The 101,313-nt window shown below is 37.1% G+C and overlaps 5 protein-coding genes and 2 pseudogenes across 8 annotated transcripts; 5 read left to right on the top strand and 2 right to left on the bottom strand.

Moving 5' to 3' along the window:
• The first annotated feature begins 4,442 nt into the window (after positions 1-4,442).
• LOC110716387 (ribosome-inactivating protein PD-L3/PD-L4-like) lies at positions 4,443-10,612 on the top strand. Of its 3 annotated transcripts, none has more exons than XM_021895003.1 (3): positions 4,466-4,550; positions 8,834-8,954; positions 9,501-10,612. In XM_021895003.1, exon 3 carries the CDS (start codon positions 9,517-9,519, stop codon positions 10,450-10,452), a length of 936 nt encoding a protein of 311 aa, XP_021750695.1. In that variant the 5' UTR covers positions 4,466-4,550; positions 8,834-8,954; positions 9,501-9,516; the 3' UTR covers positions 10,453-10,612. The 3 variants fall into 3 exon arrangements, with proteins under 3 accessions (XP_021750694.1, XP_021750695.1, XP_021750696.1); XM_021895004.1 differs by having other exon boundaries at positions 4,499-4,550; positions 8,839-8,954; XM_021895002.1 differs by lacking the exon at positions 8,834-8,954 and having other exon boundaries at positions 4,443-4,550.
• LOC110716359 lies at positions 10,487-15,130 on the top strand (annotated as a pseudogene).
• Positions 15,131-22,072: 6,942 nt separating this feature from the next.
• LOC110716358 (antiviral protein MAP-like) lies at positions 22,073-32,645 on the top strand. Its single transcript, XM_021894977.1, has 3 exons — positions 22,073-22,362; positions 22,629-22,710; positions 31,453-32,645. Exons 1-3 carry the CDS (start codon positions 22,088-22,090, stop codon positions 32,377-32,379), a joined length of 1,284 nt encoding a protein of 427 aa, XP_021750669.1. The 5' UTR covers positions 22,073-22,087; the 3' UTR covers positions 32,380-32,645.
• Positions 32,646-32,733: 88 nt separating this feature from the next.
• LOC110716333 lies at positions 32,734-34,298 on the bottom strand (annotated as a pseudogene).
• A 6,815-nt stretch (positions 34,299-41,113) lies between these two features.
• On the top strand, positions 41,114-47,649 carry LOC110716332 (F-box/kelch-repeat protein At3g23880-like). 2 transcript variants are annotated; one of them, XM_021894951.1, is made up of 4 exons: positions 41,114-41,263; positions 45,742-45,783; positions 45,985-46,057; positions 46,153-47,649. In XM_021894951.1, exons 3-4 carry the CDS (start codon positions 45,987-45,989, stop codon positions 47,339-47,341), a joined length of 1,260 nt encoding a protein of 419 aa, XP_021750643.1. In that variant the 5' UTR covers positions 41,114-41,263; positions 45,742-45,783; positions 45,985-45,986; the 3' UTR covers positions 47,342-47,649. The 2 variants fall into 2 exon arrangements, with proteins under 2 accessions (XP_021750643.1, XP_021750644.1); XM_021894952.1 differs by lacking the exons at positions 41,114-41,263; positions 45,742-45,783 and adding an exon at positions 45,803-45,893.
• Positions 47,650-52,009: 4,360 nt separating this feature from the next.
• LOC110716293 (protein synthesis inhibitor PD-S2-like) lies at positions 52,010-53,511 on the top strand. Its single transcript, XM_021894905.1, has 2 exons — positions 52,010-52,158; positions 52,392-53,511. The coding sequence occupies exon 2, from the start codon at positions 52,398-52,400 to the stop codon at positions 53,235-53,237; it is 840 nt and encodes a 279-aa protein (XP_021750597.1). The 5' UTR covers positions 52,010-52,158; positions 52,392-52,397; the 3' UTR covers positions 53,238-53,511.
• A 9,519-nt stretch (positions 53,512-63,030) lies between these two features.
• LOC110716357 (uncharacterized mitochondrial protein AtMg00810-like) lies at positions 63,031-64,062 on the bottom strand. The gene has a single exon (XM_021894976.1). The coding sequence runs from the start codon at positions 64,060-64,062 to the stop codon at positions 63,031-63,033; it is 1,032 nt and encodes a 343-aa protein (XP_021750668.1).
• Positions 64,063-101,313: the final 37,251 nt, after the last annotated feature.

Raw genomic sequence — 101,313 nt, 5'->3', positions numbered from 1 at the left:
TATACTATGTACCTATAAAAATAATTGACAATATACCTTTTGTGTACATACTCTCTGGGGAATTGGCACATATATGATGACAAAGTTAAGAATTTCAGATGCGAATTCTAAGTCGTTTGGATGATCGACCTACCTTGTAATGTATGGTCTGGTTATACCTAAATTAGATGTGTCAAAACTGACCCATTCGATTCAATCTAAAATCGGTTTGAACAAAACTCAATTTAGATTTCAACTTGTATGGAATTAATAATTTAGCATGACTCGAATTTAAAAAAGACTGATGTGACCCAACCTTATCGAAGCCGACCCATATATTTGAATTAACACCTCTAGCTAATACACCGCAATTTCCAAACAGGTTTATACTAGTAAAGTGAATAGACCGAAGGAAAACAGGGCTCGTTGTTTTCACCTTAATTAGTTAGTTGATTTGTAATTCGCTGATTTATGCAAACCTTCTTTGAATAAATTAAGTTGCCCTCTTCATTGGATCCCCCTTGCCAACTCCTCAAATATTGTTGTGTGAGTATGTAAATTTTTTTTGTAGTTATCAATATATCAACATAATACTATGTAATATAAACTTAATAATGTACCGAATAAGGTTGATTGGTTTAATTATTACAATTAAGTTGTCTATCAATTAGATCTACAAATTGAATAGTAGACTTTTTTTTGTTTTAATACTGATAGGGACGAATATAAGTATAATTTTTTAAACATAATCCACATGTTAATGTTTGGAACAAATTATTATTAACTCATGGTCCAAAGTCCATTTAATTATATACTTTGTACTTGTAAAAAAAGAAAAAAAAAAAGTGAATATCGGAGAATTCGAAAATTCGTACTGATAGCATAGCTAGGTCTGTACAAAACTATCCGAGAATTCAAAAATTCGATCAGCAACCGATCCAAATTTTCATTTCGCATCGGATATCCAATCCGAAAAAGTGAATATCGGATACAGATTTGGATATTGATTTTCAAAATTTTGGATATCCGATATCCGAAATATAAAGGCTGAAATAGTGAAATATATATAATTTTTTTGAATTGTTCATATAAAAATGACCCTGTATTATTAACTTATTATAACATTGTTAATATATTTTATGATAATTTTTTTTGCAAAAAGACTACTATTTTATTAAAATGTATTGTACAACTTAACAACAAGAAGTTGTAAAATTAGTGAAGTTTAGAAAGTAATCATGCATAATCAATTTTACTTAATATTAGAATTAGATTATGGATATCCGAATTCGAATATCCGAAATTTTCGGATCGGATTTGGATATCAGTTTCTGATATCCGATTATTCGGATATCTGATCCAAAATCACATTTCGGATCGGATATCCGATCCGTGAACAGGTCTAGGCATAGCCACTCTTATTTATTGCTTAGACTTTTTTTTTCAAATACATACACCTCTTTGACCATTAGTTTTTGTATTAATAATTAATAATAATAAAAAAAAGGCAAAAGCTAACGAACACTCCCGAGACGTTGGATAAGCTAACAAAATATAGAAATACGGAGTATAAAATTAAAATGACACCGATCGAATTATGATTTTTGCATGCATTTTAAAATTAATACTACATTAGAAAATATTTAAATGTTTATTAAACGTCCTGAGGCGTTCGTTAGCAATATCTTAAAAAAAATTATAAATCTATAATTTGAAAATATGTAGTAGAAGCAATCTAACAATAATGTTTAACAGTACATCTGTACATGTAAATATATACATTTAATTTTACAGTGTCAATCTTTTACAGTAGATTTTAATTAAAGACTAATCATCTTAAATGCGAACAAGTCTACACGTTAAACAAAGAAGGATATTCCATGAAATTCAGAGCATCAAAGACGGCTTGGGTATATTTATTTATTTCTCACTTCCTAAGGAATAATGGGTACGTATGGGCTAGTCTTACATTTTAGGTGGAAAATGACGAATAATAATAATACTTGTCGAAGCTAATATATTATCTAGTTGCAATTTCAATTTAATACGTGTGAGACACTCTTAACTTTTATAAATATTCAAAGCTATGGTTGAAAATTGGCACATATATGATTAGTTAAGAATTTCAGATACCAAATCCTAAGTTATTTGGATGATCGACCTACCTTGTAATATATGGCCTGGTTATACCTAAGTTAGATGTGTTAAAACTGATCCATTCGATTCAAACTGAAATCGGTTTGAATAAAACTCAATTTGGATTTCAACTTGTATGGAATTAATAATTTAGCATGACTCGAATTTAAAAAAGACTTATGTGACCCAACACTTCTATCTAATACATCTCAATTTCCAAACAGGCTTATACTAGTAAAGTGAACTAGACTAAAGGAAAATAGGGTACGTTGTTTTCGCCTTAAATTAATTAGTTTTTTTTTTTGAAGACAAATTAATTAGTTAGTTGATTTGTAGTTCGCTGATTTATGCAAACCTTCCTTGAATAAATTAAGTTGCCCACTTCATTGGATCCCCCTTGCCAACTCCTCAAATACTGTTGTATGAGTATGTAAATTTTTTTTGTACGTAGTTATCAATTTATCAACGTAATACTATGTAATATAAACTTAATAATGTACCGAATAAGGTTGATTGGTTTAATTATTACAATTAAGTTGTCTATCAATTAGATCTACAAATTGCATAGTAGACTTTTATTTTTTAATACTGATAGGGACAATATAAGTATATTTTTTTAAACATAATCCACATGTTAATGTTTGGAACAAATTATTATTAACTCGTGGTCCAAAGTCCATTTAATTATATACTTCGTAGTTGTCAAAAAAAAAAAAAAAATTATATACTTTGTATATGTGTACTATATTAATTAAAATAATTGATCAAAATAACATGGAGTAATAATTGAACCAAACATATCAAAAAAAGGCCCTACGTACTTAAAATATTTTATTACACAACCAAGTAGAGTGTTGGATATAACAATAGTAAGAAAATCAACACTTGAATCTACCGTTCACATGCATATATATTGATAAGGTTCGTAACAAATGTTCTTGTAGTTATCTACAAGCTAAGAGTGTAGTAGACCATAGATATATATATAAATTTTACATATATATAAAAATGGAAATACATACATTTATTTTAAAACGCGTCTTAAATACTGTAAAAAGCTTGAATGAGGCAAAAAGATAGGATGAAGTATTTCTCACCAATAATGAGTGACATAATTGTTAAGATTAATGTTTTTTATAACCTTATAAAGAACATGTTGATTCTAACAATAAATTATGTACATGTTGATAGGATAATCAAAAGTAATTGGGGATTGATTGATTAGAAATGTAATGATTGTACATATGAGTCTAGGTCGTACACATCACCAAACAATAGTGTAAAAATTGTAAATTTTGATTTTTTTTTTCCATTAATCTTGATTTCATTGATCAGGTTTAAGCTCGAAATAACCCAATTTATAAATTCTTTATGTGAAATACTCGAATGCTCAAATTAAAGGTTGACTTGACTATGACCCAATTTGAACTTATTGTATTGGAACAAAACTATTTGATCACTAAGCTATAAGAAATTTAACCTGTCTCGAATTGACTAGATCCTAACTTGACTGAAATTGCGGCCCTCAAAATTTAGGTTGGGAAGGGTCAATTGCAATTTAGCCTAAAGTCCGACCCGACCCAAACTTGATATGAAGTTTCAACATGAAACCTAATTACCTAGCCCATTATCTAGTGACCTAATTAAGCATGCATGCACACCTAGCTAAACTAGAATTGACCAGATAGATCCCATCTGTACCAACCCGAAGACATAGTTGACCCAAAATGATAACCCAATCCAAACCCGATATCCAAGTCTATGCATGTTTGACTATAATATAGAACCTTTTTTTTTTTTTTTACACACCACAATAATACATATATGTACTCGTATCCAAGGTGTCCATGGCAAGAACCTTTTTTATTTATTGAGTCTGGCCTTTAAAATTTAACATAAATTTTAAAACTAAAAATTAGTTTTATCTGATCCATTAGAAACCATGTCCTGATTTGACTCTGATCCATCTAATTTATGTAGGATCCTAGGCACGATAGCTATTTATTTTATGTAAGTGTGTTTTCTCATTTTAGACGAGCATATGCTTGTGCTAACTTTTCATCAAAAAAATAATAATACATACTTATATCAAATACGTATTATTAAAATTGTTTTAGCATCCTGTTTCATCACATGCAACGAACTAATAGCCGGACGCCGGACCCTTGAATAAAATGAACATTATCCTTGCATTATTTTTATGTAACGTTGTTAACACTTCCTTGTACACGTGATCCTCATGTTAACACTTCCTCGTCAACGTGATCCTCGTGTTTAATCATTAACTTTGATAATTAAGCTCCTTACCATTCAAGTCGTCGATCTGTTTGCCTATTTAAGAAGATTATGCTACACATTAAACCTTGCCTTTCACTAAATTATCATACACATTAGTTATCAATCATTTTCTACATTATCAACGCCTCAACATTTACGTAAGTTTCTCCATCCCAAATTCCCAATTATATGTGTTCGTTGTTTTCTGTAGTACGTTCAGTTCAGAGCTAACTTTAATCATTAATTAATAATATAATAATGTGTTGTTGTATCAGTGTATATATAGTTTTAACTATACCTTATGCAATAATCTCTTTGCTTGATCTGATAAATGATGGTGAAATCATTTTAATGACCATCTACTCATTAAAAAAACAAATAATGTACTCCTACTTGTATTTCATATTGAAGGTTATTAATTTTTTTTGAACGGGGAATCAAAAGTGGCCTGAATAGGCAATTTTAACTAAAAAATTATTACAGCCTTTAAAATTTAACATAAATTTTAAAGCTTAAAATAAATTTTATCTGATCTATTAGATGTTACTCGTATTTAAATTTTATGGTTTAAAAATAATTTTCATTGATTACAATTTAAATTTGTCACAATTCTCATCACTTATGTCAATATATTATAGCTGATTTATTTACGTACACAGCTTATACATAAATTTTAGTAATCTAAATCGATTTAAAGATAAAGACCTAAATCATTATAGTGCAGCTTTTTACTAATTGATTGGATTAATTTTTAAAGCTGAGAAGAAAGGATTTGTATTTGAAACTCTTACAAAAAAATACAACATTAAACCCTTAATTATCGTGAACTTAAAACAAAACACACACAACAACATCAACAAAAAAAAGTAACTAAATAAATTTGAAAATCCCTACATGCAGACAAAGTTTTTGGCTGATTAGAACTTATTTATGAGAATTAAATTTAAGTTTGGCTAACAAATGTTTTTTATATTCATAAAAACATAGTATTGGATATTAGAATTGACTTTAACCAAATAACCAAAAAATTTTAAGTATTACTTCGTATTATTTATTTTTTTTGAGTTGAAAACAAGTTATAAAGCTTTAGTGAAAACTTTTAATACCTTTTCTAAGATGACCCGATCTTTTTCGTTTAAAACTCAATATGAATCATCATGTTTTTATTTTTCAATTATATATTATCGTCACAAATTATTAGTATACTAAATACATGTTATTATAAAATTCTATTTTTCGTAAGTTATAATACAATCAAAGTAACATGGTAGCTAGAATTGAATTACGTAGTACTTAATTTAATTAATTAAGTGTATATACATATAATATAGTCCATAATTATTATAAGTATACAAGTAATCTAAGTTAACGACCGCTAAATTTTCAAAGGCCATCAATTGAAACCCTATTATAAAATAAACCACCACCACCACTAACACCCACTCCCCACCCCTACAACCCACCACTGAAACCCACATCTATCCCCTCGCCACCTGCGACACCAATCGCCCACCCATGCCACCCGCCACACTAAAATCCAAAAAAAAAAAAAAAAAAAAAAAAAAAAAAAAAAAAAAAAAAAACTCAAAACTCAAATCCAACTTTTTCACGTTTCACTGAACGAATTAAAAATAGATTGAAGCCAAGAAAGCCCACCTTACTGCACCCACATTGGTGGGGTTACTTACCTCTTTCTCTCTCCTGCTTTTTCCTTTTCACATTATCTCTACAGCATATTCTACTATCTTGAATTACTATTGTAATTCAACCCTTGATAAATTATATGGATATTTCACCAAATATCACTGAGTAATTTCGAAATTTCACCAAACGCCGTCGAACTTTTCAGAATTCACTAATACCACTGAGTTTTAGTATAATATCACCAAATGTCATTTCCGTTAGTTGACCCCACCACTTGTCACGTATCACCTTCTGATTGGTCCCTTTTTAAAAAAAAAATAACAAAAAAAAATAAAAAAAAGGAACTCATAGGTGGCCAGCCACCAGCTCCTCCCTGCCGTCGAGCCCTTTGCCCACCCCAAAACCCTAGCCGCCACCACCCCCTACCGTCGAGGCTAGCACCGGAAGGCGCGCCGGCCGCTGGCGAATCCTCCCCTTCCCTTCCCCTATCCCGTCGCGACCCCCTTACCCGCAAAACCCCACCTCCCTTCCTCCACCACCCACAAAAGTAATTCAAAATGCTGAAAATTGATAACTAGATTATGAAATTGTGATAAACACGAAAGTAATACTCACAATTAAAGTAATGGATAAATAAGAGGAGGATAGAGAACATGGTGTGCGCTTCAATGGAACCCAGATTTCGCTTCAAGGGAGAAAATGGAGTGTGCTTCAATGGGAGGAGCGGCGGTGAGGGGGGCTGTGGAGGCGAGCTGCTTCAATGGAGAGACAAAAATGGAGGAAGTGGTTTAATACATGCGACGGGGGGAGGTTGGTCGCGACGGGGGAAGAGGAGGGGAAAGAGAGGGGGGTTATTGGATTTGACGCGTTTTCTGGTGGTGGGGTTGAGGGGGGTGGCTGTTGTGGTGTTGGTTGGAAGTTATGAAGGAAAGGGAACGTGGTGGGGCTAGGGTGGTGGATGGGGTTTTTTTTTTTATTTTTTTTTAAATATTTTTGGTTTCGTTTTTATTTTTTTTAAAATTTTTGTTTAATTACTTTTTTTTTAAAAGGGACCAAGCAGAAGGTGACACGTGGCAAGTGGTGGGGTCAACTAACGAACAATGACGGTCAACTAACGGAAATGGCATTTGGTGATATTATACTAAAACTCAGTGGCATTTAGTGAATTTTGAAAAGTTCGATGGCATTTGGTGATTTTCGAAATTACTAAGTGGCATTTGGTGAAATAGCCGTAAATTCTATTAATTTCATTATAAAAAAAAGTCATAACTTAATTTTTAATAATATAATTAATTAATAACCTTATATTTTAATTTTTATTTTGATTAACAAATAAATTAGTCTAGTTGAGCATCAGTGGTTTCAAAATTATTAAAATAACTAAATATGTTAAGTTACTGTTACTATTAAAACAACAATGTTGAGACATTAGAAACTTTAAACCAGATGGATACTATTAGGGATTTGATGTACAATTGTTGTTGAAATAATTGGTTTAGAGATTGTTGAGGAAACTAGTTAGAAAATTGTTGGTTTGGATGTATTATTGGCCGATTAGAAATGTTATGATATAACATCCTTTGAACATTTGGATTAGAAAGTGTATTTGGGTCAAAATGATAATTAGCTTGAAAACTTAAAGACTGTTGGAAATTTGGATTATTTGTGGAGCAGAAATTATTTTCTTGATTAGGATTACTAGGATCCATAAGTATCACAAATATTTTGTTTTTTGGGTTTGGATGATATGAAAATTGTAGGTTGTGGGTTAATAGAGAGAGACCAAAAAAATTTAAGTGAAAAAGTATGTCAGATCAATATTGGACTCAATTTATAGGTAAAATTGTGATAATTTCAACGATAATTTTTTTTTTAAATAAAGCAGAATTTTTTTTATCATCGTTGAAATGTATTTGGTGTAAAATTAAAATTCATAAATATGAAATGGTGAATGGTGCTCAAAAATAAAATAATGCATGGTAGAGTTTTTCCACGTGGCCCATTATGTACGGACATTTAAATATTTGTGGTCACACGGCCACTTTATAATAAGAGTCCTTCTTTCTAATGCATATCAGTATTGTAGGTAAAAGTCTTTTTTTTTACTTCGTGATTTCTCTTCATATAAGTGACGCCGTTTGAGTCATAAGATAAGGCAAAAAAAAAAAAAAAAAAAAAAAAAAAAAAAAAAAAAAACACCAGCTTTGTGGTACATGGACTGAGGAGATAGCCTACGGAAGAAAGAGGAGCCTTAGCTCAAATGGTAGGAGAGAGAGGTGTGATTTTAAAACAAAATATACGTTGAATCTGATGATTTACTGAGCAAAATAATTTTTTACACTTAATTTACATGTGATGTGATTAATCAACACGTTTATCCGACATAATCCTGCCTAGCACGTGCGCTGCCATGTACATGTATTTTTTTTTTTTTAATAATAGACCGTATTCCCCTAGTCCCCTGCTACATAATACAAAGTTTCTATAGTCATAAAATTGAAGTCAAATATTACATGTTACAATTATCAAAGACAGCATATTTCAAAAAAAAAAAAATACAAGTATATCAATAAAATTATAGGAGTACTTGGTATTTATTTGATTTTTTTTTTTGGGTCTAAAACGTTCTCGCACGCATCTACTTTCCTCGTGATTTCTATTTAAAGAAGAAGATAAGTTGAAGTGTTGAACGTTGCAGCTCATTGTTTTTTCAATACGACGTTCTCTAAGTCATCAAAGTATAAACTGATCAAGCAACCCTTTTTTTTTTTTTTTTTTTTTTTTTTTTTTTTTTAAGGAAAGGGTTTGAAAACTAATTAAATCAAAGATGCCTCAAAGGAGCTAAGTTAGAGTTATTACAGACCAGGGGAGTTAGGATATCATCAAGCAACTTTCATTTAATTTCACAGTTTTTATTGGTATGTCATCCTCGATTTTGATATATTAAGCTTAAGCCACGTTACTTTTTTTTTTTTTATTATTATTATTATTATTATTATTGATTTTACCATTTTTTTTTTCTATTGTTGATGTTTATTACTTCTAATTTGTATTATTACACTAACTTTTATACTAGTATGTGACTTATTATACTGTATGACAAGTTGATAACCATCGTAGGGTTATTGTGCTAGGATTATTATAGGGGTTTATTATGTCAGTGTTATAGGGGTTACTTTGTTATTTAAGGATTTAATGATCAATAATAAGAATAATAAAGGGTTATTATATCAATGTTATAAGGGATTACATGTATATTTTGCAGGCGGTCACTCAACGTGTTCAACCGCATAAAAAACGCACTGTATTTTTATTGGATTTATTGTGAACTATTTTGTGCAATCAATGTAGTAATTATATTATTTTTGTTTAAATTTTCTTGCACTCTTATATTATTAATTTTAAATATTGCTATATATATTACCATAACTTATAACCAAATCTTTTTTGTTGTAAACTTAAAGTCCTTTAACAGGTAAAATGAATGGAATACAAACAATAATGAGAGCTTTTGTTGTGGTAGCTATATCAACATGGTTAGTCATCCTTAAACCAACATTTGCGGCGTCAGATCTAAGTTTCGATGCAACAAATCCGGCGGCGACAACGTATTCGAAGCTATTGAGCGACTTGCGTAACTTGGTGAAGGACCCAAAACTCAAATACGGCGGCACCAACGTACCAGTAATGGCTGCTACTTTCAAAAAGAAGTACATTTTGGTTGATCTTAAGGGATCAGAGGGAGGAACCATCACAATAGCTTTGAATTTAAATAATGATATATATGTGGTTGGATATCTTGACAAACTTAATGGAAACTTTAGGTCACATATTTTTAAAGATGCTCCTTCGGACGCAAAAACCGATCTCTTTCCAGAGGCAACGGGTAAAAATCGTCTAACAATTAACTACAAAAGTTCATATGCTGATATAGAGAGTAATGCTGGCGTATCGAGTCGGGCTAGAGTGGGATTGGGAGTTAAACCGCTGAACAAGTTCATCAACGATGTCTACGGAAAGGCGCTTGTTGTCAAGAATGAAGCTCAGTTTATGCTTGTTGTTATTCAAATGGTTTCAGAAGCAACACGTTTCAAATATATCGAATCCATGATTTTGGAGAAATTTGCGGATTCTTATAACCCCGATCCAAAAGCAATGCGATTGGAGATTCGTTGGAGTAAGATTAGTAAAGGTATTAAGGATTCTAAGAAGGGAGTAATCTCACCGGAGCTCGATTTAAAGGATGTGAATGATAAGGATTGGAAAGTGACTAAAGTCGAAGACATAGTTAATGATATGGCACTCCTTAAAAATTTTGGAAGTAGCAGCCAAGTATCTGTATTTACTAAGTTGAAGCTGTTTATGACCAAGTTTTTAATAACCAATATTGGTGAAGATCAAGCTGCTGACTTGTGAAGTTCTATTTAAGACGTGCATAAATCATGTAATAATGTTAAGTAACAGAATGTTTGGTAAGCCGTCATATCGACGTGTGTAATGTATGAAATTTGCTTATGTTTAATTTCCATTTCCCAAATGAAATAAAGCACAATTTATGTTTGATTTGTTATTATTAATATTATTTGGTATTGTGGTTTCACATATTTGAAAAGGTATTCAGCGTTCAAAGAGACTCCTTGCTTTTCATCACATTGATTAAGCAAAGTTGCATGTACATGGTGTAGTGTGCCTAGTCACCCACAATGTCTCTTCTTAGACATTTTTACACTTTGTAAAGGATAGATAGCTCTTGTTCTATAAATATTTCTACCATGCTTGTAGAGTTAAACTTAATTGGTTTTACGATTTTATATAAAAAAAAATAATAAAATTAATTCAAAGACCATATGGGTTGAGCTCATGGACTAAAGCGTGACGTTTAGCAAATATGTTGGGCTACGGCTCCCTTCTTTTGTGGAGAAACCCAATTATGTTTAGGGCGACCTGTTTAGTTTTTGGCCCAAGTGTTTGTTGACTTTGAAGTGCCTTTAACGTGAAAAAGGAGTGGCCAACAAAAGTCTTTTGGTAATTGGTACTCCCTCTGTTTTTTTTTTTAAGCTAGAATTGGATTTGCATATTTGCCGAGACACAATTTTAACAACAATATCTTTAATTATACATTAGTAAAAATTATGAAAACATTAATTTATAAAAGTAGACATTATGACAAATCCAACAACATATTATATGATCATATTTATATATTATATATTGGTAAGAAAATTAAGCAATGATGACATATGAATAGTGGAAAATCCCAACTCTAACTTATAAAAAAAAAAAAAACGGAGGGAGTATCATTTACTTGCAGCCAGCAATGAGTAAATAGGGGGAAGGAATTAGCTGCAAGGAAGAGAGGAAACACAGACAATACTTTCAAGTGTGCAGCCATATATTTCATGTTTTTCTTGGAGCAGCCACAGAAATCATGACCTCCAATCCGATTCGATCTAACTATCTGTGGTTTGATTATGCTCAAATTTGTTGATGTTTTTGAGTATTAGGGTTCATAGAGTGGAAGGATGAGGAAGAAATTTGGATTGACTTGGTGAAAAAGGGAAAAAATCGTTCTTAATTAAAAGGTCACGTGATTCTTTTAGCTGGAAAACAAAGTCAATATCAGAATCCGGTCAAAAAATTATCTTCACTACCCAAGTGGGATAAAAGGACATTTTTTGTCACTTTAATTTTATATTAAATAAATGGACCTTTAACACATATTGGATCACTTAAAAGGACCTTTACCATCAATATGAGTGTTCGTCCCTATTGGGCCAACATTTGCAGCATCAGATCTAAGTTTCGACGCAACAAGTCTCACGATGTCTATATAATCAAAACTATTGAGCCATTTGCGAGACAAGGTGAAGGATCTCAAAATCAAATACTCAGCACCAATGTACTAGTAACGGCAGCAACATTCAATTACCTTTTGGTTGATCTTAAGGGATCAGAGGGAGGAATAACAATCACAATAGCTTTGAATTTATGAAAATGACTAGGGATTTCAATGTGCGCGATGAGCACGGTATGACTAGTCCTTTGAGAAGAATATCAGTGTCTTTTATGCCTTATGTATGTTTGCATGATATTTTACTATAACTATTTGCACAGAGACAATAAATGTGTTGGATGTTGTATAGTTGTGCAATATTTGAAACTTTAGTAGAACTATATTTAGCGAAGGAACGGTAAAAAAATATCGAGTTCTAGAAATATAAATGTCTAATAAATTTTAAGTACATTAGGACAAATTAAATAAATTAAACAAGACATCTTACAATAATATAATTCTTGTACTCCATATATTTTAAATTAATTTAGAGTTAAAAAAAAATTAATTTAGAGTCTCTTTAATACTTTATACTTCGTATTAAATATTGTCTGAATTACAAATAGGAAAAACAAAAAGACATGGGAAGAGTAAAAGATGGCTTAAATATTGAAACAAACACAATTTTTTATTTATAAATAATTAATCAATCAATTTAGGGGATTCATGAGATAATTTTAATGCTTTTGAAATTAAATGGGGGCAAATATGTAAAAGAATATTTTTAGGGATATAAATGTCCATGTAATTATAAAAAATTAATCAATCAATTTAGGGGATTCAAGAGAATTTTAATGCTTTTGAAATTATAAATGGGGGCAAATATGTAAAAGAATATTTTTAGGGATATAAATGTCCATACACTATTAATAAGAATATTATTAAACTTTTTAAGGTAGGGATATATATGTGATTGGCTATCTTGACAAAGTTAATGAAAACTTTAGGTCACATATTTTTAAGGATGCTCCTTTAGATGCAAAAAATGATCTCTGTCCAGAGGCAAAAGGTGCTACAAACCGCGTAAGAATTAACTACGAAAGTTCATAAGGTGATAGTGAGATAATTTGCTGGCATGCAATGGATCCGAAGTCTACGGAAAGGTGCTTGTTGTTAAGGTCAAAGCTCACTAATGATTGTTGTTATTCAAATGGTTTAAGAGGCAACACGATTCAAATATATCGAATCCATGATATTGGGAAATTTTGAGAATTCTTATAACCCCGATCCAAAAGCAACGCAATTGGAAATTCGTTGGAGTAAAATTGGTGAAGGTATCAAGGATTCTAAAAAGGGAGAGATCTCACCGGAGCTTGACTTGAAGCATGTGAACAATACGGATTGGAAAATGTCTACAGTCCAAGACGTAGTTAAAGACATGTCACTCCTAAAAAATTTGGAAATAGCCAACAAGTATATGTGTTTACTAAGCTTAAGCCATCATGAACAAGTTTTTTATAACTTAACCAACTTCTGGTTAATTTTAGGGTTGAGATCCAATGAAAAATTTCTTATAATAGGGATAAAATGTGCATTTATTTTGAATTTAATGTGCATATATTTTTTACTACATCGCATTTTTTGTGTGGCCGGGATTACTTATTCAGAAATTACTCAGTCGGTTAGAGGTTACTTATTCAAGGCTTACTTATTTAGGGGTCACTCGGTCAGTCAAGGGTTACTTATTCAGGGGTTACTCGGTCAGGGATTACTAAGTCAGGGGTTATTCTGTCGATTAAGGGTTACTCGGTCAGATGGGGGTTAATTCGTCAGGGTTATTTAGTCGGTTAGGATTACTTATTCAGTCAAGGGTTACTTAATCGATAAGGGGTTACCTCTAAATAAGTAACCCTGCCCACACAGTGTGGCCAGACACATATGAAAATTTGTGTATCTACTAGTGGGTGTTTGGTATAAACACCATAAATAGAATGGAAATGTTTTGAATAAATAGGGGGAATGTAATGATAAACGTTACCTTTATTATATGTTTGGTATCCTAATGGAATGGAAACAATATGAGTAGATTGTAATCGAGTAAGGTAATATATTTTGTTTCCAATAGTTTGTCAAGGGTATAGCAACAAATTAGGGGATTTTGTTACCCTCCAAAATCAGTATTTGTTATTTTTACTCATATCAAACAACTAGAAATGGAATCACTTAATTGAATTTGTTTCCTTCACCTATAATTACTATACCAAACGCCCCCTAAATAATAATGTGCACCTGATTCTTTTTTTTTTTATATAGTTATATCAACCTTACTAAAACTGTTAAAACCGCCGATAATTATAGTACCGACGACTTATAGTTATGTTTTATGGGCTCTTTTTATTTACAAATAAAACAATACAGAGTATTTAATTACAAACACTACTTTGATTAGATTTTGTGGTTTATACTTTATAATTATGTTTGTGAGATCTTGTTATATATATATGATCATGTGACAACACATCCCTTATGTGAGAATCCCAACTTATGTGAGAATAAATCTAGACTTTTAAATTTTTTAAATCTAGATTGTGATTATTTCCTAAAAAATTAAAACCAAAAGTATATTTTAAACCAACTCCCTTATTTCTCTCTTTCACCTTCATATTTCTTTCTTTCTCTCTCCTCACCTTTTCTTTCTCTCTCCTCTCACCTATTGTTCAGTGTACATCATCAACTTCACGCCATTAATTTCAAATAAATTTAGCTCAACTTCTAATCAACTATGGCGTCTTTGTACTGTGCTCATATCACAATCGTCTTCGCCATTAAAAACAAGGATATTAAGCTCAAATTCAGGTCGGTATATAATTGCGTCTTCGAGCTCCAATCGGCGACGATTATGTTCGCCATTAACAACATCGTCATTAATTAACATCATTGTTATTAACTTTGCAACAACAATAACAAAGAAATCAAGCTTAAAATTCAGACCAATTATGTCATTTTCAAACTCCACTCAAAGACAATTATGGTCACGCGTTCCGATGAAATTGAAAGATTTCGGCAATCAAAATTGAGTTTGTATTATGTATGATAGTATGGAGCAATTTTCTGAGATTCTAACATAAGTTTTTTCATTTTCAATTATGCATTTTTATTGTATGTGTTTTTGCTCATTTTAATTTATTTTGCTCATTTTAATTTTAGTTTGTTCATTTGTGAAGGATGTGAGCAGAACAACATGTACTAAATTAACCTAGTGAACTATCTACCCAAAGATAGGCAGAAAATGAAGTGCATGATATAAACTAGTATACGGTTGGTCTTTTATGGTCCAACAATTATTTACATTTTCAGATATAGTAAGTAAGTTCAAGGTTTCATATTAGTTTGAATGTTTTAAAATTGTTGCTCATTTGATAAATGAATAAAGAATAGTTACTCATTTGATAAATGAGCAAACAAAACAAAGAAATATTGTTTGCTCATTTAATAAATGAACAAAGAATTATTCCTTATATATATATATATATATATATATATATATATATATATATATATATATATATATATATATATATATATATATATATATTGAAATTGTACAAGAAACTAATTGCATGTACGTCGTAACAATTACAAATTTAATGGATGACAACGTGACCTTGAGATAATGAGATTCTAAGCTTTTTAAACTAAATATAAGTTGAATATGATGGTTTACTTAGCAAAGTCATTTTTTACACTTAATTTATGATTAATCAAACACGGTACGTTTATCCATCCTGCCTAGCAAGTGCCATGAATTTTCTTGTAATATAGTACTCCTTAGGAACAAAATATCTATAATTATAAAATTCAAGTCAAATATTACTTATTACGCATTTACACTTATTAGAGACAGCATCTTTCAAAAATAAAATTAAAAATATAACAGCATTATAAAAATCAAAAACTTTTGTATGCATTAGATGTACATTTATTATAGGATAACTTTCATTCATTACAGGTAGAGGTGTCAATTCGGGCAAACGGTTCAGTTTTGGGTTATAACGGGTTGAAATTATTAGCGGGTCGGTTTTGAAAATTATCGGGTCAGTCGGTTTGGTTTTTTTATTGCGATTTCTATTCGGGTCGGATCCTAATTGGGTCAAGTTGTAATCAGGTCGGGTCATAATCAGTTTGGGTTGAACCGGATCGGTTTGAAAACGGGTTTAGTCTATTAAAAACGGGTTTTGGTTCAAAACATTTCAGGTTCTAATCAGGTCGGGTTGTAATAGATTCGGGTCATAATCAGTTTGGGTTAAAATACGTCGGTTTGAAAACAGGTTTCGATTCAAAACAGATCGGGTGAAATCGGGTCGTTTCATTATTGGTTCGGATCAAAATTGGATAGAATCGGTTTTCGGTTTTCAAAAACGGGGTTATATTAGTAAAGTGAACTAGACCGAAGGAAAACAGGGTTCGTTGTTTTCGCCTTAATTAGTTAGTTGATTTGTAGTTCGTTGATTTATGCGAACCTTCCTTGAATAAATTAATGATGCCCTCTTCATTGGTTCATTCCCCCTTGCCAACTCCTCAAATATTGTTGTATGTATATGAATTATTTTTTTGTAGTTATCAATATATATCAACGTAACACTATGTTATATAAACTTAATAATGTACCTAATAAGGTTGATTGGTTTAATTATTACAATTAAGTTGTCTATCAATTAGATCTACAAATTGAATAGTAGACTTTTATTTTTTAATACTGATAGGGACGAATATAAGTATAATTTTTAAACATAATCCACATGTTAATGTTTGTTTGGAACAAATTATTATTAACTCGTGGTCCAAAGTCCATTTAATTATATACTTGGTACGTTGTCAAAAAAAAAAACAAATTATCTACTTTGTATATGTGTACTATATTAATTAAAATAATTGATCAAAATAACATGGAGTAATAATTGAACCAAACATATCAAGAAAAGGCCCTACTTAAAATATTTTATTACACAACCAAGTAGAGTGTTGGATATAACAATAGGAAGAAAATCAACACTTGAATCTACCGTTCACATGCATATATATCGATAAGGTTCGTAACAAATGTTCTTGTAGTTATCTACAAGCTAAGAGTGTAGTAGACCATAGATATATATATAAATTTTACACATATATAGAAATGGAGATACATACATTTATTTTAAAACACGTCTTAAATACTGTAAAAAAATCAAATAAGGCAAAAAGATAGGATGAAGTATTTATCACCAATAATGAATGACATAATTGTTAAGATTAATGTTTTTTATAACCTTATAAAGAACATGTTGATTCTAACAATAAATATGTACATGTTGATAGGATAATTAAAAGTAATTGGGGATTGATTGATTAGAAATGTAATGATTGTACATATATATGAGTCTAGGTCGTACACATCACCAAACATTAGTGTAAAAAATTGTAAATTTTGATTTTTTTTATTTTTTTTTTCATTAATCTTGATTTCATTGATCAGGTTTAAGCTCGAAATAATCCAATTTATAAATTCTTTATATGAAATACTCGAATGCTCAACTTTAAGGTTGGCTCGACTATGACCCAATTTCAACTTATTGCATTGAAACAAAATTATGTGATCACTAAGCTATAAGAGATTTAACCTGTCTCAAAATGACTAGATCCGAACTTGAGTGAAATTGCGGCCCTTCAAATTTAGGTTGGGAAGGGTCAACATCGTCATTAACATCATTGTTATTAACTTTGCAACATCAATAACAAAGAAAACAAGCTCAAAATTCAGACCAATTACGTCATTATCGAGCTCCACTCAACGACAATTATGGTCACACGTTCCGGTGAAATTGAAAGATTAATTCGGCAATCGAAAATGAGTTTGTATTATGTGAAGATAGTATGGAGCAATTTTCTGAGATTCTAATATAAGTTTGTTCATTTTCTCTTATGCATTTTTATTGTATGTGTTTTTGCTCATTTTAATTTGGTTTGCTCATTTTAATTTCAGTTTGTTCATTCGTGAAGGATATGAGCAGAACAACATGTATTAGATTAACCTTGTGAACTATCTATTTCAAAAATAGGCAGAAAATGAAGTGCATAATATAAACTAGTATACGGTTGGTCTTTTATGGTCCAACAATTGTTTACATTTTCAAATATTGTAAGTAAGTTCAAGGTTTCATATTAGTTTGAATGTTTTAGAATTGTTGCTCATTTGATAAATGAATAAAGAATATTTACTCATTTGATAAATGAGCAAACAGAAAAAAGAAATATTGTTTTCTCATTTAATAAATGAACAAAGAACTATTGCTCAATTATCAAATGAGCAAATATTATTTGCTCATTTATCAAATATTTCTCTCCTCTTCAGATTTTCTGTCTCTTCCTCTAGGTTCTCTGATTTTCTACGCTCTTCCATTTCTTCGCTCTTCAATTTCTTTGCTTTTGCTCATCAATTTCTCACGATAATCTGTTAAGGTATGTAAATTTCAGTTTAATTTTGAATTTGATCGATTTTGAAACATGTTTTTGCAATTTTGATTTCAAAAATTAGGTTTTTTGCCAAAAGAGGACAACATTATGCATTGCTGGTTGATGGTTTGAGGGAGATCACTTGATGCGATTGTGTAGTTTGATCGAAGGAACCACTCGTGGGTTGTTGTGGGTGTTCTGGCAGATCCCTTGCTTGAAGGCGTTTGTGTCCATCTTTTCAAGAAGTCTGGTTGAGCTAGTGTGACTATTTCGTTCGTCAGATTAGTAGGTTGTTGGTGGATTCATCCTTTTTCTGTAAGTAAAGTAGCTTTGATTTTGCGTTGTTAATATAAATCAGAACCTGAATTTTGCTGTAAACAATTGATAATCCTAGTCTGTAGTTGTTGTAATTTTGGATTGTTGTGTTGTATGGATTACGCTAAATTAATGAATTATTAATGTAATTAAACGTAATTGAACCCTATGTAATTGGATAAGTAATGCATGTTTTGGTATGTTGAGTTGTTTATTGGTAGAAGCAGCATGATGTGGCCTTGGGCGTTGTGTGAATGGTGTGGGCTATCTGTGGCCAGGGAGGATGGGTGTAATGCTATGTCACTTTGTTGAGTGCGTTAGGCCGTTGGGCATGTGGTGTATTGCAGGGTAGCTGAGGATAGCATCAAGTGGGTGGTAAAATGAGCAACCATTAGTTTGCTCATTTGTCAAATAAGCAAATAATTAATTACTCATTTGTAAAATAAGCAAACATTTCTTTGATCATTTGGAAAATGAGCAATCGATTTTTTGCTCATTTAGCAAATAGTTAGTTGCAAATTTAACAAATGAGCAAAAACTTAGTTGCTCATTTATCAAATGAGCAAATGATTAGTTGCTCAATTTGTCAAATGAGCAAACATTTCTTTAATCATTCATTAAATCAACAAGCATTTCTTTGCTCATTTGTGAAATGAGCAACCATTAGTTTGCTCATTTGTCAAATAAACAAATAATTAGTTATTCATTTGTAAAATAAGCAAACATTTCTTTGATCATTTGGGAAATGAGCAATCAATTTTTTGATCATTTGGGAAATGAGCAATCAATTTTTTGATCATTTGGGCAAATAGTTAGTTGCTCATTTGTCAAATGAGCAAGCATTTCTTTAATCATTCATTAAATCAACAAGTATTTTTTTGCTTATTTGTGAAATGAGCAATCAATTATTTGCTCACTTGGATGAGCAAATATTTCCTTACTCATTAAATTAGAATGACAATCGAAGTATTGTGTCTTTTGTTGGTTGGCTGTAAAGGAAAGGTGATATCAGAGACGCCATAACAGATGAAGCTAGATAGGCACTAAATCTGAACCATGTCAATATATTTTTGCTTATGTAATTTACTTTTGAGTTTTTGTCATTTACTTCTGAGTAGATAGAAGTGGTTGAGTATTATTTGGTTGTGTGGTTTTGATTTTAATGGCTGCGTGAAGAGTTTCTGTATGGGGGGTTATGTTTGGTAGAAGCAGCAAGACTTATTTGTTGTGGCCTTTAGCGTTGTGTGAATGGTGTTAAGCAAATATAGTTACTCATTCGTGCAAATGGTTCGGGTTATAACGGGATGAAATTATTAACGGGTCGGTTTTGAAAATTATCTGGTCAGTTCGGTTTGGTTTTTTTATTGCGATTTCTATTTGGGTCGGGTCCTAATTGGGTCAGGTTGTAATCGGTTCATGTCATAATTAGTTTGGGTTGAATCGGATCGATTTGAAAACGGGTTTAGTCAATTAAAAAACGGGTTTTGGTTAAAAACATTTCAGGTTCTAAACAGGTCGGGTTGTAATCAATTCGGGTCATAATCAGTTTGGGTTAAACTAGGTCGGTTTGAAAACGGGTTTCGGTTCAAAACAGATCGCGTGAAATCGGGTCGGTTCATTAGTGGTTCGGGTCATAATCGGTTTGAATTAAACGGGGTCGGTTTGAAAACAAATTACCCAATTTGAAGCGGGTTTCAATTGAAATAATATCGGGTTAAAATCGATTCGGATCATTGTCGAATCAGATTAATCAAATAATGGGTAGAAATGGGTTAGGTTATAATCGAGTTAAACCTTAATATGTTGGGTTTATCAAGTAGTGGGTTGAAATAGATCAGATCATAAACATATTGGGTTACGAGTTGTAAACGGTAATGGATTACGGGTTGTAAACGGTTCGATCTCAATAGGTTACGGGTTGTAAACGGTTCGGTCTCAACGGGTTACGGGTTGAAAACGGTTCGATCATAACGGATTACGCGTTATAAACGATTCGATCACAACGGCTTACGGGTTGGAACGGTTCAGGTTTATCAGATTTGTACCGGGTTTAAACAGTTATCGGTTTAAAATGGGTCGGGTTACTATCGGGTTCTGATGTAATCGGTTCGGGTTGCTTTCAGTTTCCGGTTGTAATGGTTTGCTTTGATAACGGGTACTCGGCTCATTAACGGTTTGCTCAAATTCGGTTCAGTTCAGTTTCGGGTTGGAAAAAATTGGGTCGGGTCGGTTTTCGGTTTTCAAAAATGGGTTTTTAACGGTTCAGTTCCTTTTCGGATTGGTTCGAAACAGTCGGGTTTAACAGTTTGGGTTAGAAACTGACAGCTCTAATTACAGGGTAATTTTTGATCATTTTAAGTTAACTTTATAGTAGATGTACAATATTTATTGTTTTGTTGTACATCTAATTTTTTTATTTATTTGTCTATAAAAATTTATTGTTTTTTTTTTTTTAATTTTTATTTATTTTTTTTATGATGAACTTCGTTTTTAATTAATATTTTTTGGATCTAAAATGTCTTCGCATGAAATTTTCTCATGATTTCTATTTAAAAAAGATGATAAGTTGAATGTTGCAACTCATTGTTTTTACAATACGACGTTCTCTGAGTCATCAACGTATAAACTCAAGGAAGTTTCATTTCGCAGTTTTATTTTATTGGTATGCCATCCTCTTTGTTGATGCATGATATATTAAGCTAAAGCCACGTAACTTTTTCTTTTTTCCTTTTTCTTTTTTCCTTTTTTTTTTTTTTTTTTTTTATGTTTATTGCTTTTAATTTAATTAATATTATTATTGGGTTTATACTGTGAGGTTACTCGTATTATGCAATCTATGTGGTTATTTTTGGTTCAAAATCTTTATCACACTCCTGTTTTTTATTTTTTAAATAATTGCTATTTTTACCCGTAATAAATACTTTGTTATAAGGATGCTAATTTATCATTATGTCTATCTATTTTATAATATTTCCATTAAAGCAATTTTCGAGATTCATTATTGTGTGTCTATGGGAAAATTGCGTAATCATACACACTATAAGATCATGGCCTTGAAGGGCTTAAGCTATAGCATGCATATACGTATAGAGTAACATTAAATTTAAATTTTGAATTACCTTTATACAAGTATAATTAATTATATGGAGTATTAAGGAACATTCTCGTTGGTGCCCTTATATATTTTGATTATCAAATTACCATCACAGCAGAAAAATTGTTCCCAATAATTCTACGAAGCTTTTCTTAAGTTACTAATGATGAGAGTGAGGGATAGTTCAGTCGGTGTTAGAGCTTTCCCTCTTGATTTCGGGGATTCCTGGGATCGTTTTTCAGATCATCTCTCGTTCTTATTGTTGTCTAAATAAAAAAAATGTTACTAATGATTCAAGAATTAACACCCCCTTTTTTTATTTTTTGGCCTAAACTACCTTTTAACAGGTAATCAAAATGAAATGAATACAAACAATAATGAGGGCTTTTGTTGTGGTAGCCATATCAATATGGTTGATCGTCCTTGAACCAACATTTGCAGCATCAGATCTAAGTTTCGATGCAACAAGTCCTACAACGAATACCTACTCGAAGCTATTAAGCGACTTGCGTGAATGGTTGGCAGATCCAACACTCCGTTACGGCAACACCAATGTACCAGTAATGGCAGCAACTTTCAAAAAAAGAAAGTACCTTAAGGGATCAGAGGGAGGAACGATCACAATTGGAAAGTGTCTAAAGTCGAAGACATAGTTAATCACATGGCACTCCTAATTTTTTTTGGAGAAAGCCAAGTATCTATATTTAATAAGCTGAAGTTGTTCATGAACACTTTTTTTTATAACCAAGACTGGTGACGGTGAGGCTGAATTGTGAAGTTCTATTTAATCCAAGTACAAGTTATGTAATACAAGTAATAATGTTAAGTAATGACACGTTTGGTTTGGTAAGTGGTCATAATATATGCATTGTATGAAACATGTTTATGTATAATAGAAGTTGTGTGGTGATAATTCAGCCTAATAAGCAACAAAATGTTGTTGTTGTTGATGATGATGTTGTGGATGTATTGTGGTGATGGTACTAATTATTTGTCAAAGGTGTGATTTATGTATTCTTGCAGGGCCATCGATCTCAAACAATTTATGTATTCTTGCATAGCGGGCCGGGCCATCGATCTCAAACAATTTATGTATTCACATTTCACCACAATGTCATCGATCTATACTTAGACATTTTAATTTATACTCTGCATAGGATAGATAATTCTTGTTCAATAACTTTTTCTACCGTGTTTGTAGAGTTGATCTCATAACTTTTTATATACACTTGGATGCACAGTGCAATCAAGATTGGTTTTTTGCTCATTTAATATTTTTTTTCTCATTTTAATATTCTTAAGTAAGCAATAAACATTAAATGAGCATAATATACTTTTGTAATACAATGTATCTGGGTGTATATAAAATGAAAAATGGAATTTTTCAAGTTAAACTTGATTGGTAATAGAGTATAAAATATCTTTCTAAGTCTTAACCATTAGTTTAAGACAATTGGTTATATAAATATACAAAAAATAAATAAAAAATAGTAATAAAAAAAATAATTAAATAAATAAATTATATTCATAGATCTTATATTATGGGTAGAGCTCATGGATCAAAGCGTGAAGTACCGACGTCCATTTAGCAAACGTGTTACTGGTTTTAAACCATGTTAGTTGTTGTGTTCATAAATGCCAAGTTAATTACCATTATTACTTACTTGGTACAAATCTATTTAGGGTTTTTTTTTTTTTCAATTATTTATTTATTTTGTTATTTCTTTATTGCCCAATCTGACTATCTCTATAAAAATGTTGTCCTTGATTAAAAAGACACGTATGAATGACATTTATTTCAAGTCGAATTTTTCCATTCAATTATTGTCCTTTCATTTGTTTAGTTGAGTATCAATTGTTAATCCACGTTTTTCTTCTAGTAATAAGTTTTTTTTTTTTTTTTTTTATTTTTTTTTTTTTTATAGCTAATTCAATATAATGTTTATCCTTACTATGAGATAAGTTTGTGGACTAGATTCATTAATGAGGACATTAAAATAAAAATAAAGTCATCAACAACTAAATATTGGACAGGCTATAAAATGAGGTCTTTCAATATCAATACCATCAACACATCAAACACAGCTTCACACAAGAAAATAATTTGTACGTGTACCTATAATTTAGAATCAAATTTCGTCTACATAAAAAAAAAAAAAAAAATACAACTCGTCATAGTAAAAAGTCCGAGATGACCAAAAACATGAAAGTTGGTCATGTGCTATTATTCATGGTTGCCATTGTTGTGGTAGGCACCGTGACACAGCCAACTTTGGCAGTGCGTCGAACTCCGCTCACCGCAAACACCATACAACAGAATCCCCTCTCAAACATCATGCTCGAAACGGTCAACAATGGAGCTGCTGGTTGGTGCCAGCAAAGGAACGAAATCTGCAATGCTTACTTTAAGTGTTGTCCAGACCTTGTATGCTACACTCGTGGAACTTGTGGAGATCTGGTCTAACAACTTTGCACTGCGGTCGGCATCGAGATACTTAAGTAATTATAGAATGTATGCTGTTTAAGAATAATATACGATGTATAAGTTAATATGAAGCTTTGGGTATACCATGCTTGTCAAGTTGTCAATAACGCATGTAACGAAACGAATAAGGCCAGGCCATAATAATACGTTATTATTGTCTTGTGTTTTGGTATTATTTGTGTTGCAATATCACTCAAGCGCAAAGTTGTGCCCGGCCTAGCTCCTAGATCTTCACGGCACCTCCTCCATCATAGTGTACTGTGAGCTGGGAGCAGCTCCGCAGCTGAAGACGAGCTCGTCTTCGGCACGGGCAAGGTCCCCCCCAGGGGGCTAGGGGGGTAACGGAGATTGAGTGGATGGAAAATCAAACAGCTTTCCTTGGCGGGCCGAAATGACCGACAGACAGAGCATAGTTAGGCCTGTACAAAACTATCCGATAATCCGAAAATTCGATCGATTAACTATCTGAGACTCTGAAAATTCGATCTGCAATCGATCCGAGTTTTCATTTCGCATCGGATATCCGATCCGAAAAAGTGGATTTCGAATGCGGATTTGGATATTGATTTTCAAAATTTTGGATATCCGATATCCGAAATATAAAGGCTGAAATAATGAAATATATATAAAAATTTTTAAATTGTTCATATGAAAAACAACCTTGTATTATTAACTTATTATAATATTCTTAATATATTTGATGATAATTTTTATTGCAAAAAGACTACCATTTTGTTAAAATATATTGTACAACTTCACGACAAAAAAGTGGTAAAATTAGTGAGGTTTAGAAAGTAATCATAATCAATTTTACTTAATATTAGATATTGGATATCAGTTTCTGATATCCGAGTATTAGGATATCCGATCCGTGAACAGGCCTAGACATAGCCACACTTATTTATTGCTTAGACTTTTTTTTCAAATACATACACCTCTTTGACCATTAGTTTATGTATTAATAATTAATAATAAAAAAAAGGCAAAAGCTAACGAACACTCACGGGACGTTGGATAAGCTAACTAAATATAGAAATACGGAGTATTAAATTAAAATAAACCTTAATTACACCAATCAAATTGTGATTTTGGCATACATTCCTAAATTAATACTACATAAGAAAATATTTTAAATGTTTATCTAATGACTTGAGGCGTTCGTTTGCAATATCTTAAAAAAAATTATAAATCTATAATTTGAAAGTATGCAGTAGAACCAATCCAACAATAATATTTAACAGTACATGTAAATATATACATTTAAATTTTACAGTGTCAATCTTTTACAGTAGATTTTAATTAAAGACTAATCATCTTAAATGCGAACAAGTCTACACGTTAAACAAAGAAGGATATTCCATGAAATTCAGAGCATCAAAGACGGCTTGGGTTTATTTATTTATTTCTCACTTCCTAAGGAATAATGGGTACGTATGGGCTAGTCTTACATTTTAGGTGGAAAATGACGAATAATAATAATAATAATAATAATACTTGTAGAAGCTAATATATTATCTAGTTGCAATTTTCAATTTGATACGTGTGAGACTTTCTTAACTTTTATAAATATTCAAAGCTATGGTTGAAAATTGGCACATATATGATGACTAGGTTAAGAATTTCAGGTACTGAATTCTAAGTCGTTTGGATGATCGACCTACCTTTTAATGTATGGCCTAGTTATACTTAAGTTAGATGTGTCAAAACTGACCAATTCAATTCAATCTGAAATCGATTTGAACAAAACTCACTTTAGATTTCAACTTGTATTGAATTTATAATTTAACATGACTCGAATTTAAGAAAGATTTATGTAACCCAACCTTATCGAACCCGACCCATATATTTGGATTAACACCTCTAGCTAATACACCTCAATTTCCAAATAGGCTTATACTAGTAAAGTGAACTAGACCGAAGGAAAACAGGGTTCATTGTTTTCGCCTTAATTAGTTAGTTAATTTGTAGATCGTTGAATTACGCAAACCTTCCTTGAATAAATTAAGTTGCCCCCTTCATTGGATCCCCCTTGCCAACTCCTCAAATAATGTTGTATGAGTATGTAATTTTTTTTTATTGTAGTTATCAATATATCAACGTAATAATATGTAATATAAACTTAATAATGTACCGAATAAGGTTGATTGGTTTAATTATTACAATTAAGTTGTCTATCAATTAGATCTACAAATTGAATAGTAGACTTTTATTTTTTAATACTGATAGGGACGAATATAAGTATAATTTTTAAACATAATCCACATGTTAATGTTTGGAAAAAAATATTATTAACTCTGGTCCAAAGTCTATTTAATTATATACTTCGTACTTGTAAACAAAAAATAAAAAAAATAAAATAAAAATTATATACTTTGTATATGTGTACTATATTAATTAAAATAATTGATCAAAATAACACGGAGTAATAATTGAACCAAACATATCGAAAAGGCCCTACTTAATATATTTTATTACACAACCAAGTAAACCTGGGCACGGGTCGGGTTGGCCCGCATGCCGCCCGGCACGGCCCGCCGTTCGGCGCAGCCCGGCACGACCCGAATTCAAGCACGGCACGGCACGAAGTTCAACTCCCGTGCCACGGGCCGTGCCACGGACAGGGTTGAGAATTCCCAGGCACGGCCCGGCACGAGCACGGCCAGAGCCCGCCGTGCTGGCCCGTCGTGCCGGCCTTCAGGCACGGCCCGGAACGGCCCGCGGGCCAACGGTAATGTTACCGTTTAAATGCAACGGCTATCTCCTTAATAAGCCAAAAAAACGGCTAAAAAACGGCTAGTTTTTTGCCAATTTGCTCCCCAAAAATTCTATAAATACTCACCTCCATTTCATTCCCAAATCACAAAATCACAATCTCTTCTTCTTATCTCTTATATTCTCTAAATATCTAATAATCCTTATTTTCTTAAATTCTCTAATTATTCTCTTAAATTCTCTAATTATTTTCCTAATATCGGAAAAAATTTAAAAGTTCATAATCGTAATTAGTGGAGCGTTGAAGCACGGTTGTAAGATCTAAACTAATCTTAAATTTATTATTGTTTTATTGTTATTATTAGAATAATCTTGTTTAATTATTATTGTTGTTAATTGTTATTGTTGTTGTTATAATTGTTGTTATTAATAGCTCTAACATGAGATACCAAGAATGGAAGAGTTTTCTAAAACAACAAAAGATAAGGGTAATAAAAATTAGAATCGATTGCCCAACTAGGTGGAATTCCACCTATGACATGTTAACAAAGGCAATTGAGTACAAGGGCCCGTTAACATTATTTTACAACCAAAAATTTCCACAAAATGCATGGACGACGATGAGATAAACAGCCTCGACCTCCTTGCATGGTGGAAACAACAAAGCTCGAAGCATCCAACTTTGGCGGCAATGGCACGAGACATTCTTGCTATCCAAGTTTCCTCCGTCGCCTCCGAACGAGCTTTCAGCGCATCCGGAAGGGTTTTAGACGATAGAAGAACAAGTCTAAAACCCGAAACACTAGAAATGTGCGTGTGTTTCAAAGATTGGTTGGATGCGGAAAATCGCTCACAAGACCGTTCTTACGACCACAACGACAACGAAGAAGGAACCTCCGCTTCCGGTTCGGGTTCGGCTAGTTCCCAATCTATGCAACTAGCCGATGACCTTGAAGGCGAAGGCGAAGGCGAAGACGAAGACGAAGACGAAGACGAGCAAGAAGAAGGAGAAGAAGAATAGACAATTCTTGTATATTGTACGATTTTAATCATTATCAAATATCAATTTTATCATTTTCCAATTTTTGTTTAATACCATCATTGTATGATTTTTATCATTGTTATCATTGTACAATTTTCTCAACTCAAGTAATAATAATATAAAGTACGCATTATTCACATCCAAAGTCCAATTTGCCTTTTTTCCCCGTTTTGTTACAATTTGTAAATTCATATTAAAAAAAATAAAATTATACCAATTACTAATACAAAATTATATTTAATAAATCATAAACATTAAATTTTAAAGTAATAGTATAAAGTAAATATATAAATATAAATATTGAATATACAAATTATAAAACATAAATATTCAACTTATAATTATAAAATTCATAACTTAATAACTTATAACTTATAAGTTATAAACTTATAAGTTATAACCTTATAAAACTTATAATTATAATTTTATAACTTATATACATTATAAACTTATTAATTTATAATGTTGTCACTTAAAAAAAAAAAAAAAAAAAAAAAAAAAAAATCGAAAACTGCACCAGCCCGCAGGCCGACACGTGGCCAGCACGGCACGAGGGTCGTGCCGTGCCGTGGGCTGGCCTGTGAAAATGGTCGGCACGGCACGACACGAAATCCTGGGCCCGCCGGCACGACCAGCACGGCACGAACCAGCCCGTGGCCCGCCAGGCACGGCCCGCGGCGGCACGGCCCGGCACGGTGCCCAAGTTTACAACCAAGTAGAGTTTTGGATATAACAATAGTAAGAAAATCAACACTTGAATCTACCGTTCACATGCATATACATTGATAAGGTTCGTAACAAATATTCTTGTAGTTATCTACAAGCTAAGAGTGTAGTAGACCATATATATATATATATATATATATATATATATATATATATATATATATATATATATATATATATATATATATATATATATATATATAAATTTACATATATATAAAAAAGGAAATACATATATTTATTTGAAAGCGCGTTTTAAATACTGTAAAAAGCTCAAATGAGGCAAAAAGATAGGATGAAGTATTTCTCATCAATAATGAGTGACATAATTGTTAAGATTAATGTTTTTTTATAACCTTATAAAGAACATGTTGATTCTAACAATAAATTATGTACATGTTGATAAGATAATTAAAAGTAATTGGGGATTGATTGATTAGAAATGTAATGATTGTACATATGAGTCTAGGTCATACACATCACCAAACAATAGTGTAAAAATTGTAAATTTTTGTTTTTTTTTTTCATTAATCTTGATTTCATTGATCAGGTTCAAACTCGAAATAACCCAATTTATAAATTCTTTATGTGAAATACTCGAATGCTCAAATTAAAGGTTGACTCGACTATGACCAATTTGAACTTATTGTATTGGAACAAAACTATGTGATCACTAAGCTATAAGAAATTTAACCTGTCTCGAATTGACTAGATCCTAACTTGACTTAAATTGCGGCCCTCCAAATTTAGGTTGGGAAGGGTCAATTGCAATTTAGCCTAAAGTCCGACTCAACCCAAACTTGATTTGAAGTTTCAACATGAAACCTAATTACCTGGCCCATTATCTAGTGACCTAATTAAGCATGCATGCACACCTAGCTAAACTTAAATTGGTCAGATAAATCCCATTTGTACCGACCCGAAGTCATAGTTGACCCAAAATAATAACCCGATCCAAACCCGATATCCAGGTCTATGCATGTTTGACTATATAATAGGACATTTTATTTTTTTATTACGTACCACAATAATACATATATATACTCGTAACCAAGGTGTCCATGGCAAGAACCCTGGTATGACTCTGATCCATCTAATTTATGTAGGATCCTAGGCACGATAGCTATTTATTTGATGTATGTGTGTTTTCTCATATTAGACGAGCATATGCTTGTGCTACCTTTAAATCAAAAAATAATAATAAATACTTATATCAAATACGTAATATTAAAATTATTTTAGCATCCTGTTTCATCACATGCAATGAACTAATCGCCGGACGCCGGACCCTTAAATAAAATGAACATTATCCTTACATTATTTTTATGCAACGTTGTTAACACTTCCTTGTACACGTGATCCTCGTGTTAACACTTCCTTGTCCACCTGATCCTCGCGTTTAATCATTAACTTTGATAATTAAGCTCCTTACCATTCAAGTTGTCGATCTGTTTGCCTATTTAAGAAGATTAAGCTACACATTAAACCTTGCCTTTCACTAAATTATCACACACATTAGTTATCAATCATTTTCTACATTATCAACGCCTCAACATTTACGTAAGTTTCTCCATCCCAAATTCCCAATTATATGTGTTCGTTATTTTGTGTAGTACGTTCAATTCAGAGCTAACTTTAATCATTAATTAATAATATAATAATGTGTTGTTGTATCAGTGTATATATAGTTTTAACTATACCTTATGCAATAATCTCTTTGCTTGATCTGATAAATGATGGTGAAATCATTTTAATGACCATCTACTCATTAAAAAAAACAAATAATGTACTCCTACTTGTATTTCATATTGAAGGTTATTAATTTTTTTTGAACGGGGAATCAAAAGTGGCCTGAGTAGGCAATTTTAACTAAAAAATTATTACAGCCTTTAAAATTTAACATAAATTTTAAAGGTTAAAATAAATTTTATCTGATCTATTAGATGTTACTCGTATTTAAATTTTATGGTTTAAAAATAATTTTCATTGATTACAATTAAAATTTGTCACAATTCTCATCACTTATGTCAATATATTATAGCTGATTTATTTACGTACACAGCTTATACATAAATTTTAGTAATCTAAATCGATTTAAAGATAAAGACCTAATTCATTATAGTGCAACTTTTTACTAATTGATTGGATTAATTTTTAAAGCTGAGAAGAAAGGATTTGTATTTGAAACTCTTACAAAAAAATACAACATTAAACCCTTAATTATCGTGAACTAAAAACAAAACACACACAACAACAACAAAAAAAAAGTAAATAAATAAATTTGAAAATCCCTACATGCAGACAAAGTTTTTGGCTGATTAGAACTGATTTATGAGAATTAAATTTAAGTTTGGCTAACAAATGTTTTTTATATTCATAAAAACATAGTATTGGATATTAGAATTGACTTTAACCAAATAACCAAAAAATTTTAAGTATTACTTCGTATTATTTATTTTTTTTGAGTTGAAAACAAGTTATAAAGCTTTAGTGAAAACTTTTAATACCTTTTCTAAGATGACCCGATCTTTTTCGTTTAAAACTCAATATGAATCATCATGTTTTTATTTTTCAATTATATATTATCGTCACAAATTATTAGTATACTAAATACATGTTATTATAAAATTCTATTTTTCGTAAGTTATAATACAATCAAAGTAACATGATAGCTAGAATTGAATACGGTATATTATTACATAGTACTTAATTTAATTAATTAAGTGTACATACGTATAATATAGTCCATAATTATTATAGGTATACAGGTAATCTAAGTCAACAAGGGAAGTATGAAATTGTTGGCAGCACCAATTTCGGTTATATGGTGGTGCATGATGATGATGGCTGTTGTTCCACCATTAGCAACAGCACAAGACGGAGAAACCCTAGCCTACAGCACGGTAACATTTGAGCTAACAAATGGTGTTACGGGCTACCAAAGTTTTCTAACAAGATTGCGCAATCAAGTAGAATCCCCAACTAGGGCTTGCACCTTACAATCAACTCGAAACCCCCCTTTAACAGGAGCCGAATATGTTTTAGTAGACCTCAAAATTAGTAACACGCAATGGGTGACCTTAGGAATAGATGCCAAAGACTTATATGTATGGGCTTATCAAGACAACGTAAAATACAATGGAAAATACCGAGCCACTTTCCTGAATGACGCTCCTCAGGCTGCTAAGGACCGCCTTTTCCCAGGATCAACGCAAAGAACCACTAGATTCGGAGGTAACTATAACAGCCTAGAGCCGGCTGCAGGTACAACTCGAAAGAACCTTGTACTAGGAATACAGAACCTAGACGGAGCCATTAGAAAAGTGTACAATAAACAAGAGAGTGAACTAAACAAGGGCACGGATGAGGCTCGGTTTTTTCTTATCGCAATTCAAATGGTTCCAGAGGCAGCACGATTCAGATTTATGGAGCAAGCCATAGTTAGGGGGGATAATTCCGATTCCTTCAAAAAGAAAATGGTAGCTTTTCAGAACGATTGGGATCCGATTTCTCAAGCTATTCACAAAGCAGAAGCAGCAACACCTAAATGTGTTACTATTACACCAACTCTTATAATTAGTAACATTGATTACCGGCAGGAGGTGAATAGAGTGGACGAAATAAAAAACGACATGGGCCTCCTCAAGTACAAGTCTAGCACCCTTAGTATTATCGGAAGCTCGATTTTGGACGATGATATATAGTCAGAGTCTTGCAATCTGCACTACTTCTGGTCTGTAACAATAAAATGGCTGTATTCCTTAGCTTATAATACTTCAGAATAATAATACTCTGATCTTGTACAGTTGTACGTAAGGCTTGATTAGCCGGCTTCAGAGACAGTTAAGGATGTATCATATCTCTACTACTTTTAATGTATGTACTATTCCATTATTCCGTAGCTTCTTACGGAGTATATGAATAAAGGGAAATTACCCTATTTCTCATAGTGAGAAACAAAATTTGATTATCATGCATGTCGTACCAAAGTACCAATAGAAAAGATGTAATGTTAAGCCTTAAGCCTCATTCTCCTCTTCTAACAATAATTTTTGATCCGTATAAATCAATTTTGATTACATAACAACAATTTATTTATATAACAAATACAACACTAAAGCAGCAAACATTGAGTTTTTATTGTATAAAAAAAAAACACATTATTACATTCTTGATTAATGAATGACAAGAATAATTGATGACTTAATGATATACTTTTCTAAGTAGAACTAACAAAAAGTAACTAGGATATAGATCCCAACTCTCGCAGAAACTGAGGGTTTTTTGTCAATCGCAGTCAACAAGATGCACAAAAGTAAATAAAGATTAAAAAAAAATTAAAAATGATCCAAAACAAGATGCACTAATCTAAATCTTATAGCTTGCATAGGACAATTTATGTAAATAATAACTAAATCTTTTAACCATGCGTCACTTTGAATTGACCACTCAATCTCATGGTTAATAGACGACTCAAACAAAATTAAAGAACTTAATCAAAATGCATTTTGATTTGCATCATTTAAAAAATAATAGGCTACATTGCGTCTTCAAGGAAAGGATAATCAGTGTAGCCAACGGGATGAGAAGTATAAAATGTCTCCCTATGGTAGTGATTAAGAGGAGCATTAAGCTCAAATCTTCTAGGCAAATCCGGGTTGGCTAGAAAGGTGCGGCCATAAGCTACAAGATCACAGTGCCCCTCGACCACAGCCTTATTTCCGTCTTCTCGGCCATAACCACCACCAACAATAAAAGTGCCATTCTCATGGAGATTAAGCTATAAGAGCATTCCATTTTCTCTTCGAAGATAACTTCCATTATCCTAGGTTCCGTTGCATGGCAATACAAAATTCCATATCTACTAAGTGATTTAGCCATATAAAGGGCTAAAGCCTCTGGATTCGAGTCTGTTGCTTCCATGAAATTAATATAAGGGAAGATTTTAAATCCGACTCTATCCGCCCCAATCTCTTTTACAACTGCTTCGACTATCTCTAGAGCGAATCTACAACGATTCTCTATAGATCCACCATATTCGTCTGTTCGGTCATTGATATTGTCTTTCATAAACTGATCAAGAAGGTATCCATGAGCACCATGGATTTCAACACCGTCAAATCCTGAAAATTCAAGTTTTTATATTAGAACGTGAAAACTTTTAATCCCCTACGAAGTTTATCTTTGTCGAGCTACTATCTAGTCGATACTTACCAGCTTGTATTGCATTTCTAGCAGCAAGTCTGAAATCATTTATAAGTGAAGGTATTTCATCAACTTTAAGCCGCCTTGGGGGAGAGAATTGATCAGTTTCAATGTTGTTGCCTCGAAGTTTAGGTGATAGAGTCTTATCAGTGCATGAGATTGGAGCTTCCCCATTTGGTTGAAAATCTATAATTTGCAACATGAAATAATTATAATGATAATTTTGCACCAACTAAGCTAAGGAAAGTTAGATAGATGAATAAATCCCAAATTTAAAGAAAAAAACAAGAAACACAAAAAAATTAATATATATAAGCAGAAATTAAAACTTATTACTAACAACAAATTTATTAATATATTTTAGATACTCCCTCCAGCCTCCATCACAAGTAAACTGACATGTTTGACTTTTTCACAGTTCAAATCTTAACTTTAACTATAATTTTTTAAAAACATAAAAATTACATATTTTATCATGAAATGAGTTGTTCGAAGATATTAATATAAGGTTTCATACTAAAACTTTTTTTTATAATTTTTATTGATATTTAAGTATGTAAAAAAAGGGTCAAATTATTGCATCATCATGTGTGCAAAGTTTAATTGTGTCATTTATTCTGCGACAAAAGAAGTAATGTACAAAAAAAGAAGTCATATTTAAGCAAGTAATCTCAAAAATCCTATTAATGTTAACAATATATGTTATTAACGGAACTGCGGGAACAAAAACAGTAAGAACAAAGTTACCGAAAATTAGACTGAGTCGCGGACTATGTCGCTTTCTTTAGAACATTCACGGCACTGCCCTGAAAATGTGCAAGCAGTTCGTACTAAACCGGATGTTCCCCAGGATAAAACAGCCTTTCTCTATTGTAATTATACCGGTGGAACTGCACAAAACCACCGGGCAACTAAACACCAAAAAGAAAAGAAACTGCTCGAGGGTTTTGTTTTTGTGAGGAAAAATAGAGAGGAGAAGAAGATTGCTTTTTGTATTTTTTGTGTATCAAAAACAGGAAATCAACACGCCTTTTATAGGCAAAATTGCAACGTAACTGCTGCTGTTTAATTAGGCACTAATCACGCAATTAAAACGGTCATAAGTTGAACGTTCAAAACGGTCACAGAAGATTAATGCGTGGCAAAACGTTTAGCAAAAAATCAGTGAAAACGTTTGCATGATTAACGCTCCATTAATCAGTTTTGAAAAAACGGTCAAATGTAATCAGTCAAAAACGTTTAGCAAAAATCAAGGAACTAATCACGCAATTAGCCTTGTCCAAAAAATAAGTTTATTTAATAAACCCGACCCGACCCAACCCAACCCGGCCCGGCCCGGCTCGGCTCGGTTCGGTTCGGCGCGCGTGTGTGTGATAGATGGTTTACCATATAGGTCCTCCCTCTCCACAAAATGTGGGTAGCCCAAGGGCCACACCCCTTTAGCCCACTCTCTATATTATAAAGAGAGTAAAACTCTCATTTCCCACCAATGTGGGACTTTGAGTTTTTTCACAAAATTCACACACTACACACTTGTTGTTCCAACAATCCCCCACTTGAATTTTTTGAAAACATTTTCGAGCAGAATCCATACATATATAGGTTGCGCATAAACAGAAGTGTTTTTCAACTTGAACTTCGACGTAGTGAGTACGATTCAGATTCAACAAGGGTGACTCAAAGTTTTGAACCCTATCTCTGACAACGTACCACACACAACCTACTCTTGGTGTTGTTCTAGACCCGTGCTATTTCGGCCATGCACGTCTATCCCAGTGTAGTGAATGCTCTAGAAATGCTGCCACACATTTCATAGGAAGCGGCCTAACTTCCACATTCACATAGGTGAATCTATCAAGAGTACTACTGTAGCTTGGTACTCCACTCCAAATTGGAGTATAGATTTCATTAAGAGTTCATATTAACTCATCCTTGATCGCTTCAGGAAATTATGTCTTTTGAACATATTCAACTCATAACACACCATAACTTGTTATTACCCTTTGAACCTATTTCTTGGGATCTCCAGTTCATAGGTTGGGTTACCATTATGTGTGGTTCATTTCAATGGCAATAGTCCCATTTTCTTAGAGGAAAAATGGACTTTCTCCCTAGCTAATCCTTTCGTCAAAGGATCAGCCAAGTTATTCTCAGTGCGTACGTGATCCACTCTAACAGCTCCGATAGAGAGATATTCTCTCACAGTGCTGTGCTTACGACGTATTTGTCGTCTCTTACCGTTGTAATAACGGTTCTGAACTTTTGCAATAGCCGCGGTACTATCGCAATGGATCAAGACAGCCGGTAATGGCTTTTCCCATAGGGGAATTTCACCTAGCAGGCCTCTTAACCAACCTGCTTCTTCACTAGCCGTAGCTAGTGCTATCATTTCTGACTCCATGGTGGACTGAGCCAAAATCGTCTGTTTCTTAGACTTCCAAGATACAGCTCCACCGGCTATAGAAAAAATATATCCACTAGTAGCCTTAGAGTCATCTGATAAGGTGTTCCAGTCAGCATCACTATAGCCTTCTAGTACAGCTGGAAACCTTTCATAATGCAACCCTAGGTTCATGGTCCTCTTAAGGTATCTCATGACCCTTTCAATAGCATGCCAATGCTCATTACCAGGACAACTAGTAAACCTGCCTAACAATCCCACGACATAGGCAATGTCGGGTCTAGTACAATCAGTGGCATACCGAAGGCTGCCAATGATGCTCGCATAATCAGATTGCCTTACGGCATCACCAATGTTCTTAAATAATTTAACACTGGGATCATAAGGTGTACTAGCAGGTTTACAGTCAAAGTAACTATATTTCTTTAGGATCTTCTCAATGTAACGAGATTGATCCAAAGAAACTCCATTTTCTGTCCTAGTAATCTTAATTCCAAGGATTACATTAGCCTCTCCTAGGTCTTTCATATCAAACTCAGCATTCAACAATAGCTTTACATCATTCACAGCATGAATGTTCGAGCCAAAAATTAACAAGTCATCCACATATAGACAAATTATAGTGCATATGTCATTCTCAAATTTTACATATATGCATTTGTCACTACCATTTATCTTAAAACCATGTGAGATGACTAAGTTATCAAATTTTTCATGCCATTGTTTAGGTGCTTGTTTGAGACCATAAAGAGATTTATCTAGCTTACATACCAGATGCTCTTTTCCTTGAACAACGAATCCTTCCGGTTGATCCATGTAGATTTCTTCTTCCAATTCACCGTTCAAGAATGCAGTCTTTACATCCATTTGATGTACTACAAGATTAAAAACAGAAGCAAGAGATATTAATACTCTAATAGATGTTACTCTAGTTACAGGTGAATAGGTATCAAAGAAATCAACATTCTCCCTTTGTCTGTAGCCTTTAGCTACCAAATGGGCTTTGAACTTATCAATGGTCCCATCAACTTTCAGCTTTCTTTTTAGGACCCATTTGCAACCAATTGACTTGCAGCCTGGTGGCAACTCAGTTAGATGCCAAGTTCGATTAGACTCAAGTGAGTCCATTTCGTCGTTCACGGCTTCTTGCCATAAATCTGCATCCACTGAGGTTAGAGCTTCTTGGAGGGTAGAAGGATCCTCCTCTACATTCAGAACTACAAAGTCTGGGCCGAAGTCTTTTGCTACTCTAGCCCGCTTGCTCTTTCTTAGTTCGGGTTCAGCATCCAAGTCTTGTGAGTTAGACCTGTCTTTAGGAATAATAGAGGAGGACGAGCCCCCACTATTTCTAGATTTAAAAGGAAACCTGTTCTCATAAAAATCAACATCATTAGATTCAATAATTACACGAGCATTTAAATCAAAGAATCTATATGCCTTACTGTTAATAGCATATCCAATGAATACGCATTCATAAGCTCTACTAGCTAATTTAACTCTTTTAGGATCAGGAATCCTAACATATGCTAGACAACCCCAAGTTCTGAAATAAGAAATGTTAGGTCGTTTATTACGAAGTATTTCATAGGGAGAAACCTTACTCTTAGTTTTTGGAATACGGTTTAAGACATAACAAACAGTTAGTAGGATTTCACCCCACCAATGATCAGCAGCACCAGAATATAAGGAAATAACAACTACTAATTCTGTAAAGGTCCTATTTTTCCTTTCAGCCTTCCCATTCATTTCTGGGGAATAAGGAGCTGTCCTTTCATGTATGATACCATGTGAATTATAAAATTCTACAAAAGCATCAGTATCATACTCAGTTCCACGATCACTTCGTAATCTTTTTATTTTCTTGTTAAACTGATTCTCAAATTCTGTTATAAACAACTTAAACATTTCAAAAGCATCACTCTTATTTTTCATCAAATAAATACAAGTATAATCAGAACAATCATCAATAAAGGTGATAAAGTATCGTTGTCCATTTCTGGTCAACGTTCCATTTAGTTCACAAATATCCGAATGAATTAAGTCTAATGGTTCTGAATTTCTAATCACTGATTTATGAGGTGTTTTTGTAATCTTAGCCAGACTACAAGAATCACATTTGTCAAAGTCATTGAGAGAGATATTTGGAATAAGGCCTAAATTGCTCATATTTTTTATGAGTCTTTTGTTCACATGACAAAGTCTAGTATGCCAAACATTAATAGTAGAACACAACATATAAGCAGAATTAGAAATTTTATTAACTTCAACATTCAGTTTAAACATGCCATCAGTAGCATATCCTTTTCCTACAAATATTCCATTCTTAGTTAAAGTAAACAAATCAGAACCTATGGTTTGTATAAAACCAGCCTTATTAAGCAAAAAACCAGAAACTAAATTCTTCCTCATTTCCGGAGTGTGTAACACATCTTTCAGAATGAGAGTCATGCCAGAAGTAAACTTCAACTCAACATTTCCAACACCAGCAATGTTAGTGGAATGGGAATCACCCAACAGTACTTTCTTATCATCGGTCTTTTCAGTGTATGTTTTAAACATTCGACGATCATAACAGACATGGCGTGTGGCACCAGTGTCTATCCACCACCCATCTGATCCACCAGTAAGGTTGATCTCAGTAACCATAGCCACAAAAGGCTCTTCAATCATGCTAGCCTGCGCAGGCACAGGGTTAGGCATGTTCCTGCACTTTCGTGCCATATGGCCTGGTTTTCCACACCGATAGCACAGAAATTGACCAGTACCATTCTTAGGGGGTTGTGACTGTTGTCTTCCATTGTTCTTTTGAAAATTCGGTTTATTGAAGTTATTCTTCCGGTTCTGAGGTTTGAAATTCTTACCAGCAGGTTTAAGTACTGCAGCAGATCGCCTAGGAGCATTATTAGTAGAGATTTGTAAAATCTCTTCCTTTAGATCCTGTTTTCTGGATTCTTCTTCTATACGTAGCCGAGTGATCAAACTCTCTAAGGAGAATTCCTTAGTCTTATGCCTGAGATTATTTTTGAAATCTTTCCAGGAAGGAGGCAACTTGTCAATAATAACAGCAATTTGAAATTGTTCATCAAGGGCCATACCTTCGGAAATTATCTCATGGGCAATTTTCTGAAGGTCGTGAGACTGCACTTCCACGGACTTATCATCAGTCATCTGGAATTTTAGGTACCTACTGACAGCATACTTTTTGGCACCTGCTTCTTCAGTATCATACTTTTTTTGTAGGGCATCCCACAAATCCTTAGCAGTATTTTCCATATTATAATAGTCATAGAGGTTATCAGACAGACCATTAAGTATATAGTTTTTGCACATGAAGTCAGTTTCATTCCAGGTTTCGATTTCACTATTCAAGTAAGCTAATTCATCTTCAGGAGCATTATCAGGAATAAATGGCCGAGGGGCTGTTAAGGCTGAATTAACTTTTTTGACAGTTAAGAAAAATTGCATTTTCTGTTTCCATCTTTTAAAGTGAGCTCCTTCAAAACGGAAGGGCTTGTTAAGGTCAGCAGACATAGTAATATCTTCGGTAGACATATAGTTCATACAGGCAGAAAATGAATGTTCTAAAATTGTTATTAACGGAACTGCGGGAACAAAAACAGTAAGAACAAAGTTACCGAAAATTAGACTGAGTCGCGGACTATGTCGCTTTCTTTAGAACATTCACGGCACTGCCCTGAAAATGTGCAAGCAGTTCGTACTAAACCGGATGTTCCCCAGGATAAAACAGCCTTTCTCTATTGTAATTATACCGGTGGAACTGCACAAAACCACCGGGCAACTAAACACCAAAAAGAAAAGAAACTGCTCGAGGGTTTTGTTTTTGATACACAAAAAATACATACCCTTGAGCATACATATTGAAGGTAAAGATGGAACTAGTGGCCTCAAACATACCCTTGAGCAGTTTCAGAAACTCCTGTTGCTTTCAGCTATGAGCAAACCTCCTTTTGTAGTCCGTTGAGCGTAATATAAAATTGCATGTGGTTGTGGTATATTTCCATAAGACCTTGATCTTGTAAGTGGTGGTAAAACAACCCTGAAATTTAGACATAATTTTTAAGATTAATTTGTCAATAACTTGGAAGGAAGGAAGGTCGATCGCGTCAGTATCAACACATACATATCATAAAACGAGCACATTGCTATCTTATGATCTGATCGCTCATGAAAGACATACAGGGAATTAAAAAAAAAAAACAATCTTTGAAGGGAAGAAAAATTCAAATCGTTAGCAAGATGAGGAACAATTCACGACTCTTTATTATTGAAGGCGTTTAACTAACCTATAAGCTAATGAGAAACAATTATCATGCCATCTGTGTTGGACCAAAATTAAGACCACTACAGGAGGATTCACATGTAGTCATGGTGGGTCCTAGGTATAAGCTAATGAGAAACAATTATAATGCCATCTGTGTTGGACCAAAATTAAGACCACTACAGGCGGATTCACATGTAGTCATGGTGGGTCCTAGGTATAAGATAATGAGAAACAATTATCATGCCATCTGTGTTGGACCAAAATTAAGACCACTACAGGCGGATTCACATGTAGTCATGGTGGGTCCTACGTATAAGCTAATGAGAAACAATTATCATGCCATCTGTGTTGGACCAAAATTAAGACCACTACAGGCGGATTCACATGTAGTCATGGTGGGTCCTAGGTATAAGCTAATGAGAAACAATTATCATGCCATCTGTGTTGGACCAAAATTAAGACCAGGCGGATTCACATGTAGTCGTGGTGGGTCCTAGGACACAGTATTTTTTTTTAAAAAAAAAATTAAATAAAATAATTCCTGATGTTATTTTCTTTTTTCCTTTTTGCGTCTATTTCACGGTCCCAGCCTCCCAGGACACAGTACTCCTTCCTCTCTCTCTCCTCCATTGAACATACATGAAATTCTTCATTGAAGAGGCTTTTGAGCTTTCTCTCCTCCATTGAAGCAGTCTCTAAGGTTAGATGCTTCTTTTCCTTTAATCATCTAATATTAATTTTGACAATCTAGTGTTAATCGTGTATTTAATTGTCAGTATATACTCTAATACTCAATTTAGGGTTCTTCGAAGTTGGATAATTGAACTATTGGTTATTGATACTCGAAGAATTTAACGTAATTTTTGGAGTCTAGTTTGATAATTGAGTCAATTTTGGTTGCTAATGTGTTGCGGGGTTTGGTTTGTCCGTTTGAGTAACTCTTTAATGTCAGGATGAAACCTTGAAAATTCCAAGGGGTGGGGGAATGGTTTCAGGTAGGTGAAGCACCGTCTCAACATAACCAAGGCACCACATCACCTTGCACTACCAATCCAATCGAAGCACTGCACCACCACCTCCATTTCAGTTTATGTCTCTTATTAGATCTTGTTATTCTAAGGTTGGGGGGAGGTTTCAGGTAGGTGAGGGTGGATTTATGGGGGTCAGGGTGGAGGTGGCTAATCAATGGTAAGGGTGGCTGGGCGGGTTTTTCAAGAAAGTAGAGCCGTGGAGGTGAATTTAAGGTCAAGGGGTGGAGGTGAACTTATGAGGGGTGGGTGGGGTTTCCGGTTGGGTAGGTGAATGTCATGGTGATGGTGGTTTTTGGGTGAGTTTTGAAGTTAAGGGCAGTGAGGCGGTGATGATTTGGGTGGAGGTGGTGGCAGTGCAATGGTGGTGTGGTGTGTCTTTGGTCAGTCTACGGCGGTTTCGGGTCAGGGAAAGGGATAAATATTCGCTGAACGAGGAGATAGAAAACGGATCTAGAACGAAGGTCAAGGTGAAATCATTGGTCAAAGATTTTTGTTTTTACCTGTCAATTGCTAATTACCTACTAGCAACGTGATCATACGAAGATAAGGCGGTCGATCTTAAAAAAAAAAAAAAAAAATCATTTCATCTAACTTAGTCATTGAAATTCAACTATAGTAAATTAGTAATAGTGCCAAAAATTAAACTTCTCATGTATGTGGCTATAATTAGGAAATATAATAAACAGAAGATAATGAAGATGAAAGAATAAATAAAGCTCACGCACCTATTAGAAAGTTGGAACTTGCCCATTTGGTAAGGGCTCAATAGAGGGATAGTTGTTGAATCGGTAGCCATTATTTTCTGAACTAATAATTTATTTTTATTTTTTGAGGGAAACTAATAATTTATTTTGGTACTTCTGTACGAATTGTTTCTTGAATTATTTATAGTGCTATAAACCTCTTATAATCAAACGAAAAAGGAGTTCACCCACTACTTTTCAAAAAAAATTCAAGTCACGCAAGTAGTATATCTAAGTAATTAAGGATGAAATTTAGCGTCAAAAAATAAGCGCCTAAGATAATAGGCGGCTACTAGAACAATCCTTGTGATCCATTAAGTTCTACACATTTTTTTTTAACACTTTCGTCAATGTGCATTTTTAGTCTCTAATTACGTTGTAGTTAAAAAAATTCTAAAAATTATATATATTTGACAATTTTAAAAGGCTAAAAGTACTCATCAAGATAAATCAAACAATACTCCATTTGATCATATTTTTTCTTATATATAGAAAATAACTTAGAAAATCCTCAAGTTGTGAATAATGTCAAGATTCCAAATGAGAGTATTGTAATATAATCCCCTAGCAGGCCATAATCACCACTTAGCTCCTATGTACTCAGACTCGTTTAGAAGTGTCTAACATGAATACTTGTGTTATCAAACATACACATCTGTTATTTGAAAATTATGCATGATATTTTTGTCCCATAAAAATAATTTAAGGTATTATATGAAATTTGAGTAACACAGTAATTAATTGATAATGAAGAGTGCATGTAACATATTGGCAAGATAACACAGTGATAATAGTGAAGTCTTATCAATTATCAATAATCCTCAATTTGCATGGAGCTCACAACATTTGACCACATTTGCATGGAAAGTGTCATTTTATTATGAAATGAACGAAGTAGGTGACTAAACGTCAACCACATAATAACCTACAACAATATATACATGGGAGCATTGTACCTTCCCAATCGATCTCACATTCAAGTTAAATACGAGGTATGTTCTTATGCTTGACTTGGAATCTGCTAAACAAAATTTCATACTCTCTCCGTCTCCAAAAGTTCGACCCTTTTGACCTAATTTTAGTCCCAAAATGTTCATCCCATTTTCATTTTAATACCCTCTAATTTGCAATAATATTTGTGCAAAATTAGCTTCCCCATGCAAATTTTGCTTTTTCTATATACTTTTATTACTTTCTCTCTCTACTTTTTTGCAATTTCAATGTAAATTTCCCTTTTCAATTTATTTTTCTTAGTTTCCCCATACACTCTTATACTTCCAATAACTTTCTTAATACCCGCGAAATCAACCCAAAAAGGTCGTTCTTTCAGGGACAGAGGGAGTAGCTAATTAGAGTCTACCTAGCGTAATTGCTTACGTTCCTTTTTCAACCGGCTTGCTTTTTGAGGTCTTATCAACATAGTCACAATCGATTTTAGGTGATGCAATCTCAATTTATGCAAATATTATTACTCCTTTTTTTTTTGACAAGAATAATTATTCCTATTTTAATATTATGTCTCTCTCCGTTTATTTTTAAGTGACATAATTTAATTTCAAATTTTGCACATATGAACTTCAAGTAACCAACACGTACATTGATAGTAACAGTAATAGTGAGGTCAATTTCAACATAGTGACACCCGATTGAAAAGAAGCATAGATATATATATGCTTCCTTAGCTAATATTAATATAAAAAGCAGAACAAATAATTTATATACTTGTTCTCTGTGGACGCGACTCTTATTTATTATAAACCATAATACTAGTTAGGAGGATAAGATTAAATGGTAGGTTAGTTTCATAACTTCCATAAACGTAAGTTTATCTTAAAATAAATACAAGACAATGAAAAATAATAATTTACATGAAAAGCCCTCACAAACTATCAATTCAAGGAAAAAAAAAAAAAAACCACGTACTAGAACTTTGAAGAAGAGTTACGTAAGATTCTATACTTTATATAAAGGGGCCTTGGGTCATCATTCTTCAATGCACATTAACAAGGAGAGATCTATCTCTAATAACTGTCTTAGCTTCCTAGCTTAGAGTTTTTGAGATGAGTGTGTTGTAATACAAAGGGTATTATGAGGGATTTCAGGTCTAATCTGGTCCGATCCATTTGTTAATTGTTTGGTGACGATTCATAGATCTTAAATTCAAAAGATAATAGAAAATTGTTGTATATTGTCATCCAAAATTTTTTACAATTAATTAAGAAAACAAATACTAGAGTCTTAAACCAACCAAGCTAAAAAAATTAACAAGGAAGCTGGTTATAATCTAAAAGAAAACCACATCGGTACCCCCCTGGGCTTATGGTGAATCTCTTCAACTCTTTGCTTGCCTACTTTTGTACTAATACAAACCAAAACTTGGAATTCACCTCGTACCTTTGTTATTATAGTCATACATATCGTGTTCGACTTTAATTTTGGTGCAAACTTTAAAATGTTAGAGAGAAAACCTAATATACACTCTGTAAGTTTTATTGACACGTACGATATGAAAAATGACACATGATTGACCTGATAGTGATCCGATAATAAGGTAATACTAAATAATTACTCCTAACTTAAAAATAACCTTATTTGAATATTAAATTTGGTCAACTCGGCACAAAATCAGCCAAACCGAAAAAGGATATTAATTGGATTTGGCCATGAATCAACCTTATCCTAATCAAATAGAACCAAACTTCACTGAACTGAAATCAACCTGACCCAAAGTCATCCGACCCGAAATTATCCTTGTCAAACTCGTTTTAAATCCGATACGAATTTATCCGAACCTATCTAAAGTTAACCCGACCCTGGGTCAACAAATCTTGTCCCAACCCAAACCGAGGTGGGTTAAAAGGGTAATAACTTTGACCCAAATAGACCCGACCCATCGTGAGTCAACCCAAACTTTATCTGGTTAACCAAATTAACACCCCTTAATCTTAATTTAATCACAAGTACCGGGGCTTTACCAATTGCCCAGTTTGCCCCTCATTTGAACAAGCTCACACACAAACAAAAAAGAAAAAAATCTACGGAGTATATCTTGACTTCGTGAGTACTTTTATTTAAGATCCAAAGGAGTAACTATACTTAAACTAGACAAGTACTACATAGACGCACAATTAGAGGTGTCAATTCGAGTGTTTGGATCGGGTCTAATGAGATCAGGTCGGGTCAGATCAGATTAATTTTTAGAGTCGAGTCATGTTAAATTATTAGATGTACGCGAGTCAAAATCTAAGTTGGATACTTTTCGGATCGGGTGTGATTTTGACACCCGATCAAATTCAGCATATTGCATATATTAAGCCTTTTTCAGTTTGTAAAGCTGACATGAGGCAGAAATATTTACTCGCCAACTATTTTGATTGACTTTATTGTTTATTCTTCTTCTTCAGTCCCAGATTCAGATCCATCAATCCTATTTAACTAATACCCAGGTACTGTATTATTTTCTTATTTCTCTTTTATAAGTTTCATAAATTGATGTTTAATTTCATCTAATTATCATTCGTTTTTCTGCGTTGCCGTTAATCCTGCAATTTTAATTGTATATTTTCTAACCCATTCATTTTCTGCTTTCAATTTCTCATTTCATACATTGGATGTTAAAATTAACCCAAAATCTTGTTATGTTGCAGCAATGGCTCTATCTTTGCAGCGTTACACTTGGCCAGATGACAACAGTCATTTTAATCATCTCTTGAAACAAAGGTCAAATCTTTATATCCCTCTTCCTTTCAATTTAATTTATTTATTGATGGGTGTTTTTTATTTGCTGATTATGTTTTTGGGGATTAATTTTTCAGAATTAATAAAGAAAAAGAGAGGTCAATGTTAATTGCAATTGAGAAGATTGATCATTTACCTGAAAATTTAATCATTGAGATTCTGTCAAGGTTACCTGTGAAAGATCTATTACAGTTTAAGAGTGTTTGCAAATCATGGCATGCTATTATTTCGAGCCCAAATTTCATATCCAAACACCTGAATAACTACTATAACAATGATGAAAGTTGGCGCGGTTGTATCCTTGTCCAATATTATGTTAGCCATGCTGAACTTCAGCTGTATGAGCTGTTGGTTGATGAATCTCCTCAAGTTTTAGCTGATGAAGTGTTATATAGTATGCCAATGTATAGCTCGTATATTTGTGGTCCGTGTCATGGATTATATTATCTGTACCAGTACGATTCTAGTGGTCGTGCTTTGTGGAATCCGGCTATCAATGAGTTTAAACCCTTGCCTAAAATGATTTGTAAGCCTGATCTTCCATCTGAATTCACTTATGCTTCTAATGAAGTTTATGGTTTTGGGTTTGATCCTGTTAGTGGAGACTATAAGGTGGTTGTTATGAAAGGTTATTGGCTTACTAATTATGATGATGAAAGTGGTGTCAAGCATCCTCCATCAGTCCTTGTCTATTCCTTAAGGACTGATTCGTGGAGGTATTGTGGAGATCTGGCTAGAGCTTATGATTTGGAAGGTAATAAATGTTACATTTATGTGAATGGATGTTGTTACTGGTTCGGATCATTTGAATATAGTTCTGAGTATAGTTCTGAAGTGATCATTTCTTTTGATATGGCTACTGATGCGTTCAAAGAGATTGATGTTCCAGACTATGCACAACCAAGTTCTAGGTGTCTTGGAGTGTATGATGATTCTCTTGCGTTTCTGTCTCTCCACGAGACGGACAAGAAGTTCGATATTTGGATATGGAGTGAGGAGTGTTGGACCAAGAAATTTACTGTGGGGCCATTGTCAGATGTTCGTAGTCCTGTTGGTCATTGGAAGGATAACAGGCTCTTACTAGAATGTGAAGATGGTAAGCTAGTCTTATTGGATCCCGAAACACCACAAGAAATAAAGGATCTTGCATTTCAGAAGCAGAGGTGGTGTGAAGGAGTTTTTGCTTACATGGAAAGTCTGGTTTCGATCAAAGATAAGAAAGAGGCAGGGTTGCAGCCTGAGGAAGTTGAAGCAGAAAATAACTAAGCATTGGATTTATCATTCTCTCCAACATACCAGTGCAAAACCAGCCTATGTTTGTCAAGTGCTTTGTTTAAAAATAAAGAGCAATCTTTTTTTTTTCTTGCAAGTAATTCAGAGCTGAATAATGCCATTGATATTGTTATATGGTGAAATATCTTGTAAATTAGAGATAGCTTTGATGTGTTGTCTGTAATTTGCTTATTTTGTGTATTCCAATTGATGAAATAAGAGCCTTATCAGCTCATCTTAGTTTGTATTTTTATGTTAAAAAACATGTTATTAATTTGTCCAAAAACTAGTTATGCTGGAAATGTGTTACACAACACCAAACACAGGGCTGTGCTGCTGTTGGCATCATCTTCTTCATATGTTCTTATCCTTGCATATGGTACATGCTTACGGTACTAGCAACAGCTGATCCTTATTCAGTTGTGGTGGCTGTTTAATTTTAAGATCTCATTTTACGGCCTCTGTTTATGTAATTATATGGTTGCTTGCTCCGGTGTTTTTATGCATTTCTAAAATTTGGTGTAATCATTGAAATTATGTCACGGAACCTGTCGGAAATCCAGCACCATTACCTGTTCTCCGGTGAGTCTCCTCCTTATCTCACGCCAGTAAAGAAGCAGATAAGAGGGATCCAAGCTTTAATTTCCTAAGAAATCTTCAACCATAATACTTGTCTCTTCTTGTCAGTATTTTTTTCTCCCTATTACAACTTTGTAAATCAGCCACAAGAAATAACTCATCGATAGCTTTTCTTATTTTATAAACAATAGCGGCCTTTGCAGGTGGTGTAGGAATTGAAAATGGATCCAATATCTCCTATTACCTTGGCTATGAAGATCAACCAAGAAATTTGATAACTGATTTGTTGTTCGTTTGGAGTAGATGAAATTTGTCATCGTTGAAAGAAAGCTCACCAATCCAATAGACTAGGAATACATTTGATAAATCTCCATTGGCTCGTACGCAATTAAGCCTATGGAAACTCAATAAGGTTTCATCCTAATAAAATCAATTGGTGATATGACAATAGATACTACTCTTATCAAGAAATTAACCCTAAAAACCTTTTTTAAAAAATTAATTGTTTTAGGAACCTTTTGGTGGATAACTAGATTAATGCCCGCGCGATACACAGTAGTAATAATCTTTTCACAAAAATGATTGTGATATAATACAAAAATGAGACAACTCATGTGGAATAACAAATGCAATGCATATAGAAAAATAAAATAATAAGGCAAAAATTATTGAAACTACAATTGAGAGAAATAAAAATTTGTGGTTGATTAGTTGTGTTGAAAATATTTTAAAGTGGTATACATTATATTACATTAATGATGCATATTATTTTCCAATAATACTATACAATCTAGTGATGACTATATGACTAAAGAATTATTTATAAATGCCTTTTAATAAACATGAAAATATTAATCAAACAACATAATAAAATCTACTGTAAAACTATTAGCACAACATACATGTAAATATATAAATTACAAATAATATATCACCTATCCAATAAAATAATAGAAATATATACTACTCGAATTATTAAAGGCAATAATAATCCACAATAATGCAACCCTAACCTATATTATTAATAGTACATTTTCTGTTTATGAATTGATGCTCTACATGATCGATATCGTCGCTCTTTGTTATATTATATAAAAACGTGTTTGAAGCTATCCAATAATTGTAGTTTGATCAATGTTTTTTTTGGAAAGGATACACAAGAAGATGTCACTTGTCACTACGTTCGATGTGTCTTTTACTATACACCTTATCTATAACATCGAATGTAATAAATTTATTACCTCAATAAAATGTTTCAGCAAAAGATAATATTTGTTTGCATTTACTAATATATTAATTTATTTAGTTATGTAATAACAAAAAAATGATTGATATTTCACATTTTCCTATAATTAGACATATGATATAGTTGTCGAACACATTTTATTTTATAGTCATATCTAATACTCTATTAGAGGTATTTGAAAATAAAATTAAAGTGATACTTTGAAGTAATTTATTTAATATCAATTATATGAATCAATTTTAATATTACTTTTTGAGAAAAATTCAATAATACTCCGTCTAAAAAATGTGTAGGCAGTAATGATAGTATTCTGTACCTAAACCAATGACTCACTTTTTTAATAATTATAAAAAGAGTAAAAATAATATTTTAGGTAAATGTGTATAGAAGAATTAAGAATACGAAATAAAAAGAAATACATTTTATGTAAAGATAATATAAAAGATTTGGAATAATATTATTATAGTTGTATTTTACAAATATTCCAAAAATAAAAGATTTTTTTGCTAAAAGGGGAGAGGGAGTTTTGGAGGGAAAATATAGCACCAGAAAATGACACGTGTCATTCCTAATGTCTGTTTTAGTATTATGTTGTTATTAATGTATCTCTTTAATTTCTAGTTGTGAATTGTGATAGTCCGTACCATTTTTGACAAATTATTCCCATATATAAATTAAATTTACTTGATGCCAAACATAGATGAAAACAATACATCTCAATTATAAGGACCACATTATCGTACAATGCATCAATAGTTTGGATTCATTGCGTTGTTATTTAGTAATAATACTGAGTATTAGCTTCCATGATTGAGCATATAAAAACAATCAAGATAAATCAAACGTTAGACATGCATTGAAAATATGTATGATAGTGACTTAATGGTACCACGTATACTGTATTTATTACTCGTTCTTATTTTATTCTCATCCAAAATTCCAAACAAATCAATTATATAGGGCCCTCAATGCACACGCTAACAACGTGCTGAGTAGAATTTCCATCCAAACAAACAAAAAGTGCCTCTTAGCTTGTTTGTCCTTTTCTTCTTATTCCCTCATCTTACTACTCCTTCCTTCGTTTCACAATTGACATGTTCAACTTTTTTTCACTACTTATATACTAGTTACGTATTAAAAACAAATACTTATATATGTGAAATAAATTAAAAAGGCTTAAGATAAGTATTTCGACCAGATTTACTTAAATTGTCGGAAACATAGTTTAATGGCCGTAGTCCAAATACATAGTGAACCACCATTGCTAAGGTGGTCTCAAAAGTGGTGGCCTAGCACCCATAGTAAGTTGGTTAGAGGAGATACAAAGTTTGTTGCCAAAAGAAATGTCACTGCCAATACATACAACCGACCCTAGCATAGCAGGGCAAATAATTACACAGATATCCAAAATGGGCTTAACTTCCATGTGCTTCTAGTGGAAGGAGTTAGATGCACATAGCTTGCCTGGCCGCCACATCTGCTTCCCTGACTGAATCCCTAGACCCCTTGCACAGCCTTCCCCTTGGTGTCTTGCTTAGAAGGTCCTTGCAAAACAGATAGTGGTTCCCCATTTCATCAACAGCAGGGTTAGCTTTGTTTATTCTTGCAACAAGCCTTTGACAATCAAAAATAATGGTGAAATCTTCCCATCCTTCTTTAATTGCCCATGCAGTAGCTACAATAATGGCTATTGTTTCAGCCAGTAGGGTTAGCTTTGTTTATGTCCCCTCACTCGTGCCTGAAATTTCTAACAATTACATCAAATAATTGGATCTGCATCCGACACTCGATTGCAAGAGCGGATCCAAGGGTTAGACCCAAAAATAATAATAATAATAATAATGCAATTGGATATAGCTTCCTTCCTTTCTCTTTCTCTACTCTTGGGGAATTAGAGAAGGAGGCGGTTGCATTGCTGAAGCAGATTCAGAAGTTCTCGAAGACTCAAGACATTAGGGCACGTGCTGCTGCTCATATCTTCACTAGAATAGGATTTGCTATAGCTAGAGGAGTGGGGGTCCAGATTGTATCTCGGCTTCCCACTAATTTTTTGTAGGTTGTATGACTTTGTCTTTTTTGAGATAATAATAATAATAACAGCAAAGATATTGATTTTGATAGATACTACGGAGTATTATGAATCATTTGTTCTCGCTATACGACACTTATTTTTTATTAAATCAAAGAGACTGATTATCACAAGCACTGATATGTTAGGTACTCTGTAATTTTTCGTTTCCCTAGCGAAATCAGTTATGTTGATGATCAATGGTCTCTTAAATTGTGTTTTCAAATATACAATCACGCACTCAATTTATTAATATAAATAATATAGACATCAAATGATGGATACACGCAAAGTCTAATACAATAAAAGTGGTTGTATTATTTTATAAATAACTCCAACTTAAGTTGGTAAAAAAATGATAATACAGTAATAATCCACGTATAATTTGTATTTTGTTCGTTTTATATTAGAAAATACATTTCATTCAGGCACGTTTGCCCATGCATACAACTATTTTATATATCCTGATTACATATTTGCCCATGCATACAACTAATTTATATATCCTTGATTACATATTAGCAATAAATATAAAAATTTGATCTTTGAAAAATAGATGCTGAGATGAATCGATCCCATAACTATGTTTTTTCTCAACAAAATCACAAAAATCAAATCAAAGTAAGTTGTGTGAATAATGCATAAAATCAAACCGTGTCATTTAATTTGGAACAAAGAAAGGTGCCATACACATCAATATTACTTTCTTACCTTTTCTCTCTACTATATTCAGTACCCGTGTCTAGGTGCCATATATGCCTATATAAAGAGACAACATTTTCTAACCTACACACATCTTTAAATTACTTGGTTTCTTACTTTCTTACCTTTCATTCTCTCTACTATATTTAGTTGTTGTTATACGTACACATCGATATAATATTTCCACTCAACACAAGCTTTTGGCTTAGTTTTGTTGTAAGTTACTCTGATCACCATACTCTTCCTTTATTTTTTTTTAATCATGTTTTTTTTATTATAATAATTGGTCCTTAATTTATACAATTTCTACAAAATGAACTTTGTTGATTATAATAATTTATCCATTTTAAAACCATTACTTTTTTGCTCCTCCTCCCATCTTGATTTCCTGATTTCCATACACTTCGTAAGAACAAAGTGCTGACATATTTTTTTTGGTAACCTACTAGGTAAAAATGCAACAAGAAAATAAGAAGGCATGGCTTGTTCTCACGATAGCTATATGGGTCGTCCTTCAACAGGTTAATGCAGCTGATGTAACCTTCAAACTCGAACCAAAACCTACACAGAATACTTATAACACCTTTCTGCAAAGTATACGCAGCCAAACTAAGGATCCAAGCTTAGTGTATGAAGGAATCCCAATGATCCGACCACCAACCAACCCAGATACATATCTTTTGGTTGACCTTGAATCTAAAAAGGATAAGAATGAGATATTCGTTACACTTGCTTTAAGTAGAAACGACTTGTATGTAGTGGCCTTTGCTGATAAATTTGGAGGCAAAGTTCGCGGCCATTTCTTTTCCAATCTTAACATTGACACCATTGATAAGGCAAAGAAAGTTTTTCCAGAAGTTCAGGTTTTCATAAATATAACGTACGGGGAAAGTTACAGTCAAATCGAAAGCAATGCTGGTACAAACCGATTAAGTTTTCCGTTGGGGTTTGATAACCTTAAAACTTACATGGAAAAGGTCTATGGGATGGATACTAAGGCCAAAGATTATAGCAAAACTGAAGCTCGGTTCCTACTCATCGCGATTCAAATGGTTGCAGAGGCCGCACGTTTCAAGTACATCCAGGGGAGAGCTATCGTTACTACAAATCCTAACAATTATAAAATACTGTCGTTAGAGAACAACTGGGGAGCTATTTCGAAAGGCATTCGGAACGCTGTTAAGAAAGTCATCAATCCTGCGTTAATTTTACAATACCCTAATGGTACAACATGGACAGTTACACAAGTGAGTGATATAAAAAATGATATGGGACTCCTTAAGTATGTTATGTAATACTATACTGTGGTGTATACCCCTCCGATTTTTTTTTTTTTTTTCAAATTTAAATAATAAAAGGAATCGGATTGGAGTGAGCGGTATTCTAGCTAAGAAACTTCCAAAAAAATAAGCTCTATGTATAATGACTAATTAAAGAATAATTTCGATACTCCAATCGAAATAAACGCTCATCTAAGGGACGACTTTATAGGGGTGGCCTTGCCACATTTTATTATGTAATCTATTTTATTTTTTTGAATAAATGGGCTTGGCCCTCGTTTGCATCAAACAAAAAAATATAAAAAAAAATATAAAAAAAAATAATAATTACAAAATAATGATATCTTGTCCTGTGCACTACGCAATGACAATTCTATTGATTACGAAGTAGTAGAAATTATTTTATACTTAACTAGTGTGCAACTTGGCAAATATCTGAGATACGATTGCTACTTAAAATAAATTGTACAATAATCGAGTAGGTTTATTTAATTCTGTTCTTAATTTTGATAATTATCTTGAATACTCTTTTTATTGTGGGTTGTTTTATATTGTAATATGTCTTGTATATTACGATCTTAAAATGTTCAACAATTATTGATTGTTTATTTGTTTTAATAAATCTTATTAGAAAAATTATTACAAAGGAAGACAATTATTTTTCAAAACTAAAAAAATTAAATTTGATATGTTATTTCACATTTAGTATTTAACTGTCGTATAATCATTGTGAACAAAAATTAGTACAATTCAAAAATTATCTAATCCAACTTAACTATATTTTTGTTTTTTGCTTTTTGTTTTTTTTTTTTTTTTTTGACAGAACTATATTTTTGTTGAGTAAATAGAAAAGCATAATAATTAATAGGTTTTTTCATAATTATATACTTGTTGGATCCAACTTCAAGCCTTTGTATAATTAAGCATTTCTGGGTTGTCACATTTAGTATAGAGTACATGTTATTGGCTAAAGATGTAGGTTTTTTTTTTTTTTTTTTTTTTTTTTTTTTTTTTTTTTTTTTTTATATATCTTTTTGAAAAAATAAAGATGTGATATGGTAAGCTCCTATTGTATAAAGATACCAGGTGATCTGATTTGACACGTGATATAGGGCTTGTATTAGAAACATAATTTAACATATATATTAAGAAAAATTGACATGAATATTATGACCTTTCGTGGGTGGAGCTAAGGAGGGGGTGATTTCGTGAATGGGGCTGGGGAGGGGCGGTTTCGTGGGTGGGGTTGGGGTAGTCAACGCCGGTAAATGGAGTTTGACCCCATTTTCCGGCATAAAGGTATGGTTTTGCCAACAAAAAAATTTAATTATGGTATGTCTTTGCAAAAGAAAAATTATAAGGAGGTTTCTTACAAAAAAATTCTTATAAAAGGTGGTTTTTTTGTTAAATTTCCTTAATCAAAACCAAGTTATGCTGGAAATGTGTAACACACCAGTGACACCACCTACCAAACACAAGTTGCGCTACTGTTCACGTTATCATTTTTATATGTTCTTATCTTTACACATGAAATTGTTGGAAAAATACCTGTTGATTCCCAGTGAAAAATGAAGAGTTATAGCACTTTCCTTGAACAAAATCGTCATTCTCGAAATCAAAGATTTGTTCTCCTTCTGTTGTGCCGTGGTTTGGAACCCACCGACTTAGAAGCGAAATACGCCACCATCGGTACAGGTATCCTACTGACGCACGCCCCCCAAGTTTTACACAACGACCTCCATAATTCGTGTACCCGAATTCGAAGGTTGAATTTGCTCAAGAACAACTCATATCTCAAAAGGGTAGGTTTGTGTTTATGTGTTTAGGGTTCAATGATAATAAAAATCATCATAATGAACTTTTGGGGTTATGAAGTATATATATAGGATAGACAAGAAAGGAAACCAATTAAGGCTTGCCTTCCACGTCACATGCGCATGAGAGCTATCGAGCTATAGCTCACTCGCTACTTCTTGGCACATCCGGTCGTGGTCTACACTAACCAACCAAACAAGCGGCCACTAACAACCATGGAATCATCCGGCCGAATGATTAAATGGGCTCGAAATGCAAAGCCTAGAAATTACCTTTGAGCCAAGGAAAGTAGTGAAGGGGCAGGCACTTGCTGACTTCATTGTTGAAATGACTAGGCCGGCTGATCCAGAAAATTCTAACCAAGTCTGGAAGGTATATGTGGACGGGAGCTCCACAATGAACGGCTGCGGTGTTGACGTCATATGTCAGTCTCCTGAAGGGGACAAATATGAATATGCACTGCGTTTTAAGTTCCAGGCCTTGAACAATGAGGCAGAATATGAAGCCCTACTAGCCGGCATCTGCATGTGTAAGGCCGTTGGGGCAAAGAAAGTGGACGCTTGTTCTGATTCGCAGTTGATTGTTAGCCAATACCATTGTGACTACGAAGCCACACATCCAGCTATGATTAAGTATCTACAGGCGGTCAAGGAAGAGGCTGGGACACTTGAAGAATTCCACCTTAGTCAAGTGCCCTGGTCCGAGAATAACCAGGCGGATGCCCTCTCCAAATTGGCATCATCCGCCTCTTGTGACACACCAAGGTCTATTTTCTGGGAAGTGATGAAAAAAAGGAGCATTGAGGAGGAGCCCATTGGAGTCCTTGATCGAAGCTCAACCTGGATGGATGGCATCCGGGCATACTTAACAGACGACACCCTGCCGGATACTTACCCAGAGATGATCATAATGAAAAAGCATGCGTCTAACTTTGAGATTCACAAAGAAACTTTTCAAGAAAGGCTATCTACAACCTCTTTTGAAGTGTATTACCCCAGAAAAGGGCCGAGAGGTCCTCGAAGACTATTCCGCGCTTCCCACATATGCGGCAGGACCCTAGCAAAGAAAGCCAGGTGGCAAGGCTACTTCTGGCCTACCCTAGAAGCAGACGCCATGAAGATGGTGAAAAATGTGTTAAGTGTCAAAGGTTTGGCAAGCTCATCCATCGTCCGGCAACTGATTTGACGGATATCCATAGCCTAGTACCATTTGCTAAATGGGGCATGGACATTCTGGGTCCCTATACTCCTTCTACAGGCAGACGGAGATATATTTTGGTAGCAGTCGACTACTTCACAAAGTGGGTAGAAGCGGAGGCAGTTAAGGGAATTAAAACAAAAGATGTCATCTCCTTCATTTGGAGAAATGTCATCACTTGGTATGGGGTATCCATGTCTATGGTCTTTGACAATGGTCCTCAATTCGAGACGCCTGCTCTCAAGAACTGGTTGGGAGACCAAGGGATCTCTCACTGTGCATCAGTTGGTCGCCCCCAAGCAAACGACCAGGTTGAAGCCTTTAACAAGTTAATCTCTGATGGCATCAAAAAGAAGATTGAAAGAGTTGGCGACCTGTGGGCTGACGAGCTACCGCATGTTCTATGGGCCATCAGGACGACTGAAAAAGGGGCGACTGGTGAAACTCCATTCTCATGGTTTATGGGGCAGAGGTTGTTCTGCCTATTGAGCACTATGAGCCGACTCTTCGAGTCATGCTTTATGACGAAGAGGCTAACTGGGAGGCCATTAGCTAGCATTGGATTCACTTCTAGAACGCAGGGGCAATGCAGCCTTGCGCCATGAGACCTACCATCTAAGAATGACGAGAGCTTACAATAAAAGAGTGCACAAGCGACCCCTAAAAGTATGGGACTTTGTGCTACGAAAAATGGAAGCAGTCGGTAGGGAAAACGAGCAGGGAAAGCTGACTCCTAATTGGGATGGCCCCTACCGAATCTATGAAGAAGTTAGAGGCGGCACCTACCGCATGGAAACACCAAATGGCAGGCAGCTAGCCAGAACTTTGAACGTTACTTGAAAAAGTACTAGTTCTGAGATTTGTAAATTATTTGTATATGTAAGCATATAAATTAAATTTGCAATTTATTTTTCAGTTTTTTGCAAGTCTCCTCGGTGGGGCAAGTCGCCTGTACACAGTCGTCCTTATTTATTTTAATCACTTAATCTTGCATGAGTAAAACTGTTCTTCTCTGAACAACCTAATAAGGCCACAGGCCGGATGATTAACCTGAGGCCCATGGCCGGTTGATCCTTATAAATTTAAACTAATACGTTTGTCCCAAAAAAGAGCAAGCGTCCGGCGACATCCATCCAGGTGAATTCGTCGCAGAGAGCATCTCCCATTTGGGTGGCACATTACTCTATAAACCTAAAACAAACGGCCAACCGAGTGTCTGAAGACAACCTCGCAGTCGTTTGACCCGAGACAAAGATAAACGTATTGCTTTACTACGAACACGCGGTAGACAATTTAAATCTAAGTCAGAAACCGCCTGTTATTGCTTGGGACAATACAGTTGGCATAATTTGAGTAAATAGCTAATCAAAACTTGGCGAATAAAGAGGTACCATGCGGCCAAAACCGCCTGTTTCTTCTACTCACTCAAATCAAAGTGACAGAGATTGATTAACCCAAAGGGTTAACTCAGTCACACTGGCAACCTTGGAATGGAACCTAAACGGTGCGAATCAAACCGCCTGTTTTTTGGCAAACAGACGGTATTCGGCCACTATTCCTTCTAAAAGTTAGCAAGCAGTAACCACTTGTAAACCTAAAGGCGACTACTACAGCTGAATATTCCAAGCGTCGCCTGTTTCCATACGAGAAACGATCAATGGACTAAAAATTGTAAAAAGAAAAACAACATGCGGCCACAGCCGACTGATTCTTCTGTATACCCAAGTTCAAGTGACGGAGACTGATTAACCTCAAAAGGTTAACTCATAGTCACTCACTCAACCTACAATGGAATCAAAAAGGTACGAATGAAGTCGCCTGTCTTTGTAATAAACAGACGACATTCGGCCACTATTCCTATTTAAATTAGCAACACCGTGGAAGCTACTTTGATTAAAAACATCCAGATTGGCGCCTGTTCTGTACAAGCACCAAGCAGACGGACTATTTACGATCAATAAAATAAAACTAAGTACAAACTTAGTATATTGCGGTTTACTATAAGGTCGAGAGCCGAGTTATGCTAGGTGTTCGCCTGGGAAATGGTCGATTGACCGCCTGGTTTGGGGCAATCACCATAATGATTGATTGACCTAGAATTAGTAATACTCTCAAAGTATCAAAAATTCTAAGTTAATCAACTCACCTTTGAAAACCAGGCGCCAGTCGCCAAGGGGCAAGAACAGTCGGTATATAAAGCATTCATGAAAACAAAGGTTACATACACTTAGTAAAATTCATGAAAAGCAAAAATTCAAAAACTTCAAAATTTGGAGAATACCAGCAAAAACGGTCGGATGATTAATACAAACAGTCGGCCAGGTGACAGACAGAAATGTTAAAATTTAAAATTGTCAATAAACCCCGACCCCTTGGTCCTCAGATTCGGGAGCCACATCCTTCTAGTCCCCAGCCGGGTCCTCCTCCTTGTTCTCGCCATCCGCCTCCTCCTCCTGGTCCGACTCCCCAGAGGTGGAATCAGAAGACTCGCCACCCTCCTTTTCTTAGCCATGGTCTTGCCCCATGATATTGTCATTGTACTCTCGGGTACAGGTGGCAAACTGATTCCTCCAGCTGTCATAGATGGTCTCTAGGAAGAGAGCCGCCCAGGTTATCTCCATGATGAAGTTGTTGTCCTCCATCATGTCCTTGACCAGCGCCTATTTCTCCTCGTCGGCTCTAGAGGTAAATTTTTTGGCAAGCTGGTCTCCTAGTTGGCCAGCCGTTGCTTCAGCTTGTCCACCCGATTGCGGAGGCTGGCTGCTTCTTAGTCCGCCTCTTATAGAGGCGCGAGCTCAGCCTTGAGGTCCGATACAAACTTCTCCAGTTCTGAGATCCTCTTCTGGGCCGCCTCTAAGTCCTTCTTGACTTGCAAATTGGCAGACGCCTGAAAATACAGTATGTTAGTGGTCAGAATTTCGTTTTGTGTAATCTGGAACATAGCTTTGTCATAATCAGAGGCGGCCCGGGCCTTCGCAGCCTTTACCTCTTTGTTCTTTTCGCTCAGGGGCTTGCGGAGACCATACACTCGCAGCATAGACTACACTCGGCCAAAGAACAGTCGTCAGTCACAGGCGCTAGGCAATTATTTAAACAAACAAGGAACTTTTTACTAAGTATACCTCGGCAGGAGAGCCAAGATGGCTTCAAGGTTAAGGGTGCCAACTCCCTTAACAGACTCCCTGTCCTCGACAAGGATGGCCTTCAGCATGGACCTAGCCATCTGAACCAGATCCGGCCTTTAAGGGACATCTGCACAATCAATACCCTGTAAGTACTTGGTGTAAATTCGGCCAATAGACCGACTGCTCTCGGAGGTGCTCGGCGACTGCCGATTGAATTTGACCCTCAAAGGGTAAGGGAATGGACATAAGTCTTTGATACCTTCAGTAGCCGCCTCCTTCTCCTTCTCCTTCCCCTGCCAACTGCCAGCAGGGACGGCCGGAGATTTTGGGGGTGGATTGCTTCCTGGCCTTGAGGCTTCATGCTTCCTAGCTCTCCCAGGAGTCGTCACATCACCAGCCGTCTGTTTCCTAACCTTAGGATCCGGCTGGGAGGAGGAGGAAGGCTTTGTTAAAGTGCCCTGCAAGATAATCTCAATAAGTGAAAGGCAGGCGGCAGAAAAGCTAAATGAAATTTGTTCAGTTAAAAGTTCGCCTTTGACGCCTGCACAACAGGCGATTCTTCAGCTGGCCGCTTGCCAAGGATGGCCGAGCGGTACTGAGCAGAAGCTTTCTAGAGGGCGAGAGCTTCTCCATAGCTTTGTCTGCAAAAGATGAATCAAGGAGTTAGTTTGACACAAAATAAATGAAAGTTTCACAAGACATTTAAACAGGCGGTCAGCTACCTCACGACATCTCTTCACTTAGGCCACAGGCGGCCAAATATGTCCCATTGTATAACCACTTATACTTGGGAACATAGTTTTGTGGAATGAACTCCCTCGCCCCAGTCTTGGGGTTCGCCTGTATGTCTACTTTGAAGAGCCCTCTGTCAAGGATCTCTTCTTTGGCTTTACGGGAAACAACGGCAGCTTAGAGCCGCCTGTTAGGAAAGGTGGATTCTTGTTCCACCTGTTAAATTTTTTGTTCCTAGCTGTGTCAGGGCTAGGGCTGGAGATGATGTAGAAAGTGTTCCTCCAATCTTTCCATTTGTTCTCCTTCCCCACAGTCATCATATAGCCCTTGTGGCTAGACAGCTGATACCAGTCGGTCCCGCTTGTCTTTGGGGTCCGGCTGAGGTAGTGCACATGAGCAAATGCCTCAAAGCTTGGCTCTACCTCATGCATCTCCACAGCCGGCAACATAGCCCAAGATGTTGAACCAAGAGTTAGGGGCTAGTTGCTAGACACCTAGCTAGTATCTGTCCAAAATAATCTCTACAGCCGGATGTAGAGGAAATCTCAGGCTAGCCTTAATTGCCGCCTCATAATAGCCAAAACAGGCGTCCCTGTAGCTGGACTGCTTGGGTCAGACTACAGTGTCCTCAGCATCCGGCGTGCAAATTACATACCCATGTCCCATGACATGGTCAGCTCTAAAGCTCTCAATTTTGTCAGCCATCATTTTCCGCCTGCCTTTGGGAACATGATGATAGTAGGCGGTGTTTTGCTCTCGGTTGGCAGCAGACGGCTCCGCCCAGTATGGTCCCAAGTCTACTGAAAGGGACTCTCGGGCACTCTCTAGCTGAGAGTGCCTCTCTTCAGATTCATCCAAAAATTTGTTTGAAGTGCTTGGCTCAAAATCGCTATCTGAGCTCTCGGATGAAGGGTCCGCTTGGCGGGCAAGATCAAAAAAGGTTGGCTTAACATTTTCTTACCCTGATTCATCTAAAATAGAATCACTAGGGGTACTTGGGGCACCAGGCGGCACGTCAGACAACTCGCTGACAGGCGCATGAAAGAAAGAGTCGTCTGAATTTGTGACCCTTGCTGTTCTCTTAGTTCCGGCCATGGTGTCCTACATAGACACATAGACAGTCGGACTTGGGGCAGTTCGCAAAGGGTGATCCAGCAAGGGGCAGTCGGCACTCCTAGTTTTAGATTTAGCCGTCCCCGGTGACCGGCTGATCACTAACCTAGGTCGTGCGGTGTGCTTTTAGGAAACCATTTTCAAAAGAAAAACAAAGTACGAGAAAATAAAAAGAAACAGACGGTTACCTTTAGTTGATGAAGATGGAAGAACTTGAAAGTCTACAGCGACTGTAAGAGCAGGCGGTCTGTAAAACAGGCGATCTGGTGCAGTCGGAAGCTCTCTCTCAGAAACAGACAAAAGCTCTCTAGAATTTTTTGGAAACGTCCAAACAAATGATTTGGACATCCCCTATTTATAGGGGGGTGAATTCCAAGAGACAGTAAAAAAAAAAAAAAAAAAAAAAAAAAAAAAAGCCTCGTGACACCTGTCACAGGCGCCACGTGGCATGCCACGTCACCCCTGTGAGGGGCAAATGATTAGGGGGTTTTTCCCCGCCACGTGGACCACTCAAAGTCCTGCCACGTGTCATCCACTTGGACCAACCAGAGTCCACCACATGTCACCTCGTGAGAGGTCCAAGATGGACCAATTAGGCCACGACACATGGCAGACAAATAGCCCATCAGGAAAATGGCCTTCTACGGCCCAAATACCTAGGCAAAGCCCAGTCAGCCCTAGGTTTACTAAAACCTAGTATTGGGCATGTTTTCCAACACCCTATCAAAGGGAGATGTTTCCCTATGAGGAACATCATTCAAAAAAACAATTAATTCACATTAACTCACAATCAGAGAAAGTCAGACACCTGACACCTCGAACTGAGCAATTACACATTGTAGATACTCTCTTGGAATCCAAGAGAGACCTTTTACTTTCCGCACTTTACTCCTCATACACGTTCTAACTTGATCGTCGGAGGCGGAACTCCCACCCATAGGAGTCTCCGTTTGCAGGTACAAGCGTCCAAAAGTCAGTCTTGGAATTGTAACTCTCCCGCAGCACACTAAGAAAACCCCGAAACATTATTCATAATAGTAACTACGTGGATGATATATTTAATTTTTTAATGTCTAGGTTGGATGATATAATTAATTGGTTGGATGACATGGTTAATTGTTAGTTGAATGATATCAATAACTACTTGGATGATATCATCATAATTAATTTAACATTTTAAAGGTTAGTCTTTTCTTATTTTGTGTTTGTCTCACGAAGTCATTAGTTAGGCAAGTTTCACCCAATAGCTTTTCAATAATTATACGTACATATTATCTCAATTATTCCACAACTAGTTTCTGAAAGAATATTTGCCGTGATTTCTAATTACTCAAAATCATCAATATATACAAAGATCAGTTAGGCAGAAACTAACTTAGGATAATTACCATAAAAAGATAATTACCAATAATACAAAAGATAATTACAACCTATTACATACAATAACAGATTATTTACATAAATCTAACACACCCCCTCAGTCGAAACGGTAGGTCGGCGAACGTTGAGACCCCCGGAAATCATCAAATAAAACTCTAGGCAGACCCTTGGTGAAAATGTATGCAATCTGATAGCGGAAAGGCACATGAAGAACACGAATTTCGCCTTGTTGGACCTTTTCGCGAACGAAATGAATGTCCATTTTAATATGTTTAGAATGTTGATGTTGAACTGGATTACTTGATAAGTATATACCACTAACATTATCACAATAAACTAATGTCGCCTTACAAAATAGGACATTTAAGCTCAAGAAGAAGATTCCGAACCCAATAGGACTTAGAGACAACATTAGCAACCCCACGGTACTCAGCTTCAGCACTAGACTAAGACAAAGTAGGGTGCTGCTTAGAGGACCAAGAAATCAAATTATCACCAAGAAAAACACAATAACAGGACGTTGAACGACGAGTATCTGGACACCCACCCCAGTCGGCATCCGTGTAAGACAGAAGAGAAGACACAGATGACTTAAATAAATGCAGACCAAGATCAGATGTACCTTGAATGTACCGAATAATACGTTTCAAAGCCGACATATGCTCAACCAACGGAGCATGCATAAACAAGCAAACCTGTTGTACATCATATGAAATATCCGGGCGAGTAAAAGTTAAGTACTGCAAAGCACCACATAATTTCCAGTAAAAAGTGGGATCATCATACGGAGTGCTGGATTGTGAGCTCATTTTTCCTTTTGAGTCTACAGGAGTAGCAGATGACTTGCAATTTGACATCCCTGCTTTTTCAATAATTTCTTGAGCATATTTCTTTTGAGAAAGAAATAAACCTGTTTTAGTACGGGAGACAGTAATACCCAAGAAATAACTAAGTTCACCCAAATCAGTCATAGCAAATTCAGAACTGAGTCTGGAAATAATTTGTTGGCGAAGAGATTCGGAAGAAGAAGTAAGAACAATATCATCAACATACAATAGAATGTAAGTTGTAGCATTACCATGGTGATAAATGAATAGAGAGTTGTCCGATTTGCTATGAACAAATCCGATAGATGCCACAAAGTCAGTAAATCGTTGATACCAAGCCTGAGGAGCCTGTTTCAAACCATAAAGAGAGTTTCGAAGCAGACAAACATGATCAGGTCTAGTAGGATCTTTGAACTCCAATGGTTGATACATGTAAACGGTTTCATTCAAATGACCATGTAAAAATGCATTTTTAACATCCAATTGATGAATTGACCAAGACTTAGATAATGCAATACTAAGAACCAGTCTGATGGTAGCCGGCTTGACAACCGAGCTAAAAGTTTCATCACAATCTATCCCCTCTCTTTGAGTCTTACCATCACCAACTAAACGAGCCTTATGTCTCTCAAGCGAGCCATGTGATTTCATTTTATGCCGAAAATCCACAATGAAAGAATAATATTGACATTATCCAGGCGAGAGACTAACTCCCAAGTACCGGTTTTAATAAGAGCATCATATTCATCCTGTATAGCAACTTTCCAATTAGGGTCATGAAGGGCATGGACCGGGTTCTTTGGAATGGGAGATATGGAGGTAAAGGTATGAAGAGCGTGGTATTTGGGATTAGGCTTAACAATTCCATGCTTGCTACGCGTAGTCGTGGAATGAGAGATGGTGGAGGAGGGTGGAGTAGGAGAGTAGCGGTGATAGGAGGTGAAGGGGGGGCTGTAGCGTGAGCAGGTGGCAGAGTGCTTCGCAGCACGTCCGCGGTGGAAGAAGACGCACCACATGCAGCCTGCGGAGTGGTCTGCTATGAGCTGGGTGGAGAGGAAGCATACTGCAGGTCACCTGCGGTAGCCACTATAGGACCGCCAGCATCTCGCGGAGGGTGTTGTATGACAGTGGGTGTGGGAAAGGTGACACTATCAGGTACAGCTATATGAGGAGTAATAGCATGGTGAAGAGAGGGAGTGTCCAAGGCGTCCATGAACTCACCTAGGAACTCATAAGAATGTGACTTAGGATTATGAACTTTAGAGAAAGGAAAGACCGACTCATCAAACTAAACATGCTTAGCTATTATAATCTTTCGACTCGATATATCATAACATTTGTAACCCCTATGATTTGAAGGATACCCGAGGAAGACACACGGGGTAGAACAAGATTGAAGTTTGTGTATTTTAGATGACGGAAAAAGGGGAAAGCACAAACAACCAAAGACTCGTAAGTGAGAAAAATCAGGATCACGTTGGTATAAAATTTGAGTGGGAGATTTATAGCCAAGAATTTTGTAGGTATGATATTGTGAAGGTAAGTGGCCATTTTTAAAGCATGGTGCCAAAAAGAGGGAGGCATAGAGGCATGACAAAGGAGAGTCCGAACAATATTATTAATAGTTTTAATTTTTCGTTCGGCTTTGTGACAAGCGCTAAATCGGTCGCACAATCTAGGCTAAGTCAAACACATTTATAACAAACACCTCACTCAAACAAGTATAAAGGCAAGTAAGGGTTCGGTCCACGGAGAACAGGAATTAATCGCTAAATAATCTTAACGCTTAAGCTAAATCGAAATCAAGGTGTAAAGAGGTGATTAACTAACAAACTATAACTAACGATTGAATTCAAGGGATTAAAACACTTGGGGAATGGGATTCACTCAACCAATATCAATTAGGCAAATAGGGAGGAACAAGGATAAGGGAATAGCAAAGACCACATGAAAGACCAACTTCAAACAATATGAAAACAACTCAAATCACTAAGCTTAGATCCCTCATTAACTTAGCAACAAAGATACATAATCTTATTGTAATAGGTAATGAAACATTCAACTCACATTTCCATGTCAAACCAAATATTTCATGCCATCAAGTTCAATAATCTAGGTTAATTACTCCTATCATGAAGAACTAACAAGCAACCCATATAATCCATTTTAATCGCAATCCATCATCAAAATCACTCCCAAACTCACATAATCACCATTGGGTTGGGTTTTACCCAACCCCTAGCTAAGGAACTACTCACACATCATATTGAAAAGCACAAAATCAAATCTAGGGTTCTATCTTGCTCAACAATCATCAAAGAGAAATTTACCAAAAATAGTGCTAAACATTCAACTAATCATGATTAGGGACTAAGAGATTCAAATAAACTTGCAAAATAGGCAAATAAGAGATTAAGAGTAAAGAGAGATAAGAGATGTTACTAAATGAGAAACTTCAATACTTGGTTGCAATACTTTTCAAATTGGAATAATCTTCAAATCAATTACGAAGTGTTTAAATTTGATTAGGAACTAAGCAAGATCTAAGAAAATGTGTTTAAACCCTAAATAGAGCACTATTACTAAGCCTTTCTCTCTCTACAATCTCATCTCCTACTAAATGAGGCAATCATTCTATTTATATTAGTCCAAAACAAAGGGGGCGGAGAGGGTGAGAAAACTGCTCTAAAACAGATCGACACGGGCGTGCCAAACATCGCACGGCCGTGCAGCACGGGCAGAAGATCTGGAAATCTGGAACTCGGGCTTGGCACGGGCGTGTAGCCTAGGTAGAAACTTCAATGTATCCAGCAGCAATCTTGCACGGGCGTGCCACCATCATGCATGGCCGTGCAGCTCCCAGCACGGGCGTGCCAATTGCTTCACGCCCGTGCAGCCTTCACAGAAAGCTTTGCTAGTTTTCAAACTTCTTTGCACGGTTGTGCCAAGCAATGCACGACCGTGCAGAGCTCTAGGAGGTCTTCAAATGAAATTCAAGTCTAGCCGAAGATACCTCAAGGCCATGACTTCTTAGCCAGCCATCGGGATGCCTCGAAAGGGTCTAAGCATACCTGAAATAGCATCAAAACACTAGCAAAACCCGTGAAGCATGACAAATATGAAGAAAGTGCGAAAATAGATCGACAAGTGAGCAAAATAGCTAGAATATGGAAATAAGTGAGCACTAAATCACCCTAAAACCGCGCACTAAAGTATGTTGTCAAATCCCCCCAAGCTGGACTTTTGCTAGTCCTCGAGCAAAACATAGACAGTAAAGATGAGGCAAGCACTACGAAGACTTCATAACATGGCAAGGCATTAGAATCACATCAAATCTCAAAAATGGGAAGAATGCTCGATTCGGACTCATAGGAATAGACAACACCAAAGAATATAAGCTTTTCTCAAATAAACGATGGAAAACACGAAACAAGGTACTCATGGTTGAAAGAAACAAGTCTAAACCAAGCATAGAGAACATAATGGTTCATAATCCACCCTAGTCCCATCCAAACGGCCGCGATCTTCCCACTAGTATCAAATCATCCCTTTAGCTAGCTCCTCATGATTCCACGAAGGAACCGGAAAAAAATTCAAATATTTTGAGGAAATAATGAAGGTATCCCGACATCTTAACTACGCATGATCTCTCTATAGGGTTGAAATTCATCTCCCTCCACCGGTCTATTGACCACACACCTCTAAAGTCTAAGGGTCTTTCAATGGTTGAAATGAGTTGGCAAAGGGTAAAGGTAGGAGAATTCAATTTAAAACATTGGAGGCATATCCTAAATGAAGCAAAAGAGTCGTCACCCTCAAAACAAAACTCAAGAAACGCACCAAATCTCAATTGAATAACCATAACCTTGAATATGTCACATTACCAACTTTATTTAATCAAAACGCAAAACAAACCCCCTTTTTTCATTTTGAAACTTTATTTGATGTCCTTGCCCTTTTTAACTTTGGACGGCTTTTTCAATGAAATACAAATCGACATTCATGTTGGAATCTTTCTTTTCTCTTTTATTATTTTTTTTTTCCAAAGCTTTCTTGCATTGCATATTCACATTCAAACTCAGCTTTTAACTCTTTGCTACAACCAATTATCAAAACATATTTCTTGCTTACAAACAATACGCTCAAACAACAACATCACAAGCCAAATGCTTCACTAACTAAAGGGTTGGTAAAACTTTGGTCATTAGGGTTTTAATGGGTAAAACAAGAAAAGGGAAATATTAGGCTCAAATTGGTTACAAGTAGGTTGATGCAAATAGAAAATCAATTTGTAACTAAATAAAAAAAGAAGTAAAAATGAAAATGAGGAAATTCCCTTTTCCTCTAAAGGTGTTAAGTCACGGTCACGGGAGCTAAAACTCAACACAAAGATTAATACACGCGCAGTCAAGGATCCAAAAGTGCCACACAACAAAAAATGATGAAGGCTAGAACAATGAAAACACAAGGGATATAGAAAGTAAGCAATTACCAACCAAAGGGTTCAATCCATTATAGGGAGCAACTCCATCTTACCACAAACCCGTGAACTAAGGCTTCAAATGATCTCAAAAGTTCTAACCTAGCTACCTTAGCTAAGACTCGTTTATATCAACCAAAGGCACTCTCAAACCGTGTAATCCATCATTGACATAAGAAACAACAAGCATTCTAAGGTGCAATCATCACAAGAATCAAGTCCAAAACACATGAACAAAAGTTCCAAAACCAATAACATTAACTTGCCATATCATGCTCAAAACAAAGAAAATAGGAAGAAATCGAACGGTTCACAAAAGAGGCATATAAATCCAAATAAATCCCAATCGAAAAACAACGATCGTTGATATCAACATCAATGATCCCAGGTTCCCCAGAACCAATCAAACAACCTCGAACCATTCAACTTCATCCTATACTAACCTAGACTAAGCACACCAAAAGAAAGAAATACTAAAGGAACGATCTCACCAAATGTCTTTTGAAGATACAATAAAGCAACCATGCTATTTGTCGATGCTTCGTGTGTTGCTTTTAAGTTTCTTTAAAGCTAGAAAAGAGAGAAAAACAAAAAAAACTAACACTCTATTTTTTTTGCTTTTCTCTTTTTGCTTTTTTTTTTTTTTTTTTTAGAAAAGCGAAACAAAAGTGAAATCCCAACAAGAACAACAACTATGAAGCAAACAATTCACCTCCCCAAGCTAGTATAAACATTGTCCTCAATGTTAGACATCAAGGACTAATAAAGGAAAAGGAGAGGGAAAGAGGCGTATACCTCAATGGCTAGGGCCACCGCCTTGGGAGCTAGGTCTTGGGTAGAATTGGCGGTAGACGAAACGGAAATCCGTGAGCTCACCATGAAGACGATCGAAGCTATCCCTCATGGTAGTGAAGGCAATCGTCATGTCTTCATTAGACTTTCTAACGCTCTCGTTGGACAACCGTAGGCCCTCAAAATCCGTACGAGGCCTTGGAAGTCTTGTTGCAACTCCTCAAAACGCTTCTCATAACTAAATGAGCTACTCCCGGCCTCCGGGAAATTAAACTGTTGCTCAAATTGTTGCCCATCTTGTTGTTGGCCTTGTTATTGTTGGGGCTGCTCTTCCCCTTGGCCCTGCTCATCACCATCATCATCATCATCATCATCATCATCATCATCATCATTACCATCATCGTCGCTACCTTTAAAATCCGGAGCAAAGAGCCAATTCTCAGGCTCGTAGATGACTGTCCTCTCGGGATTTGGGAGATATGCATAGGATTTGCCTCCCACGAGCCATAAGATACAATCCTCCCTTTGGGTCTCCTCCAACCAATGCATGGCTTTGAGAGCCCTCATGTCAAGCCGGGTTGGCCCCGGTAAGATCTCTTCACCTGAAAAATCAAGGTCAAAGAAAACAGCAAGAATGGTAATCATACCCCCAATAGTGATGATAACACCACTACCCGTGGCAACATCCTCCAAATGGTCCATTAACCAATCCCCTAAGTCTAGCCGCCTATCTCCCTTACTAAGGTGCCATAGGAAAAGAAGCTCCCTACTAGAGACAACTCCGGAACTATCCCCCCTAGTGAAGATGGTAAGGGCTAGCTATGAGCCTTTGAGTAAGGCGGAAAGTGAGGTTTACAATCGAAGTGGCCTTATCCGACCTAGGATTCCTATTGGTTTTACCGGTGATCTTTTGCCAGTCACCGAGAAAGAAGTGTTTGGAGGTCTTATCCTTAGGCCTAAATATACCATTCGATGGCCACCCAAAGGCCCAATTCACTTGCTCAATTGTCATCTCATGAGCTAGGTTCATCAATTGAAAAGTCATATACCTTGGGGAATGGTTGTTGTCACGATGCACATACAATGAGGAAAGAAACTCAATGATAAGCCTACTATAAGTGCTAGCATGCAAATCTAACCAACTAGCCACCCCCGCATAAGAGAAAAGTTTCCTCATATCCCCTTCAACCCCTAAAGCCATCCCTACCGAAGGGTCATAAAATTTTGTGGGTCTCATTCTCCGCTTGCTTATCCTAAGGAAATTAGTCATAAAGTCCGAATTATTAAACTCAATTCCGAGGGTATCCACCCGTGGTGGAGCAACAAAAAGGGTAGGTTGGGTTCTAGTCCTTTTGTTAGAGGCATTCTTACGTCTAGACATGATTGAATGAATGAAAAACTAAGACCAAGTGAAAAAATCCCAACACAATCAATTCCAGCACCATAAAAATCACCAAAACCCTAAACAATAATCAACCACTATCACAAAACACCAACAATCCAACAATTATATATATCAAGGTTAGCAAATATATGAAAGTACGAAAATCAAAGTAAGTACTAGAGATTGAAGCGAGTATACCAATGATTTTCGTGGGTGTAAAACCCGCAAATGAACTCAAACAATACTCCTTTGCATTTGCTAATCCTTCTTGCTTCACCAAATTCTCTAAAGATTCAAACTTTGAAAAAACCCCAAATTTTGATTTTTGAAAGTTAGGGTTTGAAGGAAGTACGAATTTCTTTGAGGATAATGGGAAGAAATTGTTGTAAGATTGCTTAGGATGATGATAGAAGGAGATTAGATGAAGAAAGGTTGAAGGTTTGTGGAGTTTTAATGGAGGAATAAGGGAGAGGGAGCATTGGAGAGAGAGAGTTTCGAATGGGACTTTGTGGGTTTTGTCGAGGAGAGAGAAAATGAATGAAGGAATGAGATTGAGGGGATAAAACTCGACACTGCCCGACCTGCACGGGTGTGCTGGCATACGGCACGGACATGCAGGTGTGCAGCCCAGACTGCCTTCGCACACGACGCACGGATGTGCCAAATTTTGCACACCCGTGTAGCCTTCACAGAAGACTTTAACAAATTTCTCACATATTTGCACGGCCGTGCCAAGCACTACACGACCGTGCAGCCTTCACAGAAGACTTTCCCTTTTCCTATCTTTTCTCCTCTCTCTTATTATTATTATTACTACTACTACTACTACTACTACTACTACTACTACTACTACTACTACTACTACTACTACTACTACTACTACTACTACTACTACTACTACTACTACTACTACTACTACTACTACTACTACTACTATTATTATTATTATTATTATTATTATTTATTTTTTTTAATCAAATAAAAATACACGGGTTGTCTCCCGGAAGCGCTTCTTTAATGTCACTAGCTTGACGCACTTCACACTCAAAAGGTGTGATTACATTGCAACACTTCAATTAAACATGAGCACCCTCATAGTAGAGTTTGAGGCGATGCCCATTAACCTTGAATGACCTCATTCCATCCAAATCATTAAGCTCAACGGCTCCATGGGGAAAGACCTCTTTTATGGTGAAAGGTCCACTCCATCTAGACATGAGTTTACCGAGAAATAATTTCATCCTTGAATTGTAAAGCAACACCTTATCACCTACATGGAAAGTCTTCTTTTCAATGTGCCGGTCATGCCACTCTTTTGACCGGGCCTTGTATAGGTTAGCACAATCATATGCATCCATTCTAAGCTCCTCTAACTCGTGAAAATCTAGCCACCTTTGTTCACCCGCACCACCAAATCAAAGTTTATCTTTTTGATAGCCCATTGGGCACGATGTTCTAGTTCAACCGGGAGGTGACAAGACTTGCCATATACAAGCCGGTAGGGGGTAATGCCTATGGGGGATTTGAAAGCGGTTCTATAAGCCCATAGGGCATCATCAAGCTTGTCCAACCAATCCCTTCTATTTCTAGCCACTATTTTCTCAAAAATCATCTTGATTTGGCGATTGGCTCCACTTGCCCACTTGTTTGTGGGTGATTAGTCGAACCGAAGCGTTGATGAACCCCATTATTTCTCAACATCTTTTGAAACACATTATGGACAAAATGAGAACCATTGTCACTTACAACCGCTCTTGGGACCCCAAATCTAGGAAATATGACCTTTTTGAGCAATTTCATCACAACTTTGTGGTCATTTGTTGGGGAGGCAATTGCTTCCACCTACTTTGAAATATAATCGACCGCCACAAGTATATATTGGTTCCCATTAGATGAGGGAAAAAGTCCCATGAAATCAATACCCCACACATCATACACCTCAAGCTCAAGAATCAGTTGTTGGGGCATTTCATTTCTCTTTGATATATTACCGCTTCTTTGGCAAGAGTCACATATTTTCACAAAACCCCATGAATCCTTGAAGATATGAGGCCACCACAAGCCACTTTGTAAGACTTTCAAGGCTGTTTTGTTGGCATCCATGTGACCTCCACAGGGATCGGAGTGGCACATCTTCAAAACACTCTTTACTTCATCATTTGGCACACATCTACGGAGTAAACCATCTACTCCCCTCTTGTAGAGAATGGGGTCATCCCATATGTAGTGCTTTGCATCCCTTTTTAGCTTCTTCCTTTGGTTCCTTAAAGAATCGGGAGGGCACTCCCTATAAGCCAAATAGTACACTAAATCTACAAACCAAGGAAGATCTTGTGAACTACTATTCATCGCTCCCATTTTGAAATGAAATGACTATTTTGCCCTTTTCATAAGTGGGGCTATATAAGGGTCACCACTTGGTTCCCGAACATTTTAATATTAATCCCGACACCCTACATTCACCACTTGCTTAAAAAAATTACCGAGTCCCAAAATTCCCGAGGCCCACCAACAAAAACCCGAATTTTTTAAAAAAATTTATAAAGTTTTAACGACGGGTTTAGGACGATGGACAACGACAATGATCGTACACTGGAGGCATCGTCGGAGGAATCTGTAAGTCGTTGAATTTTTTTATTTTTTTTTTTGAAAAGGGGACATCCGCCTAAAATTGTTGGATCCTCCATGGTGGATCCGCATGAAATTTCTGGATCCACCATGGAAGATCCAGAAGTTCTAGGCGGATGTCCAATTTTTATTTTTTTTAATTAATGTAATCTTTGTATGATATTTATATGTTTTATTGTGATTATTATTATTTTGGTGATAATTTGAGTAATTAGTATTATTAGTTAATATTTGTTATTTTTGTGATATTAGTTAATGTTAATGTTAGTTAATATTATTTTATTGTTGTGATATTAGTTAATGTTATGATATTAATTAATGTGATAATATTAATTAATGGTTGTGATAATGTTGTGATATTAGTATTATTATTGTTTTGTATTGTTGTTGTTATTATTATTAGTATGTCGCGCGAAATATGTCGTTGTTATTAGGGGGATTATTGTTGGTGATGTTGTTGTTGTTGTTTTATAGTTTTAAATTTATTAATTGTGATTAGTAATATTGTGAAATTTTGTGTGTTTTCTTTTAGAGGATTTGGACTTTGAAGACGGCGGTGACAGTGTGAATTATAGTGCGAATTTTGTCACGGACACGTTTTTTCCTACGTTTGATGATGCAGTTGGGCGGATGTTGTTTCCATAAATCTTGGATTTATTTTGGTTAAATCGTCTTATAACAAAACTAGAGATGGTAGGTCGTATCGGTATTTGAGATGTGATCGGGGACGAAAGAGCAAGCCGAGAGATTTGGAGGACGCAATTCGAAAAGACAAAGACCAAAGCTAATGGTTATCCTTTCTACATCAAGATATATTAAGAGTTCATCACCAATAGTTGGAAGATCCGGGCAAAGAATGATGCAACTGGGACCCATAACCATCCAATGATTGTATATCAGGAGGGTCACCGTAAAATTAGTGGCTTGAGCCTGGATGCGAAGAAGGTTTTGCATGACATGAAAAAGTCCAAGGTTGCACCGCGTAACATCATGGCGACTATTGCAGAGCAATTTCCTGATGATCATCCAAACATCAGACACATTTACAATTGTCGGAATGACTTGAGAACGGAGATGTCTGATGGGAGAGGAGTTGTTCAACAAATCTGACGGCTATTTACAGCCTAGTACCATTCGCCAAATGGGGCATGGACATTCTGGGTCCATATACGCCTGCTACAGGTGGACGACGATATGTTCTAGTTGCTATTGACTACTTCACCAAATGGGTAGAGGCAGAGGCGGTCAAAGAAATCAAGGCTAAGGATGTTATCTCCTTCATCTGGAGAAATGCTATCACCCGATTTGGGGTGCTTGTGTCTATGGTCTTTGACAATGGTCCTCAGTTTGAGACGCCTACTCTCAAGAATTGGTTGGGAGACCAAGGGATATCTCATTGCTTTGCATCAGTCGGCCATCCCCAAGCAAACGGCCAGGTTGAAGCTTTCAATAAGTTAATCTCAGATGGCATTAAAAAGAAAATTAAACGAGTTGGCAGTCTTTGGGCAGATGAGTTGCTGCATGTTCTATGGGCCATCAAAACTGAAAAAGGGGCGACTAGTGAAACCCCATTTATCATGCTTTATGGTGCAGAAGTTGTTTTGCCTATTAAGCACTATGAGCCGACTCTTCGAGTCATGCTATATGACAAAGAGGCAAATTGGGAGGCCATGCGGCTAGCATTGGACTCACTCCCGGAACGAAGGGGCCATGCTGCCTTGCGTCATGAGATTTACCGTTTGAGAATGATGAGAGCCTACAAAAAAAGAGTACACAAACGGCCTTTGAAAGTGGGGGACTTTGTGTTACGAAAAACGGGGGCAACCAGTAGGGCCAATGAGCAGGGAAAGCTAACTCCCAATGGGAAGGCCCCTACCGGATCTATGAAGAAATAAGAGGCGGCACCTACTGCCTGAAAACACCAGACGGCAGGCAGCTAGCCAGAACTTGGAACGTAGACAACTTGAAAAAGTACTACTTCTAAGACTTGTAATTCTTTTGTAAATAAAGTATCAATGAAAAGTTGCATTTTTTATTTTTACTTACATCTCCCAATGGGAGTACCGTCTATACAATGTGGAGGCGACCTTATTAAACTCTTACATCTTCTCCAACATGAGTAGACATAAGCTAAGTCTAAAACCTTAGCAGCTATGTGTTGTTCCTTTTAGAACAACCTTAGCAGCTCATTGATCATGCCGACAACTATTTCGGCTGTTATGAGGCGGCATTTAAAGCCGGCCTCCGGTTCCCCCTTCATGACGCTATCAAAGCCATTTTAAGAGGCTATAATCTTGGAGTTTGGCAATTAACACCCAATTCTTGGGTGAACATTATAAGTTATATCGCCGCCTGCGAGATGCAGGACATAACGCCTAGCTGGGAGGCGTTTGCACATATGCATTACTTGAGCCGTGCCCCAAGCGGCTGGAAGGCGTGGCACACTTTAACCACGCACCTAGAGTTCATGATGACACTGGATAAGCCGTCTAATTGGAGCAATGGAAAAGCAAGTTCTACTTGGTTTCCTCCCCCTCTAGACGTCTGAACTGTCAGCTCCGCCTGTATAATAAGGAGTTGGCTCTTCTGGGGGAAAAGTGTGCCCTTCCGCGTGTCCCTGAGGAGGCTTGGACACAAATAATTGAGCCAGAGTTCTTCAAAAGGACCACCATACCTCTGGATGATGGAACAGAAATAATTGTACCCAAGAACTGGGTACCCCATCCGGACTGGCTCAAGGATGAGGCTTTCCTCTCCGCTTGCGGCCTTAGTACCCTTTTTAGCAGACGTATGTAGATCAATTAACCGGCACTTCGGTGCCGTCTCTATGGTTCTGTGTTGTGTTGCATTTGACCAGTTAGTTTTCCTTTTGCAGAAAAAGGTCTAGAGACGGTGCCGCCTGAGAAAACTCCGACTAAGTCAGCAGCCCAGATCCGGAAGGATCAACTTGAAAAGGGTAACAGATGGATGTTACTTTATTTAGTGCATTATGCTATTTTGTATAATCAAACTCTATGTTATTAGGTAGGAAACTTTTTGTTACATACATTATATTTTATGTTATGTTCACCATATTCATCTCTACTAATATTTCGATTTTATTTCTTTACTTTTTTTCTTGCTTTATTAATTCTAGCTTTTATTTTTTTTATCTCTGTAATTATTTAGATATTTCTTGATGTAAAATATGTTTAAGAAAAATAATACAAGTTTTTAGCAAAATAATACTACGCACAATATTTAAACAATATAATTAAAGAATTTATATTAATAAAAAATACAAGGTATAAGCGAAATAATATAAGGTTCAATCCAAAATAACACAATGTTTATACAAGATAACAAAGAGATAAAAAATAACACAAGTTTTAAGAAGAATAACATTAGAATTGAAATAATAACACAAAGTTAAAATTTTAAATAACACAATATATATATATCTAAAGAAATTAACAAAAATATGTAATAAAAAATAAAATACAATGTTTGCATAAAAAAAAATAGCAACGAACAAACACAATTCGAGACTAGAAAAATAGCATGGGTTTTGTAGCATAAAATAAGGTTTTTTTCAAAATAACTCCAAATGTTTTTGTAAAATAGCACGGAGCACCATACTTATAGTACCATAACTTATAGTACTCCAGGAGTACTTAAGACTAATTCCTCAGTTTCATATTAAATACAACATTAGCGTGTTCACAAAGTTATTTTTGACACAATGTTCACAAAGTTTAAGAGGCCTAAAAGAATACTTCCCCTGTTCCACAAATATTGCAACAAGGATGAAATTACGCATCCCAAACCACATTTTATATGTTAAATATCTATAATTATATAAGAGTAAAAATTATAAAAAGTTGATATTGTGAAAGTATTTTACGAGACAAATCTAACAAGACCCCACATGACTATATTTTACTTTACGTATAAATCATAATTTGGGTCAAACAAGCATGATGAATAGTGCAAAAGTCCAGTTGTTGCAATATTACTATAACGGAGGAAGTATTTTTTATAATATAAAGTATTGTTGGTAGGAGAGAGAACTAATAAAAAAAAGTAATATAAATGGGGTTGGTAGAAAAGAGAAGTAATAAAATATTTGTGAAAGTGGGGTTAGTGGGAGAGAGAAATTATAAAATACTAGTGGGTCCTTGCCAAAAATAGTAGTGTTGCAATTATTATTAAATGGACGAAAATAGAAAGTGTTGCATTTAATATGAAATGGAGGGAGCAATAATATCCTCTGCTCTGGGCCAGTTATATCCACTACCGGCTATTGTCTTGCTTTTGCCTCATCCATTTACGAAAATTCATGTTATAGGTGTAACACCTTAAAAATTCTTTTCCTTTAAAATACTTGTTTTACTCTTTTTAAAACACGAGATAGGAAATTCTAAGGCATTACCGCCCCCGTGATAACGGTTAAGGCAATTATCAAAGACACACAGCGGAAAACTCTTTTCAAAATCATTCAAAACAAACCAAGTTCAAATGTCAAACCAAACGAAAATAAAGTCAACCAAAAACAAACGAAGTCAAACTTACAATTTAGAACCATTGTAAGCCCTTTCAAAACCAAATGAATATTTAAAACCAATGCGTTAGTATCAATAAGCACTAATAATAATAACAACAATAAATAATGCATATTCAAAATAGAACTAGAATAGGATTCACTCTTCGCTCAAACCCCAATATGAATATGTCTCATCACTTGGAAAACTTCTCTTTAAACAGTCCCTACTACTCACCATAAAAAATGGGTCGTCGTAGGGCCAAAATAAAGACAAGGCCAAATACACACAAAACATAACAATCAGAAATGATGAGTACATAAGCGTAATCGAAACACACTAACATGCACACAACCTAACATCAGTTAACTTACCTTTAGCCCTGAGTTCAACATTCAACCAATAACACAAATCATAAGACAATTTGATAATATATTTAGTTTGATTACACATCGAACGAGTTTTCCCCCAAACCTGCCCTATAAAGGGGTACTAACACGGGAGCTAACTGTGCCAGTATAAAAGAACCACTCGTAAGTGGTGGAATTCCTACACATAATAAAAAGGAAAGTATAGCATCATGTACCCCCAGTAGAAGTTATGATCAAATATAAAGTCACATAACCTCCCCTATATGTTCATACTCAAGGTATATACGTTCCAAGAGTTGGTGCGTAACTTCTTTCACTTTATGTTATTTACATATTTAAACTTGGTGGTGACTCTCAAACCATCAAACAACCAACATACATAATTCATTCAAGCAATCAAACATACCAATTTAATTCTTGAATAATTAGTGACCACATTTAATTTAATGTTGAACCCTTTTTAAACTACCTCTAAGTAAAAACATCTTCAATGCACATAGGCACCACAAACCCTACCCCTCGGTGTATAAACACCTTAAGTGCACGTAGACACCGAAATACAAATTAATCCTCGTATACTAAGACATTTAAATAGCTCTTTTTTCCCATGCTTATAGCATCAATAAAAATTTATATGAACCACAATAAAATTCCCTTTTATTATTCCAAACTCAATTTAACAATAAATTTAATCAAACATGATTTTATTCATGCCAATAATAAAAGTATGGTTCAATAACAATATTCCATAATCACCAATTCAAGCAAATAAATCATTCCAACTGTTTCGGGGTTTTTTAGTGTCTTGCGGGAGAGTTACAATTCCAAGACTGGATTACGGGCGCCTGTACCTGCAAAACAATGGAGACTCCGGATGGGTGGAGTTCCGCCTCAGACGATCAAGTTAGAACGTGTTCGGATGTAAAAAGTGCGGAATGTAAATGGGATCAGGCTTCCCTATGGTGAGAAGTGATCATCCGGCTATCACAGACAGCCTCAATATCTGAGTATTTACTCTCGGGTGTAATTAATGTTGTAGTTAATGCTCTCGTTGTATTCATGTGTTTCCTTTAAGGAAACATCTCCCTTTTATAGGGTATTGAAATGCGGGCCCATCCTAGGTTTAGAAACCTTGGATTGACGGGCCTTGGGATTTGGGCCTTGAAGGCTGCCAAATATCTGTCTGCCACGTGTCATGCCCTGGTAGGTCCACTTTGGGCTCTCCTTAGGATGACACATGGCGAACTCTGATAGGTCCTTGTGGCGGACCCTGATTGGTCCACGTGGCGGGGTAAAAATATCCTAATCATTTGCCCCTCACAAGGGTGACGTGGCTTGCCACGTGACGCCTGTGACATGTGTCACATGCGTATAGGCGAACGGTTTTTTTTACCGTTTCTTCTTCCGAAACATTTCTCAAGGGTGCCCCCTGAAATTCTTACCCCCCTATATAAAGATCATGCCCCAATAATTTTTTTGCACATTCTCAAGATTTTCGGACATAGAATCTTTGACTTTTAGAAAAGAACTTGTCTTTTTCTAAGAAAAGCACCTGTCGCCTGCTACCTGACCGCCTGTTTCTACAGTCGCCCAAGACTTTTTTTCGAGCGTCAATAGAACCTTCAAACCAAAGGTAACCGCCAGCTTTTCTCTCATATTTTTCTTTGTTTCTTTTCTTTTTGAAAATGGTTTCCCAAAATCACATGGCACGACCTAGGTCAGTGATCAGCCGGTCACCGAGGACGACTGAATCTAGAACTAGGAGTGTCTACTGCCCCTTGCTGGACCACCCTTTGCGAACTTCTCCGAGTTCGACTTTCTCTGTGTTTGTGCAGGACACCATGGCCATAATTAAATAAACAACCAGACAGCAGAACCCGGACGACTCTTTTAGGGCGCCTCTTAGCGAAATCTCTGACGTGCCGCCTGACACCCCAAGTACCCCCAATGATTCAATCTTGCTAGAATCAGGGGAGGAGTTAGAGAGTGATGCCTTTGGCTTTATTCAAAAGGACCCTCAGGCGGACGATAGGTCCGACGGCTTAGACAGTGAGTTCGAGCCTAGTACTTTTGGCAGATCCTCCAATGACTCTAAGGATGGGATCTCGGCTGGAGACAGCGAGAGAGTGCCTTTCTGTGGAAAAGGGCGAGGGTTGGACTGAGCCGTCTGCTAGTCTTCGGGAGCAATTTTCTGCCTACTATCATCATGTTCCCGCGGGTAGGCAGAAAGCAATGGCTGACAAGGTAGGGAGTTTCAGAGCTGGCCATGTCATGGGACATGGCTTTATTTATGTGTACCGGATGCCGAGGACACCGTAGTCTTCCCAGAAGGGTCCAGCTACGGGGAGGAATGCTTTGGCTGCTATGAGGCGGCTATTCAAGCCAGCCTTAGATTCCCCCTTCATCCGGCCATGGAGAGAATTTTGGATGGATACCAACTGGGTATTTGGAAACTGGCTCCAAACTTTTGGGTAAATATTCTGGGCTTTGTTGCCGCCTGTGAAATGCAAGAGGTAGACCCAAGCTTTGAGGCGTTCGCCTACATGCATTACCTCAGCCAAACCCCAAAGACAAGCGGGTCCGGATGGTACACTTTGTCTAGCCACAAAAGCTACATGATGACAATTGGGAAGGAAAACAAATGGAAGGACTGGAAAAGTAAGTTCTACATTGTATCCTGCCCTGACAAAGTGAGGAACAAAAAATACAACATGTGGAACCGGAACCCACCTCTACTATCAGGCGGATCTGAATTGCCGCCTGTTCCTAGAAAGGCCAGAGAGGAGATCTTAGATAAGGTTCTCTTCAAAGTGACCATCCGGCCTAATGAGGAAACCGGGGTGAAGGAAATCGTTCCCCAAAGTTATAATCCCCGATATGACTGGCTGTCGGATGGGAACTATTTGGCCGCTTGCGGTCTGAGTGTAGAGAGTCCGAGAGGTAGTCGACCGAATGCTTAGTTCCTTAGTAAGACTTTGATTGTTTTATGTATCTTTCTTAACCATTTAAAAAATTTCATGCAGACAAAGCAATGGAGAAGCTCTCGTCTACCAAAAAGCCAGCCGCCTACTACTGCTCGCTTTTGGGCAAGCGGACGGCCGAGGAGGCGGACGGCCGAGGAGGCGGACGCCACGAAGGTGTCCAAGGTGAGCCATAATCTATAATTTTGGCTAAGTTTGATTTATTTTTCCCGCCTACTTCTTACAGTTTTCAATTTATGTGCAGGGCGGTTCCATCAAGCCTTCTCCTTCTTCCCAGCTGGACCCGAAGCTTCAGAAGCAGAGAGCTGGTGATGTGTCGACTCCTGGTAGATCCAGGAAACATGTGGCCAGTTGGCCAGGAAGGACCCATCCTCCAATTGGGGGAAAATCCCCAGCCGGTCTTAAGAGTAGCCGGCCCCAAAAGGAGAAGGAGGCGGCCGAAGGTATTACCAGCTTTACCCCTTGCCTTATCCTTGTAGGGTCAAAGTTAATCAGCAGTCGCCCAGTACTTCTGAAGGTAGTCGGTCTATGGGTCGAATTTACACCAAGTATTTAAAAAATGTTTGTTGTGCAGATGCCCCTCAAAGGCCGGATCTTCAACACCTGGCCAAGAGCATGCTGAGAGCCGTCTCCCTTGAGGACAGGGAGTCGGTTAGAGGAGTCGGCACCCTCAACCTTGATTCCATTCTCTCCCTTGGCTGAGGTATCTTAACTTATTATTATTATTTTTTACTTTTTCACACAACTCCTTGAGCCGCCTGTACTAATGTTTTGCTCTTTGCCGAATGCAGTCTATGCTGCGAGTGCATGGACTTAGACAGCCCATCAACGAGAAGACCAAAGAGGTAAAAGCTGCGAATTCTTGGGCCGCCTCTTCTCTAGATACAACCATGTTTCAGATTGCTCAAAATGAACTATTGACCACTAACATACTATATTCTCAGGCGACCGCCAATCTGCAGGTCAAGGTCGATTTGGACGCGACGAAGAGGCGGATCTTCGAGCTGGAGAAGGAGATTAAGGACCTCAAGGCTACGCTTGAGCCTTTCAAAGAGGCGGACTCTAAAGCAGTCGGACTCCGCACGCGGGTGGACAAACTCAAGGCCAGGCTGTAAAACTAGGAAGTCCAACTCGCCAAGAAGTATACTTCAAGGGCTGAGGAGGAGAAGGAGACCCTGGTTAAACAGATTATGGACGACTGCGACGCCATCATGCAGATGACTAAGAAGTCCCTCTTCCCGGATGCGAGCTATGATGGCTGGAAGAATCAATTCGCCGCCTCCTCTCAAGAGTATAATGATAAAATCATGAACCAAGGTCAAGAGGAGGGCCAAGAGGAAGATGAGGAGGAGGAGTCGTCTGATTCGGCCGAGGGGTCTACCCAGGAGGAGGAGTAGGAAGCTGAAAAAGACCAGGAGCCGGATGGGGATGAGAAGGATGCGGCTGCTGATACTGAGAAGCCCCCTCCTAAAGCTTAACCCTTGCGTTGTTTTTCTACGGCCGGATGGCCATGTATTACTTTCTTCGGCCTGCGTGCCGTATGTTTCTTTGTATCTTTACCGACCAAGGGGTCGGGTTAATTGACAATTTTTGCCGGTTATACCGGTCAACTCATTTTAGTCGGCCATAAGGTCGGTTAAGTTTATTCAATGAATCATCTGGCCATCTGGCCGGTTTTGCCATTTTGCATTTGCTTTAAATTTTTGTAATTCGTAGATTTTAGCTAAGTATAACTTGCTTTTTTCATATGAATTTTTACCCTACCGGCTGTTGTTGCCCTGGACGGCTGTCCGCTTGGTTTTCAAAGGTGGATTGATTGACTTGGAAGTTTTTAATACTTTAAAGAGTATGAATGGTTTCCAGGTCAATCAATCACTATGGTGATTGCCCCAAACCAAGCGAACAGTCGGCCATCAAGCAAGCTGGTAAGCATTATCCGGCCATTGGCCTCGTTAGTTTGTTCAAAAGTGAACAATGTTAAACTTTGCCGCCTGTATTGCACATGGGCAATAGCAGGCGTTAGTCAGTGTATCCAACCAAGATAATGGCCGCTTGTTACATTACAAGCGGTATCTTCTTGTTATTTTGGTTACATTTTAATCTAAGTGGGAATAAAGGCCGAATGCCGAAAGGTGTCAAAAAGACGTGCGGCGTTGTGCGCACCGTTTAGGTTCCCTTTTAGATTATTTAGACCAAAGGACTGTGAGTTAGCCCATTTTGGGTTAATCAGTCTTTGCCGCTTGTTTTTAGGTTTATAGAGCAATGTGCCACCCAAATGGGAGATGCTCTCTGCGACGAATTCACCCGGATGGGCATCGCCGGACGCCTACTCACGTTGGAGTAGACGTATTGTTATTTGGAAGTAGACAGCCAGTGGCCGTGTCTAGGTTCTTTAAATATTTAGCCGCTAAGTTTTGGACTTAGCTTATTTTTCAGTAGCTGCTAATTATGGACTTAGCTTATATCCTCAAATTTCGCCGCCTGTATTGCCCCTGAGCAATAGCGTTCAACATCTGACCGAGATAGTATTGGATTACCGCTTGTATTAGAACAGTTGGTAGTCCTTGTTATCTAAGTCTCATTTGTTCGATTCAAACGACTGCGAGTTTGTTTTAATCAGTCAGTCGGTAGGGCCGTTTGTTTTAAAGTTTATAGAGCAATGTGCCACCCAAATGGGAGATGCTCTTTGTGACGAATTCACCTGGATGGGCGTCGCCAGATGCCCACTCATGATCAATGTCGTCATCCTAGACGACTGTTGCCTCAGCAGGTGGCACTATAATTTCCCACTTATCCCCCACTGGACGTTTCTCTACAAAGGCGGGAAAGGTGGCTGTTGTTTCGGGGTTTTCTGATGTCCTGCGTGAGAGTTACAATTCCGAGACTAGAACCGGACGCCTGTACCTGCAAAACAAACGGATGCTCCGGATGGTTGGAGATCCGCCTCCAACGGTCAAGTAAGTACTTGATTAAGGAGTAATTAATGCGGAAATTAAAGTGATTGGGTCTCTCTAGGTGAGAGTGTTTAATGTGTGTAATCTGCGTTTTTTTTTTGCGTCCCCTCCCTTAATGAGGATTAAGGGAGGTATTTATAACCTCGGGAAACGTGCCAATCTAGGTTTAAGTTAACCTTGGGCTGATTGGGCTTCCCTCGGAAGTTGGGCCTAGGTGACCGGCTTCTCCATTAGGCATGGAGTATGCCACGTGTCATGACATAATAAGTCCAGGGTGGACGAATAAGCGTGTGCCACGTGGAAAGCCCTGAGAGGTCCAACTGGGGGACACTTGGCAGGACCTGATTGGCCCACGTGGCGCATTCCGATTGGTGGGAGCAAAATCCCCTAATCATTTGCCCCTCACAGGTGGCACGTGACTGGTCACGTGTTACCTGTGACAGGTATCGCCCTGTAACAGGCGACGGCCTGCTACAGGTGTCACTTGGCAAGAGGCCGAGAGATTCTCCCGCCAAAATTTTGAATTCTGGAAGTGACCCTTCGCCTATATAAAGGAGTGTTGACTTCGGTCATTTTCACACTTGAAAACTTTGTGAGAGAACATTCGGACCCCTGAACTTGCTCTGACATTTTGGACCCTTTCTGCCTACCGCCTGCTCTGACAAGCCGACTGCAAAGGATTTTCAGAACTTCATCAATCGTCACTCGTTCAGGTAACCGTCGGTTCTCTTACTCTTAATTTTCTCTTTACTTTATTCTTTTTTGAAATGGCACCACGGAAGCAACACGACACGACTTAGGTTAGTGATCAGCCGGTCACTGGGGACGGCTGAATCTAGGACTAGGAGTGCCGCCTACCCTTTTCTGGACCCATCTTTGCCCTTTATACAAAGTCCGACTGTATCTGTGTCTATGCAGAGCATGATGGCCAGAACAAAAAATACTGCCAGGATCTCAAACTCAGACGGCTCCTCCCACAGGGTGCCGATTAGTGAAACATCTGACCAGGCGCCAGATGTGGAAGTGAAACAAAGCGGCTTGAAAGCCGGCAGCTCTGAGGGAGGAGTCAAAGTGACCCCTTCCCATTTTACAGTTGACAATTCTACATTCTCTCCTGCTCCTTTTAAAGGAGAGGAGGCGGGCCCCTCCGGGAGAGGGAAAGAGTCGTCCTCTTCTGACTCGTCAGAGGACGATTCCGAGTCTAGCTCTTCTGACCATGCTTCCCTGGACACAGAAGAGAAAAACAGTCGCCTACAGGAGGCGAGGCTTTCTCACGCAGTTGAGAAGGGGGACGATTGGGCGGAGCCATCCACCTCTCACCGAGAGCAAAATACCCCCTACTACTGCACGGTACCTCGGGGCCGGATCACGGCCATGCAAGAGAAAGTGGAGAGCTTTATCGCAAACCACACAATGGGCCCCGGCTTTTTAGTGTTCGTGCCGGATCCAGAAGACACAGTCGTCTGGCCGGCTGGTACCAGTTATGATGGCGCCTGCTTTGGCTGCTACGAGGCGGCCATCAAGGCTGAGCTGCGCTTCCCACTACATCCGGCTGTTCAGCGGATCTTGGATGAGTATGAGTTGGGGTTATGGCAGTTAGCCCCGAACTCCTGGGTCAACGTACTCGGCTATGTGCCCGGGTGCGAACTGCACGGGGTGGAGCCGAACTTCGAGGCTTTCGCCAACATGAACTACCTCAGCCGGACCCCTAAGGCATGCGGTACCGGCTGGTATCAATTGACGAGCCACAGGGGCTACCTCATGACGAGAGGTAAAGAAAACAAATGGAAGGACTGGCGGAGCACCTTCCTTATCATTGAGAGTTCAGACACAGAGCTGAACAAGCGCTTCAACAGGTGGAACAGGAATCCGCCCCTTCTTGCAGGCGGCCGCAGCATGCCTCCTGTTCCCCCCAAGGCTAAGAAAGAGATCCTAGATAAAGGACTCTTCAAAGTAGAGTCGAAGGTGAACTCTACTTCAGGGGTACGAGAGCAAGTACCCCTGCACTGCGTCCCGAGCTTCAAATGGCTCTACGACGAGTACTTTTTGTCCGCCTGTGGCCTCAGCAGTCGGTGCTCAAGAGGTAGTCGGCCTGTCGAATACTCTGTTGTTCCGTGCATTTCTTGTTATGACTTTTATTAACTTTGCTATTTGTTATTGCAGCGGACGCCATGAGCAAAATTACCGCCTCCAAGACTGCAGCGGCCATGTTGCGGGCCTCCATCATGCAACAGTCTTCAACCGACTCCCCCAACAAGGGGGCACCCTTGGTGGGCTTCGAACCTTTCACCCTCTTTTTGGAGTTGTTTTTATGCATATACTAACTCTTTTCTTCTTTTTTAGACGGGCGCTCCAAGAGCTTCTTCTTCCCAACAGTCGGACCCCAAGGCCCGGAGGACGACTGTTGCGAGCTCTCCTGGTTCTGCCAGGAAACATGCGGCGGCTGAGAAACAGCCGGCCACTTCTTCTAAAACTCCAGCTGGGCCACCTAGAAGTATGAAATTGTCCTTGTAAATTTTAGACTTGCTCCCTCCTTTACTAGGTCTAATCCGTTTGTTTATGCTTGATGCAGCCGGCCCTCAGGAGCCTGACTTGGTCGAAGTGGCCAAGTCTATGATCAAGGCCGTACCTCTAGCTGAAAGGGAGGCGGTCAGGGGTGTCGGCACCCTTGACCTAGACGGGATTGCAGGGGTCCTTGCTGAGGTATACTTAGCATATTTTTGAGTATTTGAATTCCAGGACGCCTGTTTTCTTTTTTGTTTGGAAAATGACGCATGTTCCCCTTTTTACTTAGGCCCTGCTCCGAGTGAACGGCCTTCGCAAGCCGCTTGACCGGAAGAACAAAGAGGTAAAGGCTGCTAAAGCTATGGCCGCCTCTGACTGTGATAAGGCAATGTTTCAAATTGCCCAAAATGAAGTTCTGACAATTGATATTCTTTATTATCAGGCGCAGGCTACCGCCGCTATCCGGGCTCAGTTAGAGGCGACCCAGAAGAGGAATAGCGAGCTGGAGGAGACCATCAACAACCTCAAGGCCGAGCTGAGACCTCTTCGCCAAAAGATGTCCTCATACGAAACCTTGGAGAAATCCTTGGCGAGCGTAAAGGTACGCCTGGTGACCCAGGAGAAGAGTCTTACTCAGGAGCTCTCGGAAAAGGCCGAGCAAGAAAAGAAAGAGCTGGTCCGGGAGATGATGGAAGACTCTGCTCAAATCCAGCGCATGACTTGGGGCCGCCTCTTCCCCATTGCCGACTTTGCCTCCTGGGAAAAAACGTACCGCCAGTGTTCTGATAGATATAATCAAGAGATCCTGGCGGCTGCTGAGGAAGAGGCACTGGAGGAGGAGGAGCAGCCGGTGGTGGCGCTTGTGCCGCTTGGGGGTAATACATCAAAGAAGGATGCAGCTGAAGCCGAGTCCAGCAAAAAGAGTGCTGACCAGGCGGCAGCTGCTAATATTGAAGATCTGCCCCCTTCATAAGCTTTATGTCTTCTTTCCCCGGCCTGCGTGACGTTTGTTTGTATTTACCCGGCCAGGGGGCCGGGGCTCTGAATATTTTGCCGGTCTTTAATGACCGACTTCTTTTTAATGAATATTTTTGTTTTGCTTCAAATTTGTTTAAGTATTGAATATTCTGATATCCAATTGTACACTATACCGGCTGTTTTACATGGCCGATAGTTGCAAACAGGTACGGATAGTTAGTCACGCCGCCTATGCCCCTGGACGACTGGTTGTCTGTTTCCAGGCTAGACGATCAGTCGGCCATTTATCCAATCGGTATTCGAACCAGTTTAAAGACTGGATCCCCTTTAGGCAGGCGGTCCTGTCATTTGTAAAATTAACCAAGTAGGAAAGTGGTTTCCTACTTGTCATGCTTTTAGGCTAGAGACTTTAGGCCGTCTAGGCCGACTGTTCCCCGCCATATTTAATCTAGTGTGAACAGGTGCTGTATGAACACCTTTTTAGTTTCATACTAAATTTTTAAGGAGTGACCAAGTAAACATGATTGTTACCTAGTCGCCAAGTAACTGAGTAGTAGAGGTATCAAGCGGTGGGTACCGGTTGTTCCCCTTTATTTGCCAATGTTTGTTGGCTTTTAACTCATAGGTTGTTAACCTAGCAGGAGTAGTGGTTGAGAGCCCCTGTTTGCTAAAAACAGGCGGACGACTCATACCTTTTAGGCTCCATACTAAGTTTGAGAGAGTGACTATGAGTTAACTTTGGTGTTACTCAGTCGTCGTCACTCCTGCTTGAGTAGTAAAGGTACCAGGCGGCGGAGGCCGCCTGAACCTTTTGATTCGCCAATGTTTGTTGGCTATTAACTCAAGAGGTACCCCCTGCATTTATCCCAAGTAATACAGGCGGTCATCTGACTCAGATGTCAACTGCTACCACTGGTTTGGTTAGTGATAGAGTTATCCTTGTCTCAAAAACGGCTACGTGGTTGCCCTTGGGGACAGTCGTATAGGTTGAAGGTTCAATGGGCACTCAAGAGGGGGGGGGGTGAATTGAGTGTTAAGTAATCGTTGGCTAATTTTGCTTCTTTTCGGATTATGTGTGAGGAACCAGTTGTGCTGGTTCCCGTACGCAGCGGAATATAAATAAGCAATAAAGAAGACAACAAATTTAACGAGGTTCAGCCAACTCAGGCCTACGTCCTCCTATCCTAAGTTCTTTATTAATCTACTCCGAAAACAAAGACAAAGAACACTCTGCTGTTTCCCTACTCCGGGAACCAGCAAACCCCACACTCTACTCCGAGTGTGCTCTCGACTTACACTCGTAAGCCCAATGTGTTTGAACTCACAAACACTCACCCAGCCTTTAACCCCTTTGTTAAAGACTCAATACAAGAATCAAGAACTCTCCTTTGATCTCACTTCTACGAAGCTAATTAAGAGAAAAAGTTTAAGTACTAGAATGCTCTTGTATATAACTTGATGAATGGGATTAGTGCTTAAGTATATGCTCTCAAATAATTGCTCTTTTAATTTCTGGAGAGGCACCCGAAATATGTGAAATAAGATGAGTTTATATAAGCTTAGATTCCTAAAACCTAGTTTCCTTAAATCACACAATCTTAGAGAATAAGATATATTGTAATTTTAGGAAAGTATTTATCTTATTTGATTTAATCACAAAGATAGAATCAATTAAGATAAATACTCCTAGTTTTTAGGTAACCAAGAATATTTCATCTTATTTCCAGCTGCACAAAATATTTTCAAAATAATCTTTTCGAAAAAAAAAAAAATCTTTTTGTAAAATCTTTTTCCAAAACGGCAGCTCGAATATTTCGTACAGTGAACCTGGTTCCCCGACCTGGTTCCCTGAATTGAAACATGTTATGAAACCTGTTCCAACTTTGTACCAGATTTCATATCATACTTCAATATACTTTTAAGCACTTATATAACCCAAACATGCAAGCATACTACGGAGCATATTACATGAAAACCTAGATAACATATTAAAGCATAAATCGTCTTTTCTTCATGTAATCTTCAAGACTTGAATCTTCCTTGAATACTTCTATTATGAGCAAACAATCTTTCTTCGAAATATCTTCGAAAGGCTTCTATGCTCCAAGTCTTGGAATCAACTCAACTACTGCACATGTAACATGGTTAATGCACAATAAAGAGTATGTGACTGCTTTTCCGCATAGCAGTCAAGGAAACGGTTCATACTGGTTCCCCACCAGTACATAGCACATTTATCATCTAACTGTTTCCTGTATATAGATAAGTTAGTTCAATAGATAACTCATATAATCAATAACTTATCTAGGAAAACAGTGTTCTATTATAGCTGGTTCCAACCAACTGTTTTCAACACTTATTAAAACCTGTTTCCCATAGCTGTTTGTCATCATTCAAAACCATCATTCAAAACCTAAGGGACTCAACAAATTCCCCCTTTTTGATGATGACAAACTTTTGAAGTTCCTGAACCTGTGGATATGCTTAAAAGGAAAACCGTCAAAAACTTCAAGGACTCAAGACTCTTTGGAACAAGTCAGTTAGGCCAACTGGTTCCCTAAACAGAAAATAGAAAATACGAAATAAAAAGACTCAAACTGACTCAATCTAAACTAGCTAAACCTTAGGCTTCAACTTCAGACTACTTCCCCCTTTTGGCATCATTAAAAAGTATCCACAAGTAAAAGCAATGTGCACAAGTTAATGTGCTTATCCATACAATGGCATCAACCACCATTCAAGCATTATGCTGCAAAAAGAGATTAGTCAAACAGTTCATACCATAGCAGAGTTAGTAGTTCATACAAGCCAACAAAGTTCAACCAAAAAAGCCCAAATCCATCCAAAAAGAAAGTTCATGGAATGGAGAGAAGTAGACAGACCAACAAAATCAGTTATTTTAGAATAAACATGAGGGTGAGGAAACAAGAACAGAAACAGCATCACTCCTCATCATCATTCTCGTTCCCTTCCTCCTCCTCGAACTTTGCAACATCTTCTGTATTATCATCTGATTCCTCTTCATCCTTGTCACCATGCTCTGCTTAAACCAAAATCATTATATTACTAAGCATATTCTTGTGATTCCCCAATCTGTTTCAAAACCACTTCCTGACCTGCTGGTTCCTCTATTTTTTTTTTTTTTTTTTTTTTTTTTTTTTTTTTTATAAATCATGAGAGATCCGCACTTATTCATAAAGTTCTCCTTGTTGCATAACGAGTACAAGACTAGCATCACATCAATCAAGCAAAGACCTCCACCCTTTTGTGGTGTGAAAGGTTCTTGCTGGTACCCTTTTTCTCTTGGTTTCCGGAAGAGAATTAATGGACTGTTCCTCCTACACCTTCTCAGTGAACTTCTTTAATGAAGATTGAGTTACTCTACTTCGTACCATGGTCTTAACAATGAGTGTCTCCTCATTGTAACCAACAATCTCTATTTCATCCTCTTCACTCTGACTTTTCCGAATTTCCTCCAACTTCGGGCTTAAGGACATTTGAGCTTCCTTCTGATGTTCCCCCTGAGACTGAGCTGGTTCCTTGAGTGAACAGTAACCGAATGAACAATGATGAATTTAAAGCATACGAGAGAGAGAAAGAGAATTTCGAGTGATGATGATTGATGATCTGCACAAAGGGTTAGTGTATATTTTTAACAATGAAGCACAAAGAGAGAAGAAGGAAAGAAAAGAGTTAGTTGAGCCAATAAAAAGCAACTGTAAAGGATATTTTTAAATTGAAATCAAAAATTTGGTAATTATCTTTTACCATAATTATCTCAACCAACTATAAATAAGGCATATAATATGTTTGCCTTTTATATGGGATTAAATAACTGAAATAAGATAAATTCCTTCCAAAAGGAAATATCTTATAGTAATCTTCCGAAAATAAAAGATATTATCGGATGACATATCAGAGCTGGTCTGCTGTTTCCCTTTGCTGGTACCTGTATAGAACCATGTCACGCTGTTTCTGGCAATTCAGCCTGATTTCACCTGTTTCTTACAACAATGATTCTCAATCCTTTTGAGATTTTGAACCATCTACACAACACTTGAAAGATATCAACATAAGTATGTACACACACTATACAAGAGAATACCATTCTAACCAATCATTGAAGGAAGTAATTGAAGCCAATACCTAAAATCTAACTAGACCTAAAAGGACTCTTAACCTACAAAAAGACTCTCTACACAAAGGCTTTGTGAAGATATCAGCAATTTGATCTTCACTTTTACAAAACAACATCTCCACCAATCCTTTTTCCACATTGTCTCTTAAAAAATGGTGTCTTATTTCAATGTGTTTTGTCTTGGAGTGTTGCACAGGATTCTTTGAAATATTGATTGCACTAGTGTTATCACAAAAAATAGGAACACTTTTATAAATAACACCAAAATCTTTCAGCTGGTTCCTTATCCACAGTAGCTGGGAACAGCATGAAGCTGCAGCTATATATTCAGACTCTGCTGTGGATAGGGCCACTGAATTTTGCTTTTTAGAACCCCATGAAATTAGACAAGAGCCAAGAAAGTGTGCCATACCTGATGTGCTCTTTCTATCAACTAAGAAACCAGCATAATCTGCATCTGTGTATCCAATAAGATCAATGGTACTGCCTTTGGGGTACCACAATCCCAGATTTGCTGTTCCTACAAGATACCTAAGTATCCTTCTAACAGCCTTCAAGTGAGATTCCTTTGGATTGCTTTGAAACCTAGCACACAAACCAACAGAAAGCACAATGTCAGGTCTACTAGCTGTTAGGTAAAGTAGAGAACCTATCATTCCTCTATAAAGAGAAGCTTCAACATCTTTTCCCTTAAGATCAGCATCTAATTTTGTAGATGGGGGAACAGGTGTATCATAAGCTTTGCTGTTCTCCATGCCGAATTTTTTCAGCAACTCTTTTAAGTACTTTTGTTGATGGATCATTATTCCATCATCCATTTGCTTAATCTGCAGCCCTAGGAAGAATCCTAGTTCTCCCATCATGCTCATTTCAAATTCACTCTGCATAAGATTAGCAAATTCATCACATAAAACCTGATTAGTAGCACCAAATAAAATATCATCAACATAAATTTGTACTACAATCAAGTGTTTCCCCCTGGTTCTTATGAACAAGGTCTTGTCTACTGTTCCCCTCTTGTAATCATTTGCCATCAAGAAATTGGACAATCTTTCATACCAAGCCCTCGGAGCTTGTTTCAACCCATATAATGCTTTGTCCAACTTGTACACATGTTGGGGGAACAGTGCATCTTCAAAACCAGGTGGCTGCTCCACATATACTTCTTCCTTTAAATATCCATTAAGGAAGGCAGTCTTTACATCCATCTGAAACAGCTTAAAATTCATGTGAGCAGCATAAGCAATTAAAATCCTAATAGCCTCTAGCCTAGCTACTGGTGCAAACGTCTCATCATAGTCAATTCCTTCTTGTTGATTGTACCCTTGCACCACTAGCCTTGCTTTGTTTCTGACTATAGTACCAAGGTCATCTAACTTGTTTCTAAAGACCCATCTAGTGCCAATGACTGATCTTTCCTTGGGACGGGGAACCAGGTGCCAAACCTGGTTCCTCTGAAACTGATTTAACTCATCTTGCATAGCTAGTACCCAATCAGGATCAACCAATGCCATTTTATAGTCAGTAGGCTCTACATTAGACAGGAAAGAATAGAAAGCACAAAAGTTTTGAAAAACATTTGTTCTCGTTTGAATCCCCTTATTTATATCACTAATTATTTGATCAGTGGGATGAGAAGATTGATATCTATAACTTTTAAAATTAAGACTGTTTTGTGCTTTCTCATTAAGTTGGGAACCAGCATGTTCATGGATCTCTCCTTCTTCTGAGGAGCCAGGAGGATTCACATTCATGCTGTTTCCTCTATCATTACTTACCTCAGGTTCAGGGGTGGTACCTTCTTCTGTTCCCCCTGAACTCATTACCTGTCTATTATTTGAGGAACCATCAGGACTTGGTTCCCCTTCAGAGTCCTCATTATCTTCATTTTCTTCTCTAGGCACTTCATCATTATCATCTGGTGGAGTATTTGGTAGGCCTAGATCTACTTGCACTTCATCCGTGGGACCAGTATACTGGTTCCCCGTGAAATCTATCAATCCAATCACTTCATCAGGTTGTACCTGCGCAATCTCAGAAGACATGTTAAATTCATCAAAAATGACATGGACACTCTCCTCAACACAAAGAGTCCTTTTATTGAAGACTCTATATGCTTTGCTGTGAGAAGAGTATCCAAGAAAGATTCCCTCATCACTTCTAGGATCAAACTTATCAAGTTGATTCTTCCCATTATTATGCACATAACATTTACATCCAAAGACACGAAAGTATGTGATGTTGGGCTTTCGACCTTTAAGAAGTTCATAGGGAGTCTTATTTAACTTTGGTCTAATGAGACCTCTATTCAATATATAGCAAGCAGTGTCAACAGCTTCTCCCCAAAAACTCTTTGGGAGACCACTCTCAATGAGCATCGTCCTCGCCATCTCCTCAAGAGTTCTATTCTTCCTTTCTACAACACCATTTTGTTGAGGTGTTCTAGGAGCTGAGAAGTTGTGATTAACTCCATGTTCCCTACAATAATCAATAAAGTTAGCATTATCAAATTCAGTACCATGGTCTGATCTTACCGAGACCAGCTTGTGGGTGAGCTGGTTCTCCACTTGTTGCACCAATGTTACCCATTCTTCAAACGTTTCATCCTTTGTGTGTAACATCATTACCCAAGTGTACCTAGAATAATCATCAACCATAACACAGACATATCTATGACCTCTTCGACTTTGTACTCTCATGGGACCACACAAATCAATGTGTACAAGTTCGAAGGGTCTGCTGGTACTCAAAACAGTTTTAGACTTAAAAGAAATTTTGACCTGTTTCCCCCTTACACATTCAGAACAAACTTTATCAGCTTCATACTTAATGTTAGGAAGGCCTACAACTAAGTCACGTGTTTTAAGTTTGTTTAGAAGTGTTAGGCTAGCATGTCCAAACCTCTTATGCCAAATCCATTGATTATTGTCAGAAATAGCTCTCAAACAGATGGACTTGTCTTGAGGGATTTTATCTAAGAAGGTGATGTAAACATCATGCTTCCTGGTTCCCTCACATACAAGTTCTCCTGTTTGTGAGTTAACTATGTGACATAGGTTGGCTTGAAACTCAACTATATTACCTTTGTCACATAATTGAGAAATACTCAAGAGATTATGTTGCAAGCCTTCAACATAATAAACATCATCTATTGCGTTAGAAAGTGTCTTACCAACCTTACCTAAACCAGTGATGGTTCCCTTGCTGTTATCCCCAAAGGTGACACTTCCTCCATCAAAGGCCACTAGTGAAAGGAATTGATCTTTATCCCCGGACATGTGTCTTGAGCAACCACTGTCCAAATACCAATAGGTGTCTCCCTTCACTCTAGCCTGCAAGAGAAAATCAAACATTAGTTTTAGGAACCCAAACATACTTGGGTCCCTTTTCAACAACATTAACATCTTGTTGATCCTTTCTTCTCCACACATATTTTACACCCTTGCTGTTCTTATTAGCACTAATTTTCTTAGCTGGACATTCATGTATCTTATGTCCATTTTTACAACAATGAAAACACACATGCATCTCTTTAGTCATGACATACTTGCCTCGTTGATATTCTTTGATCCAGGTGGTTTCTCTGGGAGACCAGTTAGTCCTGGTTCTCTGTCTAGTATAACCAAGACCAACTTTTCCTCTGTTTCCTCTTGATGAAGTCAGGTAATTTAAGGATTCTTGAGCATTCAATAATTTGTCCACATGTCTATGACTATCATTAAGTTCTTTTTCTCTGGTTTCAAGTGTTTTAGTTAACAATTCGTTTTTCTCTTTAAGAAAATCAAAGTTACTTTTTAAAGCTTCGAATTGTAGATTAAGCTTTGAAACCATAGAGTCAATAGACATGTCAACAACCACTGGTTGCTTGTCCTTTTTCAGTTGATTGATTTCCGCATGCAAATCACAAATATTACTTTCATACTTATCAATCGTATTACTGACATCTACACTGGTACCTGTAGGGGAAACAGTGAACTGTGCAGCTTTAAGTGAAGCAATTTCCTTGTGAGAGTTTTCCAGGTTGTAAGCCAATGTTTCAAAGGCCTTCAACAAGGAAGTTCTAGTACACGAATTTGCTTTACTTATAGCTACTGAAAAATCAAGAGTATCACTAGTGGTTGATAAGTCTCTAGGGAACCAGGAGGTCAGATCCTCTTCACCATCAATTGGTTCAAACGATCTTTCCTTTTCTAGTTCCACTTTACACTTGTCCAATTCAACCTCTAGTTCTGCTACTTGATTTTTTAGTTCATAACAGACTCCTTCTAGATGATCACAACTAGCAATAGCAATATTACATTCACCACGTTTTTCTTTTAATTCTCTTTTGCAAGTTATGTATGTTTCACTTAGTTTATAGCATTCATCTAGTAAGGAATCAATACAAGCAAGCATATTTTCTCTATCATATTCATGCATATCTTCTCTAATTTGCTCTAAGCTTACCTTGCGTTCATGTAGTACATCCTTCTTTGCCATAAAGCATTTGTTGAATGTACTGGTTCCCCCTCTGGTTCCTGGACCAGTGCTGTTTTCCTTGATGTTTGTAAAGGCAGTTAGGCAAACATCTGAGTTGGGTGATCCTTCTTCTTCATCTGACCCTGAGTCAGAGTCTCCCCACATGGAAGCTATCATGGCATTCTTGTATGCTTGTTTATCTCCGGATTTAGACTGTTTGTCATTCCACTTAGGACAATCTCGAATAAGATGTCCTTTTTCTCCACACTTGAAACATCCTGTAGAAGAAGAATTAGAGTTAGATTTTTTATAGTTTTTAAAATGCTTACCTTTGAAATTCTTTCTTTGATCTCGAAGAGATCTCTCAAATCTTTTTGCAATCATGCTAATTTCATCTTCATCATCTTCTACTGTTCCCTTAAGCGCCATGCCTCTTGCTGGTTCCTTCTCAGACTTAGAGTCAATCAGCATCTCATGAGTCATAAGGGAACCAATCAGCTGTTCCAGAGACAAGGTAGACAGATCCTTTGCTTCATATACTGCTGTTACCTTGGCTGTCCATGCATCTGTTAAACTACGCAATAATTTTCTCACAAGATCCTCGTCAGATAAATTTTTACCAAGAGATCTAAGATCATTTACAATAGTCATAAACCTACGAAAGCAATCATTGATTTTTTCATTTTTATTCATGGCAAACAATTCATATTTAGACATGATTAAATCAATTTTAGACCGTTTTACCTCACTGGTTCCCTCAAACGCAAGTTCAAGGGTGTCCCATATCTCCTTAGCACTACTGCAGCCAGATATACGATTTGTTTCGGTCTCACCTATTGCTTGTTGTAGTATTGACATTGCCTTAGCATTCTTCTCCAGCAACTTGTAATCAGCAGTGACCAATTCGCTATCTTTCTTGGGAACCTGGTTCCCCTCAACATCTGTCTTGAGGATGATATTTGGACCATTTTTAACTACGAGCCAGCATTCATAATCAATACCCATGATAACATTCTGGATCCTGTTCTTCCACCAAGCATAATTATTTCCATTAAACTTGGGTGACTTGTTGTCATAACCGATTGCACTTAATTCTTGAGTACTCATTCTTAACTCCTCTAGATGTTACTCTTTCGAGAAGCTTAGGCTCTGATACCAATTGAAGGTTCAATGGGCACTCAAGAGGGGGGGGGTGAATTGAGTGTTAAGTAATCGTTGGCTAATTTTGCTTCTTTTCGGATTATGTGTGAGGAACCAGTTGTGCTGGTTCCCGTACGCAGCGGAATATAAATAAGCAATAAAGAAGACAACAAATTTAACGAGGTTCAGCCAACTCAGGCCTACGTCCTCCTATCCTAAGTTCTTTATTAATCTACTCCGAAAACAAAGACAAAGAACACTCTGCTGTTTCCCTACTCCGGGAACCAGCAAACCCCACACTCTACTCCGAGTGTGCTCTCGACTTACACTCGTAAGCCCAATGTGTTTGAACTCACAAACACTCACCCAGCCTTTAACCCCTTTGTTAAAGACTCAATACAAGAATCAAGAACTCTCCTTTGATCTCACTTCTACGAAGCTAATTAAGAGAAAAAGTTTAAGTACTAGAATGCTCTTGTATATAACTTGATGAATGGGATTAGTGCTTAAGTATATGCTCTCAAATAATTGCTCTTTTAATTTCTGGAGAGGCACCCGAAATATGTGAAATAAGATGAGTTTATATAAGCTTAGATTCCTAAAACCTAGTTTCCTTAAATCACACAATCTTAGAGAATAAGATATATTGTAATTTTAGGAAAGTATTTATCTTATTTGATTTAATCACAAAGATAGAATCAATTAAGATAAATACTCCTAGTTTTTAGGTAACCAAGAATATTTCATCTTATTTCCAGCTGCACAAAATATTTTCAAAATAATCTTTTCGAAAAAAAAAAAAATCTTTTTGTAAAATCTTTTTCCAAAACGGCAGCTCGAATATTTCGTACAGTGAACCTGGTTCCCCGACCTGGTTCCCTGAATTGAAACATGTTATGAAACCTGTTCCAACTTTGTACCAGATTTCATATCATACTTCAATATACTTTTAAGCACTTATATAACCCAAACATGCAAGCATACTACGGAGCATATTACATGAAAACCTAGATAACATATTAAAGCATAAATCGTCTTTTCTTCATGTAATCTTCAAGACTTGAATCTTCCTTGAATACTTCTATTATGAGCAAACAATCTTTCTTTGAAATATCTTCGAAAGGCTTCTATGCTCCAAGTCTTGGAATCAACTCAACTACTGCACATGTAACATGGTTAATGCACAATAAAGAGTATGTGACTGCTTTTCCGCATAGCAGTCAAGGAAACGGTTCATACTGGTTCCCCACCAGTACATAGCACATTTATAATCTAACTGTTTCCTGTATATAGATAAGTTAGTTCAATAGATAACTCATATAATCAATAACTTATCTAGGAAAACAGTGTTCTATTATAGCTGGTTCCAACCAACTGTTTTCAACACTTATTAAAACCTGTTTCCCATAGCTGTTTGTCATCATTCAAAACCATCATTCAAAACCTAAGGGACTCAACATAGGTGCCGTGTAATTAGTTTATAGAGCAATGTTCCACCCAAAAGGGAGTTGCTCTCTGCGACGAATTTCATCCGGAGGGATGCCGCCGGACGCCTGCTATGATGTTGGGACAGGTCGTATTAGTTTAAAGATTGGATCAGTTGGCTTAGCGCCTGGACTGATCATTCGGCTTGTGGCCTTGGTTAGTTCTTGGTGAACGTAGGTGCTAAGTAAGAGGAGGGTAGCCGCCTGTTTAGGCACAGGGTCGGCCAGGCCCTGATCATTTTTAGCTAAGTATAAAGGGGGTGGCTGTGTGCTTTGGAACTAGTCGGCCCTCTTCTATGGAGAGTAGCCAACTATATATCCAGACGGCATGCCCCTATGGTGATAGAGTAAAATATTCAATGGAGAGTAGCCGATTGTAAAGGTACAGGCGGCATGCCCCTCTGAAGATAGAGTAAAATACTCAATGGAGAGTAGTCGACTGTAAAGGTACAGACGGCATGCCCCTCTGAAGATAGAGTAAAATAATCAATGGAGAGTAGCCGACTGTAAAGGTACAGACGGCATGCCCCTCTGATGATAAAGTGAAATACTCAATGGAGAGTAGGCGACTGTAAATGTATAGGTGGCCTGCCCCTCTTAAGTAAGAATAAAAATTAAACATGGAGAGTAGCCGACTGTTTGTCAGTAGGCATGCCCCTCTTAAGTAAAAATGAAAACTGAGTATGGAGAGTAGCCGACTGTTTGTTAGTAGGCGTGCCCCTCTTAGTACAAAATTGAATATTAAGTATGCAAACTTTTATTAAGTAGCCCTTGACTATTTATATCATTCAAAAGAAATATTTCTTAAGATTATCTGCATTCCAAGTTCGAGGCAACGGTTGGCCGTCTGGTGTTTCCAGACGGTAGGTACCGTCCCTGACCTCTTCACCGATTCGGTAGGGTCCTTCCCAGTTGGGAGTTAGTTTGCCAGACTCATTAGCCCTTCCAACTGCTTCCATTTTTCTAAGTACAAAGTCCCCCACTTTGAGTGGACGCCTGTGTACTTTTTTGTTGTATGATCTAGTCATTCTCAGGCGGTAAATTTCATGGCGCAAGACAGCATTGCCCCTCCTTTAAGGAAGTGAATCTAATGCCAGGCGCATGGCTTCCCAGTTTGCCTCTTCGTCATATAGCATTACTCGAAGAGTCGGCTTGTAGTGTTCTATTGGAAGAACAGCTTCCGCACCATAAGTTAGAAGGAATGGAGTTTCTCCAGTCGCCCCTTTTTCAGTCTTCCTAATGGCCCAGAGAACATGTGGTAATTCATCCGCCCATAGGCCGCCTGCTCGTTCAATCTTTTTCTTGAGACCGTTTGAGATGATTTTATTAAAGGCTTTTACCTGGCCGTTTGCTTGTGGACAGCCGACAGATGCAAAGTAGTGTGCAATTCCTTGGTCACCCAACCAGCTTTTGAGAACAGGCGTCTCAAATTGGGGACCATTATCAAAAACCATAGACATGGGAACCCCGAACCGAGTGATGACATTTTTCCAAATGAATGAAATTACATCCTTCGTCTTGATTCCCTTTACAGCCTCCGCCTCTACCCATTTAGTGAAGTAGTCAACGGCAACAAGTATGTACCTCCTTCCGCCTGTAGCAGGCGTATATGGACCCAGAATATCCATGCCCCACTTAGCAAACGGTAGTGGGCTATGAATGGTAATGAGGTCAGTAGCCGGACGGTGAATTAGCTTGCCAAACCTTTGGCACTTGTCACATTTTTTCACCATCTCCATCGCATCTGCTTCTAAAGTAGGCCAAAAGTAGCCCTGCCGCCTTGCCCGTTGAGCAAGCGTCCTACCGCCTACATGGGAAGCACAGTAACCAGAGTGAAGATTATTTAGTATCTCTCGCCCCTTTTCTGGAGTAACACATTTTAAGAAGGGTTGAAGGTACCCCCTTTTGTGAAGTTCTCCCTTTATTATTTCAAAACTGGTTGCTCGTTTTTTCAGTGCTGCCGCCTGTTGATGATCATCCGGCAGGGTACCGTTTGTCAGATATGCCCTGATTGGATCCATCCAGGTTGAGCTTCTGTCTAAGATTCCAATAGGGTCTTCCTCAATGCTTCTCCTCTCCATTACTTCCCAAAAAACAGTTCGAGGAGTATCACAGGAGGCGGATGATGCTAATTTTGAAAGTGCATCCGCCTGGTTGTTTTCTGATCTCGGCACTTGGGTCAGATGGAAATCCTCAAGGGAGCCGACTGCTTGTCAGACCGCCTGTAAATACTTGATCATGGCCGGATGGGTTGCTTCGTATTCGCCATTGTATTGACTCACTAACAATTGTGAATCGGAACAGGCGTCTATTTTTCTTGCCCCTGCCGCCTTGCACATGCGGATTCCGGCTAGTAAAGCTTCATATTCTGCCTCATTGTTTGAGGCCTGAAAACTTAAGCGTAGAGCATACTTGTACTTGTCGCCCTCTGGCGACTGACATATGACGCCTGCTCCACAACCATTTGAAGTAGAGCTTCCATCCACATATACCTTCCAGACTTGGTCTGAAACTTGAGAGTCAGGAGGACGAGTCATCTCAACAATAAAGTCAGCAAAGGCTTGCCCCTTCACTGATTTTCTAGGCTCGAAGGTAACTTCGAGGCTCTGTATTTATATGGCTCATTTGATCATTCGGCCTGACGACTCCATGGTGGTCAGTGGCCGCTTGATAGGTTGGTCTGTATACACGACGACTGCATGTGCCAAAAAGTAGGGCTTCAATTTTTTAACAGCCATGAAGAGTGCAAGACCAAATTTCTCCACTAAGGGATACCTCAACTCGGCATTTTTCAGTACGTGACTGACAAAGTAGACCGGGAGCTGACAGTCGTCTCTTTCAGCAAGGAGAACAACGCTTAACGCCTGATCAGAGACGGCCAGGTACATGTAGAGTACTTCTTTGGGCAAAGGGCTGACCAGCCTCGGCAAGGAATGCAAGTGAACTTTCAATTTCTGAAAGGCCGCCTCAGCATCCGGCCCCCATTCAAACCTTGCCTTTTTCTTAATTGCCTGGAAAAAGTATAGGCATTTGTCGCCTGATCGGCTTAGAAATCTTCCCAAGGCCGCCAGACAACCTGTTAACTTCTG

Source organism: Chenopodium quinoa, unplaced genomic scaffold, assembly GCF_001683475.1.
Source record: "Chenopodium quinoa cultivar QQ74 unplaced genomic scaffold, ASM168347v1, whole genome shotgun sequence".
NCBI lineage: Eukaryota > Viridiplantae > Streptophyta > Magnoliopsida > Caryophyllales > Amaranthaceae > Chenopodium > Chenopodium quinoa.
This window is presented reverse-complemented; position numbering and strand designations above follow the sequence as displayed.

Coding starts and splice junctions, on each gene's coding strand:
- LOC110716293 (XM_021894905.1), top strand. CDS start 52,398: ATGCAACAAGAAAATAAGAAGGCATGGCTTGTTCTCACGATAGCTATA.
- LOC110716357 (XM_021894976.1), bottom strand. CDS start 64,062: ATGAAATCACATGGCTCGCTTGAGAGACATAAGGCTCGTTTAGTTGGT.
- LOC110716387 (XM_021895002.1), top strand. CDS start 9,517: ATGAATGGAATACAAACAATAATGAGAGCTTTTGTTGTGGTAGCTATA.
- LOC110716358 (XM_021894977.1), top strand. CDS start 22,088: ATGAGGGCTTTTGTTGTGGTAGCCATATCAATATGGTTGATCGTCCTT. Junction 22,363..22,628: donor TGTCTAAAGTCGAAGACATA/GTTAATCACATG, acceptor GTGATAATTCAG/CCTAATAAGCAACAAAATGT. Junction 22,711..31,452: donor GTACTAATTATTTGTCAAAG/GTGTGATTTATG, acceptor CAGGTAATCTAA/GTCAACAAGGGAAGTATGAA.
- LOC110716332 (XM_021894951.1), top strand. CDS start 45,987: ATGGCTCTATCTTTGCAGCGTTACACTTGGCCAGATGACAACAGTCAT. Junction 46,058..46,152: donor AATCATCTCTTGAAACAAAG/GTCAAATCTTTA, acceptor TTAATTTTTCAG/AATTAATAAAGAAAAAGAGA.